The sequence below is a fragment of the Sesamum indicum genome, linkage group LG6 (genome assembly GCF_026168435.1).
Source record: "Sesamum indicum cultivar Baizhima isolate 11 linkage group LG6, ASM2616843v1, whole genome shotgun sequence".
Classification (NCBI taxonomy): domain Eukaryota; kingdom Viridiplantae; phylum Streptophyta; class Magnoliopsida; order Lamiales; family Pedaliaceae; genus Sesamum; species Sesamum indicum.
Genome location: NC_142662.1, coordinates 25,993,576 through 26,115,814, shown reverse-complemented (window position 1 = coordinate 26,115,814; position 122,239 = coordinate 25,993,576). Strand labels below are relative to the sequence as shown.

Sequence of the window (122,239 nt, the reverse complement as noted above, 5' to 3'; positions counted from 1 at the left end):
TTTTAACATTGTTTCTTTTGTGACTCAACTGGAGTCTATTTCTTTCTCTTTTGACAATGAAATACAAATCCAAATATTTCAAGTATTTTCAACACACACTTATTTATATTTATTTTTCTCTCCCTCTTTCCAAAACATCAAAATCAAACACTCCAAAAACAAAACAAAATACTATGTTTTATTTTGAAAAGACCAAATAAATTTTTAAAAGTGTGTTAGCTATTATTAAGTGGGAAAACTCTTATTAAAACCAAATCAACATCAAGTATTATTTTACACTAATTACATAACAAATATATTATACTTGTCGTATAATTTATTCAAATTTGAAGCAACTATTCACTCGTTAAAGAAGTGAGAAAAGCTTTAATTCAAGTCCATCCGCATTTCTATATTTTGCACCAAATTTAAGAAAAAGGGAAGTCAAGGCACTAATATAGTATTGATGACACTTCTTTAAAGTTTTTGTCATTTCTCTAATTTTAGTAAGGTATAAATGCGACAAAATCAGTTAGTTGGATTTTAATAACTAATAGTTACCATATGAATAAGAATTCTTGCTATGTAAAGAAGGGGTGATGGTATGATGATGAGTTATTCTAAGGAAATGTATTTTTTTTTAAAATAAATAATATTATATCAATATTTTTTTCAAGCATTTTCCCATCATTTCTTCAAAACAGTGTATACTTTGGTAAATTTCGAAATGTCGATATAAAATTTTCTTATAAAAAGGATCAAGAAATAGAACTGTAGCGGATCTGAGATTATGTTCGATAATTCAAATATTTTTTTTATTTATTATAATTCAAATATTTTTTCTTTCTAAATTTACACCACAAATATTTGAATTATTACCGAATACAATGTGGGACCCAGTAGAACTTTACGTCTTGATTTTGAACAAATCAGTTGCTGCAAAAGAAAAGAGAAAAAGGAGAGATATGCATTTAAAAATTCGAATCAAATAAGGTAAGATATTTGTTCCTGGACAAGCAAAATTAACCAGATTTATTGGGCTGTACAAAGTGGGAACGGGAGTGGGATTTCAGAATACTTATCATTAAGGTGGGTGTTCAGTCAACCACTCATCAAAAATATTCTTCTAAGATAAGACTCATTGCAATAGTTGAAATCTCTGCTCCAATATCAATCACTATGGACAAAAATTATGATGTATATAGGTTAAGTCAATTTCAACACCACAAACAGTTGATTATGATGCAGGCAAGCATTACAAGCAAATAAATTGAAAATAATAACCTGCAAAGAGGGAACATTATTAATGAAACCTTTTGAAGTTCACTGAGGGTGAACTTGGATCCAGTGTCAGCCTCTATTGTTCCCTTCGCTGTTTTCTGTAGCTTCCCCAAGCTAGTTTGCCATGCCCGGCTTACCTTGTGCATTTTTCCTTCCTAGTTGTGGTCAGAAAGCAAATAGAAAGCCGTATTTCAAGATATTGTAATCTTCATTTCAAGATTTTGGGCTATAGCTTTCAGCAGGGTCATTTGAGTTGCTGTTTTCTGTTGGGATCCATGACTGGACCACCAAAGGAAGTTGGAAACCAAGCTAGAAAAGCCAATGATTGCTCCCTTTTGTAGAAGGTTTATCAACAATCCTGTCCACAAGAAATTGGTATAGTGCTGATGGCTGCAGTTTTGATCCTGTACAGGTACAAACTAGAAGTGTAATACAATTAACAATCAGGAGCTGATGAAACTGCAATTTGGACAGTGAGGAAAGACCAAAGATGGGCATGTTTGCAAGTTTAGAAACTACACGTTTTTTAATTTCTCTTTTTCTGGATAAGGAAAGTACATACAGCAAGGAACAATCCTTCCCATCCCCACCAGCCACCCCATCCCCCCAGGAGAAATAAAGAACACTGAGTTTAGCATAACTGGGTGGTAAAGACAAACACACCTAGACTTTTCCACGAGTCGACTTCCAAGACGCTGATGAAAAATAGGGATGTTTAAGTGCATCATCAACACCAAGTCGGTCCTCCTGATCCAAATCCATTGGTCATCATATATTGGCATATGCACAGACAGGTCAAAGTTAGTCATGTTGAGGAGTCACTCTAGATCGGGAGTACCACATGCATCTCAGAAGTAAATTGAAAACTAAACCTGTTAAGACTAAACTTACTGGATCCCACCGCAATAAGTCACGTACTAAACGCAAAGCCCATACATTTGGAAACCTGAGAAATTTGACGACAAGGAGGCATGAAAATGAGCAGTTGCTCACTGTATTCGTGTACCAACAGAGGGAAGGAGAAGCCAAAATCTGACCCCAATTTAAGAGGATCTCTATTCTGTATCTGATAAGAGAAATACTCTTCAGAGCACTTCCAGGAAACTGGTGAACTGGAACCCTGTAATGAAGCACACACTAAAACTCCATTTTTTTTAATTCACATATAGGATAACAATGCCAACAATCTGTTATGCTCCATTAAAAATTTCTTGGCCAACTCTCTTTCCACAAAATTAGGAGTTCCATACTACTTATGGCTCAAAAGCACTTTCTTCATAGCTTATCTTAGTGTCAGCAAAACAAGATTGAAGATCCATGCTGCTGTAACATCTCCAGCATCACATTGAAAGTTACGCGCTGCTTCATGTACGGCACAGAAATTATGTGATGATATAAAAAGGGAGTAAAATGAATCATCCCTGGACAGAAAGTTGATTTTTTAAGCTACTAAGTTCTGATGTTTGGACTTCACAAATATCATATAAGCCATACTAAGCACTCTGCAAATACTAATGGCAGGACAAACACTAATCATCTGACTTGCTACTCTTTGAAAAGAAATCTTACGGACAATCAAAACAGAAGTCAGCACGAAATTAGTTTTAAGGCAAATTGGCCAACAATCAACTCTGGGGTTATGCATAAAACACGGCTAAAGAAAAGAACCACCTGGCCATTTGTACCCCAATTTTGACGAAGCTTTGAGGAAATTCCAGGAATCAAGATGCACATCTCCATCAAAGCTCTAAGTCTGGAAACAAGGAACATATCAATGATAGTCACAATAGGTCGCAGGGGCCAACTACACACATGTCATTGATCAGATTCACTGTAACCAAAAAGCTAAACATCCTAATTACTTATTTGAAGAACTTATGACGATGCTCGAAGAAACAATAATTAGGACTTACTTGTATGCAAGCTCTTTCAAGCTATCATTCCAACCCTTGAGGTGCTGATCTAGAAGAGCTTGAGTAATAGAATTTATTTGAAACACATTGGGAGATCCTAAAATAAACTCCAGGATTACCACACCAACACTCCACATATCATACCTATCCAAGAAAGTAGCTCTTAGAAATCAATCATATTGAATATGAATGGATATCAGATGCATTAATTCTGAGAATTTGCCATTATTTCATTATCCTCAACTTGCTATAACTTCAATACTAACACCAAATGAGTGGCATACTGGAGCTAAGACTGAAGTACCAGTAGTTCTGGCAGACACAAATATAGGCTCAAATGTGCCCAAGCATGAAACATCCAGTTTCTCATACTTCATAAGCTTTAATCTCCTTTCGTGTTATTCCATTTTGTTACAAGATGAGTTCAGAACAGATTTAACCCAAAGTTTTAAACCAGCCAACTGATGTTAATACAGGCAATAACCATAACTACAAGTAAGAGAAAAAACCAGAAATATAGAGATCAACATATACAAGAATCCTAAACAATCCTTTTCAGCAATTAGCTCTCAACAATTTGGCAAGGTATTAAGTCTAATTCACAGTTTTATTACAACGAATCTTCAGATTTTATGCAAGTGTGAGCCCATTCAGTCCAAGAAATTGAGATAATGCTACCTTTCAAAACCAACTGTTTAAGATAAAATGCAACAGTTCAACAATCGCTAGAATGTTCAGATTTGTGGAAGGATGGGAGTCATTATTATCCTATTTACTTTAGCCCGAACACAGAATTGATAATCATTCAATTCGTTTAGTACAGCTTAAAGAATTCAATACACAGTTATACAGCAATATATCTTCAGCCAGAGAAAAGAAATAACTAACTGGTGTGTGTATATTGATCCAGAGAAAGAAAATGAAATCAGTTTAAAACTATCTAATAATCATCTTGCTGGAAACTAATATGAAAAAGTAAAAGTTATTTGAAAAGGAAATAGACGTACTTTGCAGTGACGCTAGACGGCCCACGATACCAACTCACGTTTAGGAAAGCTTCTGGTGGAGCATATTCAGATGTTTGTTCGGCACTATTACATAGAAAGGCAAAAGGAAGTTACATATTGCAAGAGAGTAACATGAAAATGGAGGAAGCTGGTGCTTCTGATCCATGAAAAGATTTTCTCTAGAAAAAACATCAAAGATAGAAAAGAGACCTTAAACACTTATCAACCTGAATTAGCAGAAACTAAACATCTATCACATAAAGGGAAACGATTAGCAACGTGCAACAATTGTGACTCAGACTATAGGGCCCAGTAGAGTTTGGAACGCTGGACATGCATTGGCCTAAATGTTGCATTATTTAAATTGGGATCTTTTACCAAATTCCTATCTGTACTTGTTGGTCATTCCTCAGCATAGATTTAAGGAAGATACTTGAGAGATGGATCGACTACGCCCGCAAGAAAATGTACCTAGAAGGTCCGACAGACCCATATAAATGCTTCACCGTGAAATCATTCACAGCGCTACCGAAGTCAATAATGCGCCTGCAATAGATAGGAAAAAAGGCATCAAAACTACTCTGAGAGCATAAAAGGATTAGAGTCCAGCATTGAATTATATATCAGCAAAACAGGTATTTTGACATCCATGCACAGCAGTGATAAAACGAATCAGACTACCAGAGCCGAACCATCCCAGGCAGAACATAGTTGACCAATTATAGGAAGACCGTGAAAGCTATACTTGAAAATTGTGTAAAAACAACAGCATACAAGGCTCCAAATTAAGGGGATCTGCTATACCATAAATTGTAAAAAGTTCATATTCTCTAATTCACTGCAGTAAAATAAAACCTACAGCAACTTGTAACAAATCAGAATGCAAAACACCACAACTAAAGCAAAATAGAGTACATTTTAGTGGTGTAGTTCTTATCACTGTCTGGGCTTCCTCTCAAGCAGCCTCCTGAGTCCTTCTCTTCAAAGCATATTACCATGTTTTCTTGCAAGAGAAAAACATATAAGACCCTCAATCATTTGATTAAGTAACACAGAGAAATAGAATGGTATAACTGAAAGATCTCCTTACCAGGTTTAATATCCCTATGAGTGATGTTACGATCGTGGCAGGATTTAAGCGCCTTCAACTAAGCAAAAAGTAATAAAGTATATCATGAGGTTATTTGATGAAACATACTTGTCCTGTTTTACACCTATTTACCAATTCAAAATATCTAATCCCGGCCAAGGGGGACCTGGGAGGTGGGGTACTCATGACCAATTTGCTTTGAGACAGGTTTCAAGGGATTATCAAGAAATGCTCAAGTTGGTTCCCACAAATTAAGCAAGAAATATTAGCATACCAACTGCCATATTATATTACGAAACTCCTGTTGCCCTGCTTCTGTAGTCCTCAACCAGTGCCACCATCTTGATGGACGTAATATCTGAACACGCTTCCCATGCTCACTTTTTTCTTTGTCAGCATCAGTTACAACTTCTTCAGCAGTGTACAAAAGTTTTGACAAGGAAACACCTTCATGACGAAATACAAGCCATATCTCATTAGATCGTGACTCAAAGGACTCAACGTATCTGGCAATATGATTCAATCCTTCTTCATAGGCTGCTCCATGCAGTCCTTTTTCCCTAAAAATCACATCCTCAAGACTCAAGGATTCCTCAAATGATTCATTTACATTTGTGAAGCCATACACATTGCATTGTGATATTTTCGAGACACAATCTGGTTCTGCAGGAGATGATGAACCTTGTAGAGAACTTGAGGCATTCAAAAAAACTTCACCAAAATATTTCTCACGTAACCCACTCAAGTAGGCAGAAATTCCCCTTTCCACCTGTTCATGGAAACCACTGGATATATTAAATCAAGCACTTGATGATTACAATAACTGACAAAAGCTTCCATTTCAAAAGACCACATAACCGGTATAGTATGATAATTGATAGATAACAGATGATATACCAGTAACATAGCTAGTGAAAATCAACAATACTTGCAAGCTTCTAATGAAAATGACATTCTCCAGCAGAACATGAAAAGAAAAGTACAAAACCATATTACTATGACACAAAGATGAGACAAGTTTCTGAAGCAACTTATCAGATTACTGTCAATATCCCCTATATTAACAAGAATATAACGATATAAAAGTTAGAATGTTTGGAAATTTTGCAATAACAATGTATAATGACTCGATTACAAAGATTGTAATATAAACATCTCAGCAAAACTGCAGTTAATTGTTTCTTGACTCCTGGCACTTGGATACAATCTCTCAGTTTTATATGTAAGCCAAGAAAACCCAAGGCTGGTCTTGAAATTAGGAGAACCTCAGCGTCCACACGACTCTTAAGCAGGCATTTTCTCATAAAATGTTAAACATCAGTTCTATCACGTAAAGCCAAATGAAAAATAAGTAAGATGATCAAATAAGGACTTCAGTGAAGCTCTAAGATGCCTATATCACTTTTATAGTGAAAATTGGAGATAAAACAGCAGCTTTTAACTTAGTTTTTAATTCTACGCAGATTGATAAAAGACATGTATTGCAATATAAGTTTCATCTCCATTTTCTTTTCTATTATTACCTAGTTGTCATGTTATTTTGTAGTTTAGGTTCACTAGAGCTTCAGGGTCTAAAACTTAGGTTATTGTGGAGATAAAATGGCAGTTTTTAACTTAGTTTCTAATTCTATGCAGATAATAAAAGACAGGTACTGCAATATAAGCTTCATCACCATTTTTCTTTTCTATTATTATTGCCTTGATGTCATGTTAGTGTAGTTTAGGTTCACTAGAGCTTCAGGGTTTAAAACTTATAATAGCATATCTTTCCCTATCTTAACTTGTTTATGTTCAGCAGTAATTCATTTCTGAAGGCAGAATTCTGTTAGTATTGTGGTGCCACAGCAGCAAATTACAATTCTACTGTTTTTGCAACAAACAGCAGCGGATGACACTAACCCTTTTTTCCAACACAGGTTGTCTGCTGTCTCTGAGATGTAAAAGGTTATGACTTACACATGGTTGTTGTCTTCCTAATGTGCGGCAAGTGGCATTTTACCCAAAAAAGAAAAGGTTTGCATAACATAGTGCCTATACATCCATGGAAACATTACAATTGAACATGTAAAAATGCAATGAAAACATATCATTTCAATATTTACCATTATCCGCTTCAAAATGAACATATTGTCATCAGAATCAGCATTGCAATCTCCAGCAGACGCATTTCCAGCTGTATTTTCACCATATGCCCTCAAATGCTCATTTCTGTACGAAATATTTTTCTGTACATGCCTGCTTTTGAGATCTTTCCCAACTTGAGAACAATTCCAATTGAAAGCAAGCCAAACTTCTCCAAATGCTCCACGGTCAAACTTCTTCTTCAATATGTACCTAGATCGGGCATTTTAATTAAGAAGATTCCAGGTACAAGTCAGATCAATGTGTGATTGAATTGACAACATACGTCTAAATCATGAAGTGAGACTTATGTCAAAGCACCATCCAGTGAAACAACCTCCAACATGACTTTGTCGAACAACTAACTGAATAGACATTGTTACTTTCAGGAACCAACTAGTATGTTATCTATACATGTGAGTTCCTGCCTAAAAACAACTTATTTAACCAGAAAGAATTATATTGGTACACCAAGACATAATCCATAACTCAAGAACATTTAGAGTTATGAGAAAAAGATGACCCAAGCACCAGCAAATATTCCCAAGTTGAAAGCAGATACTTATAGTAGAAAGATGTATTAAAGGCTTATGTTACTCTTCACAGTGCAGAACATTTCTTAAAAGAATATTTTAAGTCAAATCATTTCAAACAACTGAATCCTATGCCTTCAGCTCCCAGAATAAGGCAATGCCAATACTTCTTGAGTAACTAGATTATTATATCAAGAATATCTTAACTATTTACTCATTTAGCATCATTATTAGCAACTAGTTACATAATTCCGTACAGTCTTCCACTATTAGGGTAAACAGAGAGGCAACAGAACCAAATTTCACTAGGAAGCTAATATACCTTGTGTCTGATGTCACATGCTCATTTTGACCAGTATTATGGAAAGGAATTGATTCCAGCAAACCAAGGAATCTTGCAAAGGCATCAGAATTCATGCACTGATCTTTATCCTCATCAATATGCATTCCAAAATGCACACATATATGTTGATCATTGTACAAATCTAATTGTCCACCTGCATAAAAAATAGGAGTTCGATTATAGAGAGGCAAACACAGAGCTAATAACCATTCTTTTTCTTGGGTGATGTAATTTTATGCAGAGGCAGTGCCTTTTTTAGTGCAAATGGGCTAATTGCGTTTTGTGAAGATAACAATTCAACTTACTCCAGAGAAACTGATCAGTGCCAGTTAAAGCAGGTGACTGATCAGACACAAATCCCTGGTCTTCTTTGTGGACCCAAAATGTGTAATCATCATTCACATCAAGGTTCTCAGATAAATAAAAGCAGCCAAAGTTGTGCTTTCCTTCAACCTGCAGCAAGACAAAAGTCCAATCGCATAAACCAACCAACCATTGATCATTTTGATGTTCACATACGCACCACATGAATAAGGTTCATTAAGAGTCTCATGCAATACCAAAAACATCAATTCTTGTTTTACAAGCACAGTTGGAATCCGAACAAGGTACATTAGAAATCTCAAAGCAATCAAACTAGTTCATTTGCACTGGACGGACAGGCTTGATGATCAGTTGACAGTGAAAGTCAAACAGAAATCAGCAGGGGTGCCAGATGGTCTCTCTATATGTATCATACAGTTGAAGATTCTTTACCAAGCTTGTTACTCTAAGTATCATTTTTGGAATAGAATGATAAAACTTATATAGAAATGGACTCTAAGTAAACTCGATCCACAAATAAACAAACTAAAAAACGACCTTTGTTTTTCACCATGACCAATGAACTGAATCTTGTACCTTCCCAACTACATAAGACCATTTTAATTGAAATAATAATTATACAAATTTTGAAAACAATGAAAAACTGCTTCTGTTTCACTAAAACCAAATTTATTACAATGCCAATACAAAAGTACAAGTTGAAATGAGAAAAATCTTTAGCTATCACATGTATGAGACTTTAATAAACAGGGAGAACAAAAAGCAATGCAATTCAAGAACCATAAAGGTTTCGTAAAAGGAAATTTTCCGTGATAAGCGCTGCAATTACAGGACAAGAATATGCATAAGCATATTTAAGTGTCATACATGCTGGAACTTCTCGACTCTATTGCTCAAGATGAACCCTTTGGCAAAATTCCGAACCGCACAATTCCATTGTGGGCTCAACTAATTGAGCCTGATTATAACCCTCTAATGAGTCATTATAGTGCTAAACGAGAACCTTTATGACATGTCTAGGCTGACGGTAAACCATAAATTTTCCATACTTGTTCCTACTGCACCGCCATACATCTTTCATATCATCTTGACTTGTTTAAGAAAGTGCACATAATTCATTTGGCCCCAGAAGGAATCCACTCATAAGTCAATGAAGAAAAAAGTTCATTAACTAAATTTACACTGTTATCTACTAACAAATGGCATCTGAAGAAAGCATCCTACTGTTGGAGATGGGAGAGTTGAGGCTAGAAGCAGAAAGCAAAACATTATACATCCATTATACACAAGAACAGGGTTCATACTGTAGTCTAAGTTCATAACTGGGAAGAGTGGCCCAAACACTTTCTATTGCCAATACTTGATCCAAACTATACAAAATTCAGTTCATAGAACTGAACCTCTTTTTATGGAAACATTAATATCAAACTTGCGTACAAAAGTGGATGATGGAGCTTAAATGCATGTCCTGGAATAAAACAGAAAGGCGGCCAGAAACAAAAAGCACAAAATAAGATGGATATAGAAAAACTGAGTTTCTTTCTCAGCCTTACCAATAATCTATCAAACTTGGCAACATCTGGATGAGGCTGCAGTTCCATGAGTACTGGAGTGTTGTCATCAGCTAGGGAAATGATCGCACAAGTAAGAATTCAAGCAATAGAGACTTGAGATAGACTATAGATCCAAACAGGAAATGAGCAGGTGAGACTACAGGTGCCTGATTGGCCTCGAAATATTCCCACTATTTCCTAGCACCAACATCAGGTCCACCAAGTAAGAATTCAAGCAATAGAGAGTAGAGAGTAGACTATAGATCCAAACATGAAAATGAGCCTGTGAAACCACAGGTACAAGATCGGCCTTGAAATATTTTGAGCACCAATTCTAGGTCCACCACAGTTACTAGGACTGCCTATTAAGAAAGCACTTGGCTAATTTGACTACAAATTGAGGAGAAATAATCTATTCTCACCACTATTCCCACTATTTCCTAGCACCAACATCAGGTCCACCAAGTAAGAATTCAAGCAATAGAGAGTAGAGAGTAGACTATAGATCCAAACATGAAAATGAGCCTGTGAAACCACAGGTACAAGATCGGCCTTGAAATATTTTGAGCACCAATTCTAGGTCCACCACAGTTACTAGGACTGCCTATTAAGAAAGCACTTGGCTAATTTGACTACAAAATTGAGGAGAAATAATCTATTCTCAATGAGAAATCTCCATGGTCAGGTTCTAGGAATTATTCTCCTCTGTAAGATTTCTTACTGGTATGTCAAGAGGTCCGCATTTCCTTACTTTTTGTGTTAGGTCGAACTTCAAGCATATCCATGGGATTGTCTGTCTTCAATGTAAATATGGCAGTTAGATTTATTAACTCCACCCACCACCCACACACCCACCACCACGCCAACCAAAAAAGTAAAACCTTTCCCATAACCACGTAAGATTGTGTGCCAAACCACACCAACTCCCCACACCTCCAGAATAGGTATATGCAGTCTTCTATTTCCCATTCTAGTTTCTCCAGAAAAATTAGAAGAGCTTGGACAAAGAAAGGAGAAAAAACCTCTGCAATGGAAAAACTAGATAATTTGTGCATATGACTGTAATATTTTAAGCAACAGGTCAAGCGACAAAATCCTTTCTTCTTTTGTCACAAAATAGTTCAATTTAACTTCTTCAAGAGATTAATGCCGAAACATACAATTTTCCATCTGTTATGGAAAAATAACATATTTCAGTTATTGTCACCAAACTCGAACCAATTTATGATTCTCAGTAAGGCGAACAAATAGAGCTACAAACAGCCAGAAATACAATCAAGTAATGAAAAATCAGATGGAGTTAAGAGGACCAAACTCCACCTATGTTGACTTCCCAAGAGACTGCTTGTTTACATGGGGGACAGAATATATCTATTCCAAAATGCTTCAGTTGTTCTAGAACTATGTAAACAAAATACGTGTTTTAGTGGCCCTACATTTATTTTTCATAAACTGATCAGTGAGGTGCTAGTTATCTGTTATACGTGGAAGAATGAGATGCATGAAAGGGAACAGTCAACTACCTATCCAGCGTTAGTTTTAGATCACTTTCATGTCAACTTGTTCACTGCAACTACCTTCCTACTTCTCGAATTTCTGAACAAAACCAGTTCTTGCACAAGTGAAATTTTTAAAGCCAAACTAGGAGCTAGGACCAGCCAAGTCTTTTGCTCAAGTTCAGATATTTTCTATATCGACACTATGTCAAATGCTACATAAGCTTCCAACAGAATCTTGATACTGGAAACTCATTTTCTTATGTAAAGAAAGTCAGCATTGTTTATATTCCCCTGGAAGGAAAAAAACGATATGATGAATTTCATTCTGCGTAATGTATAACTTAATAATTCACAATGCAATCGAACACTTCTAAACTATGTCTTTAACAAAGCACCTGGTAATAGGTATTGAAGGTTTACGAGTATAGCTTTCACAAATTCGGAGTATATGGAATAATGGAGCAACAACAGCTTGCCTTTTGGATATTTTACAATCTAGAGCAGACTGCAAATAAGAAGATGTAAACGCTATTCTCTGAAATTGTCAATATAACGGAATATTCCTAAGTAATTGTGTACTCTTATCACATGACAAACCAAAATTGCTTCAAGATATAAAAAAAAGAGATCACCTGAATTCTCATCGATCTGCCTTTGACCTCCTACTGCTGAGTAATCAACTTTCCTGGCTGTATAACTCCTATCCTTTAGAAAAGGTTCCAAAGAACCTGATGCTTTCACTGGAATCAATACAGCTGCTAAGTTATCCATACTACCTCGCTCAAACGCAGTATTAACTATGCAATCAGCTAATGAGTATGAACATGAAGAATTGAGCTCTGGTGGTCTAGTAAAATGAGACAGGGGTTCCCACAACATATCGCAAATATCCTGGGGTCTAAGCTTTTCAAAAACACCATCAGATGCAGCAATCACATAGCTGTCATTGGCGGTCAACGGTTGCCACTCTGTTACCTCAGGTACCGAGATTACGCCAAAACTGTCAGCATCGAGAACAGATCAAGATGTCCAGTTTCCAGTTCTTTTATTTGCATTTATAAACAACAATCATGAAGGGAAAGTGCAAAAGTTATTCTTAGAACGAGGTGGTTTTGCAAGAATAGCCATCACATATGTCATTCATTTTAAGTTATCTGTTGTAAGGGGGAAAAGAAAAGAGAAATGAGTATCTTCTTGACATAAATAATTCTTACCTTTTAAAATGTATGTCTCCAATTGCTCTTGATACAGCCAATTGCCCGTTAACTCGAGCCACACCAGCCCACTCCGAAATATGGCCTCCAGCAGATTCGACCCGGGATTTCTCATCATCTCTATCAGGATGGTGATCATTTGTCAGTTCCTTAGCAATCAAAAATGTCCATCCATTAGATGCCATTGATTTTAATTGGCGGTACTCTTTTACGGATGTAGAAATGCCGCTACTTCTCCTCTCTCTGACTACCCTTAATACAGTTGCTGCAATTTGGAAGACCAAGTACCAATAATTATATAACCATCCTAGATACAAGATGAACAACCTATTCTGTGACAAAGAAACCCTTATTATAATAGTATGCTAATTATTATCAGAATAAACTAGTAAACTGATTCTTATGGGTACGGAAGATGGCCTGACCTTTAGCCTCAGATGGAGACTGATATACTTCAGAGCACAAAATTGCTTTCGAGTCACCTACATTAGCAACTAGAATCTGAGTATCTGCTACAAGCACAACTGTTGCGGTAGTGCCGGAGTTGAGGTTAAATCTAGTTGCATCCTTCATAAATCAAATATAGCACAAGCAAATATGAGAAATTAGTATATTATCTTCAGGTACATAAATAAAAAGTTACAAAAGAAAATAACTGACCTTAGAAAATGCTGCATCAATATCACGGATTGCCCTTAACAATGCTTCCCTCAGTAGTTCAAAGGGGAATGATCCATCTAAAATAGCTGACAATGTGACCTTGAACCTACATAAAAGTTTTACTCATTTCACAATGGACAGAAAATAAGATAACTGGAAACCAAAACCTGATATAAATGATGACAATTAGCATGAATTTGACCCATCAGATTGGACTACATGTTAAAGAAAATTCACCAAATCAAGTTCAACATATGGCATAGGCATAATGAAAAATCTTGAAAATGTCCAGAATTTAAACCATCAACATTCTTGGGCACAAAGAACTTAAGAGGATACACTTCACCATTTTAGAGAAACAGATAATTTCACTGATGATATTAATACAAAGCATTTTTAATGAATTTCACTTTAAGGAACTGTCAGCTATTTTATACTTCAACTAAAACCTCCAAGTTTAGCGTTACTCTTTATGAAAGAAGGTCCCCACCCTGTTGTGCACTGATTCGTCTAAGCAAGCAACATATTTCCAATTTTTTCAAAATGCGATTAAAAGAGAAAGACCTTCCAAAATCCCAAATTGGACGATCAAGGTCGTCATTCCAGTCAATCTTCTGAAAACCAGGACCATCATCTCCTTTATTTGGCAGCCGTCTTATGAATTTCCTCGACAAAATGGAGTAAGTGGAATCAAGAAGAAAATAAGTATGCAAAACAAAATACTCCACCAGCAATTCCGATGCCATTTCACTAGCTTCCGAACCATTATGCCCATCAAAAATCGCCATTATTCCAACCTTCACTTCTTTAACCCCCTGCGGACCTATAAAAGTAGTAAAGAAGAAAAAGATAATAATAATAAGAGGGAGGACGATCAAGAACAAAAGATTTTATCACCAGATTCTGGCAGGAGTAGACTCATCATCCTACTCTATCTCCATCACAAAAATTTACCTGGGAAGGGGATGCGAAGGTCCAAAACACAGTGAATACGATCTTCCTGTGACTTCCGGCGGCCTTGGAGCATCGCCGACTGGCATGCCCCGGGCTGCCGGTTGGGTTGGGATTTGAAACTCGAGAGGGTCCAGCGAGGGCATCTCGGAGATTGGAACACCGCCGGCGCCCCGCCCTCCTTATACACCGTCAAGCACGTCAGCGACTCTCCGGCTACGGGATTGTCCGCGCAGAACGCGAGCCCTATTAATATAATTAATAAATCAAACACGCCAAACTTCATATTCAGAACGTGAAATTTAGAGAAAAGTGGAATCCCATGGGGGCAAGAAAACCAGAAATAGCGTGGTGGATTTGAAAACGTTGGATATATATATATCGTTCTTGAATTTGTGTATCAGAAGGATTGAACCGTTGGAGATACATACAGCTTTCTTGAATTACCGTTGAGGCGTTGACCCGAAAGCTTAAAGGGCCGAAGCCCAATCATGTACTCAAATCTCGGCCCATTTCATACCTCAATGGCCCATATCCAATTACCAATCATCCACCACCAATTTTTTCTTCTCTTTATAAACCATCAACATCACATCTAAATAATAATAATAATAATAAAAATAAACACAACAAAAAAATTAGTATACTGACGTCACAAATCGCAATTTCGGCATGAAAATAACCTTTTATTTTTCTGCATAACTAATTATTATTTTTATTCCTTAAAAAATCCTAATTCTTAAATATAGGAATTAGTTCAGTAGTCCATCATTCCATGTGATTTTGCAATATATATATATATATACAATTGTGATATATTATTTAAATTAAGCATTTTTGACATATAACATATTATAATTTACATACATTCATCATAAGCATGCATCATTCAATAAAATTGAATTAAAAAAAATCAATAATGACATAAATATCATATTAGATATAGTAAATATTTTCACACGAAAATAATAAAAGATTCACGCTTTTATATATAAAAAATTCAGACAAACTCTTATATATGTGTATGAGTTTGGCACTGACATCAGTTCCTCCCACTAAACAAGAACCTACATGCACGCCAGCTCACAAAAATATAACAAATTGGCATCCAGCTTGGATTGTACGGGGCCGAATTCCAGTAAGTTCCAGAACTAAGACAAAAAAAATAAAAACAAGTTCCAGAACAAACTATATATTAAACTTAGATGAGTGTGTCTGTATTATTAGTGCTATGGTCGTTGGACTTTGTGTTACATATATATTATATAATATTAGTCACAAGTTGTTGTCATCTGTCGCCCCGTGATGCGCTTTTATTTGTGTGCATGCATTTAAATAATAAATACATACACACATATATATATACACACTATTGTTGTATATGTGCAGGGGGCAAGTGTGGTATTTCACTCGAGATTATAAACATTTATGTTGGTATTTGAAATGGATAAAGAAGATTGGAATGGATCCATTCCAATCAACTCAAATAATTAACTATATTATTAAATATATAATTAATTTGATTAAGTGTGGTTTTAGAAATGAATGTTTTCAAAATTAAGTCCCACAATGTGGTTATCACTCCCAAGAACAACTGGGCCACAAAATCCAACCAATCAAAATTCCTACATCCATTAATCTAAACCAAACCACTGTTTACAACATTTCACTCATTACACCCCCATGTTCTAGAACTTTCCATCCAAAACAAGACAGGATAAACTATACGCAAGATTAAATAAAATAAAATATTAATGGAAGGTGCCACCCAGAAGTCTAGAACTTTCCATGACAGAAACCTCTCTTACTTGAGAATAAATAGTTTTTTTTATTTATGGAGTGACGCATGGCGACCCTTGGATGCGACGCGTAGCCCATCCCCACCCTTAAACAATCCCAGAAGCAGTCTGTAGCATCTTTAGGGAAACAGAGTAGGTTAGACTAAGAGGCTCTTAATTTATAAATTATTTCATTATAAAATGTTGTAGAATATTTCTTTTTATTTTTTTAAAAAATAATATAAATGTTATGACTTTACAAGCTTACTCTTAAAAAAAAAATAATGACTTTTCAAAGTTCAACAAATTTATTCTTTTCTTTTTCAAATTAATTAGCTCCGTAATCTTATTTTATCCAAATATTTTGATAGTTTCTTGAAATAAGACTTCATATCTTATAAGATGTGTGAACTTTAATACATCTAATGAATATCTTTTAAGAAAAATCTCTGTTCAACGTGATCGATTATAATTTATTGTAATATAATTAATTGAAATTGATCATTAAAAGATAGGGTAAACTATACATGCTTTATTAAACTTTGTTATATTATTTTGTTATTTGATAAATTCCACATAACCTTTAAAGTTAACAGTTGTCTAACAAATTATCCTTCATAAGAAAAAATATTTGTTAAATGATCATAAAGTTTAGAAAAATATTTATAATATTTTAAATAACAAAAATATATTTAAATTATAATAAAATTTAAGATATCTGGTTATAATATATAATTGAAAAAATGAAGTTCCCTTGAGCCAAAATTCTGTAACTTTATTTTGATCCATTCCTGCCCATTACCACTGGTTTCTCCATCCAACTAACTCCATAACGGCATAAACTACTTTCCCAAAGGAGAAAGCTTTGCACACAACTTCTATAAAAAGCCCTCCAAAAGTTCTCCCCCGCTCTCTCTTTCCCCTCGAATCAAATTTTTCTCACAAGTCGCAACTGCAAAATTCATGCACACTGCAAGAATTCTTCACTCCTCTGCTTTTCTCCTACTCACCTATTCCTCGCAAGCAGCTGTTTTTCATCACAGTAGCCCGCCAAACTCGAGTCGAGCAGTGTCTTTTTCTCAGCAGTCATGGATCCGTTAATTTTTCCAGTTAAGGAAGAGTATCAGAGTGGGTCGTCTTCGTGGCAGCAGCCAAGTGGGGTGGCGCCGCCGCCGTCGGAGAATGGGGTGGGGCGGCCGCAGCCGATGGAAGGGCTTCATGACATGGGCCCCCCACCATTTCTGACCAAGACTTATGAGATGGTGGATGATTTCAGCACGGATCGTATTGTGTCGTGGAACAGAGGAGGGCACAGCTTTGTTGTGTGGGATCCCCATGCCTTCTCCACCACTGTTCTGTCCAGATACTTTAAGCATAACAATTTCTCAAGCTTTGTCAGGCAGCTCAATACTTATGTAAGTATATGTATAGGTATATACATACAGATTTCTTATTTTAATTTATCTATTTTCCTGTGGATTTTGTTATTGAAGTTGATTTGTTGAAACTGGAAGGGGTAGTTTTGAGAGAGAGGAATAATTGGTTCTTGGACAGCGTAACTGATGGGTTTTGTGAATACGCTTATCAAAGTTAGAATTCATGAAAATATGTGAAGTATTTGTGGAATTTCCGGTTCTGATGATGGTTTCAAGATTTTCTTGTTCAACTGAGTTTTTCTGCTTCTGTTTTTCTTTGGGATTGTTTTTATGTTGTCTCCTCAAAGATTTGAGAAGTAGACTGAATACGTTTGTCCAAACAATACCCAATTCTCTTTCAGCAAGTTTACATGCTAATTGAATTTGCAATCTTCAGTCCCTTTACACATACTTTGTTCCTGTTCCTAAAGGTGTGGAAAAGATTCTCCCTGAAGATTTACTCACAATTCCTCAAGATGATGAAGCCCTTTGAATTCAGTGAAAAATCCCATCAAAGGTATTTTTGTTGATTGTCCCTACAAAAATCACTCAAACAACTGGAGTTTGATTACTGCAGGGCTTTAGAAAGATCGATCCCGACAAATGGGAGTTTGCGAATGATTCATTTCTGAGAGGCCAAAAGCATCTCCTGAGGAATATTAAGAGGAGAAAAGCAACTACACAGCCTTCGCCTCCACCGCATGCCATTGGCCCGTGTGTTGAACTGGGACGGTTTGGCTTGGATGCAGAAATTGATAGCTTGAGGCGCGATAAGCGTGTGCTGACAATGGAGCTCATTAAGCTCAGGCAGCAGCAGCAGAACACTAGAGATTATCTGCAGCAAATGGAGTTGAAATTACAAGGGACAGAGAGGAAGCAGCAGCAGATGATGAGTTTCTTGGCTAGAGCAATGCAGAATCCTGAGTTTATCCATCAACTAGTCCAGCACAAGGAGAAGAGGAAAGAACTGGAAGAGGCCATGAGTAAGAAGAGGCGAAGGCCGATCGAGGCCGGTGAATCGAGCCGAATGAATGACGTCAAGGTTGAGCCATCGGAGTTCGGTGATCGTTATGGATTCCAAGTGTCGGAACTTGAGGCGCTAGCCTTAGAAATGCAGGGGTTTGGGAGGGCGAGACGGGAGCAGGAGGAGATAGAGGAGGAGGTCGTCGGGTTGGAGAGTTACGATAAAGAGCTTGATCAGGGGTTCTGGGAAGAGTTGCTGAATGAGGGACTTGATGAAGTCGGCATAGGTAAGACTGAAGAAGAAGGTGTAGAGGAAGATGTGAGGGTGTTGGCTGATAGGTTGGGGTTCTTGGGTTCACGTACTAAGTAAATAGAAGAAGTTCCTAACTGTTGTGTCTTAGTTGCTAGCAATCATCAGTCTCAATAGATTCAAACAACTTGAGGAGTTGAATCAGAATTTTGCAGGCTGAATCTCCCCTTCCTAATAACGCTTTTGTTGAATTCTTGATTTCTTTATAGTTGCTGAAAGTGTTGTTCAGATGTTTGTCTTAGGCTCATTTCTACTGTGGTTCTCTAGTCTTACATTGATAGTCATAATCTTTGTAACACTATGAAGTAACTGTAGCCTATGTACTGTAAATTGATCTTTGTTCTTGCTGTTTTATCTGGAGGATTTTGCCAGGAGGTGAAATAAAATCTCAGTTCACCTTATTTCTTCCAGAGTCCCAACTATATATATTTCATTCCTAAGGGTAAGAACTTTCATGTTTGTCCTCATCCGCAGTTTGTGCATTGATCGAGGTTGAGATGCTAAAGTTCTAAATTTCACCGGTTTTGACGGTGTGAATTTATATTTGATCCGAACAAGAAATTATTACATAAATTGTCAATAAAGTCTTACTTGATTGGTAAAGTTGGGGGCTCACAACAAAAAAATTATAAATTTAAGTCCCAAAATGTAAAATTTGAATTTGAATGTATTGAACGATATAACAAGTCACGTATTAATAAAAAAATAATAGTAATAATAAATGCAGAAACCAAAATTTCAATGCTTGTCGCTTTCGATCATTGTCATTGGCTTAGATCTTTAATTTGCAGAGCAATATCCAGTGGGGGATGCATCTAGGAAGTAGCAGTATCCTTCAGGCTTCATTACAAGTTAAAATTCGGTACTAAATTACGTGTAAGAAAATAACAACTCAATTTCGGATAGCATATGAGTTCTAGTTTGTCATAAACGGATTAAATTCTTGACCAAAAATTTGGATTTAAAGTTAGAACAATCCTTAATTACAAGCAGCAGAAAGAAAACATGGGAATGTGATGTTAGATTTTTTAGGTTGAAATATATTGTCGGTGGCATATATGTGGTCTTGATATGTTAAACACCTGGTAAGTGTTGGCAAATTCTGGTTCGTGCCTATGATTTTTCGTGGATTGTTGATTCAATCCTGGGATAGGGAATTCCGATTTAGATTCTTCTTCGTTGCCACTTGGGTTGTTGGTATTTGAGGATTGGCCACATGTACTGTCGTACGCATTTGATTTCATGGATAATAATCAAATACATTAGTACCTGTTTGGATGAGTCAAATACAAGAAAATTTTGAACATGGGAAGATCTTGTCTGGCATATTGGTAGCATGTATTCTACCTGTCTACGAATGCCGAAGCTGCTTGGCCACGTGTACGGTCAAAGGTTAGGCGCAACTAAAAATGTAATTATCATTAAATATTGAGAAATTCACTTTAAATATTGGGCCCGTTACGGTGAAGGTTGGAGGACTTTTGAACTGGCCCAATTACAAACGTATTATAAGACTATTGGGCTTCAATTGGCCCATATATTTGGGTAACTGCTAAAAATTATGATATGGTTCCAGACCCACTGTTTGAATAGAAAAAAAAAAGGTCACAGCCCAAATATTTAAATTCCCGTTATTGAAATTGTTGATATTAGCACACAAACTAAACAAAATAAAAAATAAAAAATTACATTTATCGTTAATTAATTTATTGCTGACCTATTACATATCATACAAATTTACGTTTGACCTGCGGGGTAAATATGAATTTTTATTTTTTTGTCAATATAAAAAAATTCAATTAACTTAGACTAAATGAGTGATCTATTTATTAGATAAAAATAAATATAAAAAATATTATCTATTTAAATCATAAAAAATATACATATAATTATACCAAACATCATCATAGGACTGTGTAATTTTCCTAGAATATATACATAATTGTAGAAAAAAATTAGAAAAAAAGGGAAATTAAAAAAGCATATTTGTGTTGTCCCTGAGAGAATCTGGGAATAGAAGGAAAGACCCGTGAACAAAAAAAGCAACCCCCCCCCCCCTCCCCTTTGCTTATTCTTTCCCCACTCATCAAATACTTTCTTCTCTCTACTCAAAATTAAATTATATACATATTTGAAAAAAAATAATAAAAATGCATTTAGCAGCGTTTGGTAATCATTCATAATGTTTCAGACCTGCTTTACTATTGCCCATTCATTTCACATTTAATATTTTCAAATTTCAATTTCACCATATAATATATATAATTACATTGACATCCTTGACGTTAGATTAAAATACACTAATATCCCCTTACTTTTATGAAACTACAACTAACACACCCTGAGGGCGTTAGTGTACTATGTTTTATTTGTGTAAGCTTTACATCTGAATAGAGGGTGTACTTGTTGTTACAACTATAACTTCAGAAGATGTAATTTCAATTTACAAAAAATATAATGTTTGTGAATATTGGCTTAACTTCAGGGGTGTCAGTGTAATTTACCCAGCATATTATTCTTTCTAATTAACTAAAATATAATATTGGTATATATCATAAAAATCGGACAAAATATATTTTTAGTCCCAGAAAATAAGGGTATAATTTCTTTTGATACTACAACTATAGCAGGTAACATTTTTTGTCTCATAAAACTTGAAATCACGTATTTTTAGTACAAAAAGAATATGATATAATATCTTTTTAGTCTTAAAACCCAAACGCACATAACTTTTTAGAACTAAAAATACGTGACTATGAGTTTTATGGAACTAAAAGTGACAACTGTCATACTTGTGGCACCAAAATAAATTCTGCCTTATTTTATGAGACTAAAAAAGTATTTTGCCCCGTTAAAATCTGATTGGCTAGTTATATATGATATGACATTTACAGTTTTTCTTTATTTTGTTTTTTGTGTATAACTTCAAGGGTTTAAAACCAAATATCCAAACCATTAATAATCCCTTCAACTCTCTAAATTACATAGTTTTGGGTGTTGGGCATATCAAAATTGATTAAATATTTAAAAAGATACCTAAAACAAAGTATCACAGCCAAATGAAATCAGTAGCTTAATGATTGGATTCTTGAATATATATATATACAGTCTGCTGCATGCAGGCTCAATGCAGAAATAATTGGATTTTTGAATGCATGTACTAATATAATATATATATATATATATATATTCATGAAAAAAAAATTAATTAATTAAACCCCACATCAATATCCTACCTCAAAAAGTGTCAACGAGCCTTTGCTTAAGTGGTAAGATTGAACCATCATAAAATTTAAGAGGTTATGCAGTTCCGAATTTCATGAATATGAATATTATAATTTACTATTTCTTCATCTCATTTGAATATCGATATATTTGATTAATTTTTTATATTTAAATATGTTGAACAACATAATAAATTATATAATTATTAAAAGAAATGTGTTATGGAAAGTATCAATGACTAGGGTTAATTAAAGACAGGTTAACAAAGTTCTTCTTTTTAATTAATCTGATCATCATCGGACCAAACCTAATCTTAATTATCTCATCAAAAGGAGAACAAAAAAATAAAATAAAATTGACCATCAATCCGATCATCATCGGACTAAAACCTTGATAATACGAACGTTAATTTCACATATCCATGATACTATACAAGATATATATTAACATAGGATTCCCAGTGCGTGTTTTCAAGAAGATAATATCTGAATCTACGCATTAATATTTATATTTATATGATACATGCAATCGCATCAATCTCACTAATAAAAATATGTAAATTGTGAAAAAATTATTATTATAAATAATTAGTAACTCCATCATATACAGTGACAAATCAATATAATTGTCACTTTATGCGTGTTCTCGCTATAAATAATTAAGAACACTACCGTGATATAACCAATATAATTTTCACTATAAATGCATCACTAATTATTTATAGTGACAATTTAATATACATAATTTATGCCAACTAATAATTATAGTAATATGTCAAAATTAAAATTGTTATCATTTAAATATATATATATATATATATCCAATTCTAAAATTATCACTAATATTATTTTTTAATTTGGTACCTGGAATGTATATTTATAGTTCACCATAATATATCGTAGCTAGCTAATTACAGCTTTTAGCAGTGAGAATAAATATATATATATAATTTGAAATGCAACCTTAATTAATTCAAGTACGACCCAATTTAGAGGTTCAAATTAGAATTTTCCATTATTATTGGTTGGGGGGGGGGGGGGGGGGTTACAGAAAAGTGGGCCTATAAATGGGAGAGCCTGCAGATCATCAACTCCTCCACTTTCCCTTTATTAGCCTTTAGGCTTTTATCACCATTGTACACCTTTTTAAGCTGCCTATCTCCATTTTGATCTTGTTAATTAAAACAACATTATTATTTCCTACTTTTATTACATCATTTCCAGTTCAATCCTAAGACCCTTTTTTGAGGATTTGGGTGTTTTATAACAGGATCAAAAGAAAAGACAGAAAGTGCCTATGTCAGCTTCAAAATTAAAGAAAAACAAATTAAAACATTAAGCAATAGTTAGAACAATTCATTAGTTCCGAGGATTCTCATAGGAGTGTTTGTAAACTTTCAAAATATGTGCTTATCAGGTAATTATTGAAAATAAACTGAAAATGGTATTTTTATTTTACTTGTTTTGCTTCGGAATTGATTAATTAAGTTGATTTAAATAAAAAATTATAAGTAGTTTCTTATCAACTTGTGTAATTTATTGATAACATCGTATACATCAAACTCGGTTTCTAAACATTCAAACTTCAAACTTTTTTTTTTCCTTTTTAGTTTTAAATACTTTATGACATTTTCTACTAATTAATGTACAATTTCCCTTAAAAATACCCTTTTAATCCACACACACTATATACTTTTTCAAATTCTTTCCTTTTCTGGGTTTTTAGTGCCTTTACATCATCTGGGCTTAAATGTTTGTGTTTGTGAATTAGTGTAGTTGGGTTAATTTGGGGCCAAAGTCTGCCAAAGTAATCATTTTTGTACACTACTATATCTACACATACTGATAGTTTGCATATACTATATACGTATTGCTTTCTCTTTTTATATATAGATGTACAGTGATAGCTACAAAAGGATGGGAGAAAACAACACATCCTGCTGCTGTCTCTCTTCTTCTTTTCCATGGTTTGCATGAGAGACATTTTCAAAGAGATATATATGCAGAAAAAATGCCCAGAGAAGCAAGCCATGCCTAGATTACTAAGACAGTGACTTTGAAAATCACCCATCATCATTTTCATTTCCTTTTGCCCTTTTCTGATTGATTATCTTGTGCTGCCCGTTTGATATGATCTTTCCACAGGTGGGATTGAGCTTATCTTGGGCGGTTTTTGTTCCACCTGTTGGTTTCGGTTTAAGGGCCTTAAAGAGGGTTTGTTACGAGGAGGGTTTTTGAAAAAAGACAGCTTTTTTGTGGCTGTAAGGATTCGAACAAAGTTGGAAGTAGTGGGTGCCTGTTTTTGTCTGGTTGTATAAATTTTCTGTGTTGGACTTGCTCTTCTGCTTCCTCAAAAAGGTCATGTTTCCAGCAGTGATGCCTAATTCAACCTGTGTCTCTGAGGAACCTAGCAGCAATATGTCTTCTGGCCCTAGGGTTCAAGACTTTGGTAGCCTTAATTCATTAATGCTGCAGAATTCATTATCAGTTCCTAATCAGCAGCCGCAGAAAACCAAGAAGAAGAGGAATCTGCCAGGAAATCCAGGTAAAACAATCTGATCGGATGGTGTAAAAATTAATCATCTTTCTTCAACTTTGATCACTTTTCTTGATGACTTAGAATTGTTTTTCATGTTTATGACATATATACAGACCCTGATGCTGAAGTGATTGCTTTATCTCCAAAGACTCTTTTGGCCACAAACAGATTTGTTTGTGAGATCTGCAACAAGGGTTTTCAGAGAGATCAAAATCTTCAACTTCACAGAAGAGGACACAATCTTCCATGGAAACTGAAGCAAAGAAACAGCAAAGAGAACAGAAAGAGAGCGTATGTTTGCCCAGAGCCCACATGTCTTCATCACCATCCTTCAAGGGCTTTGGGTGATCTGACAGGGATCAAGAAACACTACTGCAGGAAACATGGGGAGAAGAAATGGAAATGTGAGAAATGCTCAAAGATTTATGCTGTTCAATCAGATTGGAAAGCCCACTCTAAAACCTGTGGAACAAGAGAGTATAGATGTGACTGTGGAACCCTTTTCTCCAGGTAAACTTTTAATTTCTTCTCTTTCTGTGTGTGTTTGTTGATTTTCCCATTAATTTTCCCTTTGTTTCTTTTGATTCTGATCTGATGCATGCTTACTAGATGAATGTAAAAAGGGACTTTGTTTATTTATTTTATTTCTTCCTTTTTTTCTTTTTGTGTGGGTGGGGGGGGGGGGGGGGGCTGTTGATTTCTACCTGTTCATTTTCTTGATAGTATTAATCAAGTTGTGTGTAATATATCAATTTTTTTTATATATTTTTTTAAGTAAATCTATATATGTTGGTTCAATTTATTGGTAGGTAGCATTGAAATGGACACCATAATTAATAAGTGTCTGTTCAAAAAGGATTATTGTTGCAACCATTTTTGAAAGAAAATAAAGAAATCAAACCAAGAATCTTGAAAACAAACCATATATATCCTAGCTAATCTTTAAAAACATTAAATGTAATAAGCATGACACGCACACATTCATTGACAAATTGAACTTTTTAAGGTTGAACTGTTGGGCAGTGGGAAGCTGCATTTGCATGCATGGGTCTGTTTCTTTCTTTTTGAACTTTTGGTAATTGCAAGTACTTGGAAATATAAAAGGAGTAGTCCCAGAAACAATGATGAACATTTCAACTCTTTTCTGCAAGAAAAGTTGTAGAAGCTTGAATACTTTTGGTGTGCATGGATCAATAGCATCATCATCATCATCATGGCTAGCTGCGATCGAATCCCTGCAAAAATATTTTCATGGAGGGAGAGAGTGCCATTATTCACTGACACCACTGTAACATTTTCTGAAGTCTTAATCATCAAAACAACTGCTCAAAATTCTGCAAAAGTCACTGCCATTGTTGCGTGGTTTTCCCTTTCCCTTTCCCTCCTCTAATTTGTGATCTGTACATTTTTTATGAGTTGCACATGCAGACACAGACACCAATGTCTGTCTGTGTGCATGAGGAATTAAGCTGAAGCTTTCGTCACTGTCAAACAATTCCTGGAAACTTTTTTAGTCAGTTTTCAGTGGTGTGCCTGTGCTCATTTTTGCATGCAAATTACTTGCAACTTTGGGGCTCACAGTCACAGGGGAAATTTCATCAAAGGACCCACGGAATTAATGATGGGGCTGTAATTAATGTGAGCTTTATTGCCTTTTCACGCTCTCCCCCACAAATACAATCCAACTCCCCAAGGAATAAGTCAAACCTTTTCTAATTCTCATGATTTTTTAGGCCAATTTTGCCATTTTCTCTGCCGAAAATTCTTCATCAAATTACGTCAAATTAATAATTTAGTAAATATGATACACTTGACATGTAATTTATTATTTTTTATAAATTGTACTATAACTATATTGCAATTATCATGTACTGATTCACGTTTGATTGAATTCAATTTAAGTTAGAATTTTTCTTCCTCTACAACTTGGGGCAGGCTCCAGCAGTTTTTCTTCTTTTATTTCATTATCAAAATCAAATTAGTTCACATATCTTTTTAGTATATGTTTACAAATGGATATTTGTAGATTAATTTCTTGTATTCTTGAAATTAGGGCCGATGGCTATAGTTTTGAGAAATTTAATATGATTTAGGTGAAAAATTAAACAGTGGGAATTAATTAAGCCATATTAATGAAAATATCTATATTAACGTATTTATAGTTTGTGCAGGATTCGTAATGTTTGATATTTTGTATACGTCTAAAGCTAATTAAGGCAATCAATTGATAATTTCAATTATTGGCATGCATGGTAATATCATCATCATCACCATCATGACTTCACAAATATTCCATCTTGTCTGTTTCCTTCCCCAAGAATGCATACAATCATGAAGTTTTTGGTAGAATTATTTGATTTTCCTTTTCTTTTAATTCTTTTTCTTCAAATGAAATCAAAATCTTTTGCTTGTGGATTGCTACAGGAAGGATAGCTTCGTCACCCATAGAGCATTTTGTGATGCGTTAGCTGAAGAAAGTGCCAGACTCTCCGCCGCCACAAATTCAATCTTTCTCCCAAACCCTAATAATTTCACCACCACCACCACCCAACCCTTCCATTTCAACCCCCCATTGCCGCCGCCACCGTCGCTCCTCCCCTTCTCCTCCCACCACCGCCACGGTTTCCTTCGTAACCCGTTGGACCCACCACCCCAAAACCTTGATCCCAATTCCCATTCGGAAAACCAAGCCCACATCAAACATGAAGCCCTCCATCTAATTCCCACCAGCTCCCCACTACTCTGCCAGGATTTCTCACCCTTGTGCCGGAACCTCCATGTCAGCACTAGCCAGCTGCCTCCACTCTCAGCCACAGCGCTCCTCCAAAAGGCGGTCAGTCTGGGCGCAGTGGGTCATGCAGGCTCCACCATGGCCCATCTGGACATGCACGTTGCTTCTGCATGGCAGAAGAGTGATGATAGGTTCACCAGGGATTTTCTTGGGCTGACCGGAGACCAATGCGGCAGTAGTGGCAACAGCGGTGGCAGCGGCAATGGGAATATGAAAGAAGTGGTATCATTCAGGCGGGGGGGAGTTGAGTTTCCAGTATATGAAGGCGGTCATAATTCAGTGCTGAAGCATCATGGATTAATTGGATTTACTGAAACCTGCACAGACTGGGGCAATTGCTGAACATACACAAAACTCAAAAGCAAAGGGCAAAAGACGCAACAGCTCTCCATGTCTACTTTGTATCATGATCAGTTCCATGACAAGAACGTTTTCGTTGTGTTTTTCCATTATCCAAGTTGGTGTTTGATATACTTATGCATAATTGATGAATTTCTTCGTTGTTTAACTATCCATCTTATGCACGTACATAAATCTTGGAATGCATACACGGACTAGTAGTACATATAAGCATTGCAGTACTCGTCGCTAATTAAATTGCAAATGATCAGTATCCTTCGGTCTTAAAGTAATGTGATTTGGTCGTGGGCTCCTGTAAAAATACGTGGGTGATAAATCTATTCAAGAATTTTACTCGATTTTGGAGGGGTTTTTTTTTGGAAATATAGCCAATCTATCCTTATGAAACACATGGTAATTAAATATATAAACTTATGATATCAAAGCGCTTTTAAGCATGAATTTTCTCTCTCATTAATTAATACTTGTATACTCCTTAGGAGGACAGCATTAATTTTGATATGGTTTTTGTATGGGAGTGCACTGAAAATGTGTTGCTGCTGGAATTATCCATTGAACGGAGGTGGGTCCCTCCTAGCATGTACCCTTGAGAGCCCATCCGGATGACAAAATATATTCCTTTCGCAGATATAAACATAATAATGACATTCGTTGCTTCTCTTATTCATACTATCAATGATTTGACTTTAGAATCTCTTCATCCAAAGATGAGACACATTTTCTGGAGTTTTTCATTTTTTATTTTTTCTCTGGAACTAAGATATTTGTACTTTTTTTTATATGAATGGAATATAAAAACACTGTCATGTCATCTGCAAAACCTTTGTAATATGATTCATATTGTTCTATACTCGATTATGAACAAATCCAATTATTATAATCCAAAACATATAGACAGGTACACTTTGCATTAATGTAATAACTACTGACTTGAATCAAAAGAGACGCATAATTTAACTAATATTTCCCATCTTTTAACACTAGCAATTATTGTCATAATCTGGATCACCAATAAACATATTAGTAATTTCCAAAAGTAGCAACAATCATAACATTTTTTTTGTGGTGTAGAATACAAAGGATAGGGGTGAGCCCAAGGCAGTATAACCTTTTGTAAAGCGGAGTGGGTAGTAGGGGAAGCAGTAAAACTAAAACCTTGTGTAAGCGTGAGCGTGAAAGGCGACTAAGTTGATGCTGTATGTATGTGTTTTTGTGCAGGGCTAAGGGGTTAGTGGTGGTCCGGGAATTAGTGGTACGAACAAAGGAGAAAAGGAGGGGGGCAAAATAAAGATGATAATGCAAAAATGTCAACGGTTATCAAAAAGATTCTTGATTGCCATACACAGTCCTCTCTTTTTCTCAATTTCTGTGCGTATATGCATCATGTCCCTATTGCTAGTGTTAGCCCCCTCTCTTCACACAGCTACTCATAACAAGATTTTTAATCTAATGCAATGCATACAGAAGAAAGAAATCAGAGGAATTATTAATATTCTGAGCAAAATAAGGAGTGTGGCTTTAAGAGGTATATTCAACATCCCAGAGTTGAATAGCATGTTATGAGAATGAATAAGCGGACTAGCTTTAAAACGGTATATTCAGCATCATATGGTGAAGGAAAAGATGAAGAATATAGGAAAGAAAATAAGTGTAGGCACTTTGGTATATCCAAGCTTTTGGAAAGTAGTGTGTGTGGTACGTTGGAGGTTAAGGTGCCAATACATACCATTTGCCTCGTAGAGAAAAGGCTACTTGTTTCTATCTTGCTCTAGCACAAACAGACAAACACAAAAGCTTCTATTCTATTCCCAACCCTCTCTCTCTCTAAAACACTTAGCATATGTGATATTTCATAAAAGGGAATCTCATCTCCACAGACCTACCTTTTATTCCTTTTCTTCTTTCTTCTAAGCTTCTTTCCTATATATGCTTTTATCTCTTTCCCCCTTCTACTGCAAATACCACTCCCTCTACCTTGAGTGTCACTCCAGCAATGAATAAAGAGCAAGGTAAATGACTAAAATTTCAACACAATGTCATAGTCAATTTTGGCTCCACCTAGAACAAGAAAAAAGGAATGTTTCAAGAGATAAGTATATTTGCACAGCTTTCATGATTATTCAAAAGTGCATAAAGAATAAAGCAAATAATTCTTTAACAGATAAGCTGGAAATGATAAATATGAATATATAAGTTGACAAACATACTAGGCACACTAAATACCACAAGAATATGTCAATAACACGTGAACCTATTCTCCTTAGAAGGTTAATATTTAGTAAATGCACATTGTTAAAAGAGGTGTTACAACTTTTTCTTTTGCAATAAAAACTCAGGCGCAGACATCAGGACTCTCAAAATAAAGTGCAGCTGTCTATTATCACTTGAGTGAAGACATTATTGACCAATTATTGATAAATTTTAACTCCCTTTACCTTTTCACATTACACGTAGTCTATTAAACTTTAAGTATATCTTTTATTTCAACATAATAGCTTTCACTCGAGTCCACTTAAATTTTATGTCCCCTAGGAAATATCATGAATTAGATGACAAACAATTTGAAGGTCACTTGACGAACACAAAAAAGTTTAATGCTTAACCCTGCATGCTTATATGTGACCGCTTCTTGCATAACGTATATCAATCAGTTCTACAATATGCAACTACCAAATTCAAATGTAAATTACATTAGCATTCATTACATTGGTTTCAGCCGCACTAAATTTCAAGAGGCAAAAACCAGCAAAAGTTTTTAGCAATTTACATAACTCAAAATATAAGTTGCAGCAAATGACTCACATGTATTAATCTGAAACCAAAACCAAAACTCTTGACCTCACTTGAAGTAGTTCACGAGCTCGAGGGCTGTAACAACCTTCAATGTCAGCATTATTAGTCATTGATCCCTATTCCACTGATAGTTTCGGCTAATTCCCAAATACTGAACCAGCACATTGTTGAATGCCTGTCAAAAGAAAAAAAACACTTTAAGAAAAATATTATTCTACAAAAACCTTCATTTCCTCCATAGAGGGATTTGAGAATCCATCATCATAAAATGGGGGAGGGACCATCAGCAGAATCATTGCTTTTAGCATAAAAAGTCTGATGGCATGCAATTCACTGTTTCTTCCTTAACCAAGGATCCAGGAACCATTTACAGTATTTCGAGGGGAAAACTATAATTATATCCTTCAAAGCATTATATTCAACAAGTTATCCTATACTGTCTGTGAGAAAACCCTAAGTTGTTCTCGAGTATGTCATAACAAGACACAGGAACAGATTACCCAGAACAAATTCCTTTAAAAGCTAAATATTAGTTCTCTACAAAAGGAGGCCAATGATAATCACAAAATGATATGAAAGATATGATATGATAAGTTTGTTTTGTCCAGCAGCTGCTACAATTTGAAACATTATGAAGCGTCAAAGATTGTCATGGTGTCCGAGTATCAGCCATATCACTAATTCATCCCTACCCAATTTGATCACACGGGGGAAGGATGAGAGAATGCCGAATTCATATGATGAAGAACAGAATTCAGAAACTTTTTCATCTATCTGGAAGAGAACAGCTAAGGCATGTGGGAAGTAACAATCAAACAAAAAGCAAAAGAACAATAAGATACCTGACATGCAAATGACTCTTTCCCATTCAGAAGAGCATCCATGGCAGCGAACTGATTATCAAACACACTATAAAATTTTTGGTAAAATTGACTCCTGAAAGCATCAGAAAAATTAATAAATTAAGGGTCCAATAGATGTCCAAGTGTTCATGGAGAAAAAGAACCACTAAAATGAAAATTAATATGCACCGGTCTTCTGCCGAAATCATTTGGTCCATCTGCTCAAATTTCCTGGTAAGGACTTCGACACCTACGGGGGAGAGAGCATGCAATAAAAACGCCTCCAGTGTCCTAGGAAAATTGTGCTGAAAAATGCAAAGTGAGAAGTTGAACAAGATAGAAGGCAGAAGACGTAAGAAGAAAAGAAGGATACACCATTAATCTGCAAAAATGAATCAAAGTTGCGTAGGACATGCGACATGTTTCTGGAGAAAAAAAGACGAAAGCACCAGAACAGCACCCTACACTTGCAGCAGCTTACAGAAAACCATCTCATAAATACAGCAAGAGCTGAACAAGCAAACAAAATGGTTCTGGGCCAAAAAGTGAGGACAATAAATACAGAATAGAAGAAAACAAAAGAGCAAGCCCCTCCAATTTTGTCTGATGTTCCGTCCAACATTCCAGAGGCTGAAGCAATTAATTGACTGAGATGAAATAGATTGAGACTCATTTCTACATATTACTAACAACTATGTTAATGGCAAAATGATCTGGCTGGTTGTTTCCTAAGTTATTAATTCACAGATCATCTCCAGTACATTGGAGCTATCCTATATCAAAAATTTGTATCACCAGCATAAAGAATGTATCTTAGGCAGCCAATGTCGTTCTCCAGATGAAAGATATACAGTTTATTTTCGCTTATAATATTTATCTTCAAGAACAATATATTTTTAATGCATTCATAATTCAGCTATAAATTTTCAAATTTCTATTGTCACACGTTTTACGTTCACAATTAAACAACATATACATCTCCACTTGGAAGAAAACAAGTTGCTATTGTTTCTACGTGTGTGTAGAGGAATGTGGGAAAGAAAAGAAGCAGGGGAAATATAGTAAATCATGCCTAGCCAAGTGTATCTATCTTTTTGTGTTGTATTGTTTTTTTCTTTTATAAGCATAAAAGAAGAGCAAATGAAATTGAATTATTCAAAGGAGCTCGAACTCACTGCCATTGCAAGAAAGACGCTTCGAAAAGCATGTGATTCAAGGCCCCAAAGAATTTTAGCAATTGTATCTTCTTCCAAATTAAACAAATCTGTGTTGATTAGTTCCTTGACTTCACATTGCTCTCCACCGACAGGCTGATCCTTTGAGATGTTGCCTACTGGTTGGCTCCAGTTGACACGGTCATGGACTAACGAAACAAGTTCATGAAGAGATCTGAGCGCATCTGGTTCCAGTTCATGCAATGAAAAGCCTTGCTCCAGATTTCCTTTCACACTGACAGTCTGATGATTTAGGTCCAAATCTTGGCCACTGTAACCTGATATATTCACATTGTGTTCCCAAAACAAAGACCATAATGAATACAGGCAACAAAACTTCCCCCTTCATTAAACAAAAATAACAATAAAGGAAAAGAACAACATATGTGACACATATCTAATAAAATTGAAAGGAATAAAAGGAGTGATAACTGTGACCTGCATTCCTATTACTAGATTGGGCACCTGCATCCATGACTTTATGATCCACAGGGCTTGCAGGCATACAAAGCATTCGATCCTGCCCTGGTCACATGACATGTTAAGGTGCTCAAGAGCAAACTTTCTAACTAAACCAGAAAGATAAGAGAATGAAAAAGTTAAGCAAAATAAAGATAGTGAACAGCTATAAGAACAGTGAACAGCTATAAGAACACAATCAAATAACATTTTGGTCCTATTCGGATGGCATAACCAATGTTGCCAATTGAAATGTGATGTCTAAAGTCCTGAGTATCTGCAGTCATGGTCAGATGCTGATTTCAGCTTCGCATTTGAAACAGAAAGCATGTCTATGTGGCTTATCCAGTAACCCTCATAACAAACTTTTCCTTTCATCTAATGCACCTTGCAACAGATTCATTCACCCAGTTGATAGAAACCAGACTGTGCTTTGGTAATGTCTAGAATTATTTATCCCTTCCAAGACAAATCTGATCAACCATCAAACAAGAATGAACAACTACTTTACAAACGCGTAAGAGATAAATGAACACATACATCACAGGCCATTAGAAAGAAACCGTTCATACGCTACCAAAATATCAGCCCTGAAGGAAATTAAGACCTAGCAATGTTGACTTGACAAGCAACAGATCAGTATAGAAGTTGACTTACCATTTCTTTGTCCGTCAACCTTGGAATTTCGATTGAGTGGGAAACAAGAATGAAAGAGGGAGAAAAAGTTAGCGTGTTCGCATATGAACTAAAGCACAACCAAAAGAACAAAGGACTGGAACATACCTTTTCAATATTCTACGTAGATAGTAGGCATCCATGTGTTCTAACATGTGAGACATCATATCCGATCGCCACCAGAAGTTTACAGCTATAGTTAAATCTCCACTATCCACTTGGTGGAACCTGGTATAGTACTTAGATTACATCTTTGAACATATTATTCTACTAACAATAATTCATCCAAATGTCAGTACATGACCATCAACATTGTTTATCAGATAACTAATGAACTCAAACGCCCATCACATGGTATCTGCTTTAGAGAAACTCCACATCAAACACTTAACTAGCACTAGTCAACTAACTTCGGAGATAAAACATTGGAACATCAGCAATCCCATTACTAAGGTCCACTTACAAGTTTCTCCTTTCCCTCCTAACTAATGCAAACAAACCTACATAGAAGCATATTATCTTGTTAATTTCAGGATACAACTATTAACCTCTTTTCAGAATTCAACCAAACTGAGAATATATAGCCAGCATCAAATCTCCAAGCAAACCCCACAGTTAATATCCTTAGTGAGATTCTGATGTCCACATTAAATGGAATCTGGCTCAATGCCAATCAACTCAAGTTTCAAGAAGAAAAATATTCTCTAGGGAAAAAAATTGAAAAATGAAAAGCATTTAGTAATCTTAAATGTGAAATTTTCAAAACAGTACTACAATACCATCCTTCAGGGATGAAAAGAGCATCACCAGCATGAAGAGTAACCTTCTGGGAGTACTCATCTATAGACTTTGCCCTTGGATAGAGATCAAAATTGGGGTTCTCCAAAGGAATGGCACTGGCAAAGAAAAATGTCAAATGACCACCAAAAGCAACTACTATTGATGAAAGACAAAGTCGTAAAATAGGAGCATGTAACTCCACTCTGAAAGAAGAATAGAAATTTGTTAAATGCTCAGTGAATACCTGTGGTTTGAGGCCTCTCCATATAACGGCAATGGATACAAGTAGGGGCATGCAGACGGAGGCCATAAAACAACTGATAACCAAATAATTGTTTTCCCAACAGGTCACATACACACATGTAAGAGTGTCAGAAGATGTGTCAATCTTTTGCAAACATCATACTAACAAAAAATGCAGGGACTCATAGAATCACCTTCATATAAATCAAATGTAAGACATGATATAGTTGTTTACTCCATTTACCCTACCACAGTGGGACCTTATACAGACAATTTTTATCATCTATAAAAGAGAATTTATATTACATTTATAAGCATTAACCCTCGCCATACAACCTTTGCCAAGTCACATATCACACATCAGCCAAGTTTGATTTATACAGGGGTTTCAAACCCCAAGACCCAAAACCCAGCCACAAGCAATACTAAAACAGAAGCGACACACACATACAAGACCATTGAAAATATGGAGGAAAAGCAAAGTTGCTTTTTGAATAATGGAAGGCCTGGCCAGAATCCTTCTCCGTATGCATAAGGCAAACTCACTGTTAACTTAAGTCAATTGTTCATCAAGTAGTAGAATAATAGGCAGAGTAGCAATTTGATATCATGGACCTATAGAAGAGGTAATTTCATGTTTATCGGTCACTTGAGATCTCACACCAAATTACTAAATGAAAATAATACATCTCCAATGAACTCAAAAACGGATTAGTTTATCAAATTTCGCGCATTTACATGCATCTTCCTGGGAAGAGAAATTTTCGACTCTAGGTTGCCAGCAACAAAGAAAAAACAGATCCATGTGTAAGGATAATGAGATGGCTATTATGTAAAACATTCAAACCAATCTCACCCAAAACTCACAGAGATTGACAATAATACTATGAACAAAAGCCCAACAATGCTAAGCTGCTGAAATTTTTGCTCAGCAGTAGCTCAAAAGATATAAGAATACCAGCATCATTCCTGAGTAGTGGTGCTTTTTTCTCAAACCACTTGTTAATAGTGGAAAATTATCATATAATAGTTTTAAGACGTAAATGCTAAACTCATACCTAAGATTTCCATACCTTGTTTACATCCAGAAATTATGCATAAAAGATTGTGGTGCGGATCATAGTGAGTACTAGATCTACTCCTAGCATTATTCATCCATAGATTGACAGAAGCCAGTATTTTGCCTTCCAGAAAGGCAGGCTGCAAAGTGGACAAATACATGCAAGACCAATTCACAAAGGTTAAACATGAGATGTATACGGGTTAGCACTAATCAAAAGAAGTCAACAGGGAGGGCAGAGACACGAAATATTTACAGTTTCAATGTCTTCTCTTAGGTACTCCAACAGAACCTTTTCCTCATTCTCAGCATTCACAATGGGTACCTGAATGATGAAAGAAATTTTATACTGAAAGGAAACGCTGAAAAGCCCAAAACTCATAGTTAGAAAACACAAGGCAGATTACAAATTCAAAGAAGTAGTGGGAGCGGCTGAAACAGAACCAACATAGTCCCAAGTCTGCACAAGGATGTGAAGTAGTCTAGATTTATATGTATCCATACATGTTGGCAATCTTTAAGATTAGGGTCTGAGGGAGGGGAATGGCCCCTGCAACAGCCCCGCAGGTTGGCAAACTGTAAAATAACTTTGCACTTGGGCAATCAATAACCTAACTAATTGGCCCATGAGTCACAACCTGCGCTAGATAGATTTGGTGCAGATGTTCTTCTACATTGATGGAATCACCATTTTGAGTAACAAGGTCCAGAGGCTCTTGCTTCCTTAATTGAGAAAAGGAATCTTGCCCATCATCTCCATTTCTTAACAGATCCTTGCAGTATCCAATAAAGGTAGAAAATGGCAATGAAACCTATTAAAGCAGAACAACTTTCATCAAGAAAAATAACCGATTTCTAATTTCGTATTATTACCTTATAAGTAAAGAACAGAAAGATTCACCCTCTCATGACTTCTTATATCTCCATAAAATACAGGTGCAGATCTAGATAGCATTGCCTCCACAAGTGATGAGCCTACCAATTCCTGTTTGCCATGGTGAAAGAATGTGGTTTATATCTCACATAAAACATAAAAATCAGTTATATCTAGGGTACATACAAGTCAACAATAACCTCATCCCAACGTCACATGTCAACGTTCCCAGAGCTGATGCATTCATTTTTATCAATGAAAGGCAAACATCACCACTACTCGTGATTGATTTCAACTTTTAAAACATAGAATCGTAGAATGTAGGCACACATGGATTTGTATCCAACAGTAATGCCTTGGAAAATAAAGTTTGACTATGTATCCATTGAGAAAAGTGGAGACAATAGAATGATCTTGCCCACACAATTGCATCTTAGACAACATCACTTGATCTAATGGAATGGATTAACTATTTCAAGAGTCACTATTCAGCGTATCAACTAATAAAAGCTGAAACCAACAATCAGGAAGAAGACAAGGCTCTTGTGGTTGTTGTCTTACTTCAAGAGTCACACCTTTGACAGCTTTGTAATGAAACTATCTCGTGTGAAAGACATGCCAAGAGTGTCTTCTTGGTATCAAGGTTCATTTACCTTGCACTATTTCGTACTTCCTATACACGAATACCATCCTTGTCATCCATGATATCAAGAATCATTAACCTTCCACTAAAACATATTTTCGTATTCAAAAGTTCAATTCTCTCCATTCTTGACATGAAATGCTATTTCACATTCGACGATACCCAAAACTTGAAAAATCACAACATAATATCTAACATCTGAGCGCTGAAGACTGGACTTGGGCCTGTTCCTCTATATATATTACCTGAAGGCGATATTTCTTGGAAACGAACTGTTTCCTCAAGGAAAGAGTTTTCCACAAAATTCTGAAGTTATTTTCTTTTACCAATCAGGACTCGGAATTCAATTATGTATTTCAGTTCAAACGAGAACAGCACAAGCAACTTACCTGCAAGTAGTCAAGGCCTCCATTCAACACATTCCATTTAGAAAACGCTTTCCAGTCCTTTACGCATCCACTGAACACCTTTCAAATGGAAAAATACATGTACATATACACACTAAAACACAGACAACGAAAATAGAGAGCACGCATCTACAGTGTGTGGGTATTGAGCACGCGTGTGCGCGCGTGATTGCACTCAGTACGAAAGAGAAAAAGTAATTACAGCAGGAACATTCTTAGCTTCAATCCGAGAAGCGAATTCTTCGGCCGATGGCATTAATTCGAACCGTCGAATTTGCAGAGACTCTCCCATTCCTCTGTTCTACAGTCTACCGCTTCGTAGAAATCAGGAAAGAACTAAAACCAGTTCCCAGCCTTGAAGTCTAAACTGAAAACGCAGTTAAGTAGGAACGCACGCTTTTCTTCTTGGCGTGATGGAATCGCACTTTCATGAAAACCTCATAATTGGGCCGATCCAATAAAACATTCAAATTAAAATTTAGGCCCACATTGTTCCACACTATCTGTCAACGAAATTTTCGGCCCATTACCCGAAATTTACAAAAAAAAAAAAATTAAAATTATCTAATTCTTAATTCAAACCCTACAAAGCATATGTCGATTCTCATGTTTATTTGACATTAATGATCACTAATTATTATTTGTTAATGAAGTAATGGTTGATAGTGATTCGCAATCACCTGTCACAGTTTAAAACTTGAGTGTCGTGAACGTATGTACATTATTTAGACCGCGATTTTCTTTTATTATTATTATTTAAGATAATTAACCTATGTAGACATAGACTATGCAATCAGCAACGTGTTTGTCGTAAAATTAATTGTTATACTGAACTACAACCAGTGGAATTTAAGATAATTATAACTACTTTTTATTATTTAAAAATTACTAATAGTATAATATTTGATGAAATTATATTAAAGTTTAAAAATGTTGCTGATATTAGTAAAATAAAAATTGAATTAAAATTCATATTTATCCCTATTGACTTGCTATAGATTTATTGTAGGTCAAACGAATATTTTATGATCAAACTACCCTTATAAGATGAAGATATACCTCACTGCATGCATTAGCATACGAAGATATACAAGTATACTTTTACTGTAAAATACTTTATTTAACATGCACTAAGTTAGTAATAAGTCAATGATGTTAAATGTATTTTTTCATGCAATTTATTTGCTAATATCAACAATTTCGGTGAATTTTGATAAATGAATGAATCTATTTTGTTAGATGAATCAAATGTCGATAATATTATATTTCAAATTATAGGGTATATTATTATTATACTAAAACTTAGAAGAAGAAACTGTAATTATCCATTATATTATTACCGAAAAATCAGATTTCCTTTAATATCCAAAATTTTGAAATAGAAGGAAGGAAATGAGTGGAAAGCTTTACGGTTGTGGAGGGCCCATTGGTCAAACAATTAATTTGCGATTTCATTCATTCACTGCGTAACCTTCGCGCCATCCCGTGTTTGAAGTTTTAATTAATCCAAATAGGCGAAAGCGTGTGGGACCCCTTTCCCGCTTTTAGTTTGGAGGAATCAATATCCGTGAATCCGCTCTTGCAAAAATTCTAACAAAAAAATAAGACTAAAATGCATACTACCTTTATATTTTGAAAAGTCCGTTAAAATTTTTTCTATTTAAAAAATAATTTAAAAATTCTCCAATATTTTTTTTTTAATTTAGTTCAATCGCTCATCTCCGCTAAATTTAACTAATGACGTTAATTTTTCACAAAATAATTTTACACACTTACTTAATATATATTATTTTTTATTTTAATGATCGTTGGATCCATATATATCACAGTCGTTTGATCCAATAAATTAATTTTAATTATTGGATCTTAAATTTATAAAAAAAATTAAGAGTTTAGATTTTATTGATAAAAAATATATATTATAAAAACAAAATTAACACCCCACCCCCATCCCGCTGCCTACCCCCCACCTTCCGCTCTTCCATGTAGATGGGGGCGACTGCTCAAGAAAGAGAGTGTGGTCAATTTTTTTAATTAATTTTTAATTGTATATTTTAGTTAATCAATAATATTTGTTTAAATAATTATAATAATTAGTGTATTTAAATATATATTTTAATTAATTAAAAATAATTTTATATTTAACAATTATAGTTTTTGAATTCCAATTTTAAAAATTACAGAATTATTTGAATTTAAATATAATTTAATTGAATATTTAATATTAATATTACTATTAATTTACATTAATTTAATATTTAATTTAAATTATAAAAATTCAAAAAATATATTTTTTATATTTTTAAGTAAATATATTTAAAACATATTTTATTTTTTAGATATATGAAAATACAAAAAATCATTCAGAATAAATAAAAGATGTATATATAAAGTATATAAATATCATTAGGACATTTTAGTAAAAAAATACCCAAAAAAAATAAAAATAGTTAAAAAATCCCAAAATGCACAAGGAGCGCATGTAATACACCTTCCATTAATTACTAATCAAATAAGTATTTTTTGTTGAGTTTTACAAAATATAGAGGGATTTTAGTTTATTTCAAAAATATAAAGAGGTTTTTAATTTTTTCAATAAAATACAATGGATAAAATACATTTAAAAAAATAAAATAAAATAGTGTTAGTGCCACTGGCAGGCAGTTGCTTAATGCTTCTAGGCACTGTTTGGCTCTAGAATTTGGTGAAGAAAAAGAAAAAACATATATATGAAAATTAAGTTACATCATGGTTTCTTTTTAAAATATAAATAAATACTTAGATATTGGCCAAAAAATTCAAATGTTCGGAAAAAAAGTTACTTTACGATATTACAAATTATTACTTTTCTCCTAATAGACTCTGTTTCTGTACAATAAAATAGAGGATAAATTACAAGAAAAATACAATTTGGTCCTATGTGATATGTAAATGCGTAAATTATCCCCTATAATTTTTTTTAACAATTTATACCCCTGTGATTTTTTATAAATAACGAGAAAATATTTATAATCATGGTAAATTCTACGGGATTCTATTGTAAGTTATCCTTGATAAATTTGAGGGAAATTTATTATAATTTACCCTGATTGATAAGCACCGGAAATATGGTAAGAATTTGGATTGAAGCGGCAGATAAATCATGGGAAGAAATAAGTGCGAAATTACATTATCCGTTTTCTTGTTGGGTGACGAGTAATGGACATTCCAGATTAGCGTACACGTCCAACAAACTCATAATTCAACCACATATCTCACGTTGCTTCAGTCAACAATTATGGCATGCATTTTTCCTAAACACGCGAATTAAAATAAAAATATTGCACAAATGTCATTGCTAACGCTGCAGATCTAAAAGCATGGCAGGAGCAATTATGCAGATAATGGGTGATCCACTCCACTTTCAAATTTAGGTTTCCCGACAGCCCTAAAGCGCCACGGCTGTTGGAAGCTTGCGACACACGACTGCATTTGAAAAAGACTTGGAACATGAACCATAATTGCAAAGAGTGTGAAACCCGCACAGCACAAACATTAGTTGACAACACATGGAATTAGACCAGTTCCCACCTAACCCCCCCCCACATCACTTGACAATAAAGAAAAAACCAATTCTGGCTGGTTTAAATTGACTTCATCCCCAAAGACCCGGCAAAATTACAATTACAATCTTGTGAAGTTGTAATTATAGACCGTTATTATTTACTCTTTTTTTTTTAATTAAAAAAAATGAATCTAACTCTAAACATCTCACATTTGATAATTATTTGATAAATTTAGTATTGTATTGATAAGTTTGGTCATAACGACCCATAATTTTAGGAGCAAATAGATATTTTCAAGTGTGAGTGAACTAAAATTGTCGATAAATGATCAAATTTGTCAGAAGAATGACAAATTATGAGATGCATAGTAGTAAATTTACCAGACAAAATAACCAAATGTGTATATAAAGTAAGTTAAACCAACAAAAATATCAATAACTTGTAATTACATAATAAAAATGTAATTTTGCCTATTTAAAATAGAAGTCTTGATCTTGTGCAGCCCAATTAAAGTTGTTTATTGACTGAGTTATTTAAATGGAAAGTTCTTGCATGGTGCGATTGGGATTAGATCCGGGGTCAGACTCAACAGCTTCTTTGGTTAGAAATATTGGTTGGGTTTGTGCATTTGGACTTTGATTGACTTTTCAAGCTACTTGATTCTTACATGTTCTACTTTTTCTTGTATGTTTATTTATGAAAAAAATTATATTTTTTTAATTATATAAAATAAAAATTATTATACTTTTGGTCCCATAATTTATAAATTTAACATATTTAATCCAATAGGATAAAAAATTGTACGATAACGGATATCGTACTTTCAAAATATTGTAATGTTTTATTTTATTGGACCAAATTGTACTAAGTTCGTAAATCATGGAATCAAAAGTGCCATATTTTCTATCTGTAAGGCTAAAGTGCAATATTTTTGCAGTTTACAAGTTAAATATATTTTTTACGAGAAATTCCAAAGTGAGTGTCTATCACTCTTTATAAAGATAAAAAATATTTTCTATGAAAATATGATAATTACAATATTACTATATAAAGAAACATATCGTCCCTGAATTGTTTTGAAATATGAATTCAACAAAGACGACAAATAATGATACAAAGTATTAATCTTTCCACCACTAATATGGGAGTAAAAAGACAACAACGCGTTCATTTATTATATTATTCTAAAATTTAAAATTAAAAGGATTAAAATTCAAACATGAGCGTCGGAGAAAAATATAAAATAATTAGTAATTGGTATGGTACAGACAAGATCAACTGCCCTTTCTCCAGATGCCAAACAGGAAAACGAGTATTAGTTAAACTGTTTAAATATTTTTAAATTTAAATCAATAATTAGCCACTAATTAATCACTAATAGAATTGAAATAAAGAAAGAAAGAAACAATAATAATAAAGAGAAAAGGAAAAGGAAAAGAAAAGTGACAGGCCTTCACGTTGTGGGCATCGATCTCCGGGATCCACGTGGAGGATTAATGGGCGTGGATCCCACGCTGATGTGGCGTATCGCGAGTTTTAGGAAGGAACAAAAGGGTTTAAGAGGAAAGGAAAAAGAACAGGGACAGAGAGAGAGAGATGCAATATATATAAGATAAATATAAAATATATATTATATATATTTTTATAATTTTTTTGGTTAGAGAGAGAAAAATGGGAAGGGGATATAGAGAGAGAAACAAGGCGCGGAGAGGGCGTCCGAAACAAGAGAGAGAGAAAGCGCTGCAATTTTTATTTTCTTCTCTTTGCTGCTCTCTAATAAGCCTTTTCTTTCTACTCCCATTCTCTAGGGCGAAATCCAAGATTTAGAAGGCCGCCTCGATAATCTAAAAGGGAATTACTCTGTTGTTGACTGACGTTTTTTGGTTCTTTACCACAACGGAGGATTAATTCATCATCATCATCATCATCATCATATATATGTTAATATATATATATAGATCACGATTATTTTCTTGAATTAGCAGGACTAGATTGGAGAGAATAGATGCACGTATATACGGGCATATGTATATACAGATCTTGCCGCTCTTAATCCCTAATTTCACTACGATTGATCACATTTGGTTTTTGGTTTGTTATTTGTTTCTGTAAATATATTAGGGAAATGAGCTGGAAGATCCTTCTAGAGGTAATCTAGAAGGGTTTGGGTTTTGGATCTGATTGCTGGTTTTGGAAACGCCCAAGTTTGGCTCTCGTATGAGAGAGCTGTTGTGTTTTATATATTTTTGTTATCTATTGTATCTAGCTGAGGTTTCTGCTTGTATATGTTCGGGAAATCAAGTGGGAAGAAAACGATGAAATGGGTAACATTGCTTAAAGACTTTAAGGAGAAAGTCGGTTTGTCCCAGGCCCAGGCGTCGGCTTCAACAACTCCATCATCTCCGCCCTTCAGAGAAAGCAGCAGCAATGCCAACTATCTGTCGCCATTCAGCCAAGATTTTTCGTTGTCGCCTTCTAGGTTAGTTTTTAACTCAAGAATTTTGACCGAGAACTCAACTTGGTTCTGCGCTTTACTATTTTCCGATAGGGGGAAAACAATGATCAATCAACTGCTGTACTGTCTAGCCAATAGGGATGTTTGTCAGCTAAAAGTCTGCCTGACTACTTTGTAGTTCGATGACAATAGGCGATGACTGGCTAATACTAGGAAATTTTTCGTTCACATTTCTCTTATGTGCATACTGGAGCATGTATGCTGTCAATGAAATAACTGGAAAAGTTGATGACTATATGTACAATTCAGATAAAAATCATGATATTAGCTGAGATATAATGCTACCCCGACATTGTCAAATTGTAGAAAGAGGTTTGAATACTATGAAGGTAGAGGTTGCTTGAGTTATAAGTATGACTTCTTGATAAAGTAAAGCGAGATGCTTTTTACTTAAAAACTGTAACCACTTTTACTGGGTTTCTTTGATTCGCCCATTAATTGCTTTTGTATTTGATTATCCAAAACTCTATTATGAAGGTGATTGTGAAATTGAAATGGCATGCTTTGGTCCAATAGTAGCACACTTACTCAAATATTTGCAGATATATAGGTATTCTCAAGTGGCTTAATTAAATTGGGCAGGTCTGAGATAGTAACATTAATTTCTGGGAAATATTTTAAGATCTTAATTCCATAATGGGACCTTCGTATGAGTTGGATTAGCGATTTTCAAACATATGGGCCTGTGCTCTGAACTCTGTAGATTGCACTCAGTGTTTAGCACAGAGAAGAGCACATGCTACCATACAAAAAATGGTGACCCATGGTATTTATTTTACCTTATCTGGCTTTAGGGTTGGATATTCAATAAAATTAAACTCCTCAACAATGTCAAGGTAATAACTAAATAAGTTTGTAGGGAATACACATGTGACTTAAAGGAGCAAGGTGATTCCTGGAATTAGCCGTTGCTAGGCTCTTAGATCTTCAACTCCAGTTCAATGATGTGAACATTCTTTGGAAAATTTCAGTTGGTCTGTGCGTATTTGATGTGAGCTCGACCAATATTTTATGGAGATGATTCGAGCTTGTACAGTGTGCTATATACTATAACCAGGTGTAAAGCCAAGCTGAAACAGGTTTCCATACACAAATGCGCTTGTTTTTTTTTTTGTTATGACTCATGACCATTTGATCCAATGTCAAGGAGCTTAGATGAAGCCTGAGCTACTTGAGCCATTTACAGCGCCTCATCACATGATATCATAATTTAGTTGCTCTGTCCAGCCTCAAAGTGTAAAAGATTGCATTTGTACTTAAATCCATTTTCCTTTGCATGCCTCGTTAGGCACATCCCTTCTGTATTTGAAGTTCAGTTTTGACAATAAAAAGGTTAAATAATGAGCATACTCTTGGTTTTTGCTCCTTACGAAGAGCAATTTTTTATTGAAACCCTCTAATATCTTTTGGTTTTGAGGCTTTGAGTGCTATAAAATGATCAGTATTCCTTAAATTCCAAATATTTGGTGCAATTAGCTCCCACCCAGATGAGATTCATAAAAAGGGTTCTGAGATGGAGCGCCAGCAATTATTTAGCAAAACTCATCGGACCCTTTTTGTTTCTGTTTAACAGAGATGGTTTAGATTAAAAAAACTCTCTTGGGATTTACAGAAATTCAGGAAATTGCATAACTACAATTCTTGGTTTTCTTCTTATCTGTATGGGCTCTAAATAACTTTTGGGAGGTTTGAACTGAAGCATATGGTCAATGGAAGTTTGGAATTTTAGATAATGTATTATTGAGAGGAGGAAATAGAACTGAGATACATACAGGTTCTGAGAAGAATATTGACTGCTGAATGGAAATAAGATGTAGCATGAGAAGAGGCATTGGCTGCTGTCTGTGACAACATTAATCTCTTCTGGTTGTGTTTCTTTTTATGCTGGGATTTACACGTATAATATTGATCGGCTTTGAATCTATGCCATAATTTTTCTGTGTTATGCCTTTGCTTTTTGATTGTATTCTGCAGTTCGAATATAGAAGTGTAATCTGAAATTTCCTATTTGTCCTTTTGAAATTCTAAAGCAGAGACAAACATGAATTGGAACTGGATTTCAAGAGATATTGGGAAGAGTTTCGTTCATCTACTTCTGAGAAGGTACAGCAAGATCTAACAACATTGCAGACTTGACCTATTGTTGCTTTTTTACTAATGATCTGCTTTCCCTCACTGCCTCGAATATCTATGATTATTACTAGTGCAATGACTATTAGTTCTACTGCTATTGATATACTTCTTATCATGTTCCCTTTGTCTGCAGGAGAAGGAAAAGGCCTTGAATTGGACTGTAGAGATTTTTTGTAGATTAGAGAAGCAACACAAAAATGTTTCCCAATTAATTTCCATGTAAGAGGAAAATTTCTTTCCTTCACGTTATTTTCACTTCATATATGTGTGAAAAAATGCATTTAACTGGAAGCACACACTTTGTCTTCTATAATATGCTACATATAGGTTGTTTCCGATTTATCAGTTGTGTGAAGAACCAAATTGGGAAAAGCTTTAGTTTACGGCACTTAGCAGATGAACTATTTGACCCTCTTAAACTTCCTAGTGTAATGCAACCAATGTCTCATAGAAACTACTTGTATCTTCTTGTTTCGGTTTGGTTATCAGTGCATTTTGACATTTTATGTTAATAGATCAAATTTATTATGTTTTCAGTTGGTCTGAACTTTTATTTCTAGACTGGCATTATGAGTCTAAAATTAATGTGAACTTTTTTAAGACATACATCGATTTTATAATTGTCTAGTTATTCTATTTGAGTTTTAACTTTTGTGGTCAGAATAATATTATTTTCTGATATGTGGGCTGCAACCTATGCAGGTTGGTAGAGACACACATTTTTTCTTTTGTTGTTGGAAGGGCATTTGTAACAGATATAGAAAAATTGAAGCTTAGCAGTAAAACGAGATCTTTGGAAGCTGAGAAAGTTTTGACATTTTTCTCGGAAACCACAAAGGTGCTCACATATGCTGATAAATGAAATACTATTCCTACTTTATGTTAAATCCATGAAATTTTGTATCTTCATGACCACTTACGCCCATAGTCCTCTGCAGGATGGCATTAGACCTGGTGGGAATCTATTACATGCAGTGGAAGTCCTTGTATCCGGGGTTTGTGCTTTATCCCTTCTAAAGACTTAAATATAAAGGGCTATTAGCTTTCTGCATAATCTCTGCTCTGTCGTATGAAGTTAAATTAGCTTATGTTCTATGTCCAAGTTTGACGTGGCCAATATTTGACAGACTCTGTAGAAAAGCATGAGAGCACGCTATTCAGTTTTCCCAGTTTATTTTGCACCCCATGCAACCTTTCCATGTCTTCGGTATCTTTCTTTTGAATGAAGAATTTGGAAAGAACCAACTACGTTTTTACGGGTTCTGTATCTGTCACCATTATTCTGAAAAGCAAAGTGGATGTAATAGAATTCACGATATGAAATCAGATTTCTATTTGATAGTGGACTATGATGTTTCTATATGGTGCTGATTGGACCAAGTGTTATGTGCCATAGCATTTGGATGCTTTAAATTTGAATGAAGTTGCTCCTATGTTTGAAGCATGGATTTGGTTTTTAAAGACTGACAATTGATTGTGATTAATTAGATTGACGTGCTTTATTGATAGTAACTGATTTGTGGCCACGAATATGCTTTGAGTTTTGTCTGTGTGTATAAGTGCATCTTGTTCTTCTCTTAGTTATTTTACCAATTCTTTTACTTTTTTTTACTCACGCGGTTATGTGTCTACAGCCAATTGATAAACAATCGTTCCTTGATTCTGGGATCTTATGCTGTCTCATTCATATCCTAAATTCTCTTCTTGCTCCTGATGGGGGAAGTCACTCAAAGGATACAAATGACAACGTGGAGTTGCCACCAATGGGTGGAAGTAATAATGCTGAAACCAGGCCTGTTCGCCAGCTAGAGGTGCCTTTTTTTTTCTAATGTAGATGTTATTTCCTATCTGAAGTGCTAAGCTGGCGCACTCTGCTGTTTTTCCTATTTGGCATGAACTTTACAGTGGTATTGTCTGTATTAATATTTGTGTATTGTCACGTAATGCATTCCAATATTTTCTTTCATCAATTTATAGGTCTATCTCCTTCACATGCTCTGTGTCAGCTTCAAAAGAGGGAGTGAGGGGCAGAGAGGAACTTTGTAGATTTGATCTTATATGGAAATAAGTGATCGAACCACAAATTGAAATTTATGTATTGTATTTATTGATTTATGTTTTGGGTCCCTGAGTTTGCTTTTGAAATGTAAATATGCAGAACATATTTTGTCATCCTTGTTATATTGAAATTTATATATTTATGCTTTGTATTGTTCAATATTATTGATATAGATCGCAAGTGCCCCTTGCTTGAATGCGTTCTATTAGTTGCTTTTGTAGATATTCTGATTCTGGATAAAATCTTGTGGTATAACATAATTCAGAGTTTCCTCTATCTTCTTGTAATTAAGATCATCCCTGGTAATAGAGAAGTAGTTTACTGGTTGTGACTTTGTGTAAGTGGCAGTGCGCTTGATCTATGATTCAAATATTCCTTACCTCTGTTGGAATTTTTTTGCTAGGTTGAGGGCAGTGTTGTACATATTATGAAAGCATTGGCCAGCCATCCGTCAGCTGCTCAAAGTCTGATAGAGGATAATTCACTTCAGTTACTATTTCAAATGGTTGCCAATGGTTCTTTGGTGGTGTTCTCTCAATACAAGGAGGGTCTTGTCCCTTTGCATGCCATTCAGCTCCACAGGCATGCCATGCAGGTAATATCATGTTGCATCTGCTGCTAAACCAGCAATAAGTTGTTTGGATAGATAAATACCTAAGCACGTCTTCATTTTTCCCCCTGAATTGGTGAACTGATAGTCCTTTGTTCTAATGTCCAGATTCTTGGTCTTCTTTTGGCTAATGACAATGGCTGCACTGCCAGCTACATACGGAGGCATCATCTGGTACCTATAATCTATATGCGCTCATGCATAGATACATGTGCATGCACCTAATTGCATTGCTCTGTTAATGATATGTTGTACTCGTGAAATTAATTACCAATAAGAATGGGCATTCTAGGGTGTAATATCTTGTTTCCCCATTCTTTAATTTCCTTTTTCTTTTAAACCAAGTATTTTTTAATTAGCTGTGTTTAACTCCTCTGCTCCTGCATTAAGCACTTCAATCACCAACACACAATCTTGTTTTAAATTTCAATATAATGTTGTTTTGAAGCCACTTGGAAGTGAGCTATGGCATGTTAGTTGAAGCTAAGAGGTGTTCCTTACATCAGGATATGACAACACATGGACTTCCCTAATCTATCTGTTATACTTTTACAATAAACCCTCATTGGGGAATAGCTTTTAGCTCATTTGAGTTCAAAACCTTTTTGTGGCATGCCTTCTCTTGTGAAAAATTGAGAAGAAATTATAAAAATTGACAAATTGTATAAGACACGAGCTACATATGTGATGAAGGAGTCTTTTCTTTGGTTCTTAGTATAATAATTGCTATTTCACTTGAAGTCTGAAGCTATCATGGCCTAAAAGACAAATTAAAGTCTAATGGACTTGACTCTATTTAAACACATAGGTTAGCATGGGAACAAGAACTCTAACCTTTTTCTCATCTGTAAGATACCGAAATATTTCTGGACAATTCTGTACCAGTTAAGATCAACCGGATTACCGCTTGTTTTAGTTCAGTTTGCCACCTCTATTGCTAAAAGCTGCCTGGTCCATTTTCTGGACAAAGCCCTCTGTGATTTGCCCCTGTCTTAAACAAACCTTTGTCATATGCCTGTCTTCCTTATTTAGCTGACAAGCATGATTCATCTCAATAAACATAAATCAAATTTAATTGAGGGCAAAGGCCATAGGATATATACTATCCAAGATGTATAAAGATATATGTACTGTCAAAGTTGTATAATTGAATAACTAATATTTATCTTTCTCAAAGATCCATTGACTCCTTATAAGACTGGGGTCGAGTAGGTGCTCCTGTAAAGGAAATGAGAATGTTATTTGTTCTTCAAATATTGTCTTCCTAGTTTGCCTCACTTTGATTATCCTTATGACTAGAGAACTTAGCTTTTAATCTTTAACATTGACACCTCTTATTTTTCGGTTTGCCAGATAAAAGTGCTTCTAATGGCTGTAAAGGATTTCAATCCTGATTGTGGGGATCCTGCCTACACTATGGGCATTGTGGACTTGCTTCTTGAATGTGTTGAATTGTCATATAGACCTGGTAATGTGGCAATGTCTCCCACTCAATTAAAGAGGAGCATGTAGTTAGATTCATGTTTGTTCATGTTACAGAAAGGCTATATTTTCTATTACACAGAACTTGTGTATTGCGATTTGCTTCATTTTAACTGTCGAAAGTGGATTAGTGGCCCATTTTGCTTCATTATCTATGGTGGTGATTGAACTTAAACCATTGATTCTTGGACTTGTATTGGATTGCTGAATAGACTTTGATATTGATTATCTGCACTTTTTGCATGCAGAAGCTGGTAGTATCAGACTCAGGGAGGATATTCATAATGCTCATGGCTATCACTTCCTGGTCCACTTTGCTTTGACTCTGTCAAAGAATAGAGGTGGTGAAACTCTCTATTCCAACTCACCTTCTGATGACTCCTCTTTAGACAGTTTACATGCAGCTGGGGGGCTGGAGATAACAAATTTGATAGAAAAAGGAGGAAACGACTCACCACACAGTCTTTCCCCAACGCTTAGTAGGCTTCTTGATGTCATTGTTAATTTTGCCCAAGCAGGTCCGTCAGATGGTCCAGGGTCATCTGGATTAAAAGCTTCAAAAAGTTCTCACCCAAAGCCTAATGGGCATGGCAGAAGCCGGACATCATCTTCTGATCGCATAGCTGATGATATCTGGGAGAAGGATAATGATAAAGTCAAAGATTTAGAAGCTGTACAAATGTTGCAGGACATTTTAATTAAAGCAGAAAGTACAGAACTGCAGGCAGAAGTACTAAATAGACTGTTTAAGATGTTCTCTAGTCATCTTGAAAACTACAAGTTATGTCAGCAATTGAGAACTGTTCCTCTCTTGATCCTCAATATGGCTGGTTTCCCTTTGTCTCTGCAGGAGATAATCTTGAAAATTCTTGAATATGCAGTGAGTGTTGTGAATATCATCCCCGAACAAGAGTTGCTTTCACTTTGTTGCTTACTGCAGCAACCAATAACCTCTGAATTGAAGCATACAATTCTATCCTTTTTTGTTAAACTCTTATCATTCGACCAACAGTACAAGAAAATCCTTAGAGAAGTGGGTGTGCTAGAGGTTCTGTTGGATGATTTGAAGCAGCATAAATTTCTGCTGGGACCAGAGCAGCTCACTGTTGACCACGGTGGACTGGAGAGAAAAAATAGCTCTAGCAGCTTCAAGAAGCACTTGGACAGCAAGGATGCTATACTTTCTTCTCCAAAACTCTTAGAGTCTGGTTCCGGGAAATTACCGCTTTTTGAAGTTGAGGGGACAATTTCTGTTGCTTGGGATTGTTTGGTTTCCTTATTAAAGAAAGCAGAAACCAATCAAGCATCATTTCGTTCTGCTAATGGTGTGACTTTTTCACTTCCTCTTCTGGCTTCTGATATACACCGCTCAGGTGTTCTTCGGGTGTTGTCATGTTTGATTATTGAGGATGTCAAACAGGTAGCAAGGATGTATTCCTCTCATCTTATTCTTTCCTTATTTATATTTCGTATTCTTATTGCTTTGAGTTTACTTTTGTACTTTAAATTAAGTTGTCTCCATGCTGGAAGTTTGAGTGTTTGTCCTTTCTCCCCTTCTTAAGTTTTGAATTTGTGGTGTCAGATTATCTTGGAACTGATCATCAAGACCTCAAATGCTGCCTAAGATTTGTTTTGTTGTTGGCCTTGAGTAGCATGGTTTATGTGATACATCTAGTGGTATCTTGAATCCTATACTAGTTTTGATCTTAACTATATGTTGTACATTTATATGAAAGTGAAAGTGCTAGAAATATTTTCTTGTTCTCAAACAAATTGATTTATTTCAATGTCAGTCACAAATATAAATGAAATATCTCCATTAAATGGACAACTAATTTTGTCTGTATCTTTTACATTTTTGACATTAGTACTTCTTGCTTGCCTTGAAATTGGTCAAGGAGATAGGTACCAGTTTACTTATGTATACTATTTGTCGAAAATTTATGGCTACTTGCTGTCTTCTGAAAGTTGGTTTTTGCTAACTTATTTATTTGTAATATACTTGTGTTCATGATGGAATATGGCATTTCTGGTTCTTGCTGACAGTTGCACATTGTTGTATAATATGCTTTCAACTAGTGATATCTTGTTGTATGAATTCTGCTGTGTGAAGGAACTTGATTTCCTGTTCTTGAACTTGTAAATCTACTTGTGTTTAAGTTGCAATCATTTCTATTTTCTCAGGTCCATCCAGAAGAATTGGGTGCTTTGGTTGAAATTTTGAAAAGTGGAATGGTTACGAGCACATTGGGATCCCAATACACACTTCAAGATGATGCAAAATGTGATGCTTTTGGAGCCTTATGGCGGATATTAGGCACTAATGGCTCAGCTCAGAGGGTTTTTGGTGAAGCAACTGGGTTTTCTCTTTTATTAACCACACTTCATTCTTTTCAGAGTGATGGAGAACAGAAAAACCAACCTTCTATATCTGTATGCATTAAGGTTTTTTCATACATGTTGCGTGTAATGACGGCGGGGGTTTCTGATAATGCTATTAACCGGACAAAGGTGCACTCCATACTATCTTCACAGACCTTTTATGATCTTCTCTGTGAGTCCGGGTTAATTTGTGTTGAATGTGAACGCCAAGTCATACAATTGTTTCTGGAACTTGCTCTAGAGGTGGTTCTTCCACCATTTCTGAAATCAGAAGAGGCAAAAGTATCTCATACTGTAGAAAATGAATCAGCTAGTTTTCTTTTGATTACGCCATCTGGTTCTCTCGTCCCTGACAAAGAACGGGTGTATAATGCTGCTGCTGTCAGAGTGCTCATACGTGCTTTGCTGCTTTTCACTCCAAAGGTGCAACTAGAATTGCTGAACCTTATTGAAAAGCTTGCTTGTGCCAGCTACTTCAATCAGGAAAACCTGACATCTGTAGGTGCGAATTTACTAATCAAGTTTCAACTTATTTTGCTGATTTTTGTAAGCATCTATAACAGTTTTCTTCCAAACACTGCTAGGTTGTGTGCAACTTCTTTTGGAGATTATATATCCCTTGCTCTCGAGTACATCCCCATTGGTTTCTCATGCTTTGAAGATTGTGGAAGTTCTTGGTGCCTACAGGTAATGCCAATTATTAGTGCAGGAATCGCTGCATGTATAGAATTTGATGGGCCTGCTAACTGTGTTGATCTGAGGATACCTGTTTTTGATCTACAGGCTCTCTGTAGCAGAACTTAGAATTCTTGTCAGGTATATTTTCCAAATGAGGCTTTCGAGTTCTGGCCGGTGTCTTGTTGAGATGATGGAGAGATTGATTCTTTCAGAGAACACGGGCTCGGAAGATGTTTCTCTTGCAACCTTTGTGGAGTTGGACATGAGCAAGATAGGGCATGCTTCCATTCAAGTTCCATTAGGGGAAAGGTCATGGCCTCCTGCTGCTGGTTATTCTTTTGTTTGTTGGTTTCAGTTCAGAAATCTTTTAAGATCACCGGGAAAGGAGACTGAGGCCCCTAAAACTGGATCTTCTAGAAGGCATGGCATGGCAAGTGGACAACAAGTTGGACCCCAGGTTCTTAGGATATTCTCTGTTGGGGCTGTAGATAATGGAAGCGCTTTCAATGCCGAACTCTCTCTGCAGGATGATGGGCTTCTAACCCTCGCAACGAGCAATTCTTCCTCCTTGACCTTTTCTGGGCTAGAAATGGAGGAAGGTAGGTGGCATCACCTGGCAGTTGTGCATAGCAAACCAAATGCTTTGGCTGGGCTATTTCAAGCTAGTGTTGCTTATGTTTATCTTAATGGAAAGCTAAGACACACTGGGAAACTCGGATACTCTCCTTCTCCTGCAGGGAAATCTCTGCAGGTCACAATTGGAACACCGGTTGCTTGTGCAAGGGTTAGTGATTTGTCATGGAGGCTCAGATCTTGCTACCTTTTTGAGGAGGTACTCTCACCTGGTTCCATATGTTTCATGTACATTCTTGGAAGAGGATATAGGGGGCTTTTCCAGGACACCGATCTGTTGCAATTTGTTCCAAATCAGGCATGCGGTGGAGGCAGCATGGCTATTTTAGATTCTTTAGATACAGACGTACCTTTGACCTCCAACATGCAAAAGCCTGAGACTGCAGGCAAGCAAGGGATCTCTAAGGTGGATCATAGTGGAATTGTTTGGGACTCTGATAAATTAGGAAATCTATCATTGCAGTTGTGGGGTAAGAAAATGATATTTGCATTTGATGGAACTAGTACAGAGATGTTCCGAGCATCTGGAACCTTATCTGTGCTCAATCTAGTTGATCCGCTGTCAGCTGCTGCCTCTCCTATTGGGGGTGAGTAATTGAAAATCTTCATTATACAGTGTCTGTAGGTTCAAATTCAATCATATGTACTCTGCAAGATTTGATTTCTTAGGTATAGTATTTTTCTTTTCTAATTGATTAATCTATTTTTGGATTTCCTCCAGGGATACCACGTTTTGGTCGACTTCTTGGAGACATTTATGTCTGTAAGCATTGTGTTATTGGTGATACAATACGCCCTGTTGGTGGCATGGGTGTTGTCCTTGCACTTGTTGAAGCCGCTGAAACTAGGGACATGCTTCACATGTCGTTGACGTTGCTCGCATGTGCACTTCATCAGAATCCTCAGAATGTGAGAGATATGCAGAAGTTCCGAGGATACCACTTGCTAGCTCTTTTTCTTCAGCGCAGAATGTCATTATTCGACATGCAATCACTTGAGATTTTCTTCCAAATTGCTGCATGCGAGGCTTCTTTCTCTGAACCAAGAAAAATTGGGACCGTGCAGAACGCCCTGTCACCTGGTGCCACCATTAATGAAACCAGCTTTGAAGACCTTAATCTGTCGAAGTTCCGTGATGAATTTTCATCAGTTGGGTCGCAAGCGGATATGGATGATTTTTCTGCACCTAAGGATTCATTTAGTCATATTTCAGAGTTAGAAAATACAGATATGCCGGAGACTTCTAATTGCATTGTTCTGTCCAATGCCGATATGGTTGAACATGTCTTGTTGGATTGGACCGTTTGGGTGGCAGCACCAATCCCAATTCAAATTGCTTTACTTGGATTTCTTGAGCATCTAGTCTCCATGCATTGGTATAGAAACCACAACCTTACAATTCTCCGCAGAATTAATCTTGTTCAACATTTACTTGTGACCCTGCAGAGAGGTGATGTTGAAGTGCCAGTGTTAGAAAAATTAGTTGTGTTACTAGGTGTCATTTTGGAGGATGGATTTCTTCAGTCAGAACTTGAGCTTGTTGTGAGGTTTGTAATTATGACATTTGATCCACCAGAACTGACATCACGCAATCATATCTCACGAGAATCAATGGGGAAGCACGTTATTGTACGGAATATGTTACTTGAGATGCTAATTGATCTCCAGGTGACCATCCAATCGGAGGAGTTGCTTGAGCAGTGGCATAAAATTGTTTCATCAAAATTGATTACTTATTTTCTTGATGAGGCTGTTCATCCTACCAGTATGAGATGGATAATGACTCTTCTAGGTGTGTGCATTGCATCTTCTCCTACATTTGCACTGAAATTTCGCTCAAGTGGAGGTTATCAAGGTTTGACAAGGGTGCTTCCAAGTTTCTATGATTCTCCTGATATATATTACATTTTATTTTGTCTGATGTTTGGGAAGCCTGTATATCCAAGATTACCAGAGGTCCGCATGCTCGACTTTCATGCACTCATGCCAAGTGATAGTAGCTGCGGAGAGTTGAAATTTGTAGAACTTCTGGAATCTGTTATCGCTATGGCAAAATCAACATTTGATAGGATAGTTATGCAGTCAATGCTTGCACATCAAACTGGCAATCTTTCTCAAATTGGTGCTAGCCTTGTTGCTGAGCTTGTAGATGGGAATGTAGACATGGCTGGGGAGCTCCAAGGTGAAGCTCTGATGCATAAAACTTATGCTGCTCGCTTGATGGGTGGAGATGCATCAGCACCTGCTGCTACTACTTCAGTTCTGAGGTTTATGGTTGATCTTGCAAAAATGTGTCCGCCTTTTTCAGCTGTCTGCAGACGGGCTGAGTTTCTTGAAAGCTGTGTTGATCTCTATTTTTCCTGTGTCAGGTCATAACACATTTGATATCTAGCCTCTAAGACTATCAATATTTCAAAGCTTTTATTATGGTTAATGCTTGCTAAACAAAACTTAATCAGTTTACGTCACCTGTGGCTCATTTACTTTGGTTAACTAAGTCTGTCTCTTTGTTAATTCAGGGCTGCTCATGCTGTGAGAATGGCAAAAGAACTCACTGTTAAAACTGAGGATAAGAATTTGAATGATTGTGATGATAGCACTAGCTCCCATAACACTTTCTCTAGCTTGCCTCAAGAGCATGAGACGTCAGGAAAGACCTCTATTAGTATAGGGAGCTTTGCACAGGGTAATGTGAGTGCTAGTTCCGAAGATATGTCAACTTTCCCAAATAACATGGCAGGTGAGAAACCAGAGATAGCTAGTGTTGCAACAGTACCGGAATTGGACAAATCAGTGAAGGAAGATGCACAGGCTGTGGTAACCGGTGATGGTGAGGCATTAGACCAGCTTTCTAATGCCACTTCTGGCAGCAATGAGTTCAATTTTCGTGATACGAAAAGTACACCAGATCATATTAATCAAAATGATTCACAGAGTTCTATGTCTTTCACTTTGCATGAATCTCCTATTTCATCTGAGAGATCTAGTTCCAAGATTCCTCTGACCCCGTCTTCTTCTCCAGTTTTAGCATTGACATCTTGGCTAGGTAGTGCCAGTCACAATGATATAAAAGTCCAGCCAGTCTCAGTTGCATCCATGGAGTCCTCTCTGTCTGTGAATGATACTAATTCCTCTTCGGACTTGAAGTCTGCTTCTCAGACTCAATCTGCATCTAACACTTTGTTTGTGATCAGTCCAAAACTTATTCTTGAAGTGGATGATTCTGGCTATGGAGGTGGGCCCTGTTCTGCTGGTGCTACTGCAGTTCTAGATTTTCTGGCTGAGGTTCTATCTGATTTTGTCACCGAGCAGATGAAAGCTGCATCAGTTGTTGAGACTGTGTTGGAAAGTGTACCTCTATATGCTGATGCTGAATCTGTTTTAGTTTTCCAGGGATTATGCCTTACCAGATTGATGAACTTCCTCGAAAGGCGTCTCTTACGAGATGACGAGGAAGATGAGAAGAAGTTAGATAAGGCCCGGTGGTCTTCAAACTTAGATGCACTGTCCTGGATGATAGTTGATCGGATGTATATGGGAGCTTTTCCGCAGCCCGCTGGCGTATTGAAGACTCTGGAGTTCTTGTTATCCATGTTGCAGTTGGCAAATAAAGATGGTCGGATTGAAGAAACAATTCCAACTGGCAAAGCACTCCTTTCTATTGGTAGAGGAAGCAGACAACTTGAATCGTATATATATGCCCTCTTTAAAAATATGAATCGCATGATATTATTCTGTTTCCTGCCATCATTCTTGTTCACTATAGGGGAAGATGAACTTCTCTCACGTTTGGGCTTGCTGAATGAACCTAAGAAAAGATTGTTTCTTTACTCTTCACCAGAGGAAGGAGGAATTGATATTTTCTCAGTTTTACAGTTACTGGTTGCCCATAGGCGAATAATATTTTGCCCGAGTAATCTTGAAACAGATCTACATTGCTGTCTTTGTATAAATTTAATATCTCTGCTCCACGACCCTAGACAAAATGTTCAGAATGCAGCTGTTGATATTCTCAAGTATCTTCTGGTACATCGTAGGGCTGCACTTGAAGAGTTTTTTGTCTCTAAGCCAAACCAAGGGCCTTCACTGGATGTTCTACATGGTGGTTTTGATAAGCTTCTGACTGGGAATTTATCGGGATTTTTTGAATGGTTTCATAGTTCTGAGTCAGTTGTCAATAAAGTGTTGGAACAGTGTGCGACAATTATGTGGGTGCAGTATATTACAGGGTCAGCAAAGTTTCCTGGAGTGAGGATAAAGGGCATGGATAGTCGTCGGAAGAGAGAAGTGGGAAGAAAATCAAGGGACATCTCAAAACTGGAGCAAAGACATTGGGATCAGGTGAATGAAAGGAGAATCGCACTTGAATTGGTTCGGGATGCCATGGCTACAGAATTACGTGTTATCCGTCAGGACAAGTATGGATGGGTGCTTCATGCTGAAAGTGAGTGGCAAACTCATCTACAACAACTTCTACATGAGAGAGGAATATTTCCAATTAGTAAATCTTCTATTGATGCAAAGGAGCCTGAGTGGCAGCTTTGCCCCATTGAAGGTCCATACAGGATGCGCAAAAAGCTAGAACCGTGCAAACTGAAGATCGATTCCATCCAAAATATTCTGGAAGGACAACTTCTGCTAGGGGAAGGAGAACTGCCCAAGGAGAAAACTGAAAATCAGGATCATTTCTCTGAAACTGGATCCGATGTCTTTTTCAATATTTTAACTGGCAAGTCAAAGGATGAATCTTTCAGTGCTGAATTGTATGATGAATCAACTTTCAAAGAATCAGATGATGCTCGGGATATAGCTTTTTCTGGGGTTGGATGGAATGATGATCGAGAGAGTAGCATAAATGAAGCGAGTCTGCACTCAGCCACTGAATTTGGTGTTAAGTCCAGTGCTGCATCCATTCAAAGAGCAGAAAGTATTCGAGGTAAATCTGATTTAGGATCCCCGAGGCAATCTTCTTCCTTAAGAACTGATGAAGCGAGAATCTCAGAGGATAAGACAGATAAAGAATTAAATGATAATGGTGAATACTTGATCAGACCTTATCTGGAACCTTTTGAAAGGATCAAGTATAAGTACAACTGTGAAAGAGTTGTGGGTCTTGACAAACACGATGGTATATTTCTGATTGGAGAACTTTCGCTGTATGTCATTGAGAATTTTTACATTGATGATTCTGGGTGTATATGTGAAAAGGAGAGTGAAGATGAACTCTCCATTATTGATCAGGCTTTGGGTGTAAAGAAAGATTTTTCTTGTAGCATGGATTCACATTCCAAGTCAACTTCATCGTGGGGTGCTGCAGTGAAGGCATATGCTGGGGGTAGAGCATGGGCGTACAATGGTGGTGCCTGGGGTAAGGAAAAAGTAGCCAGTAGTAGTAATGTGCCTCATCTTTGGCGGATCTGGAAGCTTGACAGTGTCCATGAGCTTTTGAAGCGTGATTATCAGCTCCGTCCGGTTGCTATTGAGATTTTCAGCATGGATGGTTGCAATGACCTGCTGGTTTTCCACAAAAGAGAGAGAGAAGAGGTTTTCAAAAATTTGGTGGCCATGAATCTACCCAGGAACAGCATGTAAGTTCCTTGGTTGCTCCTGGCTCCATATAGTTCCTTTTTTCTTGCTTTTCATTTCTGGTTCTGTAAGTCAGTTGATTTTGTCTCCAAAGCTAATTTGACAGAGCGGTTTATTTGTTTCATGCTTCTGGAGTAGATGACATTTTCACCATGCAGTAGCAGTAATCTACTCTCTTCTCCACAAATAAAAAAAAATCTAATCAATTATTTGGAGCTGTTTGGTTGAAGTTTTGTTTTGATTGTCAATTTGATCTTGTGGTCATATCACATTAGAAGAAAAATATAAACCATTATGAGGACATGGTGGTTGGGCATTGTGAATGTGTACTTGACTCGTCAAGATGCTTCAGAGATTTCCTACTGGTGGTGTATGCTTTCTGGAAGAAACTCTACACATTATTTTTGCCGAATTGGTATCCTCAGGGACTATCGAATCATAATGTTTACTTGATTATCTTAAAAGCTTGTTGCTAAACACTTTTCCGTGATTAAATGCTCCTATGTCCAGTTTGGAATGTTTATGTTCTCTTTTGTAAAATTGTATTAGATGTCAGTCTTGCTTAAAATACATGATGGGGTTGGGAAGGAATTTTACGTCTCTCCTAGATCAGGGTAAAGATTTACAAGGTTTGGAACTTTTGACTTGCACCAGAACACCATGCCCTTAACTGAAGTTCAACTGATGAAAGGTTATTTTCATGTTCATAGTCTTCTTTTTTGTTGTTAATATCACTGCATGAGACAGAATGAATGAGAGTTCTTATGAAATAAAGGCATCAAGAATTTGAAATTCTTGCTTTCGGGTTTATGGATACTCTTGTCCTTGCTAGTTTCTTAAACTTCTTTTTGTTAGTGTGGTGTGCTCTGTTTTCAGCAACTATGAGTGGTTTTGTATTTTTCTCTTGAGACCAAAATATGACTTACATTTATTTTGTGAACTATTTCAGTTTAGATGCAACAATATCTGGGTCAACAAAACAAGAAAGCAATGAAGGCAGCCGTCTTTTTAAAGTTATGGCAAAATCCTTTTCCAAGAGGTGGCAAAATGGAGAAATTAGCAATTTTCAGTATATTATGCACCTCAACACTCTTGCAGGCCGTGGATACAGTGATCTCACACAGTATCCAGTGTTCCCTTGGGTCCTTGCAGATTATGACAGTGAGAAGCTTGATTTGTCAGATCCGAAAACATTCCGGAATCTTGAGAAACCAATGGGCTGTCAGACATTGGAGGGGGAAGAGGAGTTCAGGAAGAGGTTGGCACACTATTTGCAATTTATCAATTATTATACCTGTTTTGTTGAGTTGGATTTTCTTCCAGCTTGCCCTTCTGCTTCTATTATTATACTTGTTCTGACCTTATCTGCACTCTTTTTTTGTCACATGCATATGAACACACAGATATGAGAGCTGGGATGATCCAGAAGTTCCCAAGTTCCATTACGGTTCTCATTATTCTAGCGCGGGGATCGTACTCTTCTACCTCTTGCGCCTGCCCCCCTTTAGCATTGAGAATCAAAAGCTGCAGGGGGGACAATTTGACCATGCTGATCGTCTTTTTAACAGTGTGCGGGATACCTGGTCGAGTGCTGCTGGGAAAGGCAACACATCAGATGTGAAGGAACTAATCCCAGAGTTCTTCTATATGCCAGAATTCTTGGAAAATAGGTTCGATCTTGACTTGGGTGAGAAACAGTCAGGGGAAAAGGTTTGTGAAAATTCTACAAATACTTTGTGCTGGACCTGGCTCTTGTAAAATGGATGCTTTCCTCATCCTTTTCTGCTATTTTTGTTTTTGAATCGCGTTTTGCTGACAGCTCATGTTCTTCTGCCAGGTGGGTGATGTTGTCTTGCCACCATGGGCCAAGGGCAGTGCTAGGGAGTTCATCAGGAAGCATAGGGAGGCATTGGAGTCTGATTATGTTTCAGAGCATCTGCATCATTGGATAGACCTCATTTTTGGATATAAACAGAGAGGGAAGGTGAGTGTCCAATTATTTTGCTTTTATTACTAAGGTGAAATTGTATTCTTCTAGACATGTTTTAAGCATCATTAATAGGGCTTTTGTTCATTTAATAGCTTTTATTGCTTAATTCTGTTTAACGGTATGGGTATTTTCATGTTTTATTGATTATTGACTGGCTCCCCATTACAGTCCTTGAATGAGAATGAAAAATATGCTCCAATGTAGTTGACCTCATGAATTTCCCACAAGGCTATAAGGTGTAGCTATGTTTGCTCAAACTTCTTACTTCTATTCCTCTGTCCAAATTAGCCCTTCTTAGGGACACCCTGAGATGATATGTTTCTTTTAGCTAGTCCTTCTTTTGGATTGCCGATATTCTCTATTTGTTTGCATTTGGGATGTGAATAGGAGAGTTGGTGAATATCAAATTGAAGCAGCTCTGTTTCTTTTTCTATCCTTGGGGGGCTCTTAAATTCGTAAGGTTGAAACTTTTGCTTATCAGAATAAGTAACTTGATAAGTACTTGAATGCAGGACTGCAATTATTCCATGTTTACATAGTTTAATCCATCATCATGCCTTGAACTCTAGTTCTCTATCCATTCATATCGTATTTTTCTTATATCTAGTTAAAATCATTTTAATTATTTTGCAGGCAGCTGAAGAAGCAGTTAATGTCTTCTACCACTATACATATGAAGGCAGTGTTGACATCGACTCAGTTACAGATCCTGCTATGAAAGCTTCAATATTAGCACAAATTAATCACTTTGGACAAACACCAAAACAACTTTTCTTGAAGCCCCATGTTAAAAGACGAACAGATAGAAGGCTTCTTCCTCATCCACTCAGGCACTCTATGCTGCTTGTTCCTCATGAGATCCGCAAGAGCTCGTCTTCTATATCACAAATTGTGACTCTCAGTGACAAAATTCTCGTTGCTGGCTCAAATAACTTGCTGAAACCAAGAACATTTACCAAATATGTCGCATGGGGTTTTCCTGACCGCAGCTTGCGGTTCGTGAGTTATGATCAAGATAGGCTTCTTTCTACTCATGAAAATCTTCATGGGGGCAACCAAATCCAGTGTGTCAGCGCTAGCCTTGATGGCCAAATTTTGGTTACTGGGGCAGATGATGGGTTGGTTTGTGTTTGGCGAATTGGAAAAGACGGACCTCGTGCTCTTCAGCAGTTGCAGTTGGAGAAATCTCTTTGTGGTCATACTGGTAAAATTACTTGTCTTCATGTTAGCCAGCCCTACATGATGATTGTGAGCGGATCTGATGATTGTACAGTAATATTATGGGATCTTAGCTCCTTGGTCTTTGTTAGACAGCTTCCTGAATTCCCTTCACCTGTTTCAGCAATCTATGTGAATGACTTGACTGGAGAAATCGTGACTGCAGCTGGTGTTATGCTTTCTATTTGGAGCATTAATGGCGACTGCCTTGCAGTTGTAAACACATCACAACTCCCATCGGATTTCATTCTCTCGCTTATGGGTTCTACTTTCTCAGATTGGCTGGACACAAACTGGTATATCTCAGGTCACCAAAGTGGTGCAGTTAAAGTCTGGAAAATGGTCCACTCCACCGAGGAGTCTGCCCAAATCAAACAAACTGGGAATCCCTCAGGTGGGCTAGCACTTGGAGATAAAATTCCTGAGTACAGGTTGATCCTACATAAGGTGTTGAAGTCCCACAAATTTCCTGTTACAGCCATCCACCTGTCAAGTGACTTAAAACATTTGTTGAGTGGGGATTCAGGTGGGCACCTGATTTCATGGACGTTGCCAGATGAGAGCTTGAGATCTTCCATGAACCGGGGGTGACTGGGGGTTAGTAGCGGTGCCATGATATGTTAGTTTCCCCTTTGGCTGGCAATTGTTTCTTGGTGGAGGTCTCTTGGAATGACTTGGCAAGCAGTTCTAGTGGCAAATTTGAGACCAACGTGCAGAGCCTGAATGTGCTAGCGGACAGCAAGAATGAAGGAGCTCCAATCTAGGACTGCAGGGATTCATGCAGGATAATTGTGAACTGAAAGATGTTCCCCTTTCCAAGCGCCTCACAGCGTCATAACAAGGATTTGGGTGGGTGCAGATGTTGTAATTCTGGTGATTGCAGGAGAGTTTTTTGCTTTCTGGCTGGAGGACCGTGTGGTGTATATAGTAAGTTTTACATGATAGTGTACAATGAGGTTTGTATAGAAGAGCAAGTGTTTGAAGAAATGAAAAGTTATGAATGGATGAGAGTCCATGCCAGGCCTTTGGGTTTGGGCAGTAGCTGCTCCATTTTTTGTTGTGAAATGTAAAACGACGAAATTCGTATATATTCCAAAACTTAAGGGGGCCAAAAGATTAACCTCTTTTTTTCTTTCTAAATTCTCCGTTGCTGTTTAACTCCTATTGAGTTATTTTGAGTTTGTTTCAAATGATTCAATTTGTTTTTTTGATTTTCGACAAGTGCTTTTTGGAATTCAGATCCTTCAAAAGTCACTTAAATTGTAGCTTGGATCTTTTTGTTAACATAACATGATTTTTTTGTATTTTCTGTAATAATAAAGTTATAATGATGGTGACTCTTCTCTTCAAAAATAAAAAATATACTGTTTACAAATGTAATGTAATTTTCCGTTGCCGGGAATCGAACCCGGGTCTCCTGGGTGAAAGCCAGACATCCTAACCGCTGGACGACAACGGAATCATTGATCGCTTAAGCAATGATTTCCATACTATCCAAGATGACCCTCCGCTTATATTCATCTTCCCATGCAGAGGTCGGCGGATTATGGCGACGTTAATCCGACCCATCAACTTCAGCTCTACTTCAATCCCCACGACTCCTCTCAGTCTCAAGAAAGCTCACAGAACCCCACTACTCAAGGTCCCGCAAAAGCCGACAAGCTTAGAAGAAGCGGTTTTATCCCTAACCAATAAATTAGCATTCACTGACACATGCAATTCTTTAGATGAAGCTTACTCGTTACTCCTTGATCATTGTACTAACCGCAACTCTCTATCACTTGGAAAACAAATTCATTCCCATATAATAAAGCGGTACAGTGCCGATGATTTAGTGTTCTTGAACACTAAGCTTGTGTTTATGTATGGGAAATGCGGGTCTTTGTTCGATGCCGAGGAGCTGTTTGATGAAATGTATGATAGAAGTATTTTTACTTATAATGCTATGCTCGGTGCTTATATTTCAAATTGGGAGCCTCAAAAAGCAATTGAATTGTATGCGGATATGCGGTTCTTTGATATTCTTCCAGATGCACACACTTGTAGTTGCGTATTAAAGGCGTGTGCTGGAGTTGAAGATATATGTTCTGGAAGAGAGATTCATGGATACGTGATAAAGTGTGGGCTTGTCTGTAATGAAATTATTGTGAATTCTCTTGTTAGTATGTATGCTAGGTGCAATAATATAAATGCAGCTGAGTTTTTGTTTGCTAGGAGTGGAAGACGAGATGTTGTGATGTGGAACTTAATGATTTCTGCATATGTTACCACTGGGATGAGGAAAGAAGCATTGAGGGTCTTTGCAGAAATGCAGAATGCTGCTATCATTCCAAGCACATATACTTTTGTTGCTGCTCTTCAGGCCTGTCAGGAGCTATTGTCTGGAATGCAAATTCATGCTCTTGTATTGAAATCTGGTCTCTCTTCTGATAGATATGTTGCGAATGCTTTACTTGTTATGTACTCAAAGTGCAGCAGAATTGATGACGCTACAAGAGTTTTTGGGGACATGGGTGATAGAGATAATGTTTCTTGGAATTCAATGTTAGCAGCTTATGTGCAAAATAATCTTTATGATGAATCACTAGGATTCTTCCGTGAGATAACAGGGGCTGGTCAGCTACCGGACCAAGCTTCAATTATTAGTGTTCTTTCAGCCTGTGGCAGATCAGGGAACCTGTTGAATGGATTGGAGATTCATGCTTTTGCTTTGAAAAATGGAATGGAATTGGATCTTCAAGTGAGCAACACAATCATAGACATGTATGCAAAGTGTTCCAAGACAAGTTTTATGGGCTCTGCTTTCCAGAGAATTCCCCAAAAAGATCATATTTCCTGGACAACAATTATAGCTGGCTATGTTAATAATTTTTGTTATGTGAAGGCCTTGGAATCATTCATGGAAGTGCTGGTACAAGGGATTGAGATTGACAAAATGATGATTGAAAGTGTTCTCCTTGCTTCTCGTGGGTTGAAATGCATTTCACTAGCAAAAGAGATCCATGGTTATGTAGTGAGAAGAGAATTATCTGATATTGTCTTGTGGAACACTTTTGTGGATGTATATGGAGAGTCTGGAGAGGTGGATTATGCAAGAAATATCTTTGAACTAATTGAAGTTAAAAATGTTGTATCCTGGACAAGCATGATAGCTTGTTATGTCCAAAATGGACTTGCATATGAGGCTCTTGGACTTTCTTTGCACATGGTTAAATCAGGTGTAGAGCTGGATTCCGTTGCACTTTTGAGTATTCTCTCAGCTGCTGCTGATTTATCAGCACTGAGGAAAGGTAAAGAGGTTCATGGTTTTCTGATTAGGAGGTGCCTGCATTTAAGGGAATCCATTGCAAGCTCGCTTGTAGACATGTATGCAAGCTGTGGTGCTGTAGATAACTCATATAAGGTATTCAATAGCACCAAGGATAAAGATTTAGTTTTATGGACGAGCATGATTAATGCCTATGGAATGCATGGCCAGGGTGTAACAGCTATTGAATTATTTAGAAAGATGGAAGCTGAGAATCTTCGTCCTGACCATATTGCCTTTTTGGCACTTCTCTATGCATGTAGTCATTCTTCGTTGGTTGATGCAGGCAAAAGATATTTTAATATCATGCAATGTCAGTATGACTTGGAACCGTGGCCTGAACACTATGTTTGTTTGGTTGATCTGCTTGGTCGTGCAAATTGTTTGGAAGAGGCATTTGAACTTGTCAAAAGCATGAAATTGGAGCCTACAGCTGCTGTTTGGTGTGCTCTCCTTGGTGCTTGCAGAACTCATTCTAACTTGGAAATAGGAGAAACAGCTGCAAGGAAGCTTCTTGAAATGGACCCAGAGAATCCAGGAAATTATGTGCTTATTTCTAACGTATATGCTGCAGCAGGGAGATGGGAAGATGCGGAGCAAGTGAGGATGAGAATGAAAGTTAGAGGACTGAAAAAGGACCCAGGATGCAGTTGGATTGAGGTTGGAAACAAGGTTCATATATTTATTACGAGGGACAGGTCCCATCCGCAGTATGATGAAATTTATGACCAACTCTCTCAGATCACTGAGAAATTAGAGACAGAAGGAGGTTATAAAGCCCAAACTAGCTATGTGCTACATAATGTGGAGGAGAAAGAGAAAATGAAGATGCTTCATGGCCATAGTGAAAGGCTTGCTTTAGCCTATGGTCTACTCACCACTTCCCAGAGAACGCCAATCCGGGTCACGAAGAACCTACGAGTTTGCGGTGATTGCCACACTTTTACAAAGCTTCTCTCAAAGCTTTTTGAACGAGAAATAATTGTAAGAGATGCCAACAGATTTCATCATTTTAGAGATGGTGTTTGTTCCTGTGGAGATTTCTGGTGATTACTGAAACACAGAATCTTCTTTGATGACTAATTGGTGAAAATCCACTATTAATGGCATTAATTCTTGTTCTTGATATCTCATCATATATGAAGGGGAAACTGAGCTTCGGCTACCATCATTGTGCTTTAGTGAGAAATGAGCTGTTGAGAAGCTATTCTTGACGTGCTACCATGCCTTCTATAGATTCTTCCCTGCCTAACAGAGACCCCTAAGGTCCATACTGCAGATTTGTGTTGAATAGCATTCCTGAATGTTCGATCCGCAAGACAGTGCATGGTGCTCTAGGAGATGGTTCCTTCCTCAGCATCTGTTAAACAACTTACTGGCTGATGGAATTGCAAACTTAAGGTGATGGACAAGTCTTTGTAGTAAGAACAATTGATGTAAGTATAAATTCCAGATATTAACAATAATCATATGCCATTAGGAACCCCATTCTTTTTTCCATTTTGTGTTCTTCACAACGAAGGGAGAAAACAACAGAAAAAGAAGCAATGTGCTACTTGCAGTGAAAATTTTATATCCATGATTTAATTAGGCAACTAAGTTGTCATTATGTTATTGATTAATGATGATTGCGTGACACATAATGATATATATATATGATGTATCTAATAGTTTTTGTATTTATAAAGAAAAATAACACGGAATTTCAAGATCATGACGTGGGATGATTAAGTTACCTGTAATCAAAAGTATAGCTAGCCCAAAAGTGTAACAGTTGCAGTATAGAACAAAGGGGTAGAAGAATAAACAAAAGAAGCAGTTGGCTAATAATGACCAGAGAGATAAGCCGTTATTACCGGTCACGGGGCCCAGGCGACACTCTTCTCTTCCCGGATATTTCTTTTCCTCATTCTTGACCTGAAACAACCTTCACCATGCACCTCAGTTCCCTTTTGCACAACCTTCACTCTCCCATCTGCAGTGCCTAAATGATGTTGTAGATCAATTCGTCCCTGCCCCTTGAAACCTTGGTAAAGGGTTAAGATTGAAATCACTCATCTTGCTGAAGATTCTGTGAGAAAGAAAATGCAAGCAATGGTTGATCATACAGTGGCAAAGGCACCTGACGCCATAAGGAACGCAGACACGTATTCAGCTGCGTCATCAGCGATTAAAGATGGGTCTTTCATGAAGTGCTTCAATCCTCTCAACCCATATACTGTGTCAGTGAGTCTTACTGTAGTCTTCGATGATTGCAAATGAACTTTTTGTGATATCAGTTACTCAGACACTATCTGTGCTTGGCATGCATAAGCACATAAGATTTCAAATAGAATCTGTCTCCGGCATCGTCAATCATTTTCCTACCACTTGAGTAGTGATCATGTCTGGTCGCTTAGAAATACTTTAGTTTAGAAGGAGTTCGTCCTTTGGTTTGAATCAATTCCAATGCAGTTCTTTTCCTTTTTTCAACCTATGCTGCTTGTGCCGGATTATTTTCTCTGTTGTGGATAGCATTTTCTGCCTGTTCCAGAGCATATTGAGAATATTGCTGAGCTGAAGCTGCAACATGGATTGACAAAGGCAACTAATGAAGTTAGCATCATAGTAGAAACATACGAAGCACAATTGCTTATCCTCCTGAGCATGTCGAGCGATACTTGAGAGGCAAGTTTGCCCTCATACTGTATGATAGCACCTTGAAGTCTGCATTTGCAGGTGGAGCGACTTCTTCCACTGCACAATAGTTATTGGAGTACAAGCATAATTGCCAAAGATATGGCTCATTTTGGATTTTCAAGACTTGCTTGTTCTTGTATGAGCCTGACGAATTGCTTTTTCGTTATCGATGCTGATGAAAGTGTACCGTTCTGTTGGGGAGCGGGTTCTGGAAATGATCTTGTTATTTCTGATGAAAGTTGTAGTTTGATTTCCCATCAATGAAAATTTCGATTTTTCTCTTTTTTGATTTGTTAGTAACAATGTCAGCTTCAACCAAATGATCTGATTCTTAGTTGTAGGGGATTTTTGTTCCATCTACCGGCTAAGTGTTTGGAAACCTTAGTTTATGAATTTATACTGGTATAAGATAAAGAGTTGGCTGTACCTTTCCATTTATGTGTGTTTTGCATCATACCATTAAGAATTGTGCATTTTGTATCTCAGTCTAACAGTGTGAGGTTTTAACTCTGCCCTTATGTCTTGTATTTGTTCTCGGGCTGCTTCTTTCCATCTTCTGGTGCCTAGAGAAGCTTTGAGTTTTCCGACAAAGAATTGAAGCCGACACCACAGATTGACAGTTCTACTTTCAAGATCGGTGATGAGTCCGGAAGGAACCTGGAGTGCCCAGAGCTGGGAGTGCTGAGAATTGGACCCAATATTAACATATCGACTTTCGCAAGTTGCACGGTTCTATGCTCCGGATTCCTTTTACAGTTGTCAAAATATTTCTGGTCATTTCGTTTCCTTGATAATGATGTGGTAGATATTAAGAACCAGAAAAATTCAAGAAGTGATGCATGTGGCTTGCGCATAGCTCAATATTAGTCTGTCAAAAGGAAGAAGAATTATTACTTCAAGATGATCGCATTACAGTATTCAGGGAAAGGAACAAACTGTAGCTGTTGAATTAGAGTTGTGAACATAGTTGATGTGTCTCATTTGCCATAATCTGTATTTATATAAATTTGCCTTAGAAGACACCTTACCTTAGTATGATCAATGCGTGTATAAGATAATTGTTGTTTGTCGTAAGTGCTGTGCTACTATTTCAGCATTGTTAAAAAGGTGCATTATACGTTTGTTTCAACTACGCTCATAGGGTATTTCCTAGATGGCTGATGACATCTCCGTCCATACTTGTGGTTTCTTATGTTTCAGGGTCTAGGGCGTATATGTTTTGATTTCACTGGCTGGACATACATTGTCCATACAACCAAGACTAAGTTTACAGTTCTGGACCTCCAAGGTGGCCCGGGTGTTGTGATTTATTCATGTCATATGAATAAGCAAACTCAGGCTCTACCACAAGATGTTGAGAACCTACCTTATAATTTACAAGTGCAGGTAAAACTTGGCTTTGGTGGAAGCACTGACGGTATTCAGCATTAGATTTTAGCGTGTTTTACTCTTGGAAGTGTTCATGTTGTAACACGTCAGTTAATTGATTCTAGCTTATGTTTATGCTAGTACACTTTAAATAGTTTTTGACAATTAAATACCTTGCTCCATCGATGGATTACAGAGACTTTGTGGCCATTGAAAAGAGTTTCTTGACTAGTTCAAACAAAAAAAAAAAGAATTAGAAGAAGAAGTTGCTTGACCAAGATGGCTTTCCAGATGGGTATTTAGAAATTTACATGAACTTGTAAATTTGTAGGAATAGTTGTGTGTGAATACTTGATTAGAACCATCTGCGGTTCTTGGCCATAAGTTGTATTTTCTCTGTGACACTGTGTGTGTATGTGTGTGAAGAGAGAGAGAGAGAGAGTCTAAGCTAGCTGGCAATGCAAATGCAAATGCATGTGAAAGAAAAGGGTAGACAGTGGACAGTAAATGGGGGGGATTAGAGGTATGCAGATGCTGCAACAGCATAAATGTCATTGATGTGGCAATTACTACTGTACAGCGGGGGGGGGGGGGGGGCTGATTCTTGTTTTCTTGCGCCTCATGTTGTTGTCTTTCTTATTATTACTTGTTAGCATACCAAGACAATATCAAAACAACTTTTCTTTCCATTCTTCTTCCGCTTCACACACACACACACACACACACTGTATTTTCATTTCAACTTTTGGGGTGCAGAATGCAGATAGAGAGGACCACTCTACCCACTGCTCACTGCTAAATATATATATATCAAGGATTTGTAGACTCCATAATGTGTCATGCATGCATATGTTTCTAATGCTTTTTAGCATCTTTTCAAGAGTCATTGACCGCCCTCTGATACTGTGTCCCCCCTCACATTTTTCTTAGTTACTACAACCTGACAAATCTCTTTTCTTTTCCATTTGTATTTTCTGGTTTGCTATGATGATGCTTGCTTGGCTTCTTTATATGTCCTTTTCCTTTGTTTTTGTTCTCTCCAAATGATCCTTCACCTTTTGCATTTTCTCACACACAAATGCCCACTTCAAATCTTTTCTTGTAAAACAATATTGTATCTCGTATTTCGTTTTATATATTCAAATCTATGGGTAATTGATATTTTGCACTCTAAAATTATTAAAAATGACACTTCATATTTAGGCTGCCATAATTTTTTTAGGATAATTTTTGCCAGAAACGTGCAAAGTATGTATGCTCTCCGTGAATGTAGAATTGAAAGGTGAAAAGTAGTATTTTACAATTAAAGATAAATTCAAAATTTATTTTATGTAATGTTTTCCATGTCAGGGGTGTTAAAACATGTCCATAATTTAAAAGGTTTTAAATTTGTATTCATCAGCAAAATTTGACCACTTTTTGAAGTATGGTGGTCGGAGCTCTGCAGTTGTTAAAAAAACTTTTAAGTCCGAGATACTAATCGCCCATCTTATATTTACGGTTTTTATTTTGCCATCTTTTTTATATACAAGGCAGAAAATGCAATTAAACAATTAATTTGTAACAAAAACTTGATTTGAATTTAAAAAGAAAGGTGAAAATGAAGAAAAAAGCAGTAGAGCTAGCTAGATTTGTCTCATCTTAAATATGTGAATAATTCAAGTGTTTCGTGCTCTTGCTTCCAAGTTCCAACCCACACACAGGAACAGTAGTCATTTTATAGCTGAAGTCTAGAGTAGAAAATACCTACTTTGCCTTGTTTATCGCTAGCTCTGATCATGATGAGCAAACAGTACGTAGAACGGTAGAAGCAGCTGTAGGCAGTAGACAGTAGACACCACCCCCCTCGCCGCCCTATACTTGCAACACCTGTATCCATCTATTACATCATGATACATATATATATATATATATATATATATTCAAGATGTTGGAGTAGTGCAAGTTGGTCTGTAGGTAGATAGCTGTAAATTCAAGATGTTTGTGTCTGTATCTTAATTAGCTGCCCACATGAGTATGCCTTAAATTCACTGTTAAGAAATGTGAGCTTGTCCTCTCTCTCTCATCCATTTTCTCCAACTCTCCTCTCCTGCTATAAATAACATGCAATGCCTTACTCTCTTCTACATATCAACACTTGTTGTGTATAGTCAAGTCACCTGTCTTTATTCATCTTCATCTTCTTCTCCTAGTGTTTCCCTTGTATATATATACTGCAGATGAGTTCTTGCACCAAGCCATATATATTTATATATAAAGTCTAGAAGGGGAATAAGTGAAGCTGCCAGCATGATCTATCTTGGGATAGTTAAATACCAAAGAAATGGAAAATGAAAATTAACCCTGGCTAGGTCATGCTCTGACAGCCTCACTCCTTCCTCTTTCAGGGACCCCCTCACAAATTCCTCTACCTCCACTCCCTCCTGCTTTTAATTACATTTTTCTATTTCTACTGTTTTTTACACTTCTTTTGTGATGTGATGAGCCTGAGCCTGAGCCTGCTTAATCATCTACATACATATCACAAGCTGCTTCATTTAATCATTCATCTGTATGTGTTGTTCTTGTGGAGATGAAAGAGTTTATAATTTGCTAGCTGCAACATTATGTGCTGTTTTCAGGAGTAGTGCAAAGGCTGTGCATGTTGCATTGATTTACCCTTTTATCCGTTGGTACCTTCTGTGAGTTGTGTAACAACATTTCTCCTGCTAAATACATCACCTACACTACACTGCTTCTCATGAATTAGGACTTACAAATCATAATCAAACAAGCGATACATGTCTTAGTATGGCTGCATTTACCGCACTTGATTGAGTCGAATATCACATCATATCCCACCCAATCAGGTATTACTATTTATTATTCAACTTTCATCCATTTTTCCACTACCATAATACACAACAATTTATTCTATTTCATTATAATTTCAATAATTGTTACAATTTACGACTCGGTCGATATCCGGTTGGACGAGATATTGACTCCGCATATGTAATCAATGTGGAACGGTTTTGCTTATATTATTAGCCCCCAAATATGAGGCACATGCCCTCGTTCCCACAGACAACCTTAAATAAGGCAGCTTGTGACTGGATCAGTGTCCCGCGATGTATTGTCTCGCTCTAGTTCTGTATAAGCCTCATGATTTTATCTTGAAAAGATGCTTTGCTAAGGAGAGGAGATCTTGGATCTTATAAGTCACTCAAGTTCCTTGTTTGCAATCAATGTGGAACGCTTACATGCATCGCTTTTATATTACTTAATTATAATATTACACACATATGGATTATCTATCACGAAACCGCCATGTGTTGGTATTTCATAAAACCAAGTGGATAGATTCAAAGGTTATAAATGTACAAAAAAATAAAATAAAATTAGATATATGTAATGAAGTAAAAGATTGGGACATAATCCTTTGTAAGTAGTTAAAATAATTAATTAATTAAACCATGATATATATTTAGTGGTAGTCTAATAATTAGAAGACATATAATTAGGAAAGTAGTTCGAAAGCCACTAAGCATGAATTGATTAACAAATTAGGATGTGAGTGCTACTAATCATATTTAAATTAATGGGAATTAATGCTTATAATAATTATGGGAAAAGCATATATATATATATGTATATAAATTATAAATATAATGCATGCTTTTGTGAAAAGCCCATTTGATGAGGAGGCCAATGTATTGGGGGCTTTTCCGCTTTTTCACACAACGACACGCGGGGGCTACTTTCCAACCATCTATTGCATGCTTCTCTATTGGAATCTAAAACAAGTTGAAAACAACCCAACGTCAATGTCAAATGCACCCGGATTTGAGTTTGATTATATCACAAATGTTATATATTTATTATGTGATTGATATACGATTAAAAAAAGATAATCGATTATAGACAAATATATTAAAACTTGACATGTAATTAATTGTATTAATGAACAATTTATAACAAATTTATGTGCTTTTACACTAACCGGCAGGGTCTTTGCAATCGAGTGACAATCGCAAAAAACTAAAAGTCGACAAGAATTCAAACACACGATGAAGATATGGTAATCTTCAACCTTGAACTACTATAGACCACAACATTTGATAGTACATATTGTGTCTATAATTTTTAGCGAGAACATATCTTAATATGTAAGGATGATTGAAGTTGAAATCATTCAAATTTTTTACATGAAAAGAAAATTGAAATGTATATAAAGAGACATACAATATGGATGCATTATTTGCAAGAATGGGATATTATATATGTATTATTTGAGAAGTGTTGTTTGTTGCATCAGATCCATTTCATATATATATCTTACTTAATTCAAAGTCATGTCCTTGAAATTTTGGGTTTATACAATTGGATGGATGAGCAAACATCCGACAAATGGCATTCCATGTTTGTAAAGATAAAGTTATCCTCTTTCAACAAAGGTAAGATACTTACTAGGAAACTGACAACGTAACAATGCTATATATATATATATATATATGAGTGTATGTATCGTGTATATAATATACTTTTCTTTCTCCTATATATACAACAAAGAAAACATGCAAATGGTGGCCTATGAATTTGTTTCTTGTATTTACATAATAAACATCATTATTTTCAATATGTTTGATCCATGACATATATAATATTATATATTAGAGTTTATGTTTGTGGAAGTATTAATTATACGGACATGGACATGCAAGCACGCAATGTGTGTGTGTGTGTGTGTTGCAGTGGTAAAGTTGATAAAAGGTTGTAGGTCAAATATAGGATGAATTGAAGTTGCAAAGGCTGTCCGCATGGAGATGGTGGTGTGGTGGGCGTGACAATATTCAACTTTGTCTGGACCACTGCCATTTGTGTTCCTTCCTCATTATTTCATTATTAATTAATCCACCACTAATATGTCATCAGTAAGCTTTTTCACCATTCATATATATATATATATATATACATGCACCAAATAAAACTATGCACTCCTACGAAAAAATTAAATATATATATTATAATCCTCAGCATCTATATATATTCATCCACTCCCCTCCCAAGTTTTCACCAGCAGAAAGCCAAATTTCCATGCACAACATATATACATATATATATATATATATATTATAATACCTCTGGATTAGCTTTCCTTCACACTTCCACCACCGCGTCCTCCACCACAATCGCCGTGAAGAAACATGACATTGTGAATCGTGGACCGTTAGTAGTTGAAGCTGCCAGCGTGATCTCAACTTGCCTTCAGCTTGAGGGAAGATCAGATCATGTGGTAGCTTCACCTACTGACGGGATCACGAATAATCTCTTTTTTTATGAGTTAGCACGGAATTGTTTCTCTTAGTTTGATTTTCTTCTCATGCTCAGTAGTTACGTGATGTCGTACATTCTAAAGTATTTATTAATCTTTATTATTTTGTGATTGTGGTCTACAGATTCTTTAAATTTATTAGACAAGGAAAAATAGTTAAGTGTTATGAAGTCCCTATTTTTGGGCTCATATATAACGTGAGAAAGCACGTAATTATATGATGATAGGAAAAATTTTAACTCAATACGAGCGTGGGCAAATCTAAACCGATTGCAATGCAAGTGCAATACACCTATTGTGTGATTGATATACAATTTAGGAAAAGTGATTAATCACACTGCAAATATATTACATTTGCTTTATGATTGATTTGATTAAATTAAACCTAAATTTGATAAAAATTTCCAGCACGACAGATATTGCAATTTTTGTCTATGTTTTGAGTTTAAAGGGAAGTCTCAGGGGACTAAAATAAGAGAGGGAATGTTGACAGAATTGAGGATGGGAATCTTGAAAGTAGGGAAGAGATGCAGTGTTAGAAATTGTGGTGACAGAATTTGTTGGTGTCTGAACCTGCTTGGGGCTTTTGAGATCCCTTCTTATCCTACATACTAAACTAATAATCCCATTCTTTAGTATCCTTTTTTTCCCAGCATTGCTTGCCTGTGTATCTGTGATTGCTCATTACCCTCCATTGGTCCAATCACAACGCAAACTCATTCTTTATTATTGTACAAACTACTTTTTATGTGATGTTTGCTCAGCACTTACTATTTGTTTATGTTATCCTAACTAATCCACTTTCTTAACTTGAGACCGAACACATTTAAAAGTAGAGAGCATTCCACTTATCTTCTTTCTTGAAAAACCAAAAAATAGAATTTTGTTGTTCTTGAGATGAATAATTCTCAATCTTTTACATGCTTACACCTCTTTGAGTTTTGAATGTTCAGTAAGGACAGACCTGCATCGTTAGTCAATTCAGTTTTCTGATAAAGAGGATAGAACCGAAGAATGTTGTGAAGAGTTCCACCCCAATCACAAAACTCAAACCCAGAAACATCAACGATTTAGCTTAATTTGAACTGGACATAGAACAGATGTCGATTCCCTTTGGGTGTTTTGTGATTTGGTTAACAGGGGGCTGTTTACTGTAAACAAGAATGTCCACCAACAGCTTTCTTCCGTTACTGCTCAATTATCTTCAAGTTATTTTGCAGTTTAATGGAGAAAGAACGGTACACCAGCCAAAAGAAATGGTAACAAGAGGAAAAATTCACTGCAGGGGAGCACCCCCCAAATACAAAAAAGAATATTCTCGAGTGTCTACCTCTAAATACACAGCCTAAAAAGATCCACAACTGAAAGTGCCAACGATTCCAAAAAGAAATCATGCCATGCGAATACAGCAATAATTATCATAAGCTATAAACCCAAAAAAGTTCAAACCAAAAATAGTCCATCATGAATGTGATCTATGGGTTCTCTTATTTTAAGCAGTCTGTATATCCCTGCACCATAAGATACGATATGAACCAAAGGGGATGCTGGCCCTCTTTGAATTCCCTTCTAATTGAGATCCAATGAACCATCAGTCTGGGACTTTTTTCTTTGGAATACAGCTTTATCTGGCGATTCGCCATTTAAAGACGCATGTAGAATCCTCCAGTCTCATCATCAACCTATATCTTATGTTTGCATCAAAACCTCTTAGTTCGTGAATTTGGAATTCTCAAATTTGATCACCAGCTGCAGTTTTCTTCAAAATTCTTACTTGGCCATAACATCAACTGCCTGTCAGTAAGCAAGGGGAATTTTATCATGTCCTTAGCAATAAGATTCAATCTCATCATATTGATGACATTGCAAATAGTGTAGCTAAACATAATATAATCAATTACCAGAATGAGAATATGTTCAAAATCTAGTCAATGTTTTGAGGTCAACTATATCTTTAAACAAAGATTTAACTACTTACAATCTCATGGTTTGTGATCAGGGTTCAAAAAGAATAAGGGTTTCTGCTTCAATTTTCTACAGCTTAGTTCACATACAACTTAGCCAGCCTCTTATTACCAGTCAAAATCTTCACGTCCAAGAGACAGTCTGATAACCTTCACTACAAACTGAAGAACATATTTCCGATTGAGTTTTCAGTTTCTTACATTCTCAAAATTTCATCAGGACATACTCCACTTCTAATCTCTAATTCTGAACCAGGGAAAACAATCTCTAGTTGCACGTTGATAGGCATACAAATCCAGTAGTGTAACATAAACAACTTTATTTTTACATACTTTCAGGTCTCAAGTCCCACGGGTACATTCTTTTAATATGACAGAGAGAAATCCTAATATGCCAATAGCTATCCAATTGCTGAAGTGTTGAAATTTGACCCGACAGCAGAATTAATTATAAATCATATCAATGCCAAGGCTATCAAGAGTTTTCTTCAACAGAAATAAAATGGGAAGGAAATATCAAAACTCTGTCACTTGCATGATGCATAGCTTATGCAAAACCTTTTAGCTGATACAGCAAGCAACGAGAAAGAATTGATGTGATATTCCTTTCTCATAGACATCCCCAAAACACGAGGGGGAAAAAAAACTTTACTGCTTCAGAATATGCTAAAGCCCAATGCATTACTAAAGCTAATAAGAACATTACCTATATATTATGCATTTTGTTGAATTTGACGGAATAGTAGCATCATCCAGTCAGCATAGCCATTTGCACCACCAATCTGGTCCTCAACTAGATTTGTGAGTAGGAAGAAGCCTTCCCTTGGTTGTTCACCTTGCCTCACAAGATGGCATAGTTGAAAATATGACGGGTCACTCTCCCTAAATCTATCAAGTAACTTCATCAGCTTCCTTGACATTTCATTGTCTCGCTGTGAAAGGCTAACCTGGATTTGGCAAAGACACAAAGACCACGTACAAGAAGACCAAGTCAATGAAGTTGCAGCTGGAAGTGGGACACTTAAACAGGAATGTTTTTAATACAAAGATTGTAACTGGCTAATACTGCAATAAACACCATCGAATTGCTGCATAACTAAGGATTTTCACGCATACAAAATTTGAAAATAAAAACGTTGACAATAGATGGCCATTAAAGATGATCACATCATCTAAGCACTTGACTCACACTCAGGGTTGGAATGTGAAATTCGACAAATAAAAGCTATCTTTTCATAATTGGACTTGCAATAGATTTGTCAACAAGGAGCCTTCCTATTCTAACTCAACTCAGCACATGGAAACATAAAACCACCTTGCAAAGCTGGGGCCATAAATTTTATCTGCTAAACAAACTACAATCTGGAACAGGGCTGACTCTTTCACAAACCAAAACGAGAAGCTCCTACAGGACATTTAAAAATATTAAGAAAAAAAATGTTCTTCAGTGAAAATACCTCCCAAGTGAAAATAAAATCTAGAACAATTCTCATTTTCCATCAAACCCAGTTAGAGAAAAAATGAATCAATTTCAGATCAAATGATTTGTCCAATACCTCCAAAGTGATAAGGTTTGACCGACTTTTTCAGAGAAAAGAGCAAAAACACAAGCACAATACAGATCACATGCATGCTTACAAGCCTGCACCAAATGGTGCTGTTTCTTTCCCTTAATGCAGAAGACAAAGAAATGACTAAGCAGATAAACTAGCTTAATTCACAAACTGAAAGGTTGGTATACAGGAATATTTCAAACAGTAAATCAAGCTCACCTTTGAGTAGTCTGTGATGAACTCTTCCCCAAGCAAATTCCTCGTTATATCAGGTGAAATAGATCTGCCAAACCATATGACAAACCTGAAACCATCGTCAAGGATATAGAGACCTCTGGTATCTAAGCTCTGTGCAGTAAGTGGTAGCCTTTTTCTGATGTTGTCAAGCTCTTCAGCCTGTGAAGATATCTGGGAATTGGTAAGATGTGCTTCAGAAATCCGAATTATTAACTCCATCAGAGAAGAAAACAAGAATTCAAGATACTTACTTTTACAAGATAGTCATCCACACGAACCAGGTCAGGGTAAAGAAGTTTCAGCAAACTTTTAACAGGTAAAGCCATCATGGTATAACCAGCTGCACAGCGTTCATCGGGCTGGGCATCAGCATAGCCACCACGGAGGGGTGTTGATTTACATAATGCTAATCCATACAACGGTAAGAATTTTAGTGATTCAGGGTAAATCATCCTTCCACTCAAGCGATGCTGAACAGCATACAGGTTTCTGTATTCTCTCAGGGCTTTGACAATCCGAAGTTGAACGGCATTCCGAGCATCTTCCAACTTGGAGGACAAAGTTTTCTCAATTGCTGCAGATTAATTTATCCAATAATTAAATTGATATTAGTCTACAATATTTATGAAGAGGAGGTAAACTCAGATGCTTCTATCTTCTCGTTTGACCTTTCCCCCGAGTTTGAGAGATTCGGCTGAGGAAGGTAAAGGGAAAGGGGGAGATGGAAACTTCTTTACCTAGCCTGGAAAACAAAGAAATAATTGCTCCAGTGTCAGCCAGGCGGTACATTTCTCCTAGATCTGCAACAACTGGAGCAGCTGCCGTGTGTACCCTGATACGCCTTTCTCCAGAAGAAGAAGTATATCTTAGCAATGGTTAAGGGATTATTATTATCTATCCTCAGAGAATTTAAGCTCATAAGGATCCCAAATATGAAAAGTTCCAGATAACAGGTAACAGCAATGAAGGACTATCTAAAATTTTCAATCATCTTAAACTATAGAAATAATAGAACAGAACCTTAAAAAATATAGCAACTCTTGAAGGTGAAACAGCCACATTTCATGAGATAAATAAGGAAAGAATAGAAACCTTCGATTGTCCAAAAGAAAAGGAAGTTAGCTTAGATGTGACCACCATGAAACAACTGAATTCAAAAAAGAAAGAACTTATATGAAACAGGCCCACATTTGCAAGATATCCACTTAAACTATTTTGTGAGACAAGGATACAGCAAAGCAACTTGGAAGTACACAGTCTGCGTGGTCAACAGGGTCTCTTCAAGAGACAACTGCGCTGCATAAGCTTTATCACAGTCAACAGCGGGAAGTGCAAGTAAGTCTGTGGATCTTAGCATAAAGTTTCCATGATAAGATGTGAAACGCACCCCTGCAGAAAGGAAAAGACACAAGCTTGCAATATAAGAAGCTTACCAAACAACATTATAGGAAAAAATAAAAGAAAAATGATCAACATGCCAACCAAGTAATGATTTTCATATCTGCAGCCTGCTATGTTAAAGTTTACCTTTTCCACATCTTATACGCATGACTGCTTCCCATGCAGTCTCTCTAGTGAGATCTCTGGCCAGCTCATGTCTCAACTTATCTTTGTGAATACTGGACTGGAAACTTGGATAATAATACACCTGACCACCAGTATATTTTGCTAGAGTTCCTATAAAGCATTAATAATGGCAGATTAATCGTAATTATCTGGCAGAAAATGAAGACCCAAGTTACTCCAATAACTAGTAGCGTCTCATCAGCAGCTTAAAAAAGCAGAGAAGTTTAATAAAAGGGTGAGCCTCGCATATGTTGGTAACTCCAGTATCATCTCAATGCTCCTTTCCTACTTGTTACATTACACTGATAATTCCAAAACCCAGGATTTCAAGACCTAGGGAATCTCATGAATTTTCGGTCAGCAATCTTCTATGAATTATAATAATGAGTTGCACTGAAGCAATTAGCAGAAGACAAATTTCATGGTTTCAATGCGCGCTGTCAAGTTTTAGAGCATAAGTCGTGTTTTCATTTTAAAGAAATCAGACTTCCCCACTAGAATTAGTCATACAACATTCAATCACCTACATATTTCTACTGCAATTTGTTATGAAGCAAGAAGGATAAGACTAGTTTTATGGACTGTGTTTTATCCCTCTTGTCTTGAGGCCATCAAGTCTCAAAAGAAGAAACGAACCTCTTAAGGCACCACTTAGCCTACATGTATGAGTGTGTTATTTCTGTTTCTTCTTGTCGCTTCAATTTATAATTCCCTAACAATCTCTAAATTGGTTAGACATCAATGTATCATATTCTCCAGTTTAAACCTATTCTACGTTAAAATTTAAATTATTTGCAATTTAGTTCTCATCCTAGTACTCTCTCAATCCAGAATCTATAGGTCCTTCCTGACTTGCGCATGAAACGGCGAAAGTAGAGACACATGTTGAGGACTTCTAAATCTATCATATGGCAACCACAAACGGCATATTTAATCAACTAATTTTATAAATGCATCATTATATGTGGAGATCCAAGGATGACTAGAACTGAAACATGCTGAATAACAAATCAATCACCGACAAAACTGTAAGTTGATTATTCCACGTAAACAGAAGGTTTAAGCAAGTTAGAGCATACCTAAGGATGCTATATCTGTGTACTTATCACTAAAAGCATATACATTCACAGCTATCTGATACTTGGTAAAATCAGCGGCCATCTGTTTATAAAATGGATCTTCTGGTACTCGTAACATATGCTCCTTGTCTGTCCCATAAACCCGAATATCATCTCCACGCAGCCTAAGGCGGCCAACACCAAGTGATGGCAGAGTATTCTGGAAAATCAGCAATTTACCACCAAGTTGGCTCTGACAATAGAAATAAAAGTTAATTAGTGACCAGGTGAAGGGACAGCAATGTCCCAGAGGTTCAACCTACAAACGGGCGATCGAAAGGTAACTAATAAAGCCAAATGGGGCAAGATATTACAGAAAAGTTTCCAATAATACCAAGGCAACAGTTGATAATCAACATTAAGAGTGGTGTAAATAACAGAGGCAAACATACCATAACCATGAATGCAGCTTTAAGAGCTGGACCAAATGCAGACTCCACATTCGTGTTCTCCTGGAACATGGAGGGCAAACTATCAAGGAATGCCTCCACCACACTTCTAGATTCTGACAAATTGACTAGAAGGTCATCTGGCAATGGAACAAATATATCATCCAAATCGGAGACGACCATCATCTGAGGCTGTGTCAATGATGACTGGCACAAGAGGAAGCCACTAGTTATTAAGTTAAATGGATTAAATGATTTACCATAACTCTATGACATCAGTCACTTACTTTCATGTTGTAGAAATGTATGGTACTATCATAAGTTATGAAGCCAATCTGAGTTCGAGTTGAACCAGGCAAGCTATCCAAACAAGACTTGATAGTTTGTGCCATAACCTGCAAATGTAATGCAGGTTAGCATTGATTCATCAGATGCACAAGACACAAGCAGATGAAATAACTTGGGAAAATTGATATAAATGCTTAATTTCCACCTATATAATCAAGATAGAAAAAACATCCACATCATAGCAATTAAAAGATAGAGAAAGAAGACCGTAATTGAACAAAACAAAAGCAGTTCCCAGACCCCTATGGTGTTAAGCTGCTTAGCTGAAAGCATCAATTAACAAAGGTACCCCCTTCTAGACTTATGAAAATAGCAAAACGGAAGCCCAGAATTTACTGTATGAAAGTTGTTAGAAAATTAGTCCATAGTCGTCAGACACATGGAATTGAAATTAGAATTTTAAAAGTGCTTGAAAAGAAGCTGAATCTGGAATCTGAATTCACTTTGTACGACAATACTGTTCTTAGGGAAAAGATGAAATGATATGGAATTTGGAAGAAATATATAGTTCTTTTGAATAACAAATAAATTCATAACCGACCAATTGCGGGAGCAATTTCATTTAATGAACAAGCTACTATTCAAATGACTATCTAATTTAATTTGTTCCAATGGCTGAAAATAGGATTAAGAATAAAATAAACCTAGAAATTCCACCAAATGTTATGGTAGTTCCTTTGTAAGATCAACATACTATATTGTTAGTTCTTTCAGATATTTCAAATTCTCGAATAATGAATATATTAACCCTTTTTAATTTCTTAAATGTGATAACAGTAATTTAATTCTTACAAAAGAGTAACAAATCCTGTGATAGACAAATTCCCTAGGGACAGCCTAATGGTTCGGGCACAAGACTTCCCTATGGGAGGTCTCCTGTTCAAACCTTGGGTGTCTATGTGTGTTGGGTGCGCGAGTGTAATAAAAAAAAAAATCCAATGATAGAACACATCGTAAAGCATATCATACAAATAGATCTGGTAGCCAATTCCTAGCTCCTTCACTAAGTACATTTAAGACAGTAGCATGCCAACCACATTTTTTGCGAGATGAATCTCTTTACCAAAATGCACAAGCATCTCACTGAAGAATATTTACTTTTACTAGAAAAGTTACCTCTAGCATTCCGCTCTGAACTGCAGTTATTGATACATCGATGAGGAAAAAGTACAATGGCGGCATTGGAGGACGGACCATGTATTCAGCAGGAGCAATGAATTCAACACTACCCTTTGTAAGCTCAGGCCTTTGATCCAAATCAACCCTTCTGCCAGTAGCATCCACGTGCGCGAAATACTCGCTTGGAACTGCAAATAAAGAGCATTACAGCCATGTGATTAAAATTAGGCAATCATGTGTGCACCTATAACGATTACTTAGAAGCTTCCATAAGAGAGTGCTGTGATTTTTAGTGGCTGTCCCTGTTCGTCACTGAGAGGCAGACCAGATTCTACGAATTGTTATCTCTTAACAAGTGTAAGGGAAAATCTATGATTGAAACAAGAACAATGAAGTATGTATAAATACGTGCGAAGGCACTATAAGTTCAATGCCAAAAGGAAAAACTTTTAAGCATGGAAAAGCAAAAATGCATGTAACAGCAAGGAAAAGACTCAATCAGCATTTCCTCTATACACTATGGCTACAAACCGAAGAAGTCGGAAGTAGTTCATTGCCTGTGTGAGCTTGCTGATAGTGAGGAATCCATAATCTATCTATCAGATTGCTTCTACATTTCCTTCTCTTTATGACGAGTAAAGTAACAAGCAAGTTGGTATTTTTTTTCCATGCAAAAGGTGTCACTTAATGTGGTAGTAATCACAAAAACGGTGGTCAGGCTAAAAGCATAAGTGATTTGTCGCATGATTCAAAAGCTACAGTATGAACTCAAAATATTCAATATATATGTATATATATGTGTCAATGTCTGTGTGTTAAAAGATCTATTCGAGCATCTGAAGTTGAGAAACTAACCATCATTAAGTAATGAACATATATTGCATCTCCACTTTCTTCCGTTGTCCGTGAATGTGACGTAAGGATTGACGTAAGTGCGGCACCTTCTACATCTAATGATGCCTGTCGTGGCAAAATTAATTACTGGAACTTCTTCCTGAATGAAAATCAACTGATAGTTAGGGGCGATAGACTGGCAGTTGCAGATGAACACAGTTAACAAACATAACATCCTAAATTTGATAGAGACTAACCCCAGCAGGGGCTTCTGCCAGAGGGCAAACAACTGCTCCCAAAGGCAAATGCCACCGGGATGCCAAGGACTGAGAATTTGGTACGCCACTTGTTGTGAGTCGCAAGAATCTAGAACTACAATTCATTGGGTACATCTCAGCAAAAGACTTTGGTTCCACATCACCATCCAATGGCCTTGGTAAGGCTGCAGCATCCAGTCCTGCATCAAATGATCCAGGTACAGATCCAAGAGAAAGTGAACTAAAATCTTCTGCCAAGGTCTGTGAAGTAGCAATAGGAGGTGCCATGCCATGTTGCTGAACTTGGTTCCCCGAATAAAGGCCTGAAGGAGTTGACGTAGGTGGACCAGGAACATAACCTCTTTGTTGAGCAAGAAAAGGAGTTGTAGATGGTGGAGCGTAGCCCCCATGTTGTAATGGGAAGGAGGCAGGATGCGTAGGTGGAGCTTGAGCAACAGAATTTGGTTGTGTGTTAGTATACCCTGGAAAGGCTGGCTGAAAGGTACCCCTGGGAGTTGCATAAGATGGCCCCATTGGTGGTGAAGAAGGTTGGGTGTTTGGCCTGGAAGTCGAGAAGTGCTGGTCAGCAGGCAAAGGAACATTCGGATTGGATTGTCCAGTTTTAATGCTTTGAGGAGGAGTTCCCATGGGTACTGATGGTGGTTGGGGCTGTGAAAGAAGAGAAACGGGACCTGGAGAAGGTCTGGTTGGTGGAGGTACAACAGCTTGACCTGCAAGCGAGGTGCGTGGAGGTGGTACTTGACCGGTTGAGGTCAATGGGGGTGTTGGGAAGCGCTGAAATCCTGATGTTGGTGACCCATATGACGGAGGTGGCCTAACCAGGTCATTAGATCTACTTGACGGCGGAGGTCTGAAGGCAGGGGGCTCTGATCCAACCAAAGGTCCAGTGGGAAAGGGAGGTGTTGGAAACTGAGATGAAGCAGGAGGTGCAGGCCTGAAGGCAGATGCTTCTGATCCAGGCACAGGACCAGATGGCAAAAAAGGTGTCGTACTTTGCTGAGCAGCAAAGGGTGATGCAGCTGGTCTCAATGGATAATTTGGACGGTTAGGATTTTCGGTCCCCATGAAGATTCTATCTCAAGTTTGATCACCTACAAAAGGGGTAAGCTTCTTTTAGCCAACACCCAGAATTCATAAAATGGCAAAGTAAAGAAAACCAGCATTTTCTTGCTTGATGCACAGAAAGATGAACTCAGCGAGCAAATCATATTTTGATTGACCACACAATTCAGTGGAAAATAAATTACAGCCAATACATTAAAACATGAAAATTCTTCATATTTACAGTTATCTAGTTACAACTGCAAGAAATCAAGATAATGCAGAGGGAACTCCAATGTACCCAACCATTTGATCAGGAGAATCTCAATTCGAATAGCAATGGAACTTACAGAAACGTTAAGGAAAATTTGTTTGTTACAAACTCGAAATGAACAACATATATATCCTAAAGACGATTGATGTACATTGCCCTAAAAAAAACAGTTCGCATGAAAATTGTATACCGATTAGATTGTGATAAAGCTGCAGCTTTTCCGCTCTGCAAATCCATGTTTTCCCGAACACACCGTCAACTAAATAACAAAGGCAGCTGACGAACTTATATACCCAGACAATACCCAAACGAACAGAAGAATGAAAACATCAAGCACTACTGAAAGCACAGAAATTCAATTCGGGAGTGAAAGAACTAACACATGCACTCAATCTCACTCTACAAACAGGAAACAATCAAACAAGATTGGGCAACACCAAATCACCTGTCATTAATCAATTGAACTGCTAAAAATCACAGTGCATCAAAATAAACTATATCTTGAAGAAGTCACAAGAAAACCCCAAATCTTCATCAAGAAAAAGCAAACAAGCAAGATTCACCACTCTTTACTATTCACCAAAACAACTGAGTCAACAAATCCAGAAAATCCGAATTTACCTAGTCGGAGATCTCGCCGGCGGATACTGGAATCTGAAAATTGCGGGGCCGGCGATCGGAGAGAGTGAGAAGGAAACAGGAACAAGCGTTGAGTCCAATTACTTCCGCTCTGGAATTGTACAGACTGTACATAGATAAAAGTATAGCATGATAATGATATAAAACACTTTGCGCAGTTGTTTTAGATCGGGTAGGATCTTTACCTTCTACTTCTAGTTCTTGAAATCGGACCACTGCCTGCCGGGCCCAATTTTAACCGTTACTATTCGGGTTGGGTTTTGATCCTGGATTGATGACGGCAGGATATTCCGTCACAAACATTGCAATTTATTACTATTTTAGGTCATGTCCTCTTCAAGTAATTTTTAATCTAAAATTATTAATATATTCAATCAAAATTTGATACCTAAATATGACGAAAATAAAATATATTATATTTTGATGTTGCCTCTAACTTAATTTATCCTTCATTGTGTAAGATATTATTCGATCAATTTTGTATGAGCCTCACAACTCACAAGAGATGAGGTCTTAGGCTAGTAAGTCTCCTAGCAAAATTGTTCGTTGCGCCTCACAAGGGAAGAGGTAGTCTAGCTAGTCCTGTAGCATGATATTGTTCGTTTATATATTTTTTTTAAATAAGCTTTAAAAAAATTATATTCAATGTATATTTCAGATTAATATGTCTATTTTATTCTATATCTATTTGAGACATCAATTACTCACCGTTATAACAATTTAATTGTGACATTTGAGGTTTCATAAGTTTTCGACCGTTATATTTTATATTTTTATGCGGTTCTGATATGATCGCATTTTGTGCTTATTTCATGGGATATTTTGACTTATTTTGTGACCAAAATGCTCCTAATTAAATATTATTTTGCAACATTATGACAAATTAAATGAAAAATGAAGAAAAGAACCAAAATGAAAATTACGGACAAGACTCAAACTCGATTTCTGGCAAGAATTTGGAGCTGCTTAGACTACCTTTTGATGATGACGAGTTTAAATAGGATAATAATTTTATTTACATTAGTCTTTTAGTTCAATTAGGAATCTATCTTTTAATCATAGTAGAATTAGGTATCTAGTTAGTATATATATGTAATGTAATTTACTTTAAGATAAACTTTTAAACTCTTGAGAATTTGAGATCTTGAATTCTCGTCTATCTATTTATTTTCTTACTTTATTTTTCATGCGTTCTTTTATGAGCATGTCTAGCTAATTCTCTCATTCGGGTTGAAGAATTGATGAATGCTTAATTTCAACAAATTGTGTGATCTAATTTATGCTTTCTACTTTTATTCATATTGGTATTTGTGTTGTTCTCTGTACTTTTATTACAAATAATCTGATTTATGAACGATAGATACCGTTATTCATTGTCATGAATATTTGTCTAGCCACTTGAACTTGCAAATCCGTAATTGTTTGTTTAGTTCAATAACTAGTGATAATATAACATAATTGATTATGTAAAAGTTCTCGATTATGTTATGGGGAATGCACAATCTAACTTAAATAAATCATCGTAGGAATTTTTTTGTTATAATTGGGTCTTTTTAGTTCTTAATGTTATTGGTAAATTAAATCTTAAGAACGTTTCTAAGGTTGTCTACTGATTAGGGATTTAGTCAATGGACGTTTCTTGACTATGGACAAGGTAAAGAAAGGTGGGGTCGTTAGGTCGCACCAATAGCCATAACCAATTTATTTATCATGAATCTTTGTTATCTTTGCATATATGATCGATCGTAGAATTAACAGGATTTTGTCTTTAACTGGAATACTCTTCTCTTATATTTACTTCTTCTAATTCCATTAGCCCTGAAGTTTAATTTAGTTTTTATTTTTATTCTTCTTCACAATCATAAACCCCCTAATTACTTTTATTTTTTTGAAGGAATTAATTTAAAATCAATCCCTGTGAATTCGACCCTACTCACACTTCTACAAAAGTGTTCGTAGAAATTATTTTTTGTGAATTTAGTTCATTTACCATGACTTTTATCCTAGAGTGGTTCATAGTCTCTTTGAGGCTGTACACATGCGCTAAGACAATATTGTGAAGGAACAAGGTTGAGTATGAAGTTATGCTCAGCCATTAAGACAGGTATCACGACCCTACTTTATTTGATTTATTTTATTAACTTATATATTATGATAATTTATTCTATTGAACATATTGAGATAATGTAATATAAATAACATAAATGAAACTTGTAACTTCAACAAAAACAAGATAACGACAACGGAAAAAATCGACACTGATATTTTAAAGTACAGATAATTTATAATAGGTTTTTTTTATATTTATCATATTTATAAATAACCTCTTATTGTTTTGAGACGACAGTTAATTTTAGGGATATTTGCAATTTTTTAAATAATGAAAAGTATTTATAATTATGACAAAGATCAGAAAAGCCTGTTCTAATTTATCCTAATTCACCAATACAAAGTAAGAATGTTTCTCCATGCAATCTGGATGGGGTTATTACCCCACTCTCCAAGAAAGGACAAAAAAGTCCTTTATTTAGAGTGAAAATACCCTAAAAATTGAGGGGATCCACGTGCATACACCTGGGTCGGGTCCTCAAAATCCGACCCACTCCAGGACCTGAATTCACGCTCATAAGCAGCCTGGTCTCCCACCGCACGATTATGGACAGGGGACGCTAGGATGACGCCACGTGGCCTAATCCATACTATACATGTAGGCCTATAAATAACTCAAGTTTGAAACATTTATGGTACGACACATTTATTATATTCTATCTCATTCCGTACGTATTTCTTCCTCAGAGCCCATTTACGATATTTAAGGTGAAAATATAGTAAGCTTGAATACTTTTAGAAAAGTCGCATATTTCAATTTAAATCACAATCTAACCAGCATTAAGTCTTCATACATATGTGCAAGTAGCAAATCAATAGACTAACAAACACAACCTAAATCAAGACGACAATGATTAATGTCATGTAATAAGTTAGTAAAGCAGAAATGATCAGCAAGAGAGGAACCATGACCGTCGGTTCAAGAATGGGAGTTAGAAAGGTAGGAATGCTACAAGCTCAAGATGGAAATAGTCTATGCTGTTTGTTTATTGAATCATGTTTCTTGTATGTCTCTCTTGCACAATAATTGTCCCAACGAACAACTGTCTGATGCGAACAGCTCGTGTTGTGTACAGTGTGTTGGAAAATTTTCAGTTTCAATTAATTGAAACAATTGTTTGAAATATAACAATTAGATTAGAAATCAAAAGCAATAAAAGTCACGTTGGAATAAAAATAGTATAACATTTAGAAACGAAATTTTGCAACAAGTAAATTAAATAATAAAATTACAATGAGAATTGTGTCGTGACAATTTTCAATCAAATTGGTAATCATAAATTTAATCGAACCGCAAAATTCACTGCTTGCTTTGAGGAAAATATACGGTCCGTATCAATAATGCACCGGGTACAACGTAATTTCTCTCAATATAAGATGGTTGCAATTCTTTCGGTATTAACACTATAATGAAGAACACCTCAATCAAACGCTCAAAAGCTCGTTACCGAAACAAAGTTCAAATCTCAAAAATGTTGATAAAGAAGCCCAGAGGGAGATCTCAAGAGAGAGAAGAGAATTTGTTTGAAGTTGTTGGTGTGTCAAATATGAGGAATGGCATGAGAAGAGAATTGTTTGAAGTTGTTGGTGTGACAAACATGAGGAATGATGGCATGGCCACACCTCAATGCAGCCATTAACAGCCAACAATCTTGTTGCAAACAATTCCAATCATTGTTCCATCATTCTCTTGTGTGGGAGAAACATTTCTCCTCTTTTACTCAACCTCATTTATGGATTTCTTCATGTAATTAATTAAAATTACAACACAGCGTGCCAGATAGAACAGGACTGTTGATCACAGTTGGGCAGATCTCCCGGTGTTGGAGGGAGAAATGGTTTCAAGATTATGGCTAGATGGTGAAAAGGGCGAGTCTTGGACATAAACAGAAAATGCAGTCTATGTCTTAGGAGGAAGCGTCTTCCTAGTAATGTTGTTTCAGGCTGTTGTTCGGTTGCCCTCTGCAGCAACCAAATATTTAATCTTTAAGTCTCCATTGTTAGCATTCTATGTTCTGTTTAGAACAAAGCTAGCCGGAGAGGATGTTGTCCGTTTGAGTGACTTCAAGATCTCGAACAAAAGAACTTTAAGTAACTTAGAAATGGCTTCTTTGTGACAGGCACGAACTTCATAATCCAACCAATAGGCCATGTTAAGGCCGCAATTGCAATGCAAATCCCCCATTGTGCCAAACTCAATCTCACCGTGTCAGCGAAATTCTTTAGGAATTCTACCATCACAAACTGCAGGATAATAGTTACCGCGATAATGCCTAGAAACAACTTGTTCTTGTGAATCCCTTTGAATACGTTCTGCTTCTCCAGATTCCTTGAGTTGAACTCATTGAAAACTTGGCAAAGCACAAAAGTGTTAAAGATGAGTGTGTTCTTTACCTGCTCGTCCACGTTGAATATAGACCGGCCCCTGAATTGGAATGTTAAGAGTACGATGATTTGGTATAAAGACTGCGCCAGAAGGTTTCTCCACATGATGTTGGTGATAAGAGGTTCTGTTCGCCCCACAGGAGGATTGTGCATAAGCTCGTCAGTAGGCCGCTCTGTAGCTAAAGCCAGGGCCCCTAATGTGTCCATAATGAGATTTACCCATAGCAACTGAACCGCTGTCAGGGGAACATCGCCAGCAGAAACTGCTGCGATGAAGTTGATGACCAGAGCTGCCACGTTAACCGTGAGCTGAAATTGGATGAATTTCTGGATGTTGTTGTAAACGCATCGTCCCCAACGTAGAACTGTAGCCACGGAGGAGAAATCATCATCTAAAATTACGATATCTGAGCTCTCTTTTGCTACCTCGGTGCCCTGGATTCCCATAGAGAGGCCTACATCGGCTTCTTTCAGTGCAGGGGCATCGTTCGTTCCATCTCCAGTTACCGCCACTACGTGCCCTTTCTGTTTTAGACACTGTACCATTAAAAGCTTGTCTAAAGGGGATGATCTTGCCATGACACGAATAGTATCAACCTTAAGCATTCTTTCTTCAGGTGTGTAGTTTCTGAACTCTACGCCTTCAATTACTTCCCCGGTCACAACCTGCTGATTGTGTTCGAGTATTCCACATTCAGCAGCTATGGCCTTTGCAGTGAACACGTTGTCACCAGTGATCATCTTGACTTCAACCCCGGCAACTCTGCAGGATTGAATAGCTTTTCTTGCACCTGGTCTGCATGGATCCTTTATACCAACTATCCCAAGTAACGTCAAATCATGTTCACTTAGACTTTGTGAAATAGTAGTTTTATCATCTTCGTTTGATTTGGACTCTCCGGTTTCCACTTGCTTGTAAGCAAATGCAATGCATCGGAGGCTGCTTGCTGCCATACCCTGGATAATCTTTTCAAATTGGGATCTTGTCTCTTTGCTCATACTCTTTGTTCCTCCAGTAGTTTCATAGTAATAGGAACACATTGCTAGTACCATCTCCGCAGCTCCCTTCCAGTGTACATAATTAGAATTGTAAGCGTTGTTTCTGATCAAGACCCCGCTTCTTTTCTTCTCTGAGTTGAAAGTTTCGACGTGAAGAATGGTGTAATCTTGCTTCAGCTTGTCAATATCCATACCCAAATCTTGGACAGCCCAGCAGAGAATTGCCTTCTCAGTTGGGCTTCCAGAATACTCAACTACTGATCCTGATTTGGGCTTATAGATGCTACCTGTAGTATTGAAAGCAACTCCTTGGTGTAACAGTTCTAGAATATCTTGAGAAATAACACGAGAAACGTCTTGTCCCGTTTCTTCATGACCTATGCAAAACTTGGTCACTTTCATCTGATTCAAAGTTAAAGTGCCCGTCTTGTCTGTGCAGATAACTGTTGCCGAGCCCATGGTTTCACAAGCCGAAAGCTTCCTCACCATCGCCTGATCAGCCATCATTCTCTTCATTGAGTAAGCAAGCGTTAGCGTGACGGCTAAAGGCAGGCCTTCAGGAATGGCCACAACCACTATGGTCACAGCAGCAGAAATGATTCTCAGCACTGAGTTAAAGATGTCATTCAGATCCTTATCGGTCCCGTTGAATTCTTGTAACCCATCTTCATCTTCAGTGTTGCCAGTGAAATAACGAGTCAGCATTACTACAAGGACTAAAGAAGCCACAGCAAGGCCTACTTTCCCGATTGAAGAAGTCAGTGTGTTCAGGCGCTCCTGCAACGGTGTCTGCTCGTTGGACTCACTTGTAATTGAGCTCATCATCTCGCCCCACGCAGTGTTCATTCCCACTGATATTACGAGCATTCTTGAGTATCCATCAGCCACCTTTGAGCCAGACAATAAGAATGGATTGTGCACTGAGTTTACCTCAACATGATCACTCTCCCCTGTCATGCTCGATTCATCTACGTGGAACGAGTGGCCATCGATGAATAGGCCATCAGCTGGGACATGATCTCCAATATTCAAGAAAACAACGTCTCCAACGACTGCATCAAAGATCGAGACCTTCTGCCTCCTGCCTTCCCGCACAACATCTATTTTAATGTCGTTGCTGATTTTAGACAGCTTGTCAAACTGCCTTTCTTGGCGGAAGTTGCTGGCTGCAGAAACAGCCACCACAATGAACACAGCCACGAAAATGCTGCCACCTTCATACCAGCCCTCTCGTGCACCGTGTTCTCTGATTCCAAAGGCTAGAGAAAGGGCAGCACAAGCCAAGAGGATGAGAATTGTGGTGTCCCTGAAAGCTTCGACCACGAAATGGATCAGCCCTTTTGGGGGCGGCTTCTGGTAAGTATTGGAGCCAAATGCCATGCGCCGTTTGCTTAAGTCCTCTTCGTCTCCATGGACTCCATTCTCCATATCGGTTTTGAGAAGCTCTGCTAAGGCTTTAACGCCACCAAACCCACGGAGCTCATCTAAGTTCTTGTTTTTGACCATTTCCGTGAGCTTTCTTTGGTCTATTTTAGCATACAGCCCTCTATTATCCCCAACTTCATGGAGATAACTAGAGACCGGCTCAATTTCAAGAACTCTGTGAGGAGAACTAGGAGAGGCTAATGCATTGAGCACCCGAGCATCCAACTTTCTATTCTTAGAAACAATGCGCTTCACCAAAGATAGCGACACATATATGACAATGCAAGCAACCCTCCATTTCTTTTGGGATTTTGTAAGAGTGGCAGTGCTGATACTAAGCAGCACGGACTGAATGTTACCGTAGTAAACATTTGAAGAATATTTGAGTTTGCTCGCCATTTTTTCCCTCTGAAACTAGCAAGAAACAAGGAATTCTTGAAAAGAAATGTCAAATATACTTATGCGGATAGCAGTCAACAGATAACCACAGAAAGGAGTTCACTCTAACGCCATAGCTCACAAGAGTTCTTATAGACAATCACCACGGAACTAAAGGAACTTTCCCGGAAGTTTCATTTACATGTGAATGCTGACACTTCAAACCTCGCAGCCATTGAAGGTCTCTGCTGCAGTAAGAAGCAGAGCATGAGGTAGCTTTGGTGATAGGGATGAATGAACAGATAATCTCTGCTTAGCATGCAAGTTTCTTCAGCTAAATTTCCAAACATCTTTGCTTTCAAGAAACCTTTTTGACAATTGATCATGAAGACAAAATCGTTAAGATCCTACAAACACAATAAAGTAGCAAACAGTGTTTTGTTTAATTGTTGATCAAACTTTTTAGGTGGTCTACTTTGATCTGTTCAGTGTTAGACCCAACATAGAGCTTGTTCGTTATAAACAATGGCTAGAGAGTACAACGTTAAAGTTCCGATGTGAACCTAATTCCAACTAGAATTTCTCTTATAGGAATCCTCTTTTTAAGGTGGCTTGTCCACCTGTCCAACCGCGTTTTCTTCTATTCACTTATTTAGATTTGTGTATTGAATATGCCAAAAGTCTAATGTTTTGCTCATCACTTTATTTTTTCTTTCTTGGTCGCTGAATCAGCAGAGCTTGGTTTCGTACATCAAAAGATGTCCCTTTTCTCTTCTTTTATGAATACTAATAATTTGTGGTACACGCGCGCCTGATTTTTATAAAAATAATTATGTAATATAAAATAAAAAAATAGACCAAAAAATGAAAAGACGCCAAAGAGGTACTTCCCTTTATTTATAATATAGATGTTTACTTTTACTATAATAGTGGAAAATGTGAGATTATACCCTGTTTGGCATTTGAAAAATTCAATTTTTTTGAGGCCATATTTGCTACAACACTAAGATACAAAAGCCCAAGAATTAACGTACTCCATTTGCATTTTTCCATCAGGAGTTATAATCTTCTTTTTCTTTGTCTCACTTCCTTGTTCTAACTTTGAAGAATTGTACCAGATGCATGCATCAGTGGTAGTAAATTGCAATCATTTTTTTTAAATTTAACGTAATTACAAATACATTCTTGTTATTTAAATATAAATACCCCTAATGTTTGATGAAATTATGTAATTCTTGAATAGAGGTATGAAATTATCAACTTTACCCTTATCGCATATATTTTTATTTTTTTAAAAATTTAGACGGGAAGAATGAAAAAATTATTAAAAAAATAACTATCCACTTAATCCATAAAAAATTAGAAATTTTTTAAAAAATAAATAAAATTGTAATTTTTAATCGACAAAGACATTTTGATCGGTTCACTACAAAACAGATGAAAATATGACAGATTGGGCTAATCATTAGATGATTATTAAAATCAAAGGGAGTATTGATTGTTTTCTAACCAACGAGATGATATTTATAATTACATCATACATCAGGATAGATCGTTGTAATTTACCCTAATTGTTATTGTACTTTCCATGTGATCAGTCGCTCCCATCAGACTATATAACAATCCTACATTCTGCAGTTCTCAATCAATTAATAAACTTCATTGCAAAAGTCCTGATTGCCGACTTTGCCGCCTTCTAATGCAGGCTTTTTGGACTTGAAATATGGAGCATTTCACTTCCTGAAAGCCATTCAGTCGGGCACGAGCTTGAATCCAAGAGCCCACATACAATCACACGCCCCCCACATGTCGCTATACTAACACTTAGGACACCTATAATAATTAATTAATATTGACAAATACATAAAAGAATAATAGTGTCTTGAATAGCTATGTCAACATTTAAAAGCAGAGTGAACGCCACTATTTACATTTCTTCCTTCGTCGGCAGGTCGCCTGATAGAGTGAGTTTTGCAACAACCACATCAACATGCATTTGGACAAACAAAACAAGAGAGTAGCCAAAGATTGACTTAAAGTTTCTTGAATGTTTATGTTTCCAAGTAATTGCAGTGATGAAAAATGATAGCGCAACATCTCTAGTAACAAGTAAAAACAAACAAGTGGATTCTCAAAACAACCCTTCACACCTTGAGCAAATGAACATTTCAGGTATATATATATTTATATATATGCAGCTTCCGTAATCCACTTGCGATTGCTAATTCAACTTCCCATTGCGTTAAGTATCATACATACCATTAAACTACCAAATAGAGATGGGACATAATGTATAATGAATCACCACGCACCATTGACTTTGTAAGTGAAAGATGACTAATACTTGTTGCAAGTGTATTTCCCAGGCATTCCAAGTTGGCATCATATTAAAAAAAACAACCAATAAGAAAGAGAAACATAGGGCGTCATTGCTTATAGGATTTATTCTCAGAACTCGCTTCTCAAGATATATCTTATGACAAAAGAATTATCATTTCGAAAAACAAAAACAAAAATAAAATCCCTTAAATTATTTTTCTTACTTATTCCAATTTTTCCAGAAAACTACATCAAAATATTTTTATAACATCTATAAAGTAAAAGCGAGATGACACTCAATTAGAAAATTGATATTTTTGTCATCAGCATTGTAAATGAAGAACAAAATCATGTACGGCCAGCACATTTTGTCCAAAAGTTATCACTAAGCATCTCACAAGTCAATTGACTTGCTATTAGTTATTATAATTCAATATAAATAGCTATCTCCGGTTTCGTACTTAGTTAAGCTGAAAAATAACATTGCCATTCACAAGAAGACAACTTCTAGGCTGTTAAGATCATGCTCATCTGTCCACCTATTCTTGGTTTTATTAATGGCAAGAGGAGCTCTACATGACTTGTGAAATTTGACCACATGCGATTAAAACAATATGAAGAAAGTGCTAGGCAATTTCCTGCAACAAACATGACGCCTCACGCTACATTATTATTAATGAAGTAGAGCATGGACTCCACAAGTCACAGAATGCAACTTCCTCTACTTTTCTAACCACTGTTCTTTCCATGAATATCTCAACAATTGCATGTGAAGTATGTGAATAACTAATTGAGTTGTTGACAGACTCATCCACCAAGGTTTCATTTATTACGTTGCAATTCATTATGCAAAAATAAGACTACGAAAAAATAAATAGAGCCTGTGGAAAGAGATGCAATATGGAGACCAATATTTTCCACTCCAAGGGAGTTATCGAATAAAAAGCGCAGTGGTTAGTCTTCGTCCTCTTCCTTTGTTTCCCCTTTTTCGCTCCTATAATCAAGGAATTGAACTGCAGACATAAACACACACTCAAACATCCGCGTCCTCAACCACGGAGGGAGGATGCAGCCAAACCAACTAAATAAATACAGTAGACCATCTAGAAATGATCCCTACCTGATAACAAAATTTCTTCCATCTTTGTTGCCAATCGACAAATTGGAAAAAAGTGCTCAAAAGGAAATCTGAATCTAAGGAAGCCAGGTCAGCAAGTGTAGTGTAAAAATGTTCTTGCAGGTCTTTCTTCAAGTTTACCTGTTCAAGGAAGAAAAATGTTCTCAGTAAGTAAAATAATGTACTCAAGAAAGCTCCAAAAGGTTGGTAAAACACATAGGTCGGTGACATTTTAATGTTAAATGCAATCAATTAGAAGTTTACATGGTAGACTTCTCATTCTGATCGAGACAATGAGAGACACAATAAGACTTTGGATGCAACCTAACAAAAATTGAAGAGACATTTGTGCTGTTTGAATCCAAAAGTTCACCTTCAGCGGATATGGTTCCACAAGTGTTGTATATGCATTAAGTGACATTTGAAGTCTAGGCTCATCTTCACATGGATTCCAGAGGTGAGCCTAAAGTCAAACCTACAACATAATACACATCTGCAGTGGCTCCAACAGCCCTTAGCATTAAAAACTTGTCAGTCACGTAAAGAAGTGTCCTATGAAGATCACAACCAAATGTGGAACTGACAGCACCCCCCCAACCACCCACAAAAACAAAAACAAAAACAAAAAATAAAAAATAAAAAAATAAAAAAAATAGAAAAAGAAAGCAGGCCTTATTAGGAATCAAAACAAGACCCCCAACCCCATGGTATAACTTCATCGATTTGCCAAACTGGAACTCTGTGCTGTAAGGTAGCACACAGCAGTTTTAAGTTTATAAGGTTTCCAATAAAACCCAGGACCTTCTCCCACATAAGGGGAGCATTGTTGCCACTCTAACAAATCGTTGGTGGCAATGCCAAACCTTACTAACAACCAAGTAATCCAAAGACTCTACTGTTTAGATAGACTAAGCATGTCACCAGTATAGCTTTCTTCTCTAGTGAAATGCATTATTTGGGGTTGGCAAATAAAGGTTAAGATTGTAGAAATCTTTTTAAGTTGATACAAGATAACTAGATAGAGTGGGATGTTGAGCATAATTACAAGTTTGGAATAGTAGACTACAAAAATTTGACAAACCATAAACAAGTTAGCCATTATATTCAGCAAGATTTCCTTATCAAGCTCGTTACGCATAGCTGATGATATGTCTGCATATACCGGGTGCACCAAATATTCTGTAAATAGAGACCAGATGTGATAATGTGACAATGGAGGGTTTTGAATTTTTGACATCACCATCTCACATTACAATCTCCAATGCAAGACTAGACAACTTTCAGTAGGATAAGAAATAAAATTTTGGCTAAGTTTGAAAATTTTATGTTCATCAATTCATCAACTATATAACTACCTTCAGTTACTTTGGGGTAGTTAGTGATGAGTCCTACGGCAATCACAACTTGATTTTGTGGATGTACTTAGGTACTACACATGTAAATCAATGGCTTTAGCAAGAATTATCCCTAACAATTTTATTTAGCCAAACCTAGCATGTAACACGATCATGGGCGAGATCATTATACTAGCATACTCTTCACTTTCCTCTCAATCAAATTCTGGCACCAATTTGAATGCCTAGTCATTAATGAGACATTGAGACCTGCAAACTTGATTTTACAGATAGCAATATTACATTTAATAAGAGAGCATAAGACACTGGTGAAACTGTTCAAGTTGCAAGTATTACACAAATTTGTTAATTGTCTTATACAACTGATCAAAACTGATCAAATATTCTAAAGCATTTCCTCTGTGTATTCTAGATGAGTTTATTTTTCCCTTCTAACTCTAATACAGATATATATTTCTTTCCCAATGTCAAATTAAATTTCCGACCTATGTTTCAAGAGTCATCTTGTTAAATTTGGCAAAAAACAGAAACTAATTCTTCAAGTTCTGTGGTTGTGGGGGTTGCAAATTTCAAACGCTCTCATGGTAAGTATTTCTTTAACTATAAATTTCAAACGTTGATGTAATGTTGGTGAGACCTCACACTCATGCATCGGTATACTGGTGCAGTTTACTATATGACCAAGACAACAAAGCAATACAAAGAACTAAGAAAATGCAATTCTAGTAGTCCAGTCCTTTGAAAGGACTACTTTGTCCCAAGTGACACATGTTTATGTCAAAGAATCACAGAAATGAAGTACTCAGGAGTACCTGAGCATAAAGAATGCTCTAAACCTAATATAGCAAGAGAATACATGCTGATTTAATTTTGTGTGTCATGACATATTATCTGGTTCAGGTTATTCTTATCAAGACATGTGAAAACCTCATAAGTTTGGAAACAACATTCTTAGACACCGTAACATAGTTCATCAAAAAGTGAAGTCAAAGAATAAAATGTTTAACAAAGCTCACATTTCAGTTGCAATCCACAACTGGAAGCCCGAGCAATGCTTCCGAAAAGCTCAATTCCCACAAACAAATTCAGTATCTTATACTCAAACTCGAAAATACCAATTTTAACTGCTGCTTTTCAAATAATCCTCAATGTTCATGTCCTCGGAACCAAATAAATCCCTGCCGCTAACAGTAGTAACCTCATATTTACCCCAAAACTCATCCCAAGACTTGTCTACTCCCCAAACCCCAGCCCCATGGCTTTTCTTATTCCCAAAACTCACCCCAGAAATCAATCTGAAAACCTCCTTCCGATCCACTACTTTCAAATCCAAACCACTCACTTCAATCCTGGCATTCTTGAACACCGGTCCGCACTTGTCCTTCGCAAAGACACCGCACCTTTCTCTTGCAGCTGCAAAACAAGCTTCCATTTCAATCTCCTCGCACTTGGCTCTTTCACTAAAGTCCTGTTCGGACGATAGACCCAGAAGAACTTTCCACCAAGGGGTTTTGCATTTTGTGGAAGCAGAAATGGAGCACCCAATTCGCGCCCCGGATTCGCATTGCGAGGTGAGTTGAGCTTTACAATTCTCGTATGCGGCGGCCCAGGCACGTGGGTTTTTGAATGCGAGGAGGTACGTACCAGTAGAGGGATGGTCCCTTGGGCCGGCTTTGACGGGCCCACGTAAGAGGGGTAGTGAATGGGGGAAGGGGATTAGGGTTGCGGAGGCGGAGTAGTCGTCGGAGTTTGGAGACGTTGGTGGGGCGCTGCCCATTGGGCGGTACTTGTGCTGAGCTTTATCTCGTTAAGGCTACTGCAACAGTATTTACCGCGGATTCCCAGCTTCACAGATTAGAGGGGAGGATCCACGCGGCTTCCAGATGGCACTCAAAAGCGCTTTTCTCGTCTTTTGCCTAAAGGCGTCAGTTTGATCTCTAACCTCGTTCTATTAAATTATATATATTCGGATGAATATCTAAATTAGAAAAATAAACTTACCTAAATTATTTTAAATGATTCATATGGAATAAATTTGAAATCCATCAAAATATAATTCAAATACTCAAAATTAATTCCAACAAGTTGGTCGGATTTATTATATTAAATTTCAAATCAATGTATGCACACACACAATATTAATATATTATATATTACGATGATAAATAATTATGTAAAAAAAAAAAAAGTGATTAATGCAGCGAAGCCATCATCATCCTCACAAATTCTTCATAGCTCACAACCCCATCTCCGTCCACATCAGCTTCTCTAATCATCTGTTCCGCTTCTTCATCACTCACTCTTTCTCCTAAATTTATCATCACATTTTTCAACTGCATATCCACACCCAATTAAACTAATTTTAAATTACATAATGACGGATAAAATTAAAAATTTATATATATTTTTTATACTAATATCAGTATTTTTCGTTCAAATCATAACGAAAGGGGTTTAGCTGTAAACATTAAGTTTTTGGAGACGGTGTAAATGTAATATTGAATTTTGAATTCTCATATGATGATTAAGTATAATTATTAAAATAAATTATTAAAATCACACATAAGTATAATTATGATTAACAAAAAAATAAATTATTAAAATCACACATAAGTATATATATATATATATATATAGTCCAATTTAAATATTATTTTTCGAGTATATAGTTCTACACTCTTTGGAATATAGTAAATGGTAATTTACCTCAATGGCCGATATGAATCCATCTTGATCCCGATCAAATACTTTGAAAGCTTCTTTAAGTTCCTCCCCCACATTTTCCTACAAAACCCATATCAATTCTAACATTATCATTTTTTTAAAATTATTTCATTATTTTATATATTTAAGTATCAAATATTTAGTTAAATACATTGATAATATATAGATTAAAAAAATACATATATAAAAATAAAATTATTGCAAGAATAAATATTACACTCAAATCTACAAATGAGCAATTGTAAAATCTTGGTTTTACTATTCGAGCAATGTCTGAAATTATCAAATTTTTATCGAAATTTCAAAATTTAGAATTAACTATTCTTAAAAAAAAAAAAACATAAAAAATACCTTCATCTTTCTTGCCATTATACCCAAGAACTCTTCAAAATCTACTGTACCATCACCATCACCATCAACCTCACTCACCATTTCTTGGATTTCCTCCATCGTCGGATGCTCATTCAAAGACTGCATCACCGACGTCAATTCCTCCACAGTAATCACCCCTTCATGTACGGTGAGATGAGATGAGATTCGAACTCAAAACCTCTTATTTTAATAAATTTTTTTAATGTAATATCGAATGATTATCTAACATAAAAGTTTAAACGGTTAAAAAACTGACCGTCGGAGTCTTTGTCGATGAGGGAGAAGGCTTCCCGGAACTCAGCAATCTGCTCCTCCGTCAACGAATCCGCCATTTGCCGACGGCAATTTCCAGTTCAGTGCTAGTGAACAATGACCCGATTTAACGCAAAGTTTGGAGTTATAAGGGTACAACATTTCCAAATTTTCCTAAGTAAATTAAATTAATGTTCGTAAAAGTCAAATCAGGGGAAGGGGAAAAAAGAAAAAAAATCAGTCTACATTGAAGACCGAAAATTCTCAAAGATTTTGGGTCTAAAATCAACGGTTGAATTGAATTGAAAGAGGACAGGAGGATGAGAAAAAAATTAATTAACCTAATCAAAGGGGTGGGAAAATAATCTAATATCAAAGATCATATGTGGTATGACTTTTACGTTGTTGGGTTTTGATTTTGAGTGTTTGTGGGGATACTTAACTATGTTTGTTGTCTATTCCGAGTCGTTTTAGAGGGCAAATCTGTAATACAAACAAATGTATATATACGTCTGAATTAATGAATTTAACTAGTAATGAATATTTTTAATGTATTTTAGTAATTATAAATTTAAAAAATTTGAAATACTTAAACTCTAAATATAAATGATGTTTGGTTGAATATGGAAGAATTTCGAACATTAAGCACTTATCAAACGTATTTTGCTACTATGAAATTTATACAACCTTTTTATCATACGATATTTCTAATTTGATTATCGGATGGTCATAATTGGGACATTCTTGGCATGATTTTTACAATTTTTTGTATTGGATATCTTATATTAGGAGAAATTTAAGTAAAGTTATATTGTACATGAGCATATTCACGTAATTTAATGTAAATAAATCAAAAATTATCTCACACATCAAGATTAACAAACTTTGACTTAGTAATTGAAAGTTCCAAGCTCATAATATTGTGGCTTTTGCTAGGAAAAAAAAAAAAGAAACATAAAATGGCCCATCATTCATAACATTTGAGACGAACATTGCACCTAAGTGAAAAGGATATATTTTATGCTACTTAAAAAAAAAACAATATTACAAACATTAACATTAAACTCACGTGCATTAATTTAAAGGGATAATTACACTCCCCTCTCAGGAGCTTCGATATAATTATACGTAGATTTTCTGTAATTTGAAAGTTTACGTTCAATATATTTGAGGTTTACTTTCGTCTAACAAATAAGTTCCATTATTAGTTAAAATTCATCGAATTTGTTGATATTAACAAAAAAATTGAATGAGAACTAATATTTATGATTGACTAATTTTAAATTAATTTATTGTGGGCCAAATAATTTTTTCGAACTAAACTTCAATTATAACAGTAAAGATATACCTCATCATATGCATTAATGCGCGAAAATGTATGATGGTAATTTAATTGTAAAAAAAATTATTTGACCTCTTATAAGTCAATAATAAGTTAATTGAATAAATATATATATTTTTTTAAATTTTTTTGCTAACATCAACAAATTCAATGAATTTTGATGAATGGATGGGCTTATTTATTAGATGGACGCAAACCTCAGGGTGCTGATACAATTTTTCAAACCACAAAGGGTCTACATGTAATTACACTAAAATTTAGGAGAGAAAAATGTAATTATACCTATAAATAATTAAATAAATAAATCAATTGAAAATAAATATCAATTTTCATTTAATTTTTTAGTTAATGTCAACAAATTTAATGAATTTTGACTAATAATGGGACTTATTTATTAAATAAAAATAAATTTTAAAAGTGCTAAATATAATTTTTTAAATTATAAAAAATTTATGTGTAATTACATTAAATTTTAGGGAACGTGAGTGTACTTATCCCTTATTCATATGTACAGTTCTGGGAGCAAAAATGAGCCCATGAGCTTGGGCTTGAGATGTTGGCCCAAACTGTATTTAACCAAGGAAGAAGCGCTTTTTTTACCGTTAGTTTGAACCACAAGCAGCGTAGAAAAATTTAGTAAAATAGCATAAAAGAGGAAAAAGAATCATTGCCATACAAAAATCTTCATATCGTGCACTTTGATTTATTTCTCAAGGCCGCCGACGGCTTAATTGGCTCTCAAGAAGCACTCTCTCTCACTCAAGAGTTTTCTTGCTCGAGGTATATGACCGTGGGTTTGTTCAGTCACTAGGGTTTAGGGTTTTATGATTCTGACTAGTTTAGTTTTCTGTCTTTTGGTGGTAATATATATATATATATATATATATATATATATGTATTCTTTTTCATGTTTCATGCGTTGCATAGTTTGTTCGGTACTGATGTTGTCTGGGTTTTTATGTGCTTTTGTATTGTAGAATCGAGAATGTGGGTTTAAGGTTTTACGAAGGGATCTCTTTTCTTTTTCTCAAGATTTGAATTGATGTTAGAACCCGGTCAGGAATTATTAATATTTTTTTGTTGTGTTCCCTCCTTTTGAAATAGTAAAATATGACATTTGAATGTGGAGTTCAAATTCTATTGGAATTCAATGAATTATTGGGTTGTGAATTGGTTCAGTTTTTCTAATTTTATCTTTCTGAAGTCAGTGTCCCGGGGAAGATGGGACTCTGAGATGGAAAACTTCAGGGTTTTTGCCATCCTGCGATTTGTCATTTCATGTTATTGTAGCTGATAGAAGAAAGATTTCCTCCAATTCTAACTGAGTTTCCAAGCGAAGTGAAAACTTGTGACTAGCCATGAATGAAGGGTTTGGAACTTAGAGCTTGTAGGGTTTTAAATGTAGTTGTGTTCTGCTTTAAAGTCCTCTTTGACTTGGTGTTCAAGTTTTTCTATAACTTTAAGTTTCAACTGTGAATCAACAAAATATTTAATGTCATATGGCCATTATTTGCAATGGGGTCTATTAATCTATTAATCTTTTGACAGATTTGGTGTTTCAGTCACAGTGCATGCTTCACACTTTTTCAATAATTATCTTTGGTTTTCATGGTTGCTTTGGGATGTTTGTGTTCTGAATCAGGCTTTAGAATGTCAGAAGTTTCATTGGCTTGGGAGCCTATGACATTTTCATTCTTTATTCCTCAAACTTGGGAAAATTTTAGCAGCGTAAGCCATAAAGGGTGATAGACTTGGAGGATATCAATTTCTTGTGATCTAAAGTAGTAATGCTTTGCCTCTTGCTTTCTTTCTCTCTTTCTTTTTTTTTTTTTTTTTTTTTTGAAGAGAATGCTTTGCCTCTTGCTGACAGTCTTTCTTTTTAGTTGTTTTGGACAAACCAGATGGTCCTTCTTGTTGGCTGCAGTGCAGTTATTATTTTTGTTAAAGTCTGTATTTTTTAATCATTATTTTTTGCCATTTCTTCATTTCCATGTTAATTTGCATACTGTGGGAGCCAACTAACAGAACTCTGTCTCTGATATTACTTGATCTGGACTAGAACTTATGTCAAGCTTTTACATCTTGGTAGAATGATCCCTGACATGCATAGTTTCATGTTCATTTAATCCTATATGCAATCTTATAGTGTTGCAAAAGATTTTCCGGAGACCATCATTGATCATCCTTAGTTCTGATGTCTGTGCTATCTTAGCTTACCTCGCTGAATAATATGAAGTCGACGAAGAACCCATCAGTTTTCTTGGATGTTTCTATTGATAGTGATACCACTCAAAGAATTGTTATCGAGGTAATTGTCTTATGCAAAGCACCTTCAAACCGTTGAAATGTTTCAACACCACCCGGGTGTTTATAACTTACACGTTTCTGTATAATGCAGTTGTTTGCTGATGTTGTCCCTAAGACAGCTGAAAATTTCCGGGCACTCTGCACAGGTAGATTAAATTGCTGCTGAACTTTGCTTTGTTTGGAATATCAAATTCTTATTCTCATGACTGCATAATTTCAAGTTTCCCTGTAATTGTGGATGATTACTCTAAGTCTTAAGCTACCTATTTGGAATAAATTGCTGATAGTTTCAACTGTATCATGTGGTTGATTTACGCAGGTACTTGATTCTTCGTCCAGTCCTTTAGTTGTTAAATGCAGAAATAGGTTGGATTAATATGGATGAAATCATTCTGGGAATACATTTGTTACATTGTTAACTGTATCATGTTGTTAATGCGTACAATTAATTGATAAAGCTTTTTCGTTCTTCATCAAGTCCCTTTACTTTTCCACTATGTCCAGAATTAAGTTGGATTAAGACGGAAGAATTCATTTTCCTGTCACATTCTGAACTTCTAAATTTAACACAGTTGCAGATAGCTGAAGCACAGTTCATATTTCTCTCGCTAGGATTGATTTTGCAAGAAGCCTGAGTTATTGAATGGTGGAATTACCAATATATTTACTTTTGTTTTCTGCAATTTTGCAGATGGCCTTACTTGTTTCTTATAGTGAATGTGTTATGCATTGATCATCTTCGTATTTTAACTTAGCTGAAGAGACTCAATATTATTGAATGATTGTAACATATATGCATGAATGATGATTATTTAAATAAAATTAAAGGAAAGGGGGCCGGGAGGCTGGAAACACAAAGATTGTGTGTGTGATTGTTTGTAAATGCATATGCTTTTACTATGACCCACTGCATTTTGTGTTCTAGTATCCTGAAACATCAGTGGGTGATGCTTCCTTTTCTGTTAAATTTTCATATTTAGGTACAATGTTAACTCTTGCTAGTTCGGAATTTTTTTCTCATTCTAGTGTATCCTTTTTGGATCGTTTAATTTATCTCTTTCACAGTTTGATATTTGTGCTTTTTTATATATTATGTATACATATTCCATGTGTTTTTTTGGGTTGATAATGCATAAGAGTATTGTTCAGATAATTTGTGAAAGATCTAATTCTTGTGAACACGGAAGTGTGTTCTTGCTCTTATCTCTACCGTCAGTTTGTTTCTCTTACTCTGTTGTAATTTATATGAATGAAATGTCTCGGAGTCCGGTTGAAAAATTCTCTGGTGGACAGTTATTTCAGGAGTCTATCTGAATAAGTCTTTGGTTTGACTGTCTCTTCAGTGGTATTCCATTTCTTCTTGCAGGTGAGAAAGGTGTTGGATCCTTGACAGGCAAACCTCTGCACTACAAGGGCTCCACGTTTCATCGCATAATAAAAGGATTTATGGCTCAAGTATGCTTCTTATGTGCTTAAAAAATAATCTTTGCAAAGACGAAAATCTTGAGTTGCTGCTTAATTTTCATGCAAGTGTTGTTCGTTTCTTATATCATGTTAATAGCTAACTCTATTTGTTGAAAGAGGACTAGGATAGTCCATCTTCCTGTCTCTCTCTTCCTCTTGCTGACCCTGACTCTTTATGGTAGACCTCAATAGGCTCATATGTTGGTGTCATGCTTTAGGCATATTGTTTGATGTTTGACTAATGTGTGGCTGGTTTAAGTTCTCCCATTTTTTATTGTATCATTTCTACTGAGGCAAACTTTTACAATTGTGGACAGCAGCTGCTTGGTTGTTGTTATCCAAGCTTGCCCAACCTTTGAATAGCATGTAGAAAGATGGAATTTGTACTACATCACTATGGCTTTGAATTATGCAATTTTCTTTTGACAAACTAGATCAAAAGAAAATTCATGGCACATGTCTTGTCATTGTTACTCCTAGAAGTATCTAACTGGAGTATTTGGATGGGGGTTCTTTATCTTTTTATTGCCATTCTTCAATTTCATCATGCATACAGAAGAGAATTTTGGAAAGCTAATCTAATTTATGGTCTGTTTTCATCTGTAGGGTGGTGACTTTTCAAAAGGAAATGGTATGCTTTTCTTCTTCCAGATCTCGTACTTTCAAATGGCAGATGCTCGATGTAACTTCCATCTTCATGCTCAGACTCGTAAGACACAACCTTTTAATCGTTTGCAGGCACTGGTGGTGAAAGTATTTATGGAGGGAAATTTGCTGGTATGTTTTTCTGTGTGATTGAGCCCTCCTGACCTGATAGTAGTTTATTTTATCAATTAAATACACATTCACATTCTTTCTTTACAGATGAAAACTTCAAGTTGGATCATAGTGGGCCTGGTTTTCTCTCTATGGCCAATGGTGGACCAAACACCAATGGATCTCAGTTCTTTATAACTTTTAAACGGCAACCTCATCTTGATGGGTATTCAATTTTACTCAGAGTTTGTTAGATGTTATTTATTTGATTTCATATGTTTATTTTATTTTTAACTCCACATTTGTTGTGATTGTGAAAAAGGTCTTATGTTGTTATTATTATTGTTATTAATTTTCTTTTGGTGGCAGAAAACATGTTGTTTTTGGGAAGGTTGTGAAGGGAATGGACGTTGTAAAGAAAATGGAGCAGTTAGGAACAGCTGATGGGAGACCAGCTGGAGTTGTAAAAATTGTAGATTGTGGTGAGATGTCCAAGGCGAAATTACAAAATTCAGTTGAAGCTCAGAAAGGTTGCAATTATGAGATGGAAAAAGTTGTTTCTGTATCTTTAGCCAATTTTGTTTTGACATTTCTGCTTATGCACTGTTTCAGATAAGAAGAAAAAAGCAGCAAAAAGCAATCCATCTAATGATGGTTCCGATGGTCAGGCCAAAGGCAAGCAGAAAGCATCTGTGAAGGATAAGAGGAGAAAGAGGAGCTACTCTTCATCTGATTCTTACAGCTCTGAGTCTGATTCGGACTCATATTCATCAGAGACTGATTCATATTCAGACTCTGATTCAGATTCTTCCTCAGAATCTTATTCTTCAACTTCATCTAGTGATGGTAGACGAAGGAAGAAAAGGAAATTGACGAAGAAGGGAAGGCATCAATATGGGAGAAAAAAGAGGGGTGGTCAAAGGGAGAAGCGGAGAGCTCAGCGTGATAGAAGATCAAGGCGAAAGTCTAAGAGGTCTTTCTCTATACTGTCAATATCAATTTTTTGTCTCATCTGCATATAGTGCTTTCACCAGCTTGATGTGCACATCCCACTAATGTATTTCATTGTCTCTTGGAATATAAAATTCTTATTTTAGCCTCTAGATGTTTGGCAAAATACATGTGATTGGTAAAAAGATCTTAAAAATTTTGATACAAGAGTGTTACCTGTCCTTATGATTCTGGAACCAACATTTTGGTTTGTCTTGAAGCTACCTGAACTGTCTTTGAACAACTTATTGTAAATTACATCCTCATTTGCTATATTTTTGTTTTGAAATTTGATTTTTAGGAACTCAGGAAGTTCTTCTGATAGTGATAGTAGTGGGAGCAGTAGTAGCGGAAGCAGCAGTTCTGATGATGAAAATGTGCGAAGGAGCAAATCTTCGCGGAAAACCAATCCATCAAGTAAAGAAGATAAGAAGCCAGCACAAAGTCTTGGTATTTTATCCTTTGATGCTCTACTTGTAGATATGCATTTCATTGTTTCTTCTCAACGACTAGGATGATAATCAGGAGTGATGTATTTTTTATTTTAATTAAGCTTTACTGTATCTGACGTGTTATTTATTGTGATGGGAAATCTAAAGGGAAGGAGAAGAAGTCATTAGTTCCTCTCTCCGAATTTACGGAGCAGCAGAAGCGAGATGATAGAAAACACAGTGGGGATGACTCATCGCGTGAAGAGGGTGAATTTTCTCAAAAGAATGATGGCCATATAAATAATGGCCAGGGACGTATCACTAGTAATCAAGCTGCCGCTCTACTGAATCAGTCTGATAATTCAAGCAGATCAAGGTTTGTCCACTGGTTGTCTTTATTTTTGCACTACCTGCCTCAGATATTTGTTTCTACACCACTTTATTTTTATTTGTCTTTCCAACATCTGCATTCAAAGTATGACTTGATCTAATTGTTAATTTTTATTGTTTGAAATTATATAACTAGTGATCACCCATGGTGCTTAGACAAGTTATTGATTTTTTTGCTAGCAGGAGTCTGACACCAAGTTCTGGTGGGAGGCCAAGAACTAGTCCTCGGAGCAGTCCAAGTAGAAGTCCCAGAGTTCAAGAGAGTGGTAAAATTCCTAAAGCATCTGGTGAGCAAGTTGAGAAAAAGCCTTCAAGGAGTCCTGTCAGAAGTCCCCCAAGTAAGGACCCTCTGCCTTCTAGTCATGGTCGGGATTTGTCTCGAAGCCGCTCTCCAGGTGGTACTCAGAAGCGCATTAGAAAAGGTCGGGGTTTCACTGAACGATATGCATTTGTTAGAAAATATCGCACACCATCTCCAGAACGTTCACCTGATAGATCTTATCGTTACGGTGGAAGAAACATTCAGAGGAACCAAGACAGGTAGTGTCTGATGCCTGCTTCTAAGTCTGATTTGCTCTTTGTTATTTATTAAGCATGTTCCTCTTGCTTTTAGCAGCTCCTTTTGGTATGTCGCTAAAACTGGTCACTGTCAGAAGACCTGAATGATGCCTAGATACATGAGAAATGTTGGTTCCTAAATTATGAGAAACATGCGCGGACTCTGTAATCCAATTTTTCCCCCATTGCATGTAGTCATTGTGAAGTTAGCAATAATTGAATTCTGTAAGCTTGTGTTTCTGCTTCCAAAAATTGAATATGTTGATGCCTTGTCCATGTAATTCAGGATTGCCAAATCACGTCTATAAGTTTGTAAAGAGATTGTGTTCCAACTCATTGTACCCCTTCAGAACCTCATTCTCAAAATTACCAGCAATGTATGTTGTTTTTGCATTCCAAGCAGAGGATTGTTGCAGGAGTTTGGACTTTTAAGTTACTTCACGTAATGCCCCCTATTTTCCACCTTGAGTTGACTGTGATCTGATGATATGATCTAGGATTTCTATCCACTCCACCCCCAATTTTCACCACAAGCGAATGCTTGAAATCTATGTGGGAAGTGTTGAGTTTTCACGAAACGGGAGAGCGCAGACAAGTTGTGACGTCTATAAGCGCCTTTGTGTATTCATTGATATTAATGTTCACATAAGATGTCAACTTTGCTAATTATGAATTTTCTAGGTATTCAAGCTACAGAAGCAAATTCGAACGCTCACCACAAAGACGCTACTGGAGTCCTCCAAGAAGAGGAAGGAGCCCACCCAGGTCTATGCCTCTGCTTTTCTCTTTCATAACCTCCTTCAATGATATTGCCCAGCATATTCTTGTGTGTCTTAATTATGCTCTATGAAACTCCCGGAATCCTTGTTACCTAACCTCTATGGATCGTTGAGATGTGCTTCTTACTGGTCTTGTCATAAATGAGATGTTAATTTGTAGCACGCTTGTGATAGATATGAACGCAAGAGGAGTCGGAGCAGGTCAGTTTCTCGAAGCCCTGGATCCTACCGTGGTCGGGGTAGGCGCTATAGCAGAAGCCCTGTGCGCAGTCCTAGTCCCACGGATAGGCGCCCAGTGCTCAGCGACAGATTGAAATCTCGTCTTGGCCCACAGAAGGATGATGAGCCAGCTCGAGGACGGTCTATTTCACGCTCCAGGAGCCACAGTTCATCTCAATCTAGATCGGCTGACGCTGCTTCCAGAAAGCAAGCAAGAAAACGTTCATCACCTCCCAGAAGTTCCCCATCCAGTCCCCCTTCCAGTGGCCAACGGGGCTTAGTATCATATGAAGACGTGAGTCCAGATAATGGTTTAAATTAGCCACTTATCATTGTTGTTTGTAGGTGTGAAGCACGAAATCTTGAGTTGGATCTTTGGTTTCTGTTGTAATACTAGTGAGATATTTCTGTTTTGTGCTTCCCAAACTTAGCATTCAATTCTCGGATGTTCCTTGGTACTGGACGAGACTGTGCATCCAACTTCAGTTATCCATCTCTAGTTTTCCAAATTCTCCTGTCAAACCATCATCTGTGACACCAGAATATTCAGGATATGTTATTTTTACTGATTTTCACTCTGGGTGAAGAATGACGAAGCTCGCAAAACAGACAAGGAAAGATATGGTGGCTGTAGAAACAAACCCACTGTACTGAATTTTTGGAATAAGTGTTATGGTTATTTCTTGTCAACGAAAGAAATATTCCAAATGTTTTTGAGCTCTACTGCACCATAATTCGTAAAGTTATTAGCCACGATTCTCTCCCACAAGCCATAGTGGGCTTAGGAGGAATCATGGTACCCAAATAAAAAACCCTCATGAGAATGGTAAGCAATGTGAATCTTTGGAATAGTGCAGATGGCGACCAGTATACTTTCTTTTTTACAGGACAAAGCACCGAAAAAGATTGATCATATTCCAGGTGAAAACTGGTCTAGCCATGTTTGAACTTTGAACAACCAAGTACAGAGCTTGATTCTTGGCTGGAAAACTACAAGGACGCTTGCCTATTGATCCACACACTAAATTGAGACAACTACTGGAAAATGTCACTCCGACCGAAGAGAAGACAGTAAACAGCTCCGATAGGGAGAAGATCCATGATGCATCACCCTATATAGGTTGACCTTTTGGAACAATTTGATCTTTGATCCACATGTAAATTGGAACCAACACGTAGTAAGTTGCTGCCATGGCACCAAGAAGGAAGCGAGCAAGAAACACAAATCGGTTTACAGGTTTCGATACATCCTCTGCCTTAGGACCAAGCTGCCAAAAAAAAAATGTCAGAAGAATGTTACTTTTTTTTTTTTTTGATAATTCATGTTACTTCAATTATTCGACGACAAAATATAACTCTAGCATACAAATGAGAGAGAAATATTCGTCATAATAACTAGAGTTGTAAGTACCACATGGTCATTAATTATCATGAATATATGTTTACTAAGAGCTTCGTTCTTTGTAACACCCCCAATCCCTTCAACATAAACTCCCACAGTAACTAACATTATCCTAGATTACACTCGTAGACAAATCCATGGAAAACCGTTAGATATATGCTTACAGTTCCAAGGAGACCACAACAGGAAGAACTCAATAATTTTATCAAAAAGAAACCAAAAACGCTGCTTGTTTATTATTTCCAGGAAAATCTTAATGCATATATTGGAGATTTTGCTCACAAAACAATGATCAAGAATTCAGATTCAAAAATTTTAGGTGGACAAGCAGGTGACAAAAAAGTTGATTTTAAGCAAGTTTATCAAAGGTTGCATGAAGGTACAAAGTAAAATGATGAATTTACTTGATACTTAGAAGAACAATCAGAAAATTACCTGCAAAGGTGAGTCCCCAGATGCAGGTTTTACACCAGTGACAGAGCATCCCATGATCAGCCCATGTCTGCGAACCCCACGATACCATTTTGGACCAATCCTTTTAAGTTGGACATCCTTGAATCCTGCCTTTGTAAACCACTCAATGTACTCTTCCTCCTTTGGGAAGAGCATCCACACATCTGCAAAGAAACGAGATAACCAAAATGTTGGATACACAGGACCAATTAGACAGGCCTTTCCCCCAAGTCTCAGAACCCTGTAAGCTTCCCTGATTCCACGTTGCGGGTCTGGCCAGTACTCAATACTGAGAAGATACACAAAGTCATGAAAACTTCCACAAGATTTACCAAAAAGTAACTGTCCATGACATGTTAGCAGCTTATTGTGCATGAGTTTTGAAAATACTTGCACCTACCAATTCCCTGACAGGTTCTAAAAACAGTAAAATGTCTGAAACTAATCAACAGAAGTATTTATAGAACAATACAGGCAATTCACAATGTTGAGTTCAACTTGGAGTCGTTCCCACTTTCGCTTCAAGTATCACTTTCAATATGCAAAAAGTTACCCAAAAAAAAAAACAAGAGAAAAGGAAACAAGGTGCAAAGTCATAACTATATACTGCTGAAGTGGACTTGATAAACTATTTCACAGTTAAAAGGAGAATAATAAAGCTTAAACTCTCCAGCAAAGGCACACTGACTCAGTAAGATAATGAGCCCAACAGCTAAGCAATAGAACTGGACAAACATTGTGTGGTACAGATATCAGAAACAAAACCTCATTCAACTACAAAGCAAGCAATAAGAAAACATGATTCAGGCAAACCATCAAACACCATGCTTCAATCCCACTTCACACTTTTGAGGCAATCAAAGAAACCTAGAAACAAGGTTAGAAATGCAACAATGAGCACATAACATTCAAGAATATACCTCCCAGCTGAAACATATCTATCAGCATAATCAGTGGGGAACGGGAGGTCCTCAGCATCCCCCTCAATTATCTTGCATTCCTTCAAGGGCTCCTTCTTCTTAGCCTTGGCAAGCTGATGTGGGGACTGATCAAGAATGGTTACATTCTTGGCATCCACATGCTTAACTATCCCCAAAGTGGTGAACCCTGTGCCTCCACCAACATCCACAACAGTCAATTTCCTATTATTCAAATCAGCTGGCTCCAACGCCTCGTCCCTCATATCCTCAGTCCAATGCCCAGGGTTTATCACATGATCATAAACAATTGAAAGGAACCGATAAAACCAAAACGCCTCTTTCTTGTGCTGTATGAATCTTGGCTGTGAAGCTGGTCTAGAAGCTGAAAGACTGCAATTTGTAATGAGGGTTTTGTTCTTTCCAGGCCTAGCAGAAATCCTGCCACATGAAACTGAAGTTAACTTGGGGAAATGCTTGCCATGAAAATCTGAACCAAGAAAACCTAACCCTTTTGGGGTTGGGGCAATCCCTCTAAAGAGAGTGATGTTTTCAGCTCCATTCAGCATTGCCGAAGCCATTAAACAGCCGAATTGCAGGAACCCGCAAGCCAAAAGACTGAGCTTTGGGGTAATTTCCTTGAATTTGAAGCGCCCACGAAGAAAACAGAGGTGGAAACTCTCTAGTCCTAATCTTGCTATCAAACTGTATCGAAGTACTGGAGGAGGTTTGTGGACCTAGACGAGCAGTCAAGAACCACAGGTCCGTGACGCTGGAAGTACTTCAGCCACATAATTAATTGACAAAAATCGAAATTAAAATTATATATAATTTATTTTCAAATTAAATATATTTCACATTACTGAACTACGTATAATCTTAGAAGTGCCAAAGTACTCGAGCTCGCAAGCTGGCTCTATTTGGAGCCCAACTCGAGCCTCTAATGAGCTTGAAGTTCGAACTCAAACTTTTATTGATAAACTCACGAGCTTTTTAACTTTTTCTTTTTATTGAGAATCCCATGACCCTTTGGTAGATCCAAACTCAAAAATGTTCCTAGGCTTCTTATTTGGATGGCTCAAGCCCACTAAACTCCCTTAGCCCATTTGTTGCACCCAGCCTATCGACTCCACCCACTTAACTGATCCGATAGGTTTTATACTTATGCATAATAACCCTAAACGTAATTCATTATGCCCCTCATTTCTTTCACAACCTTTTCTCTGGCTTCTTCTCCCTTGCTTCTCCTCTCATTAATTCTCATGGCCTTGGAAATCCTTCTCCACCGCCTCTCTTTTCCTCCGTCTTCAATGTTGTACCTTTATAAAAGCCTTCCATGGCTTCTGGTTTTTCAAGTAACAGATTAAGAAATCATTTCTCCTCATTTTTTTGATACGTTCTTCGTGAACCTTTCTTTATGTAAGAAACCTTTGTGGTTCAAGTGAGTCTGTGTGGCCTAGGTATCTTATTGTTATTTGGATTTTGAGCAACTGTGAGAGGTTGCCGGTCTTTGTGGCCATGGGCTTTTCCACTATGGATCTATAATATTGTTGTTAGATCTGTAAATATATTCTATATATTATTTAAGATTTGTTTATATTTTATTGTATATTGGTTTGTAATGTTAAGGTTTTTCGTAACCCATTTTTTCTTGTATAGTTGAGCTAGGAATCTATTTCTTTGGGCTCACTACTGAAGGGTTTATACCCAATATTTTTCTTTATATATATTTTTTTTATAAATTTAAGTCCATATTCAATATTATATCTATTTTATATTAAAAAATTAATCATTTATTATAATTATTAAACAATATCATATATTTTAAATTTAGCTAATGATAAAAAGATAATATTTGTATTTATATATTTAATTTTTATATAAAACAAACTCAATCAACAAGTTCGTAAGTTCATTATTATTACTATATCTCTTATTTTATATTAATTTTTAATTTTTAAATTATCTAATAATTAAAGAAAAATAGGAATATGTCTTTGTTTCAAATAATTTGGACTTGTCAATATAATATAATAAAGAAATATTTTAAAATAATTTTTATTTTAATTAAATAAAAAAATAGAAAAGCTCGAGCTCAAGCCATAATTTTTTGCCGAACTCGAGTGTTTTACACCCCTAACATATATAATCGTATTTATCTGCTGAAGTATGAAAAACAACAAATTCTATCGATAAATAATTTGATATGAACAGAATAAAAATGCCCTTCTCATTTATTATTTATATTTTTTATTTTACTCCCTAAAATATATTTAAATTTATAAAAAAAAAATAATTTGTTGATATTCTTTTAATAGTATAATTCATTTTTACAAATTCAAAATTTGTGTGAACAACTATAGTTTCAAATTTTCAATCTCTCTCTACCAACACCTACATTAAGAAACAACAAAGTAAATGTGGTCCACACCAAGCTATAAAAATGTGACATATATAGTCAAAATCATCATATCCCAAATTCATATACTCCAAAGTTAAACGATGTAAACTAAGACACACTACAACAAATATAGTATTAATAATAAAATATTGAATAATAATTTTAAAAGTTATCATTAAAAATATATATTAATTGATAATTATTTATTCTTCCCACTGTATATAGAATGATCGGTCATAAGAATTGTATATAAAATTATAACTATAGATAATTAATAACATATTTATAGTCAACAACTTAGGGACAACTTAATACACAATCATTTGTCCCTAATTCTTGCTAATTATGATTTTTACAACCCCATTTTGGTGCAACATGGATCTTTTGTAATATGTATGCGTATGTAATATGAATACGCGACAAGAAAGCATGATAGAAGATATTTTGTGGTCCGACGTCTATTTATGGTGATTTTATGAGAAGAAAATATGTTATAATTTTGTGTAATGAATACTACTTGGAGTGAGGCAATATTCAGCTTCTTGATCAATTCAGAACTGCATCTGTGAAGGGATGTTGCAGCATGCCATTAATCAAGAAAAGAATAAACTTAGCCAAAATGAAGAGACTCTTATGATCATATATATCAACAACAACAAGACAATTCAGTTAGCATTAGATTTATCAGACCACATTATATGATAAGACATGATTTTATTCTATTCTAACATGTTAGTTTCATCGGAATACCCAATCTATATATACATCCACAAGGAAGACAACCTGTCCTTTCTTCACAAGAATTTTACAGATTCAGCTTCCCAGCAGTTGGATTCTCCGCCAATGCTACTTCTTACACCTCTCTTTACTCATGATCCTCTTCTCTAATTACTCTTTTAGCCTTGTGTTTGGTCCATAACCAAGTCTTGAACACTAGTTGACAAAGGAGTTCCTGGGAAATTCAATCTCAACTGCATACTCCAATTTCCAGGTGTGCAGCAACAGTGTCCTAAAAGCCATCCAAGCTAAATATATAAAAGCCTGTTAACTTCACACACTTCACCTCTCCCGTTCCGCTTAATTTCTTCCCCATACATCAGTTCAGAGGCTAAATCGTCATCGGCTTGGCAAGATGACCGACCCTAGATACACCTGGCTACCGTCAAACGCCCAGCCGGATGAGGCTAATCCACCCTGGATGAACAAAGGTGACAACGCATGGCAGCTAACTGCAGCCACGATGGTCGGCCTACAGAGTATACCCGGCCTTGTTATACTATACGGTTCCATAGTTAAAAAGAAATGGGCCGTAAACTCGGCCTTCATGGCCCTTTACGCCTTTGCGGCAGTCTTGGTTTGTTGGGTGGGGTGGGGCTACCAGATGTCGTTCGGGCACAAACTCCTCCCGTTTCTTGGGAGGATCGATGATGCACTAGACCAACACGTGCTCTTGAAACAAGCCTTTGGCTATAAGTTCCCGAATGCTACCATGTTGTATTTCCAGTTTGTTTTTGCAGCGATCACTTTGATATTGATTGCTGGTGCTTTGCTTGGGAGGATGAATTTTATTGCATGGATGCTGTTTGTGCCACTTTGGCTTACATTTTCTTACACCATTGGTGCCTTTAGCATATGGTGCCCCGAAGGCTGGTTGGCGAAGATGGGGCTCATCGACTACTCGGGCGGCTTCGTCATTCACCTCTCCTCAGGAGTCGCTGGTTTCACCGCAGCCTATTGGGTGAGTTACTATATACCGAAAATACTCTATACGACATTCTAGGAACGTCTTTTAAGTATATGGAATCAACGTTATATGCTTGTATATCAAGAGTGAATTATTTGTGGACATTGGTGTGTGTATTGCAGGTAGGGCCAAGGGCGACGAGGGACCGTGAGAGGTTCCCTCCGAACAACATCCTGTTGATGCTTGCAGGGGCGGGGCTACTGTGGATGGGGTGGACAGGCTTCAACGGCGGAGACCCTTACATGGCTAGCATTGATGCATCACTAGCTGTGCTTAACACCCATATCTGTGCTGCCACAAGTTTGCTCACTTGGCTACTCTTAGACATTCTTTTCTTTGAAAAGCCTTCTGTGATTGGTGCCACTCAAGGGATGATCACTGGCTTAGTCTGCATCACTCCTGCCGCAGGTAAATTGTGTTTAATTGCATTTCTACTTCTGTAATTACACTACCTAGTTATCCCTCACTTTTGTAAACCAATTCTAAAATCCACTTTCACCTTTTTTAATTTCACAATTTTAATTAGAATTTTCAAAATTGGCTATGTCTGACCAAATTTTATTCAAAAAATTTACATGACTAAAATGTAGAAGAATATAATTATAAAATTAAAAATATAATTAAATCGATAAATAATTGACTGCTTGTTTCTTTTCATGTTCCTATAAAAAAAGAAATTTTTTTTAATAAAAATTAATTTGTCCAAATCAAATCATTCACAAAGTAAATATAATATATTTATCGTATGATTTTTTTAAAAATTATACATCAATCATACAAAATATATTACACCAATTATATAATTGTTTCAAGCTCGATCAGTCCATGTCTGTGTTATTGGACAATTTATGTGAATATTTATGAAAGCAAAACACATTGATGATCAGGAGTGGTTCAAGGGTGGGCAGCCATCATAATGGGGCTACTCTCCGGCAGCATCCCCTGGTTCACAATGATGGTCCTCCACAAGAAAATACGCATTCTGAAGCAAGTTGACGACACCATGGCCGTCTTCCACACCCACGCCGTGGCCGGAACCCTCGGCGGCCTCCTCACCGGCTTTTTTGCCAACCCAAAACTCAGCCGCCTCTTCTACCTCGTCGACACCTGGGAGCACTACATTGGCTTAGCCTACGGCATCCACGCTGGCAGAGTTGGCGCCGGGTTCAAGCAGATGGGGATTCAGATTCTGGGAGTTGTGTTCATCATAGGGCTGAACGTTTTCGTGACGAGCTTGATCTGTCTGTTTATCAGGCTTGTGGTCCCACTGAAGTTGTCGGAGGAAGAGCTCAACGGCGGGGATGATGCGGTGCATGGAGAGGAGGCGTATGCACTGTGGGGCGACGGCGAGAAGTTCGAGAAATCTGTGCATAACTCGGTGTACGGTGTTGAGGATGTTGAGCTGAAGGGGAAGAGAAAGAGCGAGTCTGCTGTTTGAGGATGTCGTGTTTTTAAATTGGAATTTTGGAGGGTAAGTGAACTTGTGTCGTGTTTAATCTCTCAAGATTTGACGTCAACACGATTCATTATATTATTCCATATTTCAAAAAACTTTGTTTTCTATTTATAGGAATGCTCAATAATCTTTGTCGAGATGCTAAAATGGCTTTTATTGGTGGCCTTTTAAAACGGTTGTAATAATTTATCAACTTTATTATGGTCGTAACATCTGGACAAAATAATTCCTTCTTTATTTTCCTATTAAGCAATTTTGTTTGTATTTTTATTACATTATAAATATTAATTAAACAAATATAGTAGTTAAAACTATTCTTTCATAAATACATAATAATATTTGATGCATATTGAAGTTTAATAGCACCAAAATAGTAAAAAAAATTATGAAAATTATAATATCAAATGAGAAATAATGTGCAAAATAGGGTTAGCACTTGGATACTAAAAGGATTATTGATAAATTTGAAATAACGTAAGAATAATGCTGAAATAATTGAAATAACTTGATAAAATATCATTATAAAGTGAGAATAATTGTGTGTGGACTGCAAAAAACAGTCAAGAAACTTGCGTAGAGAAAAGAGTGAGAGTGAGTGAATAATACTTGACACCTTTATGACTGCACGATAACTTCTATTTATAGGACGATGGAGAGCAAAATTTAGAAATGGTTGCAGCTTGAGATACATAATTGGAAAGGTGCATGAGTAAGTTAACTAGTAAAAAGAAAATAAATTACGATTTGGACTTATTTTGAAAAAGTTATAACTGTTTGAACGAGTCATGCCAGTCTAACTCGATTCTATAGATTCTCTTTTATCCCGAACTGACCACCATCAATCTAGGAAGAATTTGTTGGAGATTTTTTAGTATGATCTGCCTCATAGTATCAAAATTATGTATGACATGTCGTCCTTATTGTCTGATGACTCATCTTGGTGGATTAGGCTATAGGGCAGATACTTTACTCATAGACCAGTACTGTTTGGCCTGCTTGAATGTTTGGTTGGGTGCCCGCCTCTTTAGCCCTGAGTATGAAAAAAAAGTATTTTAGGGGTATCATTATCATTTATGATAATTGAACCCAAAATCTGACGCAATAATTCAACAATTGGACTGTAGGCCCAGTTTCCTTCGACACAAAATCCAACCGAACGTGGTGGTCCAATTTTATTAACGGGCTCGGCCCAGTAATAATTGTTGATGGGCCTCACTGTCTTAATTGACGGCCCATCTCAGGATGCTGAAAATCTGGAGATCTGAATAAAAAGTAAAGGGCCGAAGGAATGTGTAGTGTAGGTGTAGGAGCTACTGAGCAAATAAGCTTAATTAATAATTAATGATGTAGGATTAGTGAGTAAATTAGTGTAAAAGTGTGTGCCTGAAATTCTGGATAAACGTAGTCCAAGTGCAATGATGTCAGTTAAGAATAGGGGGTTTGTAAATTAAAAAGTTTAAAATAAAATATAAAGCATATATGGAATTAGGTGGTGGTGAGGAGGACATTATCGTAGGTTTAGGGCAAAGGTTGGACTACATCCACCAATTCATTTATTTTGTGGAAATCTTCCAAGTTTCCCACTTGCCATTATGTTTCTAATATTTGACATTATTTGAAAAACTATAAATAATTATCTAAAATTGACAATCATTTAGTAAATATCTCATATAATGAATTGTCACAAGAGAGTATTTATTCGAACAGTGTTGGGGGATGATCACTTGATTACTTTCATGTACGAGCGGCTCCCAAAAATTTTCTTACTTTTGTGGTTGCATCGGGCACATCTCTAGGCAATGTGAGCTACAGTTGCAAGATGGCTTTATTGATTCGGGCTCTAATCCTCCCTTGGGTAATAGGCTTCGTGCTTAAGCTTTCGGGGGCGGAACGAGAGGAGTACTGCCCGTGACCGTCAGCCTACACCTCAGCAGCTTGTGGTTTGTTGTCTTTCGACATATCTCAGTATTTATGGGTTTCGTGCATCTCTCTCATGGTCACACACATTGGGGGGAGGCATTGAGGCATGAGGCATGTGAGGTAAGATGGGAAAATTGCATGAGTAAGTGAGAAGGGGGGGATGGCAATATTACGATTCCCAAGCATAGTGGGAGGAGGCTGGAGCTGCTCCTGCAACTATGCCTCCCTTTTCACCTTCTTGAATACTCATTTAATACTAGTACCCTATCAACCTCAACTTCTGCACCCCCTCAAATATTCTAATTTTAGGCCACCAACACTTGCATTCTTTACCTTTCTTGAAATTAGGTTCAAATATATAAATATTTTATGATTTTCACAAAATTATAGCTATATTTTTATGGGTGTGTTGTATAATATTTTTCAAATTAAATTTTGTAAGTTTTGTCTCTAAAGAACGTGCCGTTGTAATTACAATTATAAACTCAAAAAGTGTATTTGTAATTCTGCAATAAGACAGATAATTTACCCTTATTTTTAATCTCTCTTAGTATAAAACGCGTAGTTGCAGCTACTTA

The 122,239-nt window shown here is 36.5% G+C and overlaps 13 protein-coding genes and 1 non-coding gene across 27 annotated transcripts; 6 read left to right on the top strand and 8 right to left on the bottom strand.

Moving 5' to 3' along the window:
• Window positions 1–1,126: 1,126 nt before the first annotated feature.
• Window positions 1,127–14,881, bottom strand: LOC105163310 (kinase superfamily protein). Of its 4 annotated transcripts, none has more exons than XM_011081614.3 (21): window positions 14,472–14,881; window positions 14,082–14,340; window positions 13,518–13,623; window positions 13,283–13,424; window positions 12,858–13,122; window positions 12,276–12,643; window positions 10,145–10,215; window positions 8,573–8,720; window positions 8,247–8,421; window positions 7,373–7,604; window positions 5,545–6,039; window positions 5,271–5,328; window positions 5,096–5,183; window positions 4,652–4,726; window positions 4,181–4,264; window positions 3,174–3,317; window positions 2,932–3,013; window positions 2,298–2,380; window positions 2,152–2,206; window positions 1,924–2,007; window positions 1,127–1,679 (listed from the first exon to the last, which is right to left on the bottom strand). In XM_011081614.3, the coding sequence occupies exons 1-20, from the start codon at window positions 14,752–14,754 to the stop codon at window positions 1,924–1,926; spliced, it is 3,297 nt and encodes a 1,098-aa protein (XP_011079916.1). In that variant the 5' UTR covers window positions 14,755–14,881; the 3' UTR covers window positions 1,127–1,679. The 4 variants fall into 4 exon arrangements, 3 of the variants coding, with proteins under 3 accessions (XP_011079916.1, XP_011079915.1, XP_011079917.1); XM_011081613.3 differs by having other exon boundaries at window positions 1,127–1,664; XM_011081615.3 differs by having other exon boundaries at window positions 1,127–1,618.
• Window positions 14,882–17,055: 2,174 nt separating this feature from the next.
• AT-HSFA7B (winged-helix DNA-binding transcription factor family protein) lies at window positions 17,056–19,353 on the top strand. Its single transcript, XM_011081616.3, has 2 exons — window positions 17,056–17,661; window positions 18,239–19,353. The coding sequence occupies exons 1-2, from the start codon at window positions 17,335–17,337 to the stop codon at window positions 18,992–18,994; spliced, it is 1,083 nt and encodes a 360-aa protein (XP_011079918.1). The 5' UTR covers window positions 17,056–17,334; the 3' UTR covers window positions 18,995–19,353.
• Window positions 19,354–24,050: 4,697 nt separating this feature from the next.
• Window positions 24,051–27,996, top strand: LOC105163312 (protein indeterminate-domain 12). Its single transcript, XM_011081618.3, has 3 exons — window positions 24,051–24,703; window positions 24,811–25,207; window positions 27,122–27,996. The coding sequence occupies exons 1-3, from the start codon at window positions 24,520–24,522 to the stop codon at window positions 27,828–27,830; spliced, it is 1,290 nt and encodes a 429-aa protein (XP_011079920.1). The 5' UTR covers window positions 24,051–24,519; the 3' UTR covers window positions 27,831–27,996.
• On the bottom strand, window positions 27,666–38,202 carry LOC105163313 (2-oxoglutarate (2OG) and Fe(II)-dependent oxygenase superfamily protein). 5 transcript variants are annotated; one of them, XR_016065886.1, is made up of 16 exons: window positions 38,041–38,202; window positions 37,821–37,898; window positions 36,816–36,899; window positions 36,553–36,726; window positions 36,171–36,239; window positions 35,928–36,054; window positions 34,856–34,928; window positions 34,611–34,727; window positions 33,940–34,059; window positions 33,814–33,832; window positions 33,136–33,217; window positions 32,659–32,975; window positions 31,673–31,788; window positions 31,484–31,577; window positions 30,651–30,816; window positions 27,666–27,805 (listed from the first exon to the last, which is right to left on the bottom strand). XR_016065886.1 is itself a non-coding variant. In XM_088881501.1 (15 exons), exons 1-15 carry the CDS (start codon window positions 38,128–38,130, stop codon window positions 30,748–30,750), a joined length of 1,629 nt encoding a protein of 542 aa, XP_088737627.1. In that variant the 5' UTR covers window positions 38,131–38,202; the 3' UTR covers window positions 30,490–30,747. The 5 variants fall into 5 exon arrangements, 3 of the variants coding, with proteins under 3 accessions (XP_088737627.1, XP_088737628.1, XP_088737629.1); XR_016065885.1 differs by lacking the exon at window positions 27,666–27,805 and adding an exon at window positions 29,446–29,906; XM_088881501.1 differs by lacking the exon at window positions 27,666–27,805 and having other exon boundaries at window positions 30,490–30,816.
• Window positions 38,203–43,033: 4,831 nt separating this feature from the next.
• LOC105163314 (protein SPIRRIG) lies at window positions 43,034–63,809 on the top strand. 2 transcript variants are annotated; one of them, XM_011081621.3, is made up of 19 exons: window positions 43,034–43,862; window positions 45,932–46,001; window positions 46,165–46,250; window positions 46,734–46,869; window positions 46,970–47,026; window positions 47,666–47,842; window positions 48,494–48,685; window positions 48,809–48,874; window positions 50,054–50,168; window positions 50,431–51,602; window positions 52,367–53,066; window positions 53,149–53,251; window positions 53,348–54,462; window positions 54,597–56,244; window positions 56,395–59,463; window positions 60,411–60,719; window positions 60,865–61,171; window positions 61,299–61,445; window positions 62,085–63,809. In XM_011081621.3, exons 1-19 carry the CDS (start codon window positions 43,669–43,671, stop codon window positions 63,258–63,260), a joined length of 10,839 nt encoding a protein of 3,612 aa, XP_011079923.1. In that variant the 5' UTR covers window positions 43,034–43,668; the 3' UTR covers window positions 63,261–63,809. The 2 variants fall into 2 exon arrangements, with proteins under 2 accessions (XP_011079923.1, XP_011079922.1); XM_011081620.3 differs by having other exon boundaries at window positions 45,929–46,001.
• Window positions 63,810–64,056: 247 nt separating this feature from the next.
• TRNAE-UUC (transfer RNA glutamic acid (anticodon UUC)) lies at window positions 64,057–64,128 on the bottom strand. Its single transcript has one exon. It is a non-coding gene; the product is annotated as a tRNA-Glu (tRNA).
• A 36-nt stretch (window positions 64,129–64,164) lies between these two features.
• OTP86 (Tetratricopeptide repeat (TPR)-like superfamily protein) lies at window positions 64,165–72,752 on the top strand. Its single transcript, XM_088881985.1, has one exon. The coding sequence runs from the start codon at window positions 64,216–64,218 to the stop codon at window positions 67,024–67,026; it is 2,811 nt and encodes a 936-aa protein (XP_088738111.1). The 5' UTR covers window positions 64,165–64,215; the 3' UTR covers window positions 67,027–72,752.
• A 3,842-nt stretch (window positions 72,753–76,594) lies between these two features.
• Window positions 76,595–86,866, bottom strand: LOC105163315 (protein transport protein SEC24 A). Of its 2 annotated transcripts, none has more exons than XM_088881257.1 (14): window positions 86,680–86,866; window positions 84,723–85,834; window positions 84,487–84,625; window positions 83,629–83,819; window positions 82,452–82,559; window positions 82,168–82,371; window positions 81,737–81,968; window positions 80,619–80,768; window positions 80,324–80,480; window positions 79,829–79,956; window positions 79,343–79,665; window positions 79,074–79,262; window positions 78,008–78,248; window positions 76,595–77,131 (listed from the first exon to the last, which is right to left on the bottom strand). In XM_088881257.1, exons 2-13 carry the CDS (start codon window positions 85,806–85,808, stop codon window positions 78,015–78,017), a joined length of 3,141 nt encoding a protein of 1,046 aa, XP_088737383.1. In that variant the 5' UTR covers window positions 85,809–85,834; window positions 86,680–86,866; the 3' UTR covers window positions 76,595–77,131; window positions 78,008–78,014. The 2 variants fall into 2 exon arrangements, with proteins under 2 accessions (XP_088737383.1, XP_088737385.1); XM_088881259.1 differs by having other exon boundaries at window positions 79,074–79,250.
• Window positions 86,867–89,971: 3,105 nt separating this feature from the next.
• On the bottom strand, window positions 89,972–94,532 carry LOC105163368 (ATPase E1-E2 type family protein / haloacid dehalogenase-like hydrolase family protein). Its single transcript, XM_088881256.1, has one exon. It carries the CDS (start codon window positions 94,012–94,014, stop codon window positions 90,871–90,873), a length of 3,144 nt encoding a protein of 1,047 aa, XP_088737382.1. The 5' UTR covers window positions 94,015–94,532; the 3' UTR covers window positions 89,972–90,870.
• A 2,357-nt stretch (window positions 94,533–96,889) lies between these two features.
• On the bottom strand, window positions 96,890–102,547 carry LOC105163316 (uncharacterized). 4 transcript variants are annotated; one of them, XM_020694732.2, is made up of 5 exons: window positions 102,137–102,540; window positions 101,860–102,017; window positions 101,491–101,568; window positions 97,433–97,570; window positions 96,890–97,325 (listed from the first exon to the last, which is right to left on the bottom strand). In XM_020694732.2, the coding sequence occupies exons 1-5, from the start codon at window positions 102,210–102,212 to the stop codon at window positions 97,173–97,175; spliced, it is 603 nt and encodes a 200-aa protein (XP_020550391.1). In that variant the 5' UTR covers window positions 102,213–102,540; the 3' UTR covers window positions 96,890–97,172. The 4 variants fall into 4 exon arrangements, with proteins under 4 accessions (XP_020550391.1, XP_020550392.1, XP_020550393.1 ...); XM_020694733.2 differs by having other exon boundaries at window positions 96,890–97,306; window positions 102,137–102,539; XM_020694734.2 differs by lacking the exons at window positions 96,890–97,325; window positions 97,433–97,570 and adding an exon at window positions 100,847–101,092 and having other exon boundaries at window positions 102,137–102,547.
• On the bottom strand, window positions 97,433–100,610 carry LOC105163317 (uncharacterized). Its single transcript, XM_011081624.3, has 2 exons — window positions 99,801–100,610; window positions 97,433–97,570 (listed from the first exon to the last, which is right to left on the bottom strand). The coding sequence occupies exon 1, from the start codon at window positions 100,559–100,561 to the stop codon at window positions 99,905–99,907; it is 657 nt and encodes a 218-aa protein (XP_011079926.1). The 5' UTR covers window positions 100,562–100,610; the 3' UTR covers window positions 97,433–97,570; window positions 99,801–99,904.
• Window positions 102,548–104,088: 1,541 nt separating the features above from the next.
• Window positions 104,089–111,943, top strand: LOC105163319 (Cyclophilin-like peptidyl-prolyl cis-trans isomerase family protein). The gene is made up of 14 exons (XM_011081625.3): window positions 104,089–104,254; window positions 105,687–105,782; window positions 105,873–105,927; window positions 107,148–107,236; window positions 107,852–107,876; window positions 107,984–108,022; window positions 108,110–108,227; window positions 108,371–108,531; window positions 108,614–108,974; window positions 109,293–109,441; window positions 109,591–109,798; window positions 109,996–110,352; window positions 111,052–111,135; window positions 111,324–111,943. Exons 2-14 carry the CDS (start codon window positions 105,705–105,707, stop codon window positions 111,688–111,690), a joined length of 2,091 nt encoding a protein of 696 aa, XP_011079927.1. The 5' UTR covers window positions 104,089–104,254; window positions 105,687–105,704; the 3' UTR covers window positions 111,691–111,943.
• Window positions 111,944–112,192: 249 nt separating this feature from the next.
• On the bottom strand, window positions 112,193–114,895 carry APG1 (S-adenosyl-L-methionine-dependent methyltransferases superfamily protein). Of its 2 annotated transcripts, XM_011081627.3 has the most exons (4): window positions 114,651–114,895; window positions 114,144–114,581; window positions 113,206–113,512; window positions 112,193–112,636 (listed from the first exon to the last, which is right to left on the bottom strand). In XM_011081627.3, the coding sequence occupies exons 1-4, from the start codon at window positions 114,719–114,721 to the stop codon at window positions 112,481–112,483; spliced, it is 972 nt and encodes a 323-aa protein (XP_011079929.1). In that variant the 5' UTR covers window positions 114,722–114,895; the 3' UTR covers window positions 112,193–112,480. The 2 variants fall into 2 exon arrangements, with proteins under 2 accessions (XP_011079929.1, XP_011079928.1); XM_011081626.3 differs by having other exon boundaries at window positions 114,144–114,895.
• A 2,778-nt stretch (window positions 114,896–117,673) lies between these two features.
• On the top strand, window positions 117,674–119,892 carry LOC105163369 (ammonium transporter 2 member 5-like). The gene is made up of 3 exons (XM_011081682.3): window positions 117,674–118,279; window positions 118,408–118,693; window positions 119,173–119,892. Exons 1-3 carry the CDS (start codon window positions 117,674–117,676, stop codon window positions 119,721–119,723), a joined length of 1,443 nt encoding a protein of 480 aa, XP_011079984.1. The 3' UTR covers window positions 119,724–119,892.
• The last annotated feature ends 2,347 nt before the right edge of the window (window positions 119,893–122,239 follow it).

Excerpts from the sequence above, each read along its gene's own strand:
- LOC105163310 (XM_011081614.3), bottom strand. The coding sequence starts at position 14,754 with ATGAAGTTTGGCGTGTTTGATTTATTAATTATATTAATAGGGCTCGCG. Across the intron at positions 5,329-5,544 it reads GTAATATAATATGGCAGTTG|TTGAAGGCGCTTAAATCCTG; the intron begins GTATGCTAATAT and ends CTTTTTGCTTAG. Across the intron at positions 2,207-2,297 it reads AGAGATCCTCTTAAATTGGG|GTTTCCAAATGTATGGGCTT; the intron begins GTCAGATTTTGG and ends CAAATTTCTCAG.
- AT-HSFA7B (XM_011081616.3), top strand. The coding sequence starts at position 17,335 with ATGGATCCGTTAATTTTTCCAGTTAAGGAAGAGTATCAGAGTGGGTCG. Across the intron at positions 17,662-18,238 it reads TCAGGCAGCTCAATACTTAT|GGCTTTAGAAAGATCGATCC; the intron begins GTAAGTATATGT and ends TGATTACTGCAG.
- LOC105163312 (XM_011081618.3), top strand. The coding sequence starts at position 24,520 with ATGTTTCCAGCAGTGATGCCTAATTCAACCTGTGTCTCTGAGGAACCT. Across the intron at positions 24,704-24,810 it reads GAATCTGCCAGGAAATCCAG|ACCCTGATGCTGAAGTGATT; the intron begins GTAAAACAATCT and ends ACATATATACAG. Across the intron at positions 25,208-27,121 it reads TGTGGAACCCTTTTCTCCAG|GAAGGATAGCTTCGTCACCC; the intron begins GTAAACTTTTAA and ends GGATTGCTACAG.
- LOC105163313 (XM_088881501.1), bottom strand. The coding sequence starts at position 38,130 with ATGGGAGAGTCTCTGCAAATTCGACGGTTCGAATTAATGCCATCGGCC. Across the intron at positions 36,900-37,820 it reads GAGGCCTTGACTACTTGCAG|GAATTGGTAGGCTCATCACT; the intron begins GTAAGTTGCTTG and ends CATGGCAAACAG. Across the intron at positions 31,578-31,672 it reads ATGATTTCGGCAGAAGACCG|GAGTCAATTTTACCAAAAAT; the intron begins GTGCATATTAAT and ends TGATGCTTTCAG.
- LOC105163314 (XM_011081620.3), top strand. The coding sequence starts at position 43,669 with ATGTTCGGGAAATCAAGTGGGAAGAAAACGATGAAATGGGTAACATTG. Across the intron at positions 50,169-50,430 it reads TGAATTGTCATATAGACCTG|AAGCTGGTAGTATCAGACTC; the intron begins GTAATGTGGCAA and ends TTTTGCATGCAG. Across the intron at positions 59,464-60,410 it reads AATCTACCCAGGAACAGCAT|TTTAGATGCAACAATATCTG; the intron begins GTAAGTTCCTTG and ends GAACTATTTCAG.
- OTP86 (XM_088881985.1), top strand. The coding sequence starts at position 64,216 with ATGGCGACGTTAATCCGACCCATCAACTTCAGCTCTACTTCAATCCCC.
- LOC105163315 (XM_088881257.1), bottom strand. The coding sequence starts at position 85,808 with ATGGGGACCGAAAATCCTAACCGTCCAAATTATCCATTGAGACCAGCT. Across the intron at positions 83,820-84,486 it reads ATGTTCATTACTTAATGATG|TTCCAAGCGAGTATTTCGCG; the intron begins GTTAGTTTCTCA and ends CTTTATTTGCAG. Across the intron at positions 80,481-80,618 it reads GCGTATAAGATGTGGAAAAG|GGGTGCGTTTCACATCTTAT; the intron begins GTAAACTTTAAC and ends TCCTTTCTGCAG.
- LOC105163368 (XM_088881256.1), bottom strand. The coding sequence starts at position 94,014 with ATGGCGAGCAAACTCAAATATTCTTCAAATGTTTACTACGGTAACATT.
- LOC105163317 (XM_011081624.3), bottom strand. The coding sequence starts at position 100,561 with ATGGGCAGCGCCCCACCAACGTCTCCAAACTCCGACGACTACTCCGCC.
- LOC105163316 (XM_020694732.2), bottom strand. The coding sequence starts at position 102,212 with ATGGCGGATTCGTTGACGGAGGAGCAGATTGCTGAGTTCCGGGAAGCC. Across the intron at positions 101,569-101,859 it reads TAATGGCAAGAAAGATGAAG|GAAAATGTGGGGGAGGAACT; the intron begins GTATTTTTTATG and ends TGGGTTTTGTAG. Across the intron at positions 97,326-97,432 it reads GGAAGAAATTTTGTTATCAG|TTCAATTCCTTGATTATAGG; the intron begins GTAGGGATCATT and ends TTATGTCTGCAG.
- LOC105163319 (XM_011081625.3), top strand. The coding sequence starts at position 105,705 with ATGAAGTCGACGAAGAACCCATCAGTTTTCTTGGATGTTTCTATTGAT. Across the intron at positions 105,928-107,147 it reads TTTCCGGGCACTCTGCACAG|GTGAGAAAGGTGTTGGATCC; the intron begins GTAGATTAAATT and ends TTCTTCTTGCAG. Across the intron at positions 108,975-109,292 it reads TCAAGGCGAAAGTCTAAGAG|GAACTCAGGAAGTTCTTCTG; the intron begins GTCTTTCTCTAT and ends TTTGATTTTTAG.
- APG1 (XM_011081626.3), bottom strand. The coding sequence starts at position 114,721 with ATGGCTTCGGCAATGCTGAATGGAGCTGAAAACATCACTCTCTTTAGA. Across the intron at positions 113,513-114,143 it reads AGATATGTTTCAGCTGGGAG|TATTGAGTACTGGCCAGACC; the intron begins GTATATTCTTGA and ends GTATCTTCTCAG. Across the intron at positions 112,637-113,205 it reads CTGGGGACTCACCTTTGCAG|CTTGGTCCTAAGGCAGAGGA; the intron begins GTAATTTTCTGA and ends TTTTTTTGGCAG.
- LOC105163369 (XM_011081682.3), top strand. The coding sequence starts at position 117,674 with ATGACCGACCCTAGATACACCTGGCTACCGTCAAACGCCCAGCCGGAT. Across the intron at positions 118,280-118,407 it reads GTTTCACCGCAGCCTATTGG|GTAGGGCCAAGGGCGACGAG; the intron begins GTGAGTTACTAT and ends TGTGTATTGCAG. Across the intron at positions 118,694-119,172 it reads CTGCATCACTCCTGCCGCAG|GAGTGGTTCAAGGGTGGGCA; the intron begins GTAAATTGTGTT and ends ATTGATGATCAG.